The sequence below is a fragment of the Oryza brachyantha genome, chromosome 3, assembly GCF_000231095.2.
Source record: "Oryza brachyantha chromosome 3, ObraRS2, whole genome shotgun sequence".
In the NCBI taxonomy this organism is placed as follows: Eukaryota; Viridiplantae; Streptophyta; class Magnoliopsida; order Poales; family Poaceae; genus Oryza; species Oryza brachyantha.
The window spans coordinates 9,962,099-10,101,442 of NC_023165.2; the positions used below are offsets into that span (position 1 = coordinate 9,962,099).

At 41.2% G+C, this 139,344-nt stretch overlaps 18 protein-coding genes and 1 long non-coding RNA gene across 27 annotated transcripts; 10 read left to right on the plus strand and 9 right to left on the minus strand.

Annotated features, from left to right (window-relative positions):
- Positions 1–4,005: 4,005 nt before the first annotated feature.
- LOC121053917 (calmodulin-binding protein 25-like) lies at positions 4,006–4,946 on the minus strand. The gene has a single exon (XM_040522451.1). It carries the CDS (start codon positions 4,874–4,876, stop codon positions 4,256–4,258), a length of 621 nt encoding a protein of 206 aa, XP_040378385.1. The 5' UTR covers positions 4,877–4,946; the 3' UTR covers positions 4,006–4,255.
- Positions 4,947–20,467: 15,521 nt separating this feature from the next.
- LOC102710676 (LRR receptor-like serine/threonine-protein kinase GHR1) lies at positions 20,468–25,157 on the plus strand. The gene is made up of 4 exons (XM_006649939.3): positions 20,468–20,608; positions 20,725–22,296; positions 22,562–24,181; positions 24,287–25,157. Exons 2-4 carry the CDS (start codon positions 21,381–21,383, stop codon positions 24,874–24,876), a joined length of 3,126 nt encoding a protein of 1,041 aa, XP_006650002.1. The 5' UTR covers positions 20,468–20,608; positions 20,725–21,380; the 3' UTR covers positions 24,877–25,157.
- Positions 25,158–26,002: 845 nt separating this feature from the next.
- LOC102707571 (guanylate kinase 2, chloroplastic/mitochondrial) lies at positions 26,003–29,549 on the plus strand. Its single transcript, XM_015834386.2, has 4 exons — positions 26,003–26,282; positions 26,352–26,483; positions 26,585–26,776; positions 28,845–29,549. Exons 1-4 carry the CDS (start codon positions 26,085–26,087, stop codon positions 29,181–29,183), a joined length of 861 nt encoding a protein of 286 aa, XP_015689872.2. The 5' UTR covers positions 26,003–26,084; the 3' UTR covers positions 29,184–29,549.
- Positions 29,550–30,732: 1,183 nt separating this feature from the next.
- On the plus strand, positions 30,733–33,970 carry LOC102710959 (membrane steroid-binding protein 1-like). Its single transcript, XM_006649940.3, has 2 exons — positions 30,733–31,309; positions 33,478–33,970. Exons 1-2 carry the CDS (start codon positions 30,945–30,947, stop codon positions 33,710–33,712), a joined length of 600 nt encoding a protein of 199 aa, XP_006650003.1. The 5' UTR covers positions 30,733–30,944; the 3' UTR covers positions 33,713–33,970.
- Positions 33,971–42,541: 8,571 nt separating this feature from the next.
- LOC102707854 (F-box protein At4g18380-like) lies at positions 42,542–43,956 on the plus strand. Its single transcript, XM_040522113.1, has one exon. It carries the CDS (start codon positions 42,610–42,612, stop codon positions 43,729–43,731), a length of 1,122 nt encoding a protein of 373 aa, XP_040378047.1. The 5' UTR covers positions 42,542–42,609; the 3' UTR covers positions 43,732–43,956.
- A 4,838-nt stretch (positions 43,957–48,794) lies between these two features.
- Positions 48,795–54,000, minus strand: LOC102711238 (endoplasmic reticulum-Golgi intermediate compartment protein 3-like). Its single transcript, XM_006649941.2, has 13 exons — positions 53,707–54,000; positions 52,895–52,968; positions 52,313–52,396; positions 52,121–52,201; positions 51,430–51,510; positions 51,173–51,265; positions 50,294–50,473; positions 50,136–50,203; positions 49,987–50,047; positions 49,787–49,840; positions 49,622–49,711; positions 49,247–49,313; positions 48,795–49,152 (listed from the first exon to the last, which is right to left on the minus strand). The coding sequence occupies exons 1-13, from the start codon at positions 53,843–53,845 to the stop codon at positions 49,061–49,063; spliced, it is 1,164 nt and encodes a 387-aa protein (XP_006650004.1). The 5' UTR covers positions 53,846–54,000; the 3' UTR covers positions 48,795–49,060.
- A 1,363-nt stretch (positions 54,001–55,363) lies between these two features.
- LOC102711514 (protein ROLLING AND ERECT LEAF 2) lies at positions 55,364–61,404 on the minus strand. Its single transcript, XM_040522007.1, has 6 exons — positions 61,332–61,404; positions 58,788–59,991; positions 58,481–58,558; positions 57,922–58,136; positions 56,828–57,051; positions 55,364–56,246 (listed from the first exon to the last, which is right to left on the minus strand). Exons 2-6 carry the CDS (start codon positions 59,974–59,976, stop codon positions 55,550–55,552), a joined length of 2,403 nt encoding a protein of 800 aa, XP_040377941.1. The 5' UTR covers positions 59,977–59,991; positions 61,332–61,404; the 3' UTR covers positions 55,364–55,549.
- Positions 61,405–77,483: 16,079 nt separating this feature from the next.
- Positions 77,484–78,843, plus strand: LOC102711954 (WRKY DNA-binding transcription factor 70-like). The gene is made up of 3 exons (XM_006649944.3): positions 77,484–77,700; positions 77,819–77,923; positions 78,215–78,843. The coding sequence occupies exons 1-3, from the start codon at positions 77,648–77,650 to the stop codon at positions 78,687–78,689; spliced, it is 633 nt and encodes a 210-aa protein (XP_006650007.1). The 5' UTR covers positions 77,484–77,647; the 3' UTR covers positions 78,690–78,843.
- Positions 78,133–79,426, minus strand: LOC121053893. Its single transcript, XR_005811393.1, has 2 exons — positions 79,323–79,426; positions 78,133–78,630 (listed from the first exon to the last, which is right to left on the minus strand). It is a non-coding gene; the product is annotated as an uncharacterized LOC121053893 (long non-coding RNA).
- A 7-nt stretch (positions 79,427–79,433) lies between these two features.
- Positions 79,434–80,365, minus strand: LOC102712235 (octanoyltransferase LIP2, mitochondrial). Its single transcript, XM_006649945.2, has one exon. The coding sequence runs from the start codon at positions 80,322–80,324 to the stop codon at positions 79,599–79,601; it is 726 nt and encodes a 241-aa protein (XP_006650008.1). The 5' UTR covers positions 80,325–80,365; the 3' UTR covers positions 79,434–79,598.
- A 1,891-nt stretch (positions 80,366–82,256) lies between these two features.
- LOC102712513 (tRNA-specific adenosine deaminase TAD2-like) lies at positions 82,257–86,003 on the plus strand. 2 transcript variants are annotated; one of them, XM_015835044.2, is made up of 7 exons: positions 82,257–82,445; positions 82,538–82,575; positions 82,712–82,778; positions 82,863–83,022; positions 83,108–83,204; positions 83,410–83,513; positions 85,620–86,003. In XM_015835044.2, exons 1-7 carry the CDS (start codon positions 82,404–82,406, stop codon positions 85,673–85,675), a joined length of 564 nt encoding a protein of 187 aa, XP_015690530.2. In that variant the 5' UTR covers positions 82,257–82,403; the 3' UTR covers positions 85,676–86,003. The 2 variants fall into 2 exon arrangements, with proteins under 2 accessions (XP_015690530.2, XP_006650009.2); XM_006649946.3 differs by lacking the exon at positions 85,620–86,003 and adding an exon at positions 84,830–85,090.
- Positions 86,004–86,494: 491 nt separating this feature from the next.
- LOC102708139 lies at positions 86,495–86,902 on the minus strand. Its single transcript, XM_006651267.2, has one exon. It carries the CDS (start codon positions 86,900–86,902, stop codon positions 86,495–86,497), a length of 408 nt encoding a protein of 135 aa, XP_006651330.2.
- A 4,970-nt stretch (positions 86,903–91,872) lies between these two features.
- LOC102712789 (14 kDa zinc-binding protein) lies at positions 91,873–96,527 on the plus strand. 2 transcript variants are annotated; one of them, XM_015835388.1, is made up of 5 exons: positions 91,873–91,994; positions 94,398–94,455; positions 95,415–95,504; positions 95,966–96,083; positions 96,169–96,454. In XM_015835388.1, the coding sequence occupies exons 1-5, from the start codon at positions 91,939–91,941 to the stop codon at positions 96,234–96,236; spliced, it is 390 nt and encodes a 129-aa protein (XP_015690874.1). In that variant the 5' UTR covers positions 91,873–91,938; the 3' UTR covers positions 96,237–96,454. The 2 variants fall into 2 exon arrangements, with proteins under 2 accessions (XP_015690874.1, XP_006650010.1); XM_006649947.3 differs by lacking the exon at positions 91,873–91,994 and adding an exon at positions 93,036–93,401 and having other exon boundaries at positions 96,169–96,527.
- A 639-nt stretch (positions 96,528–97,166) lies between these two features.
- Positions 97,167–99,610, plus strand: LOC102713059. The gene is made up of 9 exons (XM_006649948.3): positions 97,167–97,470; positions 97,640–97,821; positions 97,897–97,989; positions 98,092–98,148; positions 98,242–98,322; positions 98,592–98,626; positions 98,790–98,879; positions 98,971–99,127; positions 99,304–99,610. Exons 1-9 carry the CDS (start codon positions 97,344–97,346, stop codon positions 99,418–99,420), a joined length of 939 nt encoding a protein of 312 aa, XP_006650011.1. The 5' UTR covers positions 97,167–97,343; the 3' UTR covers positions 99,421–99,610.
- Positions 99,611–99,876: 266 nt separating this feature from the next.
- LOC102708423 (ABSCISIC ACID-INSENSITIVE 5-like protein 2) lies at positions 99,877–104,399 on the minus strand. 2 transcript variants are annotated; one of them, XM_015834388.2, is made up of 3 exons: positions 103,703–104,399; positions 103,550–103,621; positions 99,877–99,976 (listed from the first exon to the last, which is right to left on the minus strand). In XM_015834388.2, exons 1-3 carry the CDS (start codon positions 104,273–104,275, stop codon positions 99,896–99,898), a joined length of 726 nt encoding a protein of 241 aa, XP_015689874.2. In that variant the 5' UTR covers positions 104,276–104,399; the 3' UTR covers positions 99,877–99,895. The 2 variants fall into 2 exon arrangements, with proteins under 2 accessions (XP_015689874.2, XP_040378063.1); XM_040522129.1 differs by lacking the exon at positions 99,877–99,976 and adding an exon at positions 100,997–101,118.
- A 10,744-nt stretch (positions 104,400–115,143) lies between these two features.
- On the plus strand, positions 115,144–118,793 carry LOC102713338 (ELMO domain-containing protein A). Of its 2 annotated transcripts, XR_423276.3 has the most exons (11): positions 115,144–115,365; positions 116,024–116,197; positions 116,307–116,421; positions 117,286–117,383; positions 117,458–117,526; positions 117,612–117,727; positions 117,817–117,871; positions 117,976–118,096; positions 118,188–118,330; positions 118,397–118,584; positions 118,676–118,793. XR_423276.3 is itself a non-coding variant. In XM_006649949.3 (10 exons), the coding sequence occupies exons 2-10, from the start codon at positions 116,060–116,062 to the stop codon at positions 118,496–118,498; spliced, it is 957 nt and encodes a 318-aa protein (XP_006650012.1). In that variant the 5' UTR covers positions 115,144–115,365; positions 116,024–116,059; the 3' UTR covers positions 118,499–118,704. The 2 variants fall into 2 exon arrangements, 1 of the variants encoding a protein (XP_006650012.1); XM_006649949.3 differs by having other exon boundaries at positions 118,397–118,704.
- An 875-nt stretch (positions 118,794–119,668) lies between these two features.
- On the minus strand, positions 119,669–120,997 carry LOC102708701 (late embryogenesis abundant protein 17-like). Its single transcript, XM_040522583.1, has 3 exons — positions 120,315–120,997; positions 120,186–120,260; positions 119,669–120,111 (listed from the first exon to the last, which is right to left on the minus strand). The coding sequence occupies exons 1-3, from the start codon at positions 120,995–120,997 to the stop codon at positions 119,829–119,831; spliced, it is 1,041 nt and encodes a 346-aa protein (XP_040378517.1). The 3' UTR covers positions 119,669–119,828.
- Positions 120,998–126,444: 5,447 nt separating this feature from the next.
- On the plus strand, positions 126,445–132,164 carry LOC102708979 (probable ADP-ribosylation factor GTPase-activating protein AGD14). Of its 5 annotated transcripts, none has more exons than XM_015835809.2 (14): positions 126,446–126,916; positions 127,081–127,142; positions 127,445–127,532; positions 127,623–127,684; positions 127,917–128,013; positions 128,269–128,661; positions 128,756–129,307; positions 129,567–129,674; positions 129,809–129,949; positions 130,015–130,122; positions 130,204–130,281; positions 131,283–131,409; positions 131,510–131,570; positions 131,649–132,164. In XM_015835809.2, the coding sequence occupies exons 1-14, from the start codon at positions 126,815–126,817 to the stop codon at positions 131,668–131,670; spliced, it is 2,001 nt and encodes a 666-aa protein (XP_015691295.1). In that variant the 5' UTR covers positions 126,446–126,814; the 3' UTR covers positions 131,671–132,164. The 5 variants fall into 5 exon arrangements, 4 of the variants coding, with proteins under 4 accessions (XP_015691295.1, XP_015691293.1, XP_015691296.1 ...); XM_015835807.2 differs by having other exon boundaries at positions 131,663–132,164; XM_015835810.2 differs by having other exon boundaries at positions 131,525–131,570.
- A 1,457-nt stretch (positions 132,165–133,621) lies between these two features.
- Positions 133,622–134,667, minus strand: LOC121053902 (chaperone protein dnaJ 20, chloroplastic-like). The gene has a single exon (XM_040522402.1). It carries the CDS (start codon positions 134,433–134,435, stop codon positions 133,926–133,928), a length of 510 nt encoding a protein of 169 aa, XP_040378336.1. The 5' UTR covers positions 134,436–134,667; the 3' UTR covers positions 133,622–133,925.
- Positions 134,668–139,344: the final 4,677 nt, after the last annotated feature.

Genomic DNA, 139,344 nt, shown 5'->3' on the forward strand with positions numbered 1-139,344 from the left:
ATTTGGTAACACTTCTAAAATTCCCACCATCTATTATTTTTTAAATGCTTAGTTTAAATATAAGACAAATGATATAGAAAAGAATTATCATAATGTCGTAAAATTATTAGGTTTTATAAATTTATTTTAATATAAATTTATTTGTCAAATTTTCAATTTTAACTAAATTTTGTTCTAAGACGATAAATACTTTTAACCAGAGAGAGTATATTATAAACATGGATATTAAAAGTACAAATTAAATACATTAAGTTCTCTTCAAATAATGAGGTATTAAATTAATCAATATTTAAGTTGACCATACATTATATTGAACATGATTTGCTAATAAATAGGGCAAAACGTATGTAGGTAAGCGTTGCAACGCTGCACATTGTTTCTAGCTATAAGAGAGAGCACAATAGGTGATTAAGCGGGCTCTAAAAATTACACGTCATATTTGTGATTACATAGAGGAGAGAGAAAAGGAGAGAAGAAAAATAGGCTATAGATTTACAACCAGCTATAACACAAGTTCTAAAACACTATGTATATATAAGAGGTGGACCATGCATTGATGATGTTACCCATTTATGCGTAACTATTATACAAATTGGCTCTATGTTTGCTCGTAGCAGCATAGAAAGATTTTAGAGTTAGTAGTTAGGTCTTCTATTAACATTGAAGAAGGTGTTGCCATTGCGTATGAGTAGGGGTGGTAATGGGTCTAACTTTTTGTCTATTAAATTTATCAAATTTAAGGGTTAGGTTCAAAATGAGTTAAAAATAAAATTATACGGAGTTTTGACGTAAAATTTTTTAAGAATTAATAGGGTTGTCCAATGATCATGGTCCATTAGCATCCTACGTGGCACGGTTCGCACTTCGCACGTGTCCGCCGTCCGCGTGCGTTTCGAGGCACCTTTTAATCCGATCAAGGCAATCATCATGTACAAGTGCACGCACATGGCCCAGTCCGATTGGGAAATAGTTGCAACGGCCCAATCTAACGGGGAGACCATTTTTCTTCTTCTGATTTTGTTTAACCGATAGTACCATATTTGCTTCGTTTAGCACTCAGCATAACCAGCTTGCCTCTGTTGGAGCTGTAAACTCTACGCATGATTTAACTTTCAGACACCAAATCTCAGCGTAACAAGCTCCTCATCTAACCAGGCCTTCTTTTACCTGGCTTTTTAGGGATTGTTTAGATGGTGCTAAACTTTTTAGTCACATGTCATATCGGATATTTGGACACTAATTTGAAGTATTAAACATAGACTAATAAAAAAATAATTTCATAAATGAGAGCTAATCCGCAAGACGAATTTTTTGAGCTTAATTAATCTATAATTAGCAAATGTTTACTGTAGCATTACATAGGCTAATTATGAATTAATTAGGCTCATTAGATTCGTCTCGTGAATTAGTCCAAGATTATAGATGAGTTTTATTAATAATCTACGTTTACTATTTATAATAAGTGTTCAAACATCTGATGTAACTAGGAGCTAAAGTTTAGTCTAAAAACAAACTACCCCTTGGACACAGTACGATGAAGACATGCTCTTGCGAGTCACTTCCATCGTCGGCTCGTCGCCGAAGTTACTGAGGCAAGCCTGAATGGCTGAATGTCTGCGCCTTGGCATTCAGCAACAGTGGTTGCCGCATGCTGGGCGGTGCCCTTCCGCTACGATGATCTCTTCCAGGTAAACTACAGCGGTAGATCCCTGGTGTGTGCGTGGGCGGCACACCAATTGTTTCATGAAGCGTGTGATCTCCTGTAAGATCACCAGAGAGTACGATCTATTGCAATTTGTAACTAATTCTAGCTTGGTCAATGCAACAATTATGCCCTTTTGTTGAGTAATCTTTGTTTGTTTCTCACGGCTAAGAACATACATTTAGCATCTTCTGCTTGGTGTTGGATAGTTCCACCGCTCTTGCATGCCATTGGAATCCCACGACTTCATGGGAGGCAGTTTTTTTAGCACACGGGTATAGGTACACCCGTTGCTTGCATACCATCTAAATAGTCATCAAAACATATGAAAAAAATTGAGAAGATAGTTTAATATGAGTTATTTCACTCCACCAACATGCAAGTTTAAATTTAACTTCTACAAGTTGTAGCAAAAATAACAAAAATAATTATGAATATGTGTATACTTAGTTTTAGTTTTGTTTGTTTTTTACTACAACTAGTAGAAGTTGAATTTAATCTTGCATGTTTATGAAGTGATATAACTTATATTAATCTATCTTATCAATTTTTTCATATTTTTTGATGACTATATAGATTGTATGTAAGCACACGGGTATATGCTAAAAACTGTTTCCCCGACTTCCTACGTACACCACCAGCACCAGAAACTGAGAACACCAAAGGTATGAGATCACTTGTCCGGTGGGTAGGATTACAAATAGCCATATATCGAGGTTTGCTATTGTTTTTGTGTCATCAGAAGTCTTAAGAAGTTTGAGAGGAAAACACTTTCTATGGTGATTCCCGAGTTGGCCCTGCCTGAAACATTCTTTGTTCCTGGTGCAGAGTCTCGGAGATGGTCCAATGGTGATGTCTCTCTTGCCATGTGAACGGGGCATGTGGCTTTTACGAAAATCTCGACCCCCGACTGAAAAAGGGATCAGGAGCAGGAGCAGCGCGAGTGCGCGATAGCCATCGAGAGAATGGATCAAAGCGAGAGAGAGAGAAAAAAAAAAAGGCAGCTTTTGTGGTCTCTCGGCTCGGCCGCTCGGGTGGGCGTTTCTCCCCTCACCGTTTCGTTTCCACGGTTCCACCCCCGGTGGAAAGCGCAATGACAAAGCAGAGCGGTTGGATCCACATCAACCGCGCGTCGCGGTGTCAATCCTACCAACTTACCAAGGGCGACTCGTGTAGTGGACCCCGAAGTCTTAACGTTGAAACATGGCAAAACCCCGGGCCCTGTCGTCCTCGTCGGGGAGCTCGAGACTTTTTTGAGCCCACGAGAAAAAGTCGCAGGTTAAAGTGTGGCCCTCGGCCCCTCGCGAGTCGCGAACGCTTGTGGGTTGTGGCAACAACAATGTGGATAAGTGCTGTGCTGGTGGCCCCGCTGCTGACGAAGTGACGGTGCAACTTGACGGATCGTCGTGTTCGGCTGTTCATTCACAGTTGTGTGCATGGTCGCGTTGCAGCTGGCTGTAACTATCCGTGCTCCTCTGCAGTACGTTATGTAGTACGTCCTCGTGCTCGGCTCGTTCCTATCCTCGAGAGATTGGTAGGGTATGTACATAAGTCAGCCACAGGCTGTGTTAAAGACGAAAGATTTTTAGTTTTTATTATATGTGTTTTATGATATGAATGATAGAGTTAGCTGTTATAGAATTAAAAATCTTACTTTAGAAAAATTGATACGTTGGATTTATATATAGAAATATTTTATAAATAATAAATTGTTTATCGGATTAGAAAACATGGGGGTAAAACCTGAAACGTATGATTAAAAAAACAGGAAATAACGCGGCCATAATACTCGCAAACTGTAGTTTAATGCAGCTAGTAGTATTTGTTCACGATTCAGCAATCACAAGAGTAAAACCATACCTGCACACTAGAGCAGCTGGATTAATTATCGGATTGATTGGCCAGATAAGCAGAAGACCGATGGGCAAGATAGAAATATCAGACATTCACAAGCATGTTCAAGTACTGGAATCCATCGCAAGAAAACTAAGATAGCCAGAAACATGATTGCTATGGGCTGATATAGGGGGTGGTTGGGAAAGGGCTAAACTTTAGCCCCTTGTCCCATCGAATGTTTGAATATTTATTATAAATAGTAAACGTAGACTATTAATAAAATACATTTATAATCTTGGACTAATTCGCGTAACGAATGTATTGAGGCTAATTAATCCATAATTAACCTCATAATTAACCTAAGCGATGATACAGTAAACATGCCCTAATTATAGATTAATTAGGCTTAAAAAATTCGTCTAGCGGATTACCACTCATTTATAAAATTAGTTTTTTTATTAGTCTATATTTAACTTTAAATTAATATTCAAACATTCGATGTGACATGTGACTAAAAAATTTTATCCCATCTAAACAACCCCATAGCTAGCGAGCGCACTCCGGCGCTGCCACCACGGACACGCGGCTCACTGCGTGTAGTAATGTACAGCTTCTCTAAAATTCTACGTCGAACAGAGAAGAAGAGATCGATGGGCAAAGGCCACACGTACGAATACGATGGCATCATTAGCTACAACTTACAAGTACCTTGGGAGTTCAAACAACCTCGTCCTTGCCACCGTACATGACGTTCCACGAATCCAGCGTCGGGAAGCACGGCTGCTCAGCTGCCGCCACCGCCGCCGCAGCGGCGTGGAGAGGGTGGGGAACGTAAGCCGCGGGGACGTGGGCCGCGCCTACGCACGCCGCGGCGTCTGCGGGCAGCAGCGCGGGCTCGATGACGTCGAAGGGCGGCGGCATGAGGAGGCCGAGGCAGGCGTCGTCCAGCGGCTCGACCTGCGCGCCAGTGACCTGCTGCACCATGATGCGGAACGTGGCCGCGTCGGTGCTGATGTACGTGGTGGGCGTGCGCTTCGACGGCCTCGGCCGCCGCTTCCCAGCGCGCCCGCCACCCGCCGGCCCCAGCCGGCAGCACCGAGTCGCCGACGGCGACGGCGATGACTGCGCCGCCCGTGGGGGCAGCGCCGCCACGGCAGGCACAGCCTGCACGGCGCCAAGGTCGACGTCCGTGGCCACGGACTGGTGCGTCGCCGTGGGCTCCGGGAGCGGGGAGTGGTCGCAGAGGGAGAAGTGGAGCGCGCGGGCGATGGCGGCGTCGGCGAAGGACCTGGACAGCAGCGCCGCCGGCGCGACGCCCACGCAGGAGGCGGCGTCCATGGCGGGGGACGTTCAAGCTCCGAGCTTTACAAAAGCGGAGCTAGCTAGCGGACCGTGAACGTGGAGCCGTGTTGCGAGTGGGAATGGAGGAGAGGACTGGTGGCGCGCGCTATAAAAAGGAGGCGGCTGTACGCAGCACAGTACGCTGGGGCAGCGCGAAAACGCGTCGGATTTGCGTCGGGAATCGGGCGGAGGAGCAGGATGGGTCCGGTGCGGGGGTGTCGGCCGGAAGCGCCCGGTTTCGCTCACGGGCGGACAGGTAGCACGCCGTCTTGGCTTGCACGGCGCGGATGTGTACGCACGCGCCCGCGCGCGCGTGGGTTGACAAGCTGACACAAGTCGCACGAGCTTGGACTCTTCACCGCGAACTGTTGTCTCGAGTTTGGACTCCCACCGCGAACTGTTGTTGCCTTACCGGGTCACCAAAGCGTATGGTGTTTAGATTGAGAAATTTTTTAAGAAGAAGTGGCATGTCAAATGTTTGATCAGATGTCGGAAGGAGTTTTTGGACATGAATAAAAAAACGAATTTCACGGCTAGCCTAGAAACCGCGAGACGAATGTTTTGAGCCTAATTAATCCGTCATTAGCACATGTTAGTTATTGTAGTACTTATCGTTAATCATAGACTAATTAGGCTCAAAAGATTCGTCTCAATATTTCTTTTATAATTATGTAATTAGTTTTTTGGTTTATCTATGTTTAATGCTTTATTTAGGTGTCAAAGATTCGATATAATGTTTTTGAAAAAAATTTAGAAACAAACCTGAATGTACGATAGAACGTGCTCACGACAAAAATCCGGTCTTGTCGAACACTCGAACGTCCCGCGTGCATTGACTAGGATATGCTCTTTACTGCCCTAACATGCACAACAATGTACCAGCTAATTAATTATTAATTGTATTTTAAAAATAAGATTAGTATGATTTTTAATGTAAAGTTTCTATATTTTTTTTAAAAAAACACACCGATTAGTAGTCAGGCATGCACACAAAAAGCAAGAGAATTGGGCTTAGAAGAGCTGGCGCCGAGCATGGTCTAACCATTATACTATTATTTTGTTGCATACTATATTCGTTATAAAATAAGATTATTATTCACATATTTTACCTTGTTCTAAAATAAGTTTATCTATGAGTAATTATTGTATTGGATCTTCATGAAAGCAAATAATAAGTGCATTGTTAATACATAAAGTAAGAAATAATTGTATTGGATTTGATAAAGTAGAGATTATTAATCTTTTTCTCTTGTATTGATACATATGTAATGAGTGAAATAAAGTTATGTGGGACAGAGAGAGTATTACACATATACGCTTAGGCCCTATGTGTTCCATCTTATGATCATTATAATCTAGATTATAGAAATAATCCAAAACACACAATTAGATTATTATAGTTTATTATAATATAGATGCCAAATTACATGATAAGCTCCAACGAGAATGATTTTTTTCCTAATTATTGGACGACTAAAAGATCCACTACCTTTAAGTACTTTACATTACTCACCTTGTATCTATTACCTATAGTAAGCTAGTTGGATAATTTAAATTATAATAACCCTAAATGGAAATAAACGGTCTTAACCATTCCACTGCAGAGGTATACGTCCTGTAGGGGAGAAGTTCTAGAGAAAATTATGAGAATTGAATTAACCCTGAGAAAACCTGTAAAATTTCTACGTCAAAGGAGTCATATCCCTTGACGAATGGTGCTTGAGCCGTTTAGTGTAACTACTCGAAGAAGAAAAGAATGTGTAACAAACGTACGTGGAGCTGCTTCTGTTGTTACAGCACCAGTGTGGGAGGGAGCTAAACTGCCAAACCGGCCGTGCCAATCACGCTGTGTAACTCTGTTGGCTGGGTAGGGGTTGTTTAGATAGGGCTAAACTTTTTAGCCTCATGTCACATCGAATGTTTGAACACTAATTTGAAGTATTAAATATAGACTAATAAAAAAACTAATTTCACTAATGAGAGCTAATCCGCGAGATGAATTTTTTAAGCCTAATTAATTCATAATTAACAAATATTTACGGTAGCATCACATGCGCTAATCATGGATTAATTAGACTCATTAGGTTCGTCTCACGAATTAGTCCAAAATTATGGATGGGTTTTATTTATAGACTACGTTTACTATGTAAATTATTTAAATAAGTGTCCAAACATCCATATGACTAGGGGCTAAAGTTTAGCCACTAGAAACAAACAACCAGAGCGCAAGAGTTCAAACGAAATCTAGAAGCGATCTTTTCTTATGCGCTCTTTTGGAAAACATGACGTGCATTTTGATCGCTGTTTCCAGATGCCACTTTTTAAAGCTTCAAGTGCGCCTCCTCTCCGTGGCGTCTCGACCAACTTTTTATGGAATTCCGACGAACAACTTCACTGACGGAAAATGACTGCAAAGAACTTTCTGCGACATCAAGTTCTCAACTTTTAATCTCTTCGGAATCTTATGTGCCTGTCAATAATGCATCTGATCTTATGTATTCTGGGCGAAGTAAAGCATCGCCCCCACTTTGTTATATTCAGAAAAAGCCAAAGCATCGTGCAAAAAGATTCATCTGCTAGCACAGATACAGGGAATGTGTGCAGTGCTACTGAGATTCTAGCTTTACAGTAAAGCCTCATTAACAGGTAGTATAAATCACTGGTTTGCACCAATTTTTTTCATCAATCACAGCTGAAGATTTTTAATCTTTCTATGACGCCTGATGGAATAGACAGGGCAGGCAGCCATGCTTGTCCGTTTTCACGCAGGAAATGGAGTGTGCCTGCACCGCTGGAGACTGGAGTACATGATCAGTACGCGTGTGATCGTGTGAACTGCTTTGGTTTCACAACGTTGCATGATCATGCAGGCTTGCAGCGAGCACATGGAGGAGTCATATACCGAACTGCAGAAAGGCCATGTTTAGATGATAAAATTTTTTTGGGAAAAATGTCACATCGAACGTTTGATTGGATGTTGGAAGGAGTTTTTGGCATGAACGAAAGAACGAATTTCACAGCTCGGCTGGAAACCACGAGACGAATATTTTGAGCCTAATTAAGCCGTTATTACCACATGTTGATTACTGTAGCACTTGTGGCTAATTATGGACTAATTAGGCTCAAAAGATTCATCTCAAGATTTCTCCCATAACTGTATAATTAGTTTTTTTGTTTCATCTATGTTTAATACTCGATTTAGGTGTCAAAAATTTAATATGATATTTTTGGAAAATAAAGTTTGGGAACTAAACATGACCAACGGCTGAAACCGGTTTGAAGATTCTGTACACTTGTAAACGTTGAAAAACTTCGATCATTCCATGAGCCATGTCAATCGCAGCTCTGAGTAGGCTGTACTGGAACTGTTGCACTAACCTGCTACTTGTACTGGTAGCCACCGACTGATTTACCATAGGCTCGAGCTCTCACTACTTGTTGTTGGGACCATGAGAGATTTCAGTGAGATCTCGGTAAAATTCTATTTCATCCGTTCCTAAATATTTAACACTGTTGATTTTTTTATACACGTTTGATCATTCTTTTTATTTAATTTTTTTAAAATATATAAAGTTATATATATATAAAGATATACTTAATAATAAATAAAATAATATAAAAATAATTTTTAAATAAGGCGAATGGTTAAACATGTATTAAAAAGTAGGAACGGATATATTAAGTCGTCAAAGATGGAAGATTATCGCTCTATCTGGATTATTCAGATCTTCCTACTATTATTTCCTATATCCGTCACTGCTGGTAGCAGCGGGAATAGCCATGATGATTGTCATGCTCCAACTATTGTTTAGGTTAATCATTAACATATCAACATCCATCCATTCCTTTGTAGAATGTAATTAATGAAGTGTTTCGTAGACTTTGGGTGCCACAGCACTTGCTCGCTCCCACTAGCACACCTACTATATTGATTTAATCATGTAGTAGCAATATCACGCATTAACATCCAAATTATCTCCAATATTCAAGGTTTTTTTTAATATACCTCAAATGACAGCGAGTTGTCCGTTGATTTGCATATAATAAATCTATTTTTTTATATTACACTGAGCGGTATGTGTAGTACGTAGAAGTTTTATAAATGTAAATTTGAATTAAAATATATAATATTATTTGTGTATCATATACTAGTACCAGGTTAAAATAATAAATTGTGAATCTTTCATAATTAAAATATTTAATATATTATAAAATAGATAGTTAGATTTAACTTTACTACACCAGTACCACTAATAGATAGTAAGGCCAAAATTAATTGGAGTGGCAGAAATAGTACCTCAAATAGAAATGTAAGGAATATGTCCAGGCTTAGGAGCCATGTACCGATCACATGTCACAGGTCAAACATCCATCTTATTCCTTATTATATATTCTTTCCAGAGTGCAGTGTTTGGTTTACCACCGAGGGAGGTGCAAAACTGCAAATGGTGCAATTTTACCAAGAACACACGAACTCGATCACGTTAGCTTGTGCATGCATTTCTTCTTCCAGCACGGCTATAAGTGGTCATGGTATATACTTGTCGTGGTTGATCGCTCACAAACAGTTGCTGGATAGCGGATAGACTGATCAAAGGAGGTTTAACGGCATTCAGGGAGGGAAATCCTTTGTGATCAACAAGAGGAAACATTGGACCACCCCCTCGTCAATTGCCCGAAGGCGCGCCAATATCTGGTTCATTCTCAACGCCATCGGCCACCCGCAAGGTCGCATCTCTTTCAGTTCATTAGAGCATCTCCAACAGAATCGCTATATATGCCTCTCTAAGTTATATTTTGACAATCTTGATAAAAAAATCGACCTTTAACTGATTTGCTAACCGAATGACCAAGTCGGCCATCTGGCTGACCAAACTACCTCTCCTGATATCTAAATTATGGGCCTCACCACACATATTGTCTAGCCATTAGTATTAAAGAGGTTGTTGGAGTGTAGTAAATATAAAAGAGAAATCTTTTTAGCTAGTTAGTCAAATAGATAAATAGAGAGCCGAAATCAGAGATGCTCTTAAGCCATCAGCCTTTCCTTGGTTCACGGTGAGATAGCAGGAAAACGATCACCAAGTCTCGCTGGAAAATCGTTTCGACACAATCGTCATCCTCACAATTTGGTTAATGTAGGAGAGAAAGTTCACACACACACATATAATATATATATATATATATATATAGTTTATTATCATCAAAGTAGTTAATTTTATTGTTTGTAACATTAAATAGTTATCAAAAGATTATATAATATTTTATTTTTATCTTCATTTGTGAAAAGAACACAACCATACCTCGGTTGATTGGTCGCTCAAAACCAGCACGAGATACAGACCTTTTTCTTTCATGTGTTTTTTCCCAGTGGTTTTCCCCATCCGATCATGTGATGATGAATACATACTTGTAGCTAATTCTACGTCCATTTTAATATATAAGTAGCTTTAGTTTATTTGATATATATTTAAGTTGAGACAAAAAGACTACAGTTCCACATAATAAAAATGATAGGGCTTTAATAAATGAGGAATGAATAAGGTGAGAGTATGTAAGGATAAAATGGTTGAATAATTTAAACAAGAAGAGATTGATGAGATAAATTGTATTGTGAATAATGTTAGAAATACTTATATTTTAGTGCAAATCTAAATCCTAGAATACATACCACATCCATCCCAAAATATAAGTATTTTGAGAATTAGAATGTGGCCTCCAAAATATTAGCATTTCTAGTGCTTTTTTAGTACTAGTTGTTTCACCAATCAATTCACATTCAAAATTATTTTTATTTTATTCCCACATATCTTCATACCCTACTAATTTCTCATTTATTAAGAGAAATTACATATAATATTTTATTCTTAATTTTAATTCTTGCTAAATAATATAGAAATAATTGTATTTGAGGATGGAGGGATTACAAAATATACACAATTCTCACGCGTATTGTTAAAAGGGGGGGGGGTCATGGTGTAAACGTTTTGTGAGGACATGAGGACATCATGATATCATTCTATGGTAATCAACCACTGTCCCAAGCCTAGTTGTTTACTTGAAAATTATGAAGCACGTCACAACGTCAGATACCACCTTACAGTACTCATGTGATGTGATACCCTCCCTGCTTTGACTTGGTTGCGTGACTTGCGTCTAGCCCCTCCCCCACTAGTCAATTTTCTATTGCATTGTCTTCCTGTGAGTATTCTTATCTAACAATCACCAAATTAAAATATTATTCATCCTGTGTGCACCAAGCCGCCAGCCATTCATGCCGATGATAACGAAATGGTTATTAAAGAAGTATATTCTCTGACGTTTAGCAGTAAAGGTTAAGTTTGGATAATATCTTAATTCTTGACTCTTTGATTCATTGGTACGAGATGACGATTGACTGATACTGTAAACACCGAACATTTCAACACCTATCATACTCTGTTTCCCAGGTGCCTAGCCATGTAGGTCCATAGAATTGCCTAACAATTTGAGAACAATGTGTTACCCGGCCTTGTCTTTGTGCTTTTAATTATGTTTATAAATCAAAATTTAAATTTTTGACCTTAAATATAAAATATATTTTAAAGTTTTCATCATAATATATTTTTCAAACATAGCTTTTTTATCGTTAAGAACACGTATGTAAAATATTTATTATAAATTATTTTTTATTTATAAATATCCTGTTTGTCATCCCTCGCTCTCTCTCAGATAGCAACTCAACAATGATTAATCTGCAGCTCGCCTTCCATGCTTCAACCTTCAAGGTTCAAACCATGATGTTGCTTTACTTGACAGCTGTTTCATGTTAATTCGACTTTAAAACCCTTATATGCTAGTGTAAGCAAATTCTAAATTATTAGTACCTCCATCCTCGTAACAAGCGTATTTCTAGAATTTAAATTTATCTCACAAAAGTGTATTTAAGGTGACCTAGTTGTCCATAGATCATCTCATATTTAAATCTCTATTTATTTTATCATATCTACCTCTCACTTTATTGAATCTTCTTATTTAATAAGAGTCATTTAAGTCATTTTTAACTATTTTTCTCTGCTGCGCTAGAAATATACTTATATATATTAGGACAGAGAGAGTACAGAGAGAGTACGTTTATCTTATAATATAATTAATTTTAGGTTATTTAGCCCGTATAAAGTATAGAAGGAAAGAATGTATATCATTTGACGTTGCTCTTGCAGAGTTGCAGACTTGCAGTGTAAAGCACGCATCGTGCCTCCAACCCCAACTACAACAATTGACTTGTACGGACAACACAGCAGCTGGTTTAAACTTGAAGGTTAGTTTTCAAATAAGAAAAAAAAACTCAAGACTAAAACAAGACTACTTAAGTACGGAATACCATAAAAATATCAGTCTACGGCCTATATTCGTCTGGTTACTGTTCATAGGTCAACCTATTGTCCGCAATTTGCCAAAGCACAGCCAACCCCTATTCTAGTAATTTTGTTTAGTAGTGTTGAATATGTGCTTTGTGACGACGACGATCCTGAATCGGTATCATGATCATTGACAAATCGTCACAAGTGTTCGGTGTCAAGCTACCAAAATGTACCTTTTTTCCTATAATTATATATTACTTTCAGGTTGTGTCATTATTTCAGGTTATGAGGTGATCTGGTTTAGGAATTTAATCAGCTAAACATGTTTTGACTAGAGAGTTAAAAAATGGTGAGAAGGTTAAAGCACACCAAGCTAGGGCGTGCAAACTGAGGATGTCTCCGGCTATTCCACCGAAGGTTGTGAAGCGGTAATTTGGAGAAAAATGTTATCTGTCATTTTTCGTGGTAAACTTTCAGTCTCATCATTTCGGTTCCGTTTAAGTTTAAACCAATATTTAAATTTGAAGTTACATTTGAGGGTTTTTTTTCATAGTTTATTTTTAGTCTTTGTTTTTAGATCGCTAATAATACGTATATAAACTTTTTATTTCTAAATTGCTTTTCGTTTGTAAATATATTTTGGCTTTTTCTACAAAAGCTAATGATTACCCCCTTTGACTTCAGAAAATAAAACTTGGATAAAAAATATGACGACTGAAGAATGGTAACTACGTAAGCACCACATAATCTCCACGTCAGATTAGACTTGGACAATATGCCATGTGGATGACACATAGAGCGAAACCACCTTCAGAAACACCGAGAAACTCAATTTGCACTGGCTTTAGTATTCAATGGATCATGTATGCCCAGTTTTACCGTTGAGTAGCATGAATTAAACTCGAGCAATAACTGAGGGATGTAAAATTGGAAAAACTCTTTAGAACTCTCAGGGGAATGTCCCCTCATTGTTTTTATGTTACCTAAATATTTATAAAAATAATTAATAAAAATAATAAGATATATTAATATGTGATATATCAGCCCATGTATACATGTAAGATCAAATTCGACTTATAAAAGCTACAACTAAAAAATCAAATATAATTGTGAATATGTGTATACTTTTAAGAGTCTACTTTGTTCCTTTTGCTATATTTTATAGAAGTCGAATTTAAACATACATGTTTGTAGTATGGGATAAGATATTGCATGTTAATATATCTTCAAGATTTTTTTTGATTTTTTTCATGACCATATAAATGCCTGAAAAACGAGTGGACTTCTTCTCAGTGTATTAAAATCCATTTCTTATAAAATTGACTTTTTTTCCTTTGCAAACAGGCCAGATTTATGGGCCACGAGGCCCACCCCAGGTCTAGGAAGCTGAAGAATGTAGAGCCATTCGGCCATACTGAAGGGACGAACCCCTGTTTGTACGCCTATCTCACTCGTTTAGATTTAGCTCTCACACCGAAAACATGTCCCACCGTACATTGTACAGTATGCAGTCACAGTGGCACACTGGCACTTGACATGCACTCACGCCGTCACGCGTATGGTAAGAGCGCGAAAGCTGATTAACCCGGCCGTCTCTGCCACAGCTCTACTTTGCCCCCCGACAATTGCACCGTGAAAATTCCATAGCAACATGAAAAGAGGAAGTGCAGAACCAAGTCCATCACACACAATGAAATTCAGTTAATTAGGTCTGTGCCTCCGCAATTTTGGAGCAGCATGAAAAAATGCTACCATGGAGAGAGCTGGTGGGGGTCTGAAGCCTCCACTACTGGCTTTAGGTCGGTGACCCCTTCTAAGCCCATACTAATTTTTTTTTGCTATATGTATACAGAAAGAGAAGCCAAAGCTTCGTCTAAAGGTTATAGATAATAATTTTTAGTTTTCACTATTATTTTTTACGGAATCCATCACTGTGAATGAAAGCGCACCATGTGGCCAAATCCATCGCATTCGCAACAACGCAAAGCCACTGCATCATGTACATGCTCAGATGCTCTACGTGGGCACCGGCCCAGACCCCGATCCACCGAGCATCGCGCCGGCGCCGCATACACCGCCTTCCGCCGGATCGACGGAGTTAACCACACCCATGCCCATCCCTGGCAAGTGGCAATGGTGCCTCATCTCACCACCGTGGCCTTACCCGTACGTACTGTAGCACGATGTCCTCTCTGAGCGAGCCTGTATGTGTCATGCATGGGCCATCCAGTCATCCACGCATGCATCGCGGCGCCCGCATCGGCTAACTAGCTCGATCTAAGAGGTTAGCTAATAAGTGGCTGTTTGGATTAGGAATTTTTCGGTCTCTTGATACATCGGATGTTTTGACGTTAATTAAGAGTATTGAACGTAGATTGATAACAAAACTAATTGCATAAATAAAGATTATTTCATTAGACAAATTTTTTAAGCCTAATTAAGCCATAATTAGCAAATGTCTACTGTAACATCATATTTGTTAATCATGGACTAATTAGGCTCAATAGATTTGTCTCACGAAATAGTCTAGAGTATGAGTTCGGTTTTATCAATAGTCTATATTTAATACTTCTAATTAGTACCCAAACATTCGATGTGACAAAAACTAAAAAAAGTCAGGAGGAACCAAACATGCTCTAATATAGCTAACAAGTTGGCTATAAGACCACACCTCCAACAATAGAGATAGCATACTATCTGTAAGCATTCTAAAAGACAATTTTTTCAATGGTCTAGCTCTTAATACAAATGACCATACAATTCATTCTCACTTGACATTAAAATATGTGTAAGAGATTCTCTTTTGATTAAGATATAATTTTTATCTCTCTTCTATTAAAAAATTGTATACTATGTCTTATAGATAGCTTATAGATACCCATTGGAGATGGCCTAAGTACAGTCTCAGTGGAAGTTTTATGGACAATAAATAGGGTACCATGTAAACATTTTTGATGATGTGCCAATGTATTAATGAAGAGAGATAAAATGAGTTTCATGGAAATGAAACCATGTATGCACAGTTACCTAGACAGCTTATGCCTTGTATGTAACCTAGAAAACAACAATAGATGAAATCATGCATTGAGAGGGGGATGTTTTATCCTATTTCAAACATTTTTAGGACATGTCACTCTATGTAATCGTGTCCATGAAACTTACATTGAGAATGACAAATAATCTTTATAGTCTTCTCTCAACTCACTTATATAGTAGTTAGTTGTTTATAATTAATACAAGGTACACTTATCTCTCTCACAGTGTTTCTTGATTCTTATGCCAGAGCTGGCTATAAGATTATAATCCGCTTCTTGTTTCTCCTCCTATCTCTCCTTCACCCTAGCATTTAGCCGGCTTAGGCCAGTCTCAATGCCTAATTTCACTGCACAGTTTTCAAAACAGCTAACTCAATCAGACGTTGCATAAAACAGCTACTCACATTGCAACGTCTTATTGTACCATTTCAAAGTCAAATGCATGGAGAGAGCGTCAATGCGAGTTAAGACTTTAGCGGTGCCGTTTTATGATCATAAAACAAATTTTCTCTCTCCTTACAGTTTCACATAAATATTTTTTTATGCTGATATACCACATAATTAATATGTATCTCTGACCTTACAGCCCGCTTATTATACTTGCTCTCAGTGCACGCAGACGTCGCAGGCACGCATGTGCAATAAAGGCCATCATCCCGTCGACCACCGATCGGGCCTACGTCGAGCTAAGCTACGCCTCGTGGTTAAAATTTGCAAGCTAGCACGGCCCTACCTCGCCAGCATGGGCCGTTACTATCGGCATTGTTTAGTTCCTAAATTTATTTTTCAAAAACATCACATCGAATTTTTAAACACCTAAATAAAGTATTAAACATAGATAAATCAAAAAACTAATTACACAGTTATAGAAAAAAATCTTGAGACGAATCTTTTAAGCCTAATTAGTCCATGATTAGCCATAAGTGCTATAGTAACCAACATGTGCTAATGACGGATTAATTAGGCTCAAAAAATTCGTCTCGCGGTTTCCAAGCTAGGCATAAAATTTGTTTTTTCATTCGTATCCGAAAACTCTTTCGACATCTGATAAAACATTTAACGTGACATTCTTTCAACAATTTTCTCAATCTAAACACCACCTATCTGTACTCTTCTCGTCTTTTGTCGATCGATAGAATCGATGGGCCTCTTTTCACGTACGTGCGTGCTGTATGCCGCTGCAGGCGCTGAATGTCTCGCCGTGCCGGAATGGTGGTAGTAGGATAGTAGCTCTTTTTGAGCCTGCTTTGTACACAATCATCATTGGAGCCTTTTGCCTGTGCACGGTGGCAAATACAGGCTACACTACGCTCGTACACTGCATTGGCGTGCTGGACTGCTGGCCGGCCGGCCGGATCCACCCTTCCAGCGTTCCATTTATGACCTCATTCCCTTCCGCTCGCCATCCTGTCATCCGGCATCGGCACAAGACAACATTTTCGGGGTGGGGTGGGGGGAATAGTAGTACCGAAACCAGCTGTGACTGGTGTAATCGTAGCACACGGGATTAAACCTTACAAAATACTAGGAGATTTTCGGACGAACGAAACAAACGCTCGAATGTATCATCCTTCATGGGTAGCTGGCCGTGGATGTGTAGTGAAGAGCGAGCTGCCAATGAGTGGTCGATTGACCGGTGAATCAAGAGGGGTCCGGTCGGGGGCCCTTTTGTGTTTATCCTGGAGGCGCGAGCTAAGAATAGCTGTCACTGGCGTTGCGCGCCATCATTGAGCGTGTGCACGAGCCGATCTCCCGGATCTCCACGCACCGGTCGCAAATACTCCTACGGCCAGTACTGTATTACTACCGCCCACACCGCGAGGCACTGGCACCCAGGCAAGCGAGTAAAATGAATGAATTCTTCAAGAGAGCGAACAAAAAAAAGAAGATAACCCCCCCCCCCGCCCACACCACACCACCAGTAGGCCTGTTAATAGGTTACATAGAAATGAATTAAATGTATTGGGTTTTAATTTAAATTGTCTTTGGTTAGGTGCAAATGGATTGTTACTTCAAATGGATTAGATTGGGTTGGGTTACAGAGAAAGACGGATTGGTATGGACTAGGTTTGGTTAGGTGATTTTAGGTTTTAAACATATTTAACCCGTGGAGGGCAAATGGATCATTTAATTGGGTAGCTAATAGATAAGAGAATAGACATATGTGGGATCCACATGTAGAAATTGATCAAAATTTGCACAAAGTTGCTCTTAAACATAATAAATCATCCCACCAAATTTCAGTCAAATTTAATAAATTTTTATAGTGTGAACGCGAGTATTAAAATTTTAGATCCGAGTTTACACATACCAAATGTGTGCATCTATTCTACTAGAGTGGGTTAGATCCATTTTAACTAAATGATTTGATACGGGTTGGACTAAAAATAAAGTTAGATTGATTTGGATTCGATTCTAATAAAAATAATTAGAATGTGTTAGTTTGGTATACTAGCTAGTAAAGAGATTGATTAGAGTGAATTTAAATTGGATCGAAATCCATTGGCAGGCTACACACCAGCGTGGCGCGGCCGGTCCACTCCGCCCTCCGAGCGCCCCCACCGGGTACGTCCGACCGTCGCGTGTCCCCCGCAAGTAGCGGCGCAATCTGCTCCACCCCTCCGCGATCGCGCGCCCCCGTACGTACGTGCGCGCGGTGGTCTCCTTTTCCCTTCCGAACGGGGTGACCCGCGGGGCGGGCGGGCGGGCGGACAGTGACGACCGACGCCGCGGCCCGGCGCATTGGATTGCATTGCTATTTGCTGCTCTCCCGTCGACGACGCGCGGGAGCGAATTATTAGGCCATTTACTCCGGTGCCTAGTACTGGTATTACTACTGGTACCCCAAAAAAAATGAAAATGTTGCGCACTTGGTAGGGCTAGGGGCTAGAACGGAAGGGCGTGGTAGGTTTTTGTATTGATTGGGGGCCGAGATTCACTGGAGCACTACTTTTAATTACTGGGGAGGATGCAGTGATTGCACACTAGCAAAGGCAGTGCGTGCGGCACCCGATCGACGGATCGAGTTGCTTTGCTTGTGTGTGATGCGCTTGTGATTTGTTGTGATTGCGCCCATTATTAGCCTGCGATAACACTACTTAATAATGACCGTAATGATTTGTACCGGGAGTGGAGCACGAGCGCGTGTTACCCATCTGTAAAGCCGGTGAGGCCACAGATAACCGGAGGAGAAAGACAAAACAGTGAAACGAACCTCCTGGCGTAACAACCCGACATTGCCTCAGACTTTCAGCTCTGGCGGGCGACATGGAGTTAGGTAACAACTCTAAAATTAACTGAAGCTCTACTTAATTATAACTGGAGTAGTTTCTCTCCTCTTCAGTCTCCACAGGGTAGGTGAGGGATTAAATTTTGCCATGCCACGGAGCTACAGTACTGTACCAGCTAGCAAGAGAACAAAAAATTTCCCAATTCCCACACACGGTGACGCGAGCCAGCGTCCAGGATCCGAGCTGGAGCTTGAAGAGGATCCAGTACGCATAGGGTTCTTCTCCTCTAGCTAGGCTAGGGGGAGTCAGCCAGCCAGCCAGGACCGGGTGACTGACCTGACCAACACCTACTGCTCACCTCCTCGCGGCCTCGCCTTGGATCCAAATGCGGTTACAGTAGCAGCTACTCCAGCTACCGTTGCCTGCAGCAAGCGGCATGTACCCGTCAGTACAGCGCGGCGCAGCGAACGGCACCACCGCAGATCGATCGATCCAGCGGCGGCATGCGTCGATCCGGATTCTGGCCGGTCCATGGCATGCACCAGCACCAGCTACCGGCCGGCGCCACGGAGAAGAAGGCGACAACACGGGTGCCGCCACGGGGAAGCCAACACCGGTGCTTTCGCCGGCGTCGTTTTGTAGCCTTCCATGAAAACCTCCTGGGCCTGGCCTCCCCAAGCAGGTGAGGGATAGTGGTAAATTTAAACGAGAAGACGACGACGTGCAGGTGAGGTGTGCGTCAGTACGTGCATAGTAGATAGTAGTAGAAGAGCAGAGAAAGACGAAGTGGTTTTAATAATTCCCATCTTTGTTCTGTCTGTCTGTCCGTTGCGTTTTCTTTAGTACTACAGGTATAATAAAATTGTGATTAATTAGTGCACCAAAGTTTGTTGGTTGAGCAATAACCCCCGTGTTTCCCGTTGTATTTAAAGGCCACGTTGGCCTTAATTTAGACGCAAACAAAACTTGCATTGTTATATTTTTTACTACCTAACCTCAGGTTTGATTCACATCACATGATCGTCGTATCGTCATCCAGGTCGATCGTGCCGTGCGTTCTTCTGGTAGCCGCAGATTCAGGTCCATCATAAGCTCCGTTGAATTTGCCAATGCTCCAACGAGACCTTCGGTACGGGCCTGGAGCCCTGGGCGACAAGCCAACCAAAGTGCTCGTATCAGACGACGACCGTATTGTTACGAACTGAGGATTAATGCAGCGGTGTACTGCATCAAGTAGCAACAGTAGCAGCGACTAAATACTGTTGTCCTGCACACACAACACAAGGCAGCGGGGGTGCTCGGGCGCTGACAGGTGGGCCTGTTTGACGGAGAAGGGGGGATTAGCGTTCGCTGATGACGAGCACTACTCTACTAGGATCAAATGATGCTCGAATGATCTCGCTGTGGTAAATCATAGGTTCGGGACAATCTGTCAGTGGTGCAGTACCGAACTGTTATTATCGGGAAAAGAGGGTGAGACCGAAGATAAAGGCACGGTACTACTAACACTGTAGCAGCACTATTTATCGGATAATTGCATGCTCCGGACCGGCTGATACGTCTGTAGCAGGCATGTCTCTGCGTTTTTACCCCTAATCTGCTGTTCCGGACCGGCTGATAGACTGATGAAGTGATGATACGTCTGTGGCTCTGTGGAGGAAGGCCATGCTTATTTTTAATCCTACTTTTTCAGAAACCTTTTTTGAAAAGTAATTCCTGTGCTTTTCCATCCTTTTTACTGAGATGTCAGTGCCTGTAATGCTTTGAAACCTGTGTAAAGGAATGCAGTGTCACTGGACGGCCTTTTGAGTGTTCCACGCTCTCTTCTTCTCTCTCTTTCTGGACTCCACTCGAGCGGCAGTGTGGTCACCGTTTCTCTCTGTCTATTGTATTGCTACCCACTCTACACGACGAGCAGTGGAGCGCAAGCATACATAGAGCATGAGCTCGCTGCTTGCTCGGTCTTCTTCGCCCCCTGCCCAAAAGGGTGGAAGCTACATTCTGTAGGCTTCAGGCGGCCGCGTCATTGCGACCTCGTTTACATGATTGTTCTTGCATTGGATGAGCAGGTAGCCAACGACCCATAATACGCTCGCGGTCGCGGGAATTACTGGTAATAAGGTGAGATGGTTTTACCTGCTGCTTTTGTCGATTCCAATCTGCGCGTATCTCTCCCAAAGTTGCCATCTTGATTTGTTTCGTTTGGTTTTTTTTTTTTTGCTTGGATTGGATTCCAGGGCTTAATCCCGTTCGGCCAGCGCGGAAGTCGGGAGAGATTTGTGCATCTGCTGCAGCCATTTCTCGATTCTTGGTGTGGTGGATTCTTGATGGATTAGCGGTTGTCGCAGCAGCCCAAGACGCCTAATTTCCTTCCTACTCAGCTCACATTGGAGTGATTGGTTTCTTGGTGTAGTATTCAGACCACTGATTTAGCTCCTTTCCTCAGCTACATTTCTCAGTTCTTTGTACCTGGTTGGCAGCTCGATATGTTCGCATTGACGCTGGAGCCCCAATTCTATAGTGGGCAGGTCTCATTTGCAGTGAGTTTAGTCTCCTGGGTGCAGCTGCCTTGGAATTTTCTCTGCATTTGCTAAGTTTCTTGTCCTCAACAGGGCACACCGACGTTCTGGTTCTTTTTGTTGATAGGTTTCCTAACTTGTCTCTTTGATCTGCTCCCATTTCTAGTATTTTTCATTTCTTGATGCACCATTTTCCCAAACCTCCTTCTGGTTCAGTGCCAAAATCCCCAATTTTGGTCTTTAACTTGCCTTATTGGCTCCAAGTCCCATAAAGCCTACCAACTTCATCTCACACCCGGTGGTTGGAAATTCTCAAGGTTGCTCGATCGTTTGCATGAGCAGTGATTCTACTGGCTTCAGAGCTGGATCTTGCAATGCGGCTCGTCATATTGTGCTTATCGATTTGGGCTGCATCTGCAGCCGCTGCTATGGCTGGTACAGACATGGAGGCACTATTGGAGTTCGGCAGGGGCATCCGGCAAGACTCATCCGGTCATCAGGCCACTCCTTGGAACCCCACTAATGCTTTGGATTCTGATGGCTGCCCTGTCGATTGGCATGGCGTGCAGTGCAACAATGGCCAAATTCTGTCAATTGCATTTGATGGAGCTGGCCTCATAGGTAATGCTAGCTTGTCAGCTCTTGCGAGAATGCCAATGCTTCAGAACTTGTCCCTGTCGAATAACAAACTGGAAGGGGTCTTGCCCCATGATCTCGGGTCTATGACTTCTTTGCAGCTATTGGATCTTTCCAATAACATGTTCTCTGGTCAAATTCCTGCTGAATTTACTAAACTGGCTAGTTTGGGACATCTCAATCTCTCTTTCAATGGTTTTGGCGGTGCGTTGCCTTTGGGTCTCCGCAACTTAAAGAAACTGAAATATTTGGACCTTCGTGGCAATGGCTTTACTGGCAAATTGGATGGCATCTTTGCAGAATTACAGAGCCCGGTTCATGTTGATTTGAGCTGCAACCAGTTCTCAGGGTCATTGACATCAATATCTGACAACTCATCTGTGGTTAGCACACTGCAGTACTTGAATGTTAGCCACAATCTGATGTCAGGAACATTATTTGAGAGTGATCTTATGCCTCTTTTTGACAGCCTAGAGGTGTTTGATGCAAGTTACAATATGCTTAACGGCAGTATTCCACAGTTTAATTTTTTGATTTCCCTCAAGGTGTTGCGCCTGCAGAATAATAATTTTTCTGGGTCCATTCCAGAGGCGCTCTTTCGCCAGACCTCCATGGTGTTGTCTGAACTTGACCTTAGCTGCAATCAACTTACAGGTAAATTATTTGTCCTACTGTCCATTGCATGCTTCTCTTAAAAGGAAATGACATTCAGTTCACGATTCAATATTCAGCTTATGCTGTGCAATCACAATTTCCTTGTGATTGAACAGAAATATTATAGTGATTAGACATGAAAAAATTTACACATTTCATTAATTCCATACTGTGGTGAACTAGATAATTGTTCTAAATGATGTATTGCATTAACCAATCACGACGTTGATTATCTATAGCTTCTGAGCTCTCTTATCTTATGCAGGTCCACTTAGACGTGTAACATCAATAAATTTGAAGTACCTGAATCTGTCATCCAACAGCCTTCAGGGAACTTTGCCAATCACATTTGGGAGCTGTTCAGTTGTTGATTTGAGTAGAAATATGCTTTCAGGGAACCTATCAGTTGTCCGAACGTGGGGAAATTTTATTGAGACGGTCGATTTGACCTCAAATAGATTAACAGGAACATGGCCAAATGAGACAACCCAATTTTTAAGGTTGACTTCGTTGAGGATTTCCGACAACTTGCTTACAGGAGAACTGCCAGCTGTTATTGGAACTTATCCTGAGCTGGTTGCCATCGACTTCAGTCTAAATCAGCTTCATGGACCATTACCTGGAAATCTGTTTACAGCAGTCAAACTGACCTATCTAAATCTTTCAGGAAACAGCTTTGCAGGGACTCTTCCTCTTCCTAATTCTGAAGCAAAGAGCTCAATTTTTATAGACTTCTTAGTTCTTCCTGTACAAACTTCAAACCTCTCATTTGTTGATCTTTCAAACAATTCTTTTAGTGGCTCACTGCCTTCGGGCATTGGTGCTTTGAGTGGATTGGCATTACTGAACCTTTGCCAAAACAGCTTTTCTGGAAAAATTCCAGAAGAAATCACCAAGCTAAAGCATTTGATGTACATTGACTTATCAAGAAACAATTTCAATGGTAGCATACCTGACAGCCTCCCTGATGATCTTGTCGTGTTCAATGTCTCCTACAACAATCTGTCTGGCTCTGTTCCAAGCAACTTGCTGAAATTTCCTGATTCATCTTTCCATCCAGGGAATGAACTGCTTGTTCTTCCTCATTCTGGATCACAAAATGGCCCTGATAATTCTGGAGGGGGGAGACATGGTATGAAACATGGAATTCTATATGCATTGATTGCATGTGTTGTGGTCTTTGTTACCGGGATCATTGTGCTTTTGCTTGTTCATTGGAAGATCTCTAGCTGGAAGAGTAGTGAAAAAGGTACCAGCCAAAGCAAACAACCTGCAACTGTAGACGAGTGTTCTCAGAGACATACAGAAGCTCCAACATCAGAAATGCAAGAAGTATCATTGGAATCATCATCATCTACAGAGTATGTAGGTAATCCTTTACCTGGTAAGGAAAGACAGCGTGAAGCACAAGATGTGTCAGTTCATGCTGATCAAACAGGCAGTAGCTCTACCATTAAAGACAGTATGACATCTTTGATGCCTCCATTGACATCGTCACCTCCTGATTCACGTGCGCAGCATCAGCACTCCGTCCTGAGAGTCCACTCTCCTGATAAACTGGTTGGGGATCTACACCTTTTTGACAATCATGTAGTGTTCACGGCTGAAGAGCTCTCTCGCGCTCCTGCAGAGATCATTGGTAGGAGTTGCCATGGGACATCCTACAAGGCTACACTTGACAATGGATACATGCTGACAGTAAAGTGGCTGAAGGAGGGCTTTGCTAAGAGCAAGAAAGAGTTTTCTCGTGAAATAAAGAAGCTCGGAAGTGTTAAACATCCCAATTTAGTATCCATGCGAGGCTACTATTGGGGTCCTAAAGAGCATGAGAGGATCATCATATCAGACTATGTAGATGCTACTTCTCTGTCTGCTTTCTTGTCTGGTAAGAAGATATCTTCACTCTTCACTTTTAAATGCTTTTTTTTTAATTGCTGAAGGAGGCCTTTGAAAAAAAGGTTCTGATTCATCTGTATTATGATCTGTTCAGAGTTTGAAGAGCGGAATATTCCACCTCTATCATTGGGCCAGCGGCTGGACATCGCAACCGACATCGCGCGCTGCCTAGATTACCTGCACAATGAGCGAGTGATCCCGCACGGCAACCTGAAGTCATCCAATGTCCTGATCCAGAAGTCAAGTGCATCTGCTCTGGTCACTGACTACAGCCTCCACAGGCTCATGACCCCGGTCGGCATGGCCGAACAGGTCCTCAATGCGGGGGCCCTCGGATACTCTCCACCAGAGTTTGCTAGCACCAGCAAGCCATGCCCTTCCCTCAAGAGCGACGTCTACGCGTTTGGCGTCATTCTGCTCGAGCTGCTGACCGGGAAGATTGCCGGGGAAATCGTCTGCGTGAACGAGGGTGTGGTCGACTTGACGGACTGGGTCAGGATGCTGGCGAGGGAGGAGCGCGTCTCGGAGTGCTACGACGGACGAATTGTGGAGGCTCATGGCTCGGGCGGCGCCCCAAAGGCACTGGAGGACATGCTGCGCATCGCCATTCGGTGCATCCGGTCTGCGTCCGAGAGGCCGGAGATTCGGACAGTGTTCGAGGACATCTCGTCCCTGTCACCTTGACCCAAAAAGTTTCTTGACAGTGTACATCTCGTACTTACATCTGTTTGTCCAAATTCTGGGGGGAGGGTATACTAACATCTGCGAGCTGTTTAGGATTTTGTGGTGGTGTTCTAGTCTCTTGAGCATTCGATTGTTTGGGTTACTCTTCTTTAGAAGCGTCGATTCATTTTTAGTTAGTCCATGATTCTAGCTCTAGATGATTGTGAGAAATAAGTTCGTGCATTGTTATTTTGGACATCATAAAGAAGATAAAGATATGTGTAGTTATTTCTTCCCTGGCATGCTGTGAGTTATGCACGTTTTACACTAATGCATGAACGGAAGAAGAGATTTCCTCTGTGTACGTCACATTATCTTGAAAAAAAAAATCACTGTGATACTGTTTTATCCTGGGCCACACGTGGTGGCTGGAATAATAATGACTGGGTGTTCGCGATGCATTTGATTCTTGGACAGATCCAATTGACCTTACCAAGCAAGCAATGCCATTTAAAAGAAATTGAGGCAAGAACATATGCTTTGTGGGGAGAATGGGCAAAGTTGTAATGTTCTTTTCTTTAATTCTGGTTTTGAGATTTCTCCGATTCTTGCAAGGTAATAATACATATATTTGGTACTACTATTCCTCCACTTATATTTTGGTCTCTGTTTAAGAAAAAATTACGTAATTATTGATTATTTTATTTTGACTTTATTTATTACTAAAAACATTTTACTTATAATTTTATATAGTTGTATAATAATTTTAAATAAAAGACCGGATAAATTTTTATTTAAAAGTTAATTATATCAAACAAAAAACTAAGACAAGCACGTAACAATAAAAATAATGACCGGATAATACTCCAGAATATCCACCAGCATAATCGATGATGGTATTTGCTTGAGAATGTATAAATTTCAGGACAAATATTCCTATTCATGCAGCATCGGGTATAAAGTATCCATAAAATTTAAGATAAATTCCATCATTTCGAAAATTTATACAGGGTGTTTCCGAGCTGTACAATTTCCTGCTAGCTCCATCGTATCTTGCGTCTTCTTCTGATGCGTCGCACGAATCTCGCAGCACGCGCGTCCTCAAAACCCCTCAAACCCCTTCTCCCCTTCCAAAATCCACATCGCCTGCAGCACATCCGCCCGCCCCGCCGTCGTCGCCCTCCGTATCGGCGCCTCTCCCCCTTCTCTCTTCCTCTGGAACCTTCTCGATGCTTCTCACACGAAGGTTCTCCTCCGCCCTCGCCCGCTCCCCCCTCCTCCCCAGGTCGCTCCCTCCTCCACGGGCCGTGCCCGCCACCCCTCCTGCGCCCCGCCCGCCGCCGCGCCGCCTCATGTCCTCCTCCTCCGGGTGGCACCACTCCTCCCGCCCCCCGCCGCCCCCACCACCCCCCTCTGGTGCCGACAAGGTACTGGGCTCGTGCGCTGGTTGCGTGGGTTGGCAGGTTTTGTCTCCACCTAACGCTGTGGCATTGTAGGATCAGCTCTTCCGGGGGCTGGAGGCGGCGCTCGGCACGGCGTTCAGCTCGGAGCCACTGGCACCGCCGCCACAGCCGATGATCCTCGTCATCAGTGGGCCCAGCGGCGTCGGCAAGGACGCTGTCATCAAGGTTACACCTTGCAAATCCTTATCCAGTTATCCTACCTGTGATATATTGTTGGTTCATTTTCGCATTTGGCTTTACAATGTCGGGTCTGTATTGTTCACCAGAGGCTGCAAGAAGAGAGAGAGGGGATGCATTTTGTTGTTACTGCGACAAGCAGAGCGAAGCGGCCTGGTGAAGTTGACGGGAAGGACTATTACTTTGTCACCAAGGATGATTTCCTTGCGATGATTGAAAGGGAGGAATTGCTTGAGTACGCACTTGTTTATGGAGAGTATAAGGGGATTCCCAAGCAACAGGTATGCTACCAATTCAATTTTGTTTCTAGCAAAGATGGTGTATTGACTTCATAGTTAACGCGTAAATTGCATATATGTAGGAATTGGTCACTTGGGGGAAAATGATTATCTAATTATTTATGAGAATATGATCACAATGTCCTGGTTGTTGGGGTTAGGGGATATATTGTATGATTATTGAGACTTTGTTGCATTTATATTGAGCTGTAACTAACTAATTAGGTTACTATCAATAACCTCCTAAAGATTTTGAATAAGCTCTCCTATATAGGCATTTTGGTTGAGAGCTTCAGCCATCTTTCTGGTACTTTAGTGTTGGAGATGGATTCTAAAGGAAGTTGTGCATCATTTTTGTGTTTATAAGTGTTGCCTTCATTAATTATACTATTGAAAGAAGTTACTGCCTTTGATTAGAGAAAGGACTAGCCAGCATTTATTTTGACTGTTGAAGTAAGAAGTTTATTATGTAAAATGGACTGTTGAAGTGAGAAATCGTCTTACAGAAAGGAGGCTGTAACTTTTCACATTGTGCTGATTATCAAGTTTACTATGCTGGTAGTAAAGAAGTAGTATATTCATTCCTTGTTTATTTGAGTTGATAACTGAAGTACCATAGGGTAACAAATGCATGTTTAACCCCCCTACCCACCCCACCGACCCAGGCATCCAAAGCCAAACCCCCACAAACAATAATGCACAGACAAAAGAGGGACTTTCATGAGTCAAATTGTACACATCATTTTTTCCATGCATCTGGAAATAGGTACCATAAAGATATTTCATTTACTTTTTAGGACAAATGTATACTAGAAGTTGTGAATTTGAGCCTAAGATGTTCTCTTTCTTTCTTTCAAATTATTCTATTCTATATATTACTTGTGGCAAATCTATAGCGAAGTTTAAAATGTTTCTGTGAGTGCATCCCAAAATAATATTACTTATTTTACTCGAAGAAGTGATATTTTGCATATGCTTATGTAACAATTTTATGATCTGAATATTTTACCGAGAAAACTGAGATTTTGGATTCGACACATGCCCATGTCTTGGAATACCAGTTTTGCCTATCACATTTTCAGGTGTACCAATTTTATAGTGAAACATGTTTATAACAGGCCCTTGGGAGTGTTCTTAAAGTTGGTACTAGGCGCCAGGTAGCTGCTGCAGTTAGGCATTAGATGGTGCATTAGGCGGCTGAGCTACCTTGGGTGGTGTTTTGTTGATATTTTAGTGTTATATAGTCTAATTTTTACGTAATATGCTTGCTAATTTCTTGGATAGTTGGTCTGACCTAGGTACCACTCAGCTGCCTTCCTGAACCATGCATGCATATTTAAGTTTGGTTCACCTGTATAAAATATATTGTGAAGCAGAATAGCTCATCCTATTTACACTAATTTTAAACCCCGTGCATTGCTACCAAAAAAAAGGTTGTTTTAAGGTAACACATCAAGTTGTTGCTCCAGACAAACACATGCTCAGCCTGCAGCACATAAGCAGTTATGCAGCTGTGACCTGTCCGCCTGTGTTGCATTGGGCTGCTCCTGCCTTAGTGGGTGGGTGGGGGGGGGGGGGGGGGTTCCAGGAGTAAACTGATTTGTTTGTTTAGGTGTTTTCCCCTTGTCCATTAAAGATTTTATATAATGAGCGGAGGAGAGATGAAATACCATTATTTACTACCTGAGTCTTTTATGTCAGTAAATAAATGTTACAAAGTAGCATATACTTTTAATCTGACTATTATTCCAAAGGAAGAAAGACTGAAAGATGTTAAACCGGTTCCTTAGCTTGTATAATTCACATTAGAAATGGTTGCTTGAATGTCCTTACACTGCAGATTGTGGTAATTCCAGCATATATGGAATCATTGACTCTGTAAATTTATGCACCTGATGTTTGTCTCCAGCATCTTGTGTTATGTTGTATGCAAGCTACTCTGAGTCAATTGGAAAAATGAATAAGCATATATTGGCATTCATGTATCCTAAAAGATATTCTGGTATGCTTCAGTAAAATTGGGTGAATGATCCATCTGGGAAACTAATTATATTGTGCTTTTGGTGCCCAGATCCGCGATTACATGGCAAAAGGTTATGACATTGTCTTGAGAGTGGACATTCAAGGGGCAGCAACTTTGAGAGAGATTCTTGGCGAATCTGCAATTTTCATCTTTTTGGTTGCAGAGAGTGAAGAGGCACTTGTCAAAAGGCTAATTCACCGCAAAACAGAAACATCAGATATGCTTCTTGTCAGAATTGCAACAGCCAGAGAGGAGGTGAAACGCATGAAAAATTTTGACTATGTGGTTGTCAATTCTGAAGGCAATCTTGAGGGGGCTGTTAAACAGGTGGAGTCTATCATTGATGCTGAGAAGGCTAAGGTTCACAAACGTACGGTAAATATATAATCAATGCTCATGAGGCGCATGCTCTAACTGTCTGGAGGAAAACTACCTGGTATTCTTAATAAAGTTCAAATTCGAACTATTATGGAGGAAATTGCCACTGACAATTTGACTTGACTCTTTACAAAAAAGACAATTTGACTTGACATGGCAATTCACTGGAATTAAAAATACTGAGGATCCTGATATCGAAAGTGGCTCTTGACAGCAACTGTTTGTGGGTAGAGTAGGCCCTTTTTATTTATATGTTTTCTGTATTTTATTGTATTTTCGAATATTATAAACCAACTGTGTAGGATGAATACTTATACTATCGATATTTTCTTTGCCATATTTGATACTCCTTCGATTCGTACTTCCATTTCATAATATAAGACATTTAACGTTTTTCAAATTTCTTTATATTTAACCAAGTTTACAGTAAAACATATCACCATATTTTAATATTCCCTATCCTAGAAAGACTTTATTTTTATCTCGTGCTTTTTTAAACTCTAATTTACTTGTCCTCTAATTTAATAAATTTCAATGCATTAATTGCTGAAAATATATATTTTTGGAACAACTGTGGATGATGAAAAATAATTTTTTTGTTGGACAGAGGAGCAGTGTATTTGTTTTGTGTTGAAATGTTGCTCCATTTATTTATAAATTTGATTAAAATAAAAATGATTAAAAAAATTTAAAATATCTTATAATATAAAACGAAGGGATTGACATTTTCATATGAATCGTTAGACCGTCCTGACACAAGCTTTACTGATTAAATTAGCCTTTTCTTATGTTCAAGAAGAAAGCTACTTTATGATTTACAACACTATGGCCACATGGTTGATTTTGTTTCGAAATACTCATCTAGCCGAAAATATTTGTTCATTACGACAAGATTTGATCGTCTTTTAAAGTTATGACAAACAATTTTGTTTCAATTTTTTTTTATAAAATCTAATAAGTTTATGATATTAGGAGCACTTTCAAGGAAAAATCTATGTGTATCATTTTTTATTTAAACTAAGCTTTTAAGTAGTTTTCAACGATGAAAAATTTAATTAATCTTATTTTAAATGATAAATAGTATTTTATTTACCAGAGAGGCACGAAACTCGCAGCAAAGAAAGATGAGCAGGCATAGCAGAACTTCATAGCAATACCGGAGGCCAAGGGGTTAACGAAATGTTTACTGGAGAGAGCATACCAAAACTCTCGGATCGGCCGATGGCGGGCGAGACCCCGCGGTCCCAGCCCCCTCCCCGCGGCAACGCCTCTTCTTACCAGGCCGAAAGACCGTCCACTTCCGTCACGATGAGCTCCGCGACGGGCCGCACACGGCGCTCGAACCCGCCCCCCGCCCCCCCCCCCCCCCCCCCCCCCCCCCCGCCCCCCCTCGAGGCTTCGACGACCCAAAAAAGGCCCGAAACCCAAAAGCAGGGCGCACCGCGCGCACACAACACAGCACGGCCCGATAAACTCCCGCGGCCGAGAGAGTTGTGTGTCGTGGTCGTGGTCCTCAAGGACCTGGACCTCACCACACGCACGCGGCCGTGCCACTTCTCCGGACGCGGTGCCCGCCCGTCTGCCGTGTTGTTGTGTTGTGGGCGCGCGCGGTTGGCCGCCTCATGCGTCGCCACGCCTACCTTCCCCCAATTTCCCTCTCCGTTAGGCCGCCGTGTTCGTCGCGTCGGCTACCTACCCCCCGAACCCGAACTCAGGCAAGCCAAGCTCATCTCCTCCTCGCTCGCTCCTCGCCCCTCGCCCCAACCCCTAATGGCGGCGCAGGGGATCGTGGAGTCGGTGCAGGCCTACACGGGCCTCTCCCCGGCGGCGGCCGTCACCATCCTGGCCCTCATGCTCGCCACCTACCTCCTCGTGTCCTCCCTCTTCGTCGCCCCCGACGCCGCCCCCCCGGCGCCGGCAGCGCCCCGCGATCCACCGCCTAAGCAGCGGAAGGAGGAGCAACAGAAGCAGCAGGAGGAGGCGGGGGAGGAGCCGGGGGCGTTCGTGCCTTATCCGGACCCCGTGCAGGTGGGCGAGATCACGCTCGAGCAGCTCGCGGCCTACGACGGCAAGGACCCCGCTAAGCCGATCCTCATCGCCATCCGCGGCCAGGTCTACGACGTCTCGCGCGGGAGGTGAGGACTGGATCTTACTATTAAGCTCTGATTTACTGCGGACTACGACTACTGTGGCCGTTGAACTGATCTTGCACTTTACCAAGACATATCTAAGCTGGAATAGGTAGAGAAATCGAATAAACAGCATGATTAGTGAAAAGTGATAACAAACTACGAGCCGGTCCAAATTGGACGGCCTTCTAAGTTATGGGCTAATACAGTGCGTGCGAGTAGATTCTCAAACTGGTAGTGTGATACTCCATTTGTTAAGACATGCCTGCTGTGAGGTATTAGGTTGATGGGTCATATTGGTTTAGTAGGCTGCTGTTGCAACTAAATTGATGTTTTGAACTTTATACGAGTAGCAAGGAAACTGCCTAATAGTGGCTATGCAAGTTTGAGCAAGAGTGAGCAACTTGGAGCTGGTTCTCACTAGGTGGAGTGTCAGGATGCTGTTGTACATTTGATTATCCTAAACTTAGAAAGTTTATATGTATCACTAAGCATTGGTTCAAATGACTTGCTGCATACCTGCAACCAACAGGCACCGTAGTGGGGGCTGGGGGCACATGTGGTTCTGTAAACATTGGGCTGTTTGCACAAGACTCAAATCTCTGGTACATTTTAGCAATGAAACCATGGCACCTTCCTTGATCGCAGTATTCCTAGGGCTCGTGCACACCTGATGGTGTCACCTCGTCTAATTAGCGCACGTAAAACGAAGAAAGCCATTAGCACATGATTAATTGAGTATTAGCTTTCGTAAACTTGAAAAATGGATTAATCTGATTTTTTAAACAACTTTCATATATTTTATTTGCAAAAAAACACACACCGTTTAGTAGTTCGGGAAGCGTGCACATTGAAAAAGAGGGAAAAGTTTCCCTCCGTGGTCACTTGCAAACACGCCCCTAGTGCTTTCGCTTCATGTTGTCTGATTAATGGGTAAATTGTTGTTATTGGCAATATTTCTCTTGTGGAACTTCTAGTTCAAAATGTAAAGTAGTCATACATTGTTGGATCCATGATAGCCATATATGTTATACAGCCTTTTGATGTTAAGCAAAAGAAGTCTAGTGGATATTGCCATACTTTAGAGTAGAGTACAACAGTTGTAGTTACTTGTCTTGTTGGATCATTTCTGTAAATTCTAAAGCTAAACTATTATTTTACTTAATGCCTAATTGCCTGTTTATTACTCTATTGATTTTACGAGTTTAAGTTTCATGGACACCACATATATGCTTAAATGTGTTACCTACCATTAGAAAATAAGTATAACATTTGCTTGAAATAGCTGAGTTAAAACACTACCATGTTAGTGTATGTTTTGTTTCACTCTACATCCTTTTCTATTCTCCTTCACACCTAATTTGATGTACTATTTCTTTATCCTCTGATTTCTTGTAACAAATATTTTTATGCCCAGATGCTTGTAGCCTTGTTTCCACCTGGCCATCTTATTCCTTAAGTTACATATTTGATTGCTGTCTCATGATTCCAATTTATCATGTGTCGTCTTTCCTTCTTTAGTCCACGTTTGTCTGGCAAATGGCCTATTCTTGTTGGTGCATTTTCTGCAACTGTTGTTTAGTAGTGTACTGCTTGTCCTGCAGCCTGCAATTAGGAGTAGATAGACACTGTCAAGCACCCAAGGCCTTGCTTTGTTTAACTATTATTCATCTTATTAGTCTGCTAGTTCAACAGACAACAAGCATATTCCTATTTGTTGCTGCTGTTTAGACTCTAGAGCTCATACTTTAGTCCTCTGGTTGGGTTTCCACTATCCACATGTACTGCCAAATAATTTGGCATATGTGCCTGAAAGTCTGAATCCTTTGTGCAAATCTTCCCAAGAGGTGTGTTGTGGATTAGAGTTGTGACACACTTGGTACCTGTGCAATATTGCTGTGACTGTGACCACTGCCAATGCATGTATACTTCCCAGTTCCCACGTCAGCATGAGGTTTAAAACGAGATATGCTAATATACTACATCATGCATAAAAGAAATGCTTGTGTTTCAGAAGCATAGTTCTGCGTGATGCTTATAATATTTGCTCTTGAACAGCAGCTCTGAAGATGCAGTTAGATCCTACTAGTACTTGTCGTCATGTATCAATAGTATGGTCTATCTTCATTATTCATGATTGTGTTCTCAGTTTTTATTTTTATTTTAACTCTCAGGCTCTTTTATGGTCCTCAAGGACCATATTCCTTGTTTGCCGGGAGGGATGCAACTCGGGCCCTTGCATTGATGTCGTTTGACCCTATTGACCTCACTGGAGATTTGGAAGGCCTTGGTCCAGACGAGCTAGAGGTCTTGCAAGATTGGGAAGATAAATTTAAAGAGCGGTACCCTACGGTGGGTCACCTTGCTTCAGAAAATGCAACAGATGGTAACCACAGTGGCGCAGCTTGATCACGAGGAAGGAATGCCTGACTCCACCGGTTTGTCAGTTTCTCCATTTTTTACTGGATTGCAAGCGGGTAGATCTGATCATCTGATGCTCTGATAGGTTCTGTTGCCTGTGTGCGGTGTGTCGTGCGTGACTAATGTACCAGCCTTCCCCGTCTGCTTTATTTTGGTGTGCGGTGGATGAGGAAATTTTGACTAAAAACTTGAACTGTGACTGTTGATTGCTCACATGATGTGTGTATATATATGCTTTCAGATTTACGCACAATTTGCGGCTTAGTTCTCGCAACAATGATCTTGCTAGCAGCTAAAGCACACCATGATTTGCCAACCAATCCTTTTAGCATTGTCGAAGGACAGCATCAGCATCATGTCCACTCTTTACCAGATTCCGCCGCCCTTTCCGCACATGATACATGTACGATTTTCTCCTTTCTTTCCCCCGCGCCACCACCGGAATCTCGATCCAGGCACAAGGCAGGGAAGAGTTCGTCCGTAGTGCCCGTGCCGCTGCTCCTGCTGCTCATCCTCATCACCATCGTAGACCGTAGGTTCCAATCTAAAAGAGCCCGTGAAAAACACCGGGATTGGACTAGACGATCAGCGCCCGTCCGTCACCAGCGCAGGGCGGCGACACGGCGCGTGTCCGCTCCTCCGCTCTTGTCATGCAGTGGCTAGGCTAACAATAATTGTCGGGGGGCAGGGCAAGCCCGGAGGCGCGCACACCCCCTCACATGGCGTGTCCCCGCGCGGATGAGATGCCCCCCTCGCTGCTCGCTGCCGGTGCACGCACGCACGCACGCAGCGCCATCCCTCGCCGTGTGGTATCATGTATTCATGTGTACTGTACTGCTAGCTAGACTCATGTGCAGAGGCGGGCGCGGTTTTCCTCCCCTCCTCGGAAACGAGCGGCCATCGGGGACGGATTCACGTTCACGCCGATCCGTCCGTCCCGTTCCTAGCGGCAGTGACAGCATAGGATGGCCAAGCCAGCCCAGCCGTACTTCGGTACTTGCCCTGGATATTTCTGGCTCCTCTCTGGTCAGGGACCTGGTTTTCAGTTGCTGCTAGTGCAGCAAAATAGGAGTGTCATGCGGTATGCTGGTGGATAGAGTTGCAGCGAAATGCATTGTAGTAGAATTCGTTTCCTCTTTTTTTTTTTGAGGTGTCTGTGATTTTTTGCTTACTTACACAGGAGGGCAACAACAACAAAAATATATATACTGTTTAAAGCGGAGTCATCCATCTTCTTTTCTGGCCCACGTCAGCAAAAACCACCGTTTCATCAAAACCATGAAAAAAAATCTAGATGTTATTTAAAAAAACGTTTCTTTTCTAAATATTACTTATACAGTCCATCATCAATTATATGGACTTATTGCAATACATGGATATTTTCATAATAAAGTAAAGTTACGCACATTCTATCTCTCTTGTGCCAGTCAGTGTTATAAACATCTCACTATTATGTCTAATTGCAACTTAAAGAGAATTTAGTCGATTTTACTAACCAAGGGCAAACTCAGATTTGTGCTCTCATTGTGCTCCTTCGAGTGGCATCTTCTTCATGATCGATAATAACTGGTGGCACGTTATATTAGGGTTCGGAGCGAGGGTCAAGGTGGAAGATGCTTGAGGAAGATGGATGGTTCTTTGGGATTAAGTAATAGTCAATGGTGGGAGGTGAACACAGGTGGATGATAGGATAGGTCAGGATGGAGGAGGGTGGCGGGATGGTCAAGCTCGAGCAAGCATACATGCGCCATTAGGAGAGGGAAGTAGAGAAGATGAGGTTGGAAGAGTACTATAGCAGCACCAATTTTGACATGAGCCGGACCATCTAGTAATGAAATTTGTGGGTATTTTCATGTATGAAAAGCTAGAAAAACCCCTCACAAATTAGTTCAACATATATCATTTTTTTCCCTCATCAAGGTCGGAGAACAACCTGCCCATTAATTAATAAAAGATTACAGTACAACGCTTGGTAGTGCTGTGAAGCGACCGTTGAGAGAAGTTTTTCCTCCAATATCTGAATCTCCATCGTAAAATTAGGTGCACTGCCAGCAGAGAAGACGAAAGCAATCGCACATTAAAAAAAACATTCCTAGGCACAAGATCATGCCATGCTCCAACAATAAGTGAACAACTAAACTAACGATTGGTTTTGATTCCCATCCACATCATGGAGTCGACATGGACCCTTTTTTTTAGAGCATTCTAGGTGATCGAGAGCCCATTCTTCTTCCTTCCTCCTTGGCTCCTGCTGCTACCTTTGGGAAACACCATGATTAGTTAGCGAGAGAGAGAGAGAGCCTAGTTGGCAGCAACATGGTATCAAAACATTCAAACCCCATGTACACAGTTTTCTTTTTAATAAAAATGCACCAATTGGTAGCTTAAGCACGAGTACGGACAGTTCATGGCTGACTGACCGATCAATCATCCATACGAATATATATCATACACTTAGTAGCATTGAGTGTGTTCAATACGATGCTTCCCTTTTGGTGGTTCCCAATCATGTACACCGGCAGTGGGCCATATGTACAACTCAACGAGCTTAATTAATTAAGATTAACGATAATACTGTGATGATGTTATCGCATCGATCGCATTACTGGGACGTGGTCGACTGGATTCTCTTCGATCTGGCCCTTGCGTGCAACGCTGGGCACGAGCTGCCATGGCTCGTCGCTCGTGTGCAACTGATTGATTCGGTTGCGAGGTGAGGTGGGTGGTCTGCGCGAGCGTGGAACGTCCCTCCCATGGAAATGAAATGGTCACCTCGATCAATAAGCATGGATGTGTGAAGTTGGCAACATATTCGCACACGAGCGTGGTAGGTTATCTTCTCTACCATTTTTATTTTTATTGTTTTCAGGTGTGTGGCATGTTGTTTTCTTAATTCCTTTTATGACGATCCAGAACAATAATTAAAACTCGGATATTAGGGAAGGACCTAATATCAATTAAATAGGTAGAGGTGAGCCTTCGAACTCAGGCTAGCTAGTCCACCACCTTATGAAACTAGCCAGAAGACCCTGGGTGTTTCTTAGAACAATAATTAGCATGATTGAGGATAAACAAATTAGGCTAGACCTAAGGGAAATTTTTTTATTTTTTAAACTTTTTAACAAATAATTTTATTACTAAACCTCCGGAGAAAATATTTTCACCGCATGAACCTTTTGGCCACGCCACCAACATACGTGGCGAAATGGCTTGCCACGCCATTGTCGGTGGCGTGGCAAGGCAACATTGTCTTGCCACGCCATCAGCACTAACATGGTGAAAATGTTCAGTTTTGAAAAAAAATTGTCCGGTGGTTTAGTAATAAAATTAGTTGCTAAAAAGGTTTATTTAATAAAAAATTTTTGTCACTGACCTTAGGCAGTTGGGTGGGATTAGCGGTGCACGGTAGAAAGGAGACAGCATAGACAAGCTAAGGTTTTATCCGGCCTCTAGAAATTTCCTAGGTCCACCCTTACAATCTAATTATATAGTTCTATTTAGATTTATCGGTAAGTCGAAGCTTGAAATTCGGTGCGACTTTTGTATGAATTGATTTACAATGAAATAACGACGGTATTTTAGCACTGAGAATTAACAAGAAACTGAAAGTCTCATTTTGTACAATAGTTTATTTTGAAAATCCACCCTATCCCGAATTTCCTTTCCTAAATTTAATTTCAGTAGCTAGGAATTGAATTGAATATATATACATAAGTGTATCAACTAGTTTCATGCAAAGTAATACCTTATACATTATACTTCTCCAACCATTATCAAAAGAATGTTACATCTATGCTTGTTATGAGCTCAAGTCTAAATTTGCACACAAAAAAATAACATACCAAATTTTAGGAAATGAAGAGAAATATAAAAATGACCTCTATCCGTTATTCTTTTAATCATGTTTCTTGGAGAAATTGGAACCAACCCATACGGTTTAGCGTCCATTTTTTTCCAACCGTATATATATATATAGATCCCAATAGAATAACAATATAGCCATAGAGATTTGGAAAAGTTCAGCTAAAGGTACAAATGCTCAATTGGGAAGAAAAAATCTTGAACCTACTCCTCATAAGTCATAAGTCATAACACCTACTCCTATCTACCATCATGAACCTAATCTAGGGTAGACAGGATGCACAATTAGTGAAGATACCTACTACTTATTAATCAATAAGAGGTGGCACAACCAGGAGAAACCTAACACTCTTATATTTTCTCTTATGTTTACGCTTATAAGCCAAAATTTTAATTTATAACTTTAAATTTAGAGTTGATTTTGGAGGTGTTTTTATCGTAGTTTATTTTTCAGTCCGAACTTTTAGCTCGTTAACAACATGTATATAAAAATTTATTTTTCTTTAGCAAATATATCGTTTCACTTATTCATGGAATAAGCGAAAAGATGTGCATTAACATTGTAAAAATAAATGCAATCCTCCTCGCCACAGGATTGCCATATATGGTGTCCTTCATGTTAGTTGCATGCATGCTGTATTAACCTATTAGGGGACAGGGATGAAGGACCATAAATTAAACGGCTATTACATTGAACCGAAGCTGCACACAACCGAAACGTGTTAGTTTTAAGTTGTCCCCATGGGAGGACAAAAAAAGCTACTTTGGCTGTAAAAACCTAGTACTGCTCTTGCTTTGTGCTTTGATTTCAGTAGTTCAGTTGGTGGAGCAGCAGTTTTTTTAGTAAAGTATATGATCAGTCTTAAAACTTGTGACACGATACCACTTAGATCCATAAACTTAGAAAATACATGTTTAGGTTCATGAACTCGTTTTAATGTCTAAAATCATGAATCTGGATGGTATATTTAAACGAGTTTATGGACCTGGATGGTATATTAAAAAAAATCATGGACCTGAATGATACGTTAAAACAAGTTCATGGACCTAAACGTGTATTTTCTAAGTTTTTGGACCTAAATTGTACTACACCACAAGTTAACCGATCATCTAAAAAGTCACACCCACCCTGTAAAATGTACGTGGCTGTACATATAGGAGTACTACCTGATCAAGCTGGATATCTGCCCAGTAAACCGTTCACGAGAGAAGCAACTCTTGTGCCAACAAATTCAGTTGACAGTTAACACATTTTCAGATTGAATTGTTTCTCATGAAAGAAATTCTTGTGTCGAAAAGGTTTCATTTCTTATTGAAAAAACATATTAGCTCATTTCTAATGGCAACTGTATGTGTAAAGGTTTTATTTTTCAAATGTACTAGTACAAAACAGAAAATAAGACTATATAAAAGTTAGTTAAAAGTAATATAGAATATCTATATTATGCACCTATCTGCTAATCTTCTGCAGTGATGCGAGAATATTTAATTGCTTTTGATTCAATGATATGCATGATTAGTGTAAAGAGACTTTATCCCCAAAAGTGCTATACATGGTTAGATCTCATAGATCCTGTTGTTTCCCTTTTCTTTTTATAGAACGGAAAGTTTTCTGGATAATAATTGACTATAGTATGATATGATTTCAGCAAGCAAAACTTTTGTGCAAACTCTCGGTGCTCCTTTGGAACATGCAATTTTGAAATCACGGGAATAGGAAAAATAGTATATGATATCATGCACAATAGAATCCTCCAGGATTTCAAAGCGTAGTAATATTAGGAGCAGTGACTTTCATAGCTCGTAGAAAATAAAACATGAATTTTGAAGGAATTATAGAGTGTGGAGAGGAACAGAGCAAGGGGTACTTGGAAATGCAGCATTGAGAAAGTATATGAAATGCTTATGTAAAACAAAGGATTTAAAAATATTAATGACCCTTTGAATATACCACAGCAAAATGTAGGAATTAGAGGTGAGATATAGATTCAAAGGAGGATTGATACCTCGAAAATCTTTTTGTCTTGAGACAGTCCAATGCTTCGTTTAAAAGGTCCAAATGTGAAATTTTTCTATAAGACTCAAATCAGACATATTTATATTTTTCTACAAAATAAAGGGCCATTAATTGCTTTGGTCTTCTCAAAGGAAATGTTAAACATAATCTAGGATCTCATGTTTGTTGTCCTACTGAGGGTATAGGAAACCAATCCATAGGATTTTGCTAACTCCATTCCTTTGTTCCCAAGGACCTCACAGGAAATATTTCCTTAGGAATGAAATCCTCCAAAAAAAAATTTAGAAAAAAAAATCCTTCAATCCAAAGGAGCACTTATTTGGATTTCTCACTGTGGTATTTCTTTTGAGATTTATTAGCTTGTAGTCTCCTTCGGTGTTTTAGGAGATTAAGCCGGCTTTCTAACGAGAAAAGACATTAACATTTTGGGACAATTGCAAATTTGCCACCGGTTTAAAATGTTGTTGTAAAACTATCACTAGAAAATTACAAAAATACCACTAGAACTTACAATTTTGAAAAAACCAGTGATAAATTTACAAAAGCCTTGAACATTTTCTAGTTAGTCTGACGCAAATAACACATTTACATACAAATTTTTTCCAAGTCCTTGAGGCCCTGTTTGCAACAAGGTATAATGAATTTTGGAGCTTTGCAATCCTTTGGGATTTTTCCCTACAAGACCGATAGGGACAAACGAAAGGTGCTGGTGAGTTCCTTTGGAGAGGGAGCAAATCCTCCATTTTCATGAGAAATAAAACATCCCGTGGGAGCTAAGGAAATTTTCCTTTGCTCAATTCTTGTCTTTGTCTCTCTGACTCTCTCCTAGACTTTTCTTGTGATCTCAACAACCCAATCTCCGTTCTTGTGTTTTTAGATGTCTGTGTTTTTCATTTTACAATCTATCGTATTTCTGTTTTTCCCCTCTAGGTAGCTATTTTTAAAATCATCAAAAATATATGACGCATTTAGATTTATCAACCAGATAATCATGCTATGAATACGTAGTAACAAGTCCAAGAACAAAAAAAAATGTGCTTGGCTTTAATCAGACACTACCGTCTTTTCGCTTCTGCTTATAATTATAAGCCAAAATTTAAAATTTCAATATTAAATTTAAAGTTAATTTTGAGATTTTTTCACAGAAGTTTATTTCTAGTATTGAAATTTATTCATAAGTTATTATTCAGTTACAAATATATCGTCCAACCAATTACCCTAAGAAGACACAACAGACAACCAACTTGGGCTCCGGCCGGTAAACGAATACTACCTCCGTCCCGAAATAAAGTTATTTTTCAGTATTTAGATACAGTATTTTGACTCTTCGTCTTATTTGAAATTTTTTTATGATTAATATTTTTATTGTTACTAGATGATAAAATATGAATATTACTTTATGCGTGACTAATTTTTTTTAAGTTTTTTATAAATTTTTTAAATAAGACGAATGATTAAAGCATTGGACACGGAAATTGAAAAATAACTTTATTATGGAACTGAGGTAGTACATAGAAAAACAGTCGGGATGGATGCAACGATACTATATGGAGTGATCGCACTCACGATCGCGCAACAACGTCGGGATGGATGCAACGATACTATATGGAGTGATCGCACTCACGATCGCGCAACAACGTATGAAGACGTAACTCTGGTGTTTTTAGTAGAAATTTAGGAAAAACGTATAAAAATGATGCCTATCTGATTCCACTGTGAACCTAGATGGATTTGGTCCACGGTAGCATCCTCGTCTTTTCATTTATTTCTATGTTTATAAGTCAAAATTTAAAGTTTTAACCTTAAATTTAAAGTTGATTTGAAGTTTTTTTACCAAAATTTATTTTCCATGACTTTTGGATTGCTAAAAGTATATATACAAAGCTTTTATCCATAAATTATTTTTTATTTATAAATATGCCGTTTGAATCAGCCTCAGCACTTTAGCAATACATCCCCTTCCCTCGCTCCACCCACAAGAATATTTTCGGTAAAAACGGATGTCGGTGTGATTCCACTGAAAATCTAAATGGATTTGGCCCATAGCATCCTCGTCTTTTTGTTTTTCTTATGCTTATAAAAAACTTGAATTTTTTAATTTTGATTTTTTTCACCGAAGTTTATTTTTTAGTATTATATTTTATATCGCTAAAAATACATATAAAAATTTTTTATCTATAAATTATTTTTTATTTACAAATATACAGGATCACCCGCCCCCGTCCCTCACTCCCACACACAACAGTATTTTCTGGCGGGTGGTTGCCACCGATTATGAGGTTGTACAGTGTACACGCCATGCCATGGGTTCATCACATGATCACACAGGCCAGGGATTTCCCGATTATGAATGAGAATGAGTACATGTATTTACGCACTAACCACAGGTCCGCAACAGTAAAGCATTTCCCGATGGAAAAGCGTACCGTTGCTGCCCCCCGTTGTCATCAGCGATATGCTACACACTGAGGCTCCCATCCCATCGTTTCGTTATTTAAGAAGAAAACGTGTTTTTACAAACAAAAAATAATTTATAGATTAAACTTTTATATACATGTCCATAGCGACTCAAAAACGAAATAGATAAAAAAACCATGATGAAAAAACCACAAATACAAATTTAAAATCAAGTTTTAAAATTTAAATTTAATTTATAAACCGTTGTAAGTGCAAAAAGATGGAGCCTTAAAAAAAAATAAAAGTCATCGTCCAAGGAAGGACGAGGTCGACCAATTAAACAAAAGCCAAGACGGAAGAAAAAAAAAAGCGGAAATCCGCAGAGCTCGTCGCTGCAGTCATCGCTGTAACGGTAGGGAGGGGAGCTCAGCCCAGCCCGACAGCGAGTGATGGTGCTAACGACGCCGTCGCTTCTTCCCCCCACCCCCACCTCTTTATAAACCCACCAGCACCTCCTTCACTCGTCACCACCACCACCACCGCTCGCCAGCTCTCCTCCTCCTCCTACCGCACCTACTACCGTCTCGTCGACTTCGATCTCGACGCGAGAATGCAGTCGAGGCACAGGGTGTTCGCGGAGGACCTGCTGCTGCCGCGGGAGGAAGGGGAGGACCACTTCGACCGGGTCCCGGACTCGCTGGTGCTGCTCATATTCAACCGGCTGGCCGACGCGAGGTCGCTGGGGAGGTGCTCGGCGGTGTCCAAGCGGTTCAACGCGCTGGTGCCGCTGGTGGACGACGCGTGCCTGCGGATCGACCGCGTCATCACCGACGCGGCGGACGCGGACGACGCGCTCGGGCTCGCCGGCCCTCGCCCCGGCCGCGGGGTGCTCTCGCACCTGCTCAAGGCGATGCTGCTCGCCGTGCTCAAGCCGTTCGGGCACTGTGACGCGGGGGTCAGGGGCGGGGGTGGCGACCGCGCGGGGAAGCACGGCGGCGCGCAGCAGCACCACTCGCCGGCGCAGGTGCTCAAGAACTTCAGCAGCATCCGGAACCTCCGGATGGAGCTCCCCGTCTCCGACGTTGGCACCGACGACGGGGTGCTGCTTAGGTGGAAGGCCGTCTTCGGCAGCACTCTCCAGAGCTGCGTCATCCTCGGTGGCACCAGGGTGGACCGGGCCGCCGCCGTCCCCGCCGCGGCCGCCACCGCTGCCGGGGACCACGAGGCCTCGCAGGGGGACGACAGCGGGAGCATCCCGGAGTCGTTCTACACCAACGGTGGGCTCAAGCTGCGCGTGGTGTGGACCATCAGCTCGCTCATCGCCGCGGCCACCCGGCACTACCTCCTCCGCGAGATCGTCAAGGAGCACCCGACGCTGGAGACGGTGGCGCTCACGGACGCGCACGGACAGGGCACGCTCAGCATGGGGCGCGACCAGATCAAGGAGTTCCGCGACAAGCCGCTCGCCGCTGCCGCGGCGGCCAACCGCACCCAGGTGCCCGCCTGCAACATGAAGCTCCGGTACGCGCCGATGCTCGAGCTCTCGGACGGCACGCGGATCCAGGGCGCCACGCTCGTGGTCATCAAGCCGGTCGGCGAGGCCGGCGGCATCGGCGGCGGCAGGAAGGAGCTCGACGAGTTCGTCGCCGACGCGTTCGACGGCCCGTACAGGGAGGCCGTGAGCGCGCTCAGCAAGCGCCGCACCTACCTGCTAGAGATGAACGGCTTCTAAGCCCGCGCACTCACCAACGCGCGCGTAGGATTGAGATCACTAGCCATTACCCAACCCCATGGCTGAGCAGAGATTGCTCTGCTCTCTTCGCTGCAACTCAGCTCGATTCAGTGGCACACCGAGGTGTTCGTCCATGTTGTAACAGCGATCATGTGTCAACTCGACTTTTCGATACTGCCTTAGCATCCTCTCAGCAATAATGAAACTAGAATTTGGACTGCTTCACCTCGTTCTGTCCACTTCATGAATCGCTGAATCGGCAAATGGATTTAATCAACCGCATTGTCAATCCTTCGCTCTTCTTGAGGAGAAACTCTTGTATTCTGAACTGAGACTGCTTCCAAATGACAAATTTGCACAGTTTCTGTGCAGAGCTGAAAAGAAATTCTTTGGTAATGGATAACAGAGGAATTTTGGAATAATCTTTAGGATTCGTCATTGCTCTGTGGGGCCTTCTTGTTAAACCGGCAATTCCATGCTTGTGTTTGCCTTGCTTCTCTTCCTTTCAATTGCTTCACACATGAAATGGTTGAGCTAAGCTAAGCAGTAACCAGTTTTGCTGCCCCCTTTGCTAAGTTTTGTTCCCGTTGCCACATCTGCATTGCCATCTCCAACTTATCCGAAAGAAATACAGAAAAAACCATGTCCCATGTTGCTTCTATCCTACTGCCAGTCATGGTAATCCTAGTGTTTCATATTTATCATCAGATGATTCTTTCTTGCACGCTCCCAGATTAGGACAATATATGGTGCATTGCCAACTTGCAGTTGCTTAGTGGTACGAACAAGCTTTCTTAAATCTGTACTGCGTTACAGTAAGCGCAATTACGCAGCATTTTGGATCGGCTTACTTAATCTATACTGCACATTTCTGTGCACCTTCACGCTAGGATAATTTAGTTCTGGAGCGAGCAGTGTGTATTACCCATTCCATTATTGAGCCTGAAGAAGTGGGCATTGTCAAAATACTGGAAGGCAGTTGAGATGCCCTTATCTGGACTGTCCCCCAGGAGTTGCAAACATGTGAAAATAGTCTCTTATTCTTGTTAGTCTTTTGCCCTCCCAACGGCTACTAGCACCAGTGTCCACAACTAGTTCACCCATTTAACGTTTACAAAATTATAAAATGTTCATGTTTTGCTGAGTTTGCATGTATCATTCTGAGCTAGATGGCATGTGTGTGGCAATTAGGGAGGTAATCAACAAAAAAACACATGTTTCCAGCTATTTGATTCCATAGCTTATTATCTCTATACTTCTTGTCCACGGTTACCAACTACTGCTAGTGATTAGAGATGGACTTTGTCCAATTTCGCGTTAGGTGAAGCATGAACTGTTTGTGATAAATTGCTTCTTCAATTTCATTTTTTTTAAAGATGCATTTTTTTCTTTTCTTTTTTTGTCTGTGTAATGGGGCCATGGGGGCAGCTGTGACCATGGATTTGATTAATCCGGTCTGTCATGTAGGAGCTAGTGGATGAGTGCTAGGAAGAGCTAAATAATGACGGAAGAAAAGGTAACAACCTGTTGATACCTATTTTATTACTATTAGGGTTCTTTTCCTCTCTTTTTTGCAATGTTAATGGTTTTTGTGCTGTGTCTTTGCTAACAAGGATTGGTTATTGGTGAAGTGTTGGGGCAAATGAAATGAAATAATTATGTATGGCTTTTAGACGGTGGTTGGGTTAACGGACAATCGCTTTAGCTGATGTCCCTGTCTTATGGCCTTTGATGTGATCTTTGATGGAGTCCATTTCATGGATAATGACAAATTTGCAGCTGTGGGTAGGCTCAGAAATCAGAATCAGAATCAGATAGTACAGCATCAAGGATGGGTAAAAGCTGCTAATATATGAACGTATCAACTAATAAACGAATGTTAGGTGATCAGATTCAGTCATACAGATATTCAGATTCGGAAGCCTCTTGAAATAACAGTGTAAATTCTTCTCCTCTCGGTTTTCTTCAGCTACTTCTTGAGGCACGAAGCAGCAAACACCAACGGCAGATTTACCATCGCAACGGACACACACAAAAAAAAAAAAACATGGGATCTCTCGTCAACGAAGATCTAGTATCTGCATCTCGATCCAATCAAGTAGGCGTTGCAATTAGCCAGCCTGAAAGGGTTATTACCGTTGGCATTACGTGCCGTTGTGTTGCTGCTCTGGAATTCCTTCATGGTGTAGTCAACCCTGCCAGACAGAAAGGGTTATTAACCTTGCCTTGGCGATTAATCAAGATCCGTTTTTTGGTTTTGTTTTCTTCGGTTTCAAGAGTCCTTGCGCTTTCACGGTACAAACACTTTGCTTCTTGAAATCAATCAACAATGGAGAAGAGAAGAATCTGCTGGCGCTTGCCATGACTTGGGCAGAATGCAGGTTGCTTGTGATCACAATAGAAAGGTATTTTGTACCTGAAAGATGATAGGAACCCGAATAATCATGAAAACTTTGGATCTAGAAGGAGATATGGGGGAGGTCTTGACTGATTTCCTAGCCATTTCTCTGTGATCTTTTGTGAATATAATCATTTATTTTTTCTCTTGCCAAGTCTATGAACTGTATCAAATAAAGTGCTAAGAAAGTAAGAATGCTTCCGTTTTCCATAAAGTTGAAGATCTTATACTTGTCAAAGGACATATTACTAGAGAATTGCTTGGCAAATTTTCGTCCACCAACATTATTCTCCCTAAAAAGAAATATCTACCAATACCAAGCAATACATAAATCCAAGAAAGAAAGGATAATTTGCATAGTTGTCTCTGAATCTGCATGTCCTGATCACTGATCACAACTTGTCTATTACTAAAGGATTGGACTATGGAACACCAGCATTGACAGAGAATATCGATGGAGCCATCTTGTCCACTACCGGGGACAAGAACATGGCCCACAACAGCAATTCCCGGGTCTGCTTCAACTTAATTAACCTTCGATCTCCTAAAGCAGCATCACCAAATGAAATCTCTCGTACCATCGGATGTTATTAAAACACCAGATGCTTCCATCAAGGAAGAGCACATCTTCTTTTTTTTTTTCTTTCTGAACATCGGCTTCAGACTTTGTGGAGCAGACAGCCACACCGAAGATGCTAGTATGCTCCATCTCTGAAGTTCTCCAGCCGGAATATTTCACGCTCATAACCCATAATCTTGTACGAGACTGGCTACAAAATAGTTTTAAGGAACCAAACCGTACCTATTTAACGCCCTGTAACCACCACGATCCATGCATGTAGCCTCGAATGCTTAGAGCTTATCACCATTATCTGAACAGTTTCCGTTCCAAAAAAAAAAGAACATTATCTCCATGGTAGTATAGCCAAGAAGACACACCATCCTCGTGACAATTCCATCTGTTGCTTTTCTCCTTGGAACTCTTTCCAGATGCAAAAGCACGAACAATCAGCCGGAGTGGTCACAACCTTTTCAAAGTATATAGTACTGCTTGCATACATACATCTCCATACATATGTACTGGTATAGTACTAGCACTGTTGAGAGAATACGTCCTTTTTGCCCATGAAAAAAAGAATCCCCATTCAATGGTCCGACTGGGACAGTTCACCTAAAGTACGCTGCTAGCAACACACAAGTAATCTCAAAAAAGGATACACACCCGGAGAGTGAGCAGTTGTCCGGCAGTGTGACAGATAAGGGGGTGTGCTGGAATCATTGTGCTGATGAAGCAAGCGGCTACCTTTTCGCGCTATATTCCTCCTGTCTGGGCCTTTCCTGGACACGACGCCCAAGCGACATCAACACATTCCCCTCGATCGTCTCGCTGAATCAATCAATCACGCAATCAATCATCCGATCCAACGCTGCCCTGCCTGCCAATCATCCAACGCTGCCTGCCCCTGCCTGCTTGCCTGCCCGCCCGGTTTGCCGCTGGCTGGCTGCAGTGTTAGTATGGCCCGGTGTCGCCGTCCACCTCCACTCATCGCCAGCCGTTTCGCCGGCAAAATGATGCGTGGTTTACTGGTACTCGTTTCGTCGCCCCCGTCCCTCGCTGGCTCAAGCAGTCGCGCGCCGCGCTGGGAAGTGGAAGGAGGAGGCGACAGCGCGGGCGTGTGGGCAGGGCGGGGCGGGGCGGGACCCTTCGCGCTGCATGTATGGCGGCGACGCGACGCGACGCGAGCACGAGGGGGGCGGAAGCGCGCGTCGCCGTCGCGGGCACGTGAAAAGGCCTCGTCGCCTTTCGGCAGTAATGGTGGCGAGGCGAACGCATGACCGGGACGGGGGCGGTGCGGTCGATCGATCGGGAGGAATCGTGCGCGGAGCGCGACGGGTCGGCCGGGCGCTTGCCGCTCTCGCTGTCGCTGCCGCGATTTTTGCCGGGTGCGCAGGACCGGGACGGACGGCCGCCGGAGCGTGGGGACGTTGCCGGGGGCAGAGCCGCGTGCGACCGCAGCCGCCTCTGGTTGACAGGAGAGAATGCTGCCCGCTGGGCCCGACCGATGGTGAGTTCAGTGCGGGTGCAGGTGTGTATCGTTGGTCGGCCATCCAGTCCGGCTGCTGGCTTGCGGCAGGAACATTTTCAGCCAATTCCTCTTTTGGCTGGCTGGATACAACGAACCATGGCTCTGGATCAATATAAATCTTCCTTCAAAAAATCAGATTTACATCTCCTTAAAAAAAATCAGATTTACATCTCCCGCGCCTATGATTCACAAGTGAGCAATACTTTATATCGATGCATTGGGCTTGGACATATACCTTTGCCACCAAGCAGGGTACTTTGGCATGAAAAAGGAGCAAGGGAACCACTCGCAGCGGCCTGACGAAACGGTATTAGAGCAAGTTTAATAGTAAAGCCAACTAGTTATAATAAGATTATATTATAGGTAACATATATAATAGATTGGCTATAAGGTTAGCTATAATTTTTATCTTTTATCTCTTTCTCTTACCTTTGTATTTAATGTATTTTTTTTAGAGTGACGTATAGCTGGCTCTTACGTGAGAGTTAACTCTACTTCTTTTTCATTACCTCTTTCCTCCGTATCATCTTATATTCAACATATAGTCTACTATTATACTTGCTCTTATCGGCAACATCTGGAGCGAAATAACTTTCTGCAATGTTTGGAGGATGTTACAGTACATTTGGCCTAAAACATAGCACAATGCGGCGATGCAACGGCTTACACAGACATGTCTATGCTCTAGGCTTGAATAATCAGCAAAAGTCTGAGTGGCTAGAAAACGTATTACAACATATTAGCCAAAATTCCTCGTGAATTCACTTCGTACCTTTTTCAGGCAAGCATTAGCTGTCTTAATTCAAACTATGGTCCTATTGGGTACTATATGCTAAATATGGAATTATCCCAGCTTTCCAATCTCCATCTTTTTCTTTATCGCACGATGACCATGGTAGACAAAAGAATCTATGATGCCAGCAACAGTGAAAATCCCTGCACGATTGTGATTGAAAGATGGGTTGGAAATTATGCTCATGCAAAAATTAGTCTTTTTCTTATGTTCTCTGGAAAGCACAAAATGACAGACCTCCAACAATAGCACATATGTTTGTCAGGAAGTGAAGAAGCGATGTATTTTCCTCAGTAAAATCAACCTGCCAAAGAACAATTAGATTATCAGTCAAAGAACATGACCTCAATCTAAAAGACGCAGAATGTAGGCAAATATGGTGAATGCCACATAACATCTTATACAAATCAACATGTAAAAGGAAAATCGATGTGTTGCTTTCAAGAAATAAATGCAGGCGTGGTTGTGGTTTTAGAGCATACAGCTAAGCAGCCTAGATATACTAATTTTATGCATCCAAAGTTACAAATCATAAACAGATGAACAGCACAGAAATATTCCTAGCTAACGCTTCAAGAATGAGTATGTTTAATCTGTGTATCCATTCTTCACCTTAATTGGAGAGAATTCATAGAAGAAATATACACCAGGTGGAGGCCTGGGATAGCCAATTGCTTCTCTAAAGTGCTCTGTCACAGAAAACTGCAAAAGGAAAAAAGGATTAAAATCGCAAGTTTTTGCTTCAGAATAAAGTAACAATAAAATGGTGTTGTCTACCTGATTTGAGTTGATTTTCCGTCCTCTAATGTCAGTATAGATTGTGGGAACAACCTACACAAAAGAGAAAACGTAAACCAAAGAAGGCAGCATGGCATCTCTTCATAAACCAACAGCATGACATTGTGCAGCCAACCATAATAAATAACATGACAAATTCCCCACACAAAAAAACATGACTAATGACTAATAAATATTACCTTGACAAAGTACTGGTACATTCCTGTTAATCCATTCGTGTGCTCCTGTATCCACTCTACACTGAAATACACAGGAAATCATGAGCATAGAAAATAAGGACCAAAGAGAGATACAATGTATGATCTGCTTCCCTAAATACCAAACATACCCATCAAGAGGATTGACAACGCCAGGGAACTCTACCCCAAAGGAAAGCTTGTTTATCTTGTGACTTATCTGTTTCAGTAAAAGCCATTACAAATTCATATTTATGTTCAATATTGTCAATGGTTCAATAAAGTGGATGAAGGAAATAGTTCAACTTGCATTATAATTTTCTTGTTGGAAATTCAACAGATCTTGAAGGAAGTTGAATGATTGGTCCAAGCTTTTCCCAGGTGCAAAGTGAAAATTTCCAGCTACTTTGTTGACATTTACAAATCCATGAATGTTGCAACCTTCTCCCTGTTCATCTTTTAACCTTTGGACGAAGCCCTCTCGTTTACACTGGAAAACAAGTCAATTAAGGATAGGATAGAAGCAAAAAACAGGTAGAGAAGATGTATATATGCGCTGAATGCAGGCAACACAAGCTCTTAGACGAGTTTATTAGAGAAGACATGATGGGGGGTGTGGTTAATGTATTTATGCTGTTTGTGATGAGATCTTTGCAGCAGAAAAGAAAATCAACTGCAATCAATAAGATAGTTTGATCAGAAATAATGAACTAATACAGTTATTTCCAAACAACACTGTCATAGCAGTTATAATTTAAAATTCTAACTTTAATGACATAATGTGGATCACCAGTTAGGTTGTAGTCAGCTTACTAGCATATGGTACATGTAATATAAGCGGTGGCTCCTGAATATACTTCACTACACATATATAAATAAAAGTGGGATTTGTTCCTGAAAGGTTCTGGAAGAAGTTAATCATAAGCAAGAAGATTGTTTTACCACAAGAAAAAATCATGAGCATGTCATCAAGTGGTACTAATATACTATGGGGTGATAACAAAACATAATGCTCGTCCACACATTACTGTTTCAAGAACTGACTACTGAGCAAATAACCAGACCAAGGACTGTAGCACATCATGAGGGGCAATGCACAAGTGAGTTTTGCTAAGAACCATGTGCATGAAAATTGAACAAGATTATATGCAATCTCTGAGTGATTAAAAATGGCTAAAGTGCAGAATACCTGATCAATTTCTTCTATATTGGTGAGTGCCCATCCTTTCTTCCGATAGGCATCGCGAACTTCTTCACAGGAGTTACAGCACTGATCATCTGACTGGTGAATTAATAAAAACAATATTAGTTTTTCTTGCAGATTCAATGGAAGAGTTGAAGGAGAAAAATTGGTGTTACAAATAAGATAGGTGAAATACACAAATAGTTACATTAATAAAAATATGTAAAATCAACATATCGGTATCAAAGATGTGTACAGCGCACCTCTTCAGAACCATAACAAGATCCACAGTAAACTTCATTGTGGTCAAGTCTTCCGCCGTGTTTCTGCAGTGGTCTTTCAATCTAGAGGACCACGACTCAAATTAGTTCAAGTTGCAATAGTATTATAGTATTTTCACCAACACAGCCGATACCCATCATACAATAAGGAATAATATGCAAGCCCCTTCATGCCAGTACACCACTACTATATGCCTGAATATGATATAAGAACATTATCCTTGCCGGCATATTTCACAACCATCATAAGGGAATAATGTACCAGTCCCTTCGTGCCAGTATGCCCATTACAATGCTTGAATTTTCTATGCAACTCGTCCCTTTCTTTATAGAAGCTACTCAACAAATAAATAAAGTGGCAGCATAAAGAACATCTGTGTTTATGGAAAACCACAAAGAATAGCCACTACCAAAATCTCCAATAACTTCACGCAAGTACTAAATGGCCAAAAATTAATAACACTAGCACAATAATACCAGCTAATTTTCAGGTAAAGCAAAAGGATAACAGAACACAATATTTAAGGTCTGAATATAACTTATTGATTAATTAAAGTAGATCTCAAATTTCCTAAGAATAAAGGTAATGTACAGTTCTGGTAGTGATGAATGTGAAAGAAAAATAGAACAGTTTCACTTGTACACTAGTTCAGTTAAAAGAGGGAAAACATACCTTAGGGGCACCAACTCCATCTTTTCTGGATTCAATTACATTACCAAGATTATCAATTCTTTTCTTTATTATGTCATGTCTCTGCAAAGCAGATACTTTGGAATCTCAGGCAGCAGATATGTGCAAAAGTGCTTGGGAAGCACTCTAAAATAAAGAATGAAAAAGGAAACTAATGAAAACTGCCGTACATACTATATCATAATGTTGCTCTCCACTGACATCCATCGTATCAACAGCAACAAGTGAACAAGGAAGGGCTGGGAATGTAACATCAAACTGCACAAAAAAAGGCAATGTAAGTAAACAATAAAAATAATAGGGCTCATTAACATATGGCAGAATGGCATATAAAGTTGCCATATAAGATTGTCAAATTAAAAAAAAAAAAAACTCAGACAAGGTTGTTTACATGGCCAGATAATATCAAGTAGCACCTATATATGAACATATAAATGCAGTATGAAACCAAGGAGTGCCATATTTTCACAAAAATAAATGCAGAAAACATATAATATCCAGATATCCAAGTGTATGAAACCACAAAAGATCCTATTAAGTGGGGGTGGCATAGAATTGTAGAACACACCAATATGAGTAAAGAAAGATATATTAAACTGGCATAGAGCCTAAAATGGCCAAGAAAATGGCCTTTCAAACAGGACTACATGCATGGAGGAGCACCAATAACAAGAGGAAATTAGAGCTGCAGACCACCTTAGCAATACAAGAAGATTAAAAGGTATGGGAAAAAGAGAACTGAGCATCCACACTAACATTAATATGTAGCCTTTCCCCTCTTGAGGTATCAACTGTGAGCTTACTATCCGTAGCAGAATATAGATACAGCCCTGCAGAAAAGTTAACAATTTTAACATAATGTTTCCTGCAGCAAATAACATTAAAGCAATGGCAACCAAAAAATAATCATTACCATGAAATAGCACCCAATTAGCAAAAGATGTAGAAAGGTATCACCATATATATCAATTACATATTAATCGGATGACATCCTTTGTTCAATTCTACTGGACTTCAGCATCGACAATTTTAGCAGAACAGAATAATTAACCGATGGGCTAGTGATAAATTCACACAAAAACAGCCACACGAAATGCACAGAACACCGATAAATGATAACATCAACTAATCCATACATTAAAATTGAATCAACACTACATTCTAAATCATACATGTTGCAACGAAGCTACCTAACCCCACACAAAGCGCACCCCTACCCGTCACTCAGGCTTCAAACAATTCTTCACGCCACCTTCCAACTAATATGAGCAGCGGAGCAGGCGATTCAAATGCACGTTAAAGGACCGCTAGCTATCAACAAGCAATTTCCAATTCCCAACGATCAGACGACCAACCAACCACACGCTCCAATCCACCACAGACTCCTCCCGGTTTCTCACCCTAACACGTGAACTAACGGAGCCATCACCCGCAAAGCCACCGCCCGACGGGATGGCGAAATCGACCTTCTGCCAGCATGCGGAAAACGAAATTAAAAGGGGGATCTACCACGGAGGGGTGGAAGAGGGAGGGATCAGAGATGCAGGGCGAGGTGGTGTGGCACGTACGGATCTCGGAGAGGAAGAGGAGGAGGATGGCGAGGGAGGAGGCGATGGTGATGAGGCCACCGGAGAGCGTGCGGCTGTAGAAGTCCTCGTTCACCTTCGGGTAGGCGTCCAGGCTCCGCAGCTTGTTCCACAGATCCATCGCTTCAGGCTTCCCCTGCCGGCGAGGCCGCCGGAGCCAAGGACGACGAGGAGGAGGAGGAGATCTGCCGCGTAGCCGTGGCCCGCGTCCCTTGCCCGCCGCGAGGAATAGGGGAGGGTGTTTCTGAGAATTTTTGTTCGGGCAAAAATGGAGGAGAAAACGAGCAGTTCGCGATGAACTCTTTGTTGCTCTTGGGCCCAATGGGCTGCTTTTGCCTGTTGCCTTGGAGTAGCATTGGAAAAGGCCCAAGTGATCTACCATGTTTTCACTATGAGCATCTCCAGCAGAGTTCTCTCTAAGCTAAATTTTAGTAATTTTGATAAAAACTCAAGTCTAACAGACTTGTCAATCGGATAGCTAAGTCATTTGACTCACCAAACTGCTCCTTCCACTTATCAAATTTGATCATTCAAAATTGTCTTATCAATTATGAGCCTCACACATGGACCCCACACATATAGAGAGTTGTAAATGGAGATACTGTTAGAGTGTGTAGTTAATATAAAGAAAAATATTTTTGTCTAGTTAGCCAAATAGACAAATAATCAAAAATGGAGATACCGTTAGAGATGCTCTAAGCATCCGTAACAATTGTAGGATTAGATCCAATATTTTATTTTGAATCCACTTAATTTCTAACCATATTTACATAGTCAATTCTAGTGTACGGGAATGCTACTAGTAAAAAATAAAGAATAAAGAAGTTTATATAGTGACAAGGATCCGTATTAGGTATAGTTTTGTGTATACACCACTATACACGCAAACTGTACTCTTCATTCAGTGTGGCCCATCCTGTTCATCCGGATAGAGCTAGAGAAAATGAAAGGATGAGATAGTTATTATTCGTAGGGACATTATTCAGAAAACCACTAGCACAAAAAATTCGCGAAAGTAGATTTTGGTCTTAGAGCCTAATAAAGAAGAACGACGTGTACCCCAGGCTCCCAGCTGACAAGGAGCACTGACCTGAGTTACAACCAACAATCCAATCTTCCGAAATATTAGTTATTTTTCTCTAAATTTGATCCAAACTAGAGAAGTTTGATTCAGAGCAAAACTCGAAGGGGTAGCAAAGTTATGTTACTTGTTCCTTAATACATTAATGCACTGATACTGAGCGCTTCCTTCCCACGTTTTGAGGACTTCCAAAAGAATAAGCAACGGAGGAAATATACCAGATTTCAACACAGTAATCGGCGTAATACAGCATTCAGAGTGAAAACATTCGCTACAAAATGCTCAGCAACAGTGCATTTCCAGCACTTTCAGCCATCAGAAATCAATCATGGATTCACCGCAAAAGGAGGAATTCGATGTATAGATACGCCTTACTGTATGGAAGACTGAAAGTTCTACAGATCAAAAAGAAAAAAAAGGAAAACTCATATAATGATATACCCAGGATAAATACTCATCCTGCATCCCCACTATCCGTTAAATTACCTAAACCTCGCATTTACACTTCTGGAGATTAAGGCGGCATGGCATTGGCCAGAAATCTACAAGTGTATTACCCTCTCCCACCTAGACTTATCTTGCAAAGTTAACCAAAAAAAAGTCACATTAACTTATACCTATTATTCACCAGGCGAATATACACATGGGTGATTCACTTATCCACTTCTAAATGGCTAGAGATATTATAACCCATTCTTCCTTCCAGAAAATTAGTGCCACTGGTTTAACTTCGTTGAAAGTTACTCACTTTCTCGTATTCGTTAACTTCACGTTCTCATATTCTACCTTTGCATCGTCAATTTCGACCGTGAGTTTCATATAATTCTGCAGTGAAACATCTGAAAACAGAGCAAGCTTCCCTAGGAATGTCTCCAGACTTGACTGTAAATCCATAGGATGAGAATTTCTGTGGATTTCTGCCATTTCACCATTTAAATCTCTGTTCCGGGATAATGAGAAGCTCAACTTTGTACTACCAGAACGGGATAATGAGGAAGTCAACTTTGAACCACCACGCCGCTTTTCTTGGTGAGGCACGGAGTGGTTTATATCCGCAACAAGGCCTTTAATAGCATCTTCCAAGTCCTTCATTGGTAAATCGTCCAATAACTTTATCCAGCTTTCACAGGTTTTAAACACGGGTGCAACAGCATATTTTGTTATTGGAGTATCGGCTTCCTTCCTCCTCCTGGAGCTCTTCTTGCCCCTCAGTGGTTTCACACACTTAAGTAGCCACGAATTTAGGCTATCCAAGTACGATCTGTGGTGTGCTATCCATTTCTGGAAGTTCGAGCATAAAGTGCTTAGCTCAACCTGGAGGAGTAGAGCCGCTTGACACTGCGATTCCGACCGAATTAAGACCTTGCTGCTGGATACTAGCTTAATAATCTCATGTTGATGTCGGTGACATTCAAGCATTGCAGACCACATGCGTGTTAAACTGCAAATGAGATGTATATTGTATCTATTAAATTGCAAATATTAGACTACTATCCACAAGTAACTAAACAAAGGTAACATGCAGTTCTAAATAATCTTCTGCACATAAAGAATAAAGCCATTACAATTGCCAGAAATACTAAGCCTACTAGGTAATTCAGTCAGTCAAGGAAGAGAGATTAGTGTCAATGGTGCATAAGCACCAAACTGCTCTATTCTATTCTACAAGCTCACAAGTAGCTCTACGAAACTTGGGCAATGCTGCAGTTAGGAATAAGTCATCCCCAAGCAACATGCAATGGTACGTACTACTTCATCAGTTTGTCCTATGTTAATGTAGACTAGAGCAAAACCAGGACCAGGACAAGTTGGGCATTGTTTCATTGATATACCTGGCTTTTGTTGCACCAAGCAAGTTATGGTTCATACCCAAAACCAGGAGTTACTAATAGCTTGACCTAAGGTGTTGAAAGGGGCCTTGATCGGGCTAGCCAAATATGTTGAGGTCAGCATTAAAGTGTCCATTGAATTGTAACATGCCACTAGGAAACAGTATAATAGAACAGGGATGATGAACCATACCTCCCAATTAATTCCTCCAACTGTGGTTGAAGCTCTTTGTCCCTTAGATCCTCAATGTTTTTAGAGATCATGTCAATTCTCTGAATGGCCACTATAATTCTGGAGTGCAAATCCTTCACAACAGCACGGGTTCTATCAATACTCATTTGGCTTTCATCTTTTGATTCCTGGTGTCTCAATTGCCTACATTTTTCATCATATTGCCTGCAAATTGCACCGCTAGCCTGAAGACGACATGAAGGTTAGGATTTCAACAAAATATCAAATTCGCCATCATTATATGGTTTAACTAAGTTTACAACCTACCAATTCACAGAATAAGGCAAACAGACACGGATATAGATTATTTGCTTAAGAGCATCATTATAAAGAATGTGTAGGGGATAGCAATAACACAAACTGCAAAACGAACATATAAGAGGGCATTGGCAGTGGAAAATTTGTAGCTGTAGCACGTGGGAAAATAGTGTGACTAGCTATCAGGCTATCACACTACCTACATAATCTATATCTATATCTATGATACCTTAAAGAAGTGGTGGAGGTGAGTGGTGGATCTGCCACCCTCCACCAACTGCTATACTTTTTGTGAAGGAAAAAAATTAAAGGGGAGGGTGGGACCAAAGGGCCCAATGTCAGTTGTAAAATATATGCAGACATTAATAGATGAGATGTAAAAAATGATGGCAAAAACGGGTTGATGACTGTCTTTTTAAAATTCCATTGCAATGCATGGACAATATGCTAGCTATGCTGAATAGTCTGAGTAGTTGCTGTGTAGTGTGCAATTGCCATGTTGTATGGTGTGTAGCAATTTGTCTATCCAATACGTTTCAGATTTTTGTATGTCCTGTTTATTACATATTCTAGGGCGCACCACCTGTTTATGACATATTCATGGTAGGTTTTGTTTTATAGTTCACAATTGTTTTTTGTTTCCCTTTTTTGCAAAAAAATATGATTGCTCGTTTCAATTCTCTATCAGCTAAAAAAACAACATTGCTACCCCTCTACTTAGCAAAATTTTAGAAACTGGATAACAGATAAATAATAATAAAATATTTTAATAAAGACCAGCCAAACTATAAGTTTACCTTAACTTCATCATAAAGCTTTCTCTCCCATGCATATAATCTATCTAGTGTGGAAGCGTGACTGCCAGAATTCATGTATACGCCACTAAAGATATTTCCAGTGAGACCATCAACATCATCTTTTGAAGTCGCCCCAAGAGGATTTCTAGATGATGAGGAAAGCGAAGAAACTGATCTGTGCCAGGTAAGGTACTTCACTTCAGCCTCAGGAGGAGCTGCATTATGACACAAGGTAACCCCTCTATTATTGTGGGAAAAAACAAGCTGTACCATATATAATGCAAGGTAAATGACGAAATAATTAAGCATTCAGAAAATATATTTGCAGTATATATGTATTCAAGAGTACAAAAATATGCTACACTACTGCATTCAATAGTTCCACCAACATAATATATCAAACAACTGTCGAAATTGCTTGTATGAGAATGTGGAAAGTATATATCAGCTTCCAGAGATCCAGGAATAAACAGCATGAAGAAAAAATTGATATTGGTGAAAAGCTATAGACAGCAGCACAATCTGCTGGGGAAAGACTGTATCAGATATAAAAACTTACGCTGAGGAATAGGAATTTCCTCCCCGCCACAGCAAGCAAAGAATGACGCAAAAAAGCCTGATGCTTTTGATCCATGTGCTGCATCAAAATTTATTAAAGTTTAGCTAAACTACAATAAAATTAGTAAATACAGAATTGTCCATGATGAAGATCATGAGCACAAGATATATTAAAAATAAATAATATTGAAAATACTATGAAAATTTTCACAACATGATATGCATCCTGAAATCTTTCTACCATCTTTTTTCATGCAATTTCCAAATAAGATACTACAGAACAGTAATTTAATTTATTGATACCTAACCTTTTTCATTAGGCAGTAAAGGCCGAAAATTGACTTTATCTGCTTCAAGCATCCTTGGTACTTCTTTTCCAGAATCAGATGCCCTAATAAATAAGATTTCAATTTCTTTCATGCATGAATGCAAATCCTTTACACCATTTCTAACATCATGAAAAGGCTCTTTTGATTTCCCATTCATAGGAAGAACAGCAACGGAAGATGTCATTTCTTTTACAGGGCTTGCCACAGGGCTTTCATCACTTCCATACATGCTAATGTCTAGCACCTTCTTGTCATTGTTTGGCCTGTCAGTTTGAGACTCACTATTCTCTGAAGCTAACTTTTCTGAAGCACGTGCAGGTGACTGATTCATCATGGTATTTTCAACAGGCATATCATTGCGGTTCTGGAACACCCGCACTAAAGGTTCAGATGATGGATTATCGAAATCATCTTCTGACTCTGCAAAATCATCTTCCCTTCCATTCATAGGAGATTTTTCTGCATGTTTGGGATCTGGAGTTTTCTCCTCATGGAAATGCCTAATATTGTCAGGACGCACAGGAGTCTTCTCCCCTTCCTCTTCGAGCTCTGGAATTCCCTCCTTTTCCCGAAGACGCCTGATATCATCAGCATTTTCAAACTCATGACCAGGTTCCTTCTCGTCGTGAAATGAAAATTGGTTCTCAACAGGGTTAAAAAGGCCAAAGTAGTCCCACGGTGGTGTCCCTGGAGGTGCTTCAAATGTGGAACTATCATCCAGTTCATGTACAGCTTTAGGAACACGGCGTGAGGATTGCAGAGTTGCCGTTACAGGAACAGGCACCTTCTCCTCAATGGTCATCACTGGGTTCCCCCCAGATTTCATATGATTAATATGAAAGCGTCCGGAAGATAAAGGGGATGGAACTGGGGAGAAAGAGTCACTGGCCTGATGTGAAATAGATGGAGATTGGTTAGTTGATTTCTGCCGAATAGTAGGAGGTTCAGGTGTTGCAGATGTCGATGTGTACAGCGAAGAATCTGTTGGCACTTCAGGCTCTAAAAACTTTCTCAGAGCAAATCCTGTGTTTCTCAGTGATTGAATATAAGCGAAGTGAGCAGCTGCGAATGCACATCTTCCATCAAGTGCTTCTCTAACATATCGTTTTCTTTCATGGCACAAGACAATGGCCTTGTCATCTTCATTCTTTGATCGTGTAGACCCCATTTTAAGGTGTATACACTGCTGGAAATTCACAAGAAATGAAAATTCAAGGGGCATGCACTGCATATAAAGAGAGTGTTGCTGGAATCTATTTTGGTAGGAAGTAATTGTCAACTGTCGTCTAACCTTGTTTTATGAATTTGCCATTAGATTATATCAAAGAATTGATTAAACAGGCAAGAAAGAAAAGCTAATGTTTCATCACCAGCCCTGTATGTTAGTTCATACTGCATAACTACAAATTACAATCATCATTGCATACATCATTGTAAAAACAGATTCATATGTAATGCTCAAACAGTCAAACTGACTGTTCAAGATTCAGTATCGGTAGTGTGAATTCTATAACTCTGTGACAAAAACATGGATTGTGGTGAAGTCTGTGGTAAACACTAGACAGACCACTCCCTTTATTAAAACTAATTTTCTCAAATATGAGTGTTAAATTTCTTACTTTTATCATTGGCCATTACAGTGTAGCTAAACTTACAGAGAAGAACTATAAATGGAACTCACATGCTAGGAAATAACTACTGATTAACATCATATGATCCTTATTGCGGAGACGGGTATATTTGCTTGGTCTCATCGTGATACTTTTACTAAGAACGCATTTACTGAAAACGGGAAACTAGAAACGAACGGCTCCAATTAAACAACTAAGCAGGTTTTCTAAGAAATTGGTCTTTTTCCCCCTAAAAGTCCTCATAAACAGATAAATTCAGAGCACGCCCAGAAAATTCTTAGAATCTCTCATAAAGTAGGACAGAGAAATTCAACTTATACAACGAACTGAATCCGGTAAATTACCGCACAAATTCGTGATGAAACTCCGATTGTAATAACTGAGAATTCACATGCCATCGAGGCAACAGATTTGGAATTCGTCGAGAGAAAGAGAAACCAATATTTGTTGAGTCGACGATTCCAGGCTCGTCCAGTTCCTAACCAACCCACCACAAAACTTATTTCCACAACTACACCATACAAGCTCAAACTGCACAGGTACTACAAAGACCAATAGAATCAGAAATAAATGGAGCTTTAACAATCCAGGTAACGAGTAAGTAAAACTAACACAATCAGACCAATAACAGCCACTCACTTCCCAAAATTCTAACAACTCATCCGTTCCATTCCCCTTACCCACCATCAGAGTGAATTCTGCTCACTACACAAACAGTACAGAACACCTCGCAAAATCAAAAGAACAGAAAAAAAGATCCGACTTTTGCCTCGCCGCGGCCATCAACAAGGCAAGGAGCATCCAATTCACCGATCCTCCACGCGGCGCGAACCGCAATTCTCCACAAAATTAAAAAAAAAAAACGCAGCGCAACCGCCCAAGTAAACCTCACCTGGCTGGGGCTGGGCCGGGCGCGAGCTGGACCGCGACCGGACAGCGGGATCCCGGCGCGCGACGGCGGCGCTGGCTTGGCGTCCGCGCGGAGGAGCTCGGCAGTCGGCCACACTGGTCGTGTCGCGGGCGTGGGGCTTGGCGTGGCCGCGCGTGGGGTGGGGGGTGGCGAGAGGGGAGGAGAGGAGATGAGAAGCTTCGGAGATGATGATGAGCAGCAGGTCCAGCAGCGGAGCGGCGGCTGCGGTGCGTGATGGCGCAGATGGGGTGTGTGTATGCGGCGTGTGCGGGTGCGTGTCACTGCGCGTGGGTCCAAGTCCAGCTGACGGGTGGGGCCCGCGTGGAAGTCGCGGTTTGTGGGGGGCGGCGCCGTGTGGCCGTAGCGCCGCCGCGGCGGACGGCTCCACGACGGACGAGCCGAAAGGGCGAGACGGCCGGCTGGCAATTGTTCTCTTCTTTGTTCTTTTGCCCTACTCTTTTCCTTTATTTTATATTGTTTTCTCCTTAGCTTCTTTATCGTCGGATCAATGGTGGTGTTGCATTACCAACGCACTTGCGCAATATCATTTTTAATTTTTTGTTTCTTAGTTATCAGAAAAAAGTTTTGTTTCTTTATTTATGCTTCTTTGAGAATTGTAATGTGGAAAGAAAAAAGGGCACTCGCTTTTTGAACCGTTAGTAAACTCATATGCATGTGGTACGGTAATTTCTTAGCATTTGGCACTATCGTCGAGTCTTAGTTTTTGATAGTAAGAGAAAAATTAGGTAGGGTACCAACGTAAAAAGGAGTTACCAGCGTCCTAAGTACGATCTCACATATCGTACTCGTTTACACCCACGTCTCGAGAGAGTCGTCTATAAACGCTCGGGCTGTAGTAATGAATTTGTGCACGTGGTCCATAGCTTTTTCCTATCCCACAATGTCTCCAACATCATGGATGTGGGCCTCACCAGTCATACCCACCTACTGTCGCACCCCAAAGAGAGCAGTCTAGAATCGGACAGATTGTGGTAAGGAATCCTTATATGAGTTTACAGCTTTCCTCTCTATCCCCATGACATAGGATCATCACCCTAGATGGGTCTTGAGGTGGGTTCGAGTTAGTGAACCTTGACTTGGAGCCCTTTTCCCCCTTCCCTCCCGAGACAGCGGCTAAATTAAACCCTTCCTCTCTCTGGTATATAGATGACCCAGGTGCAATTTTTCTTCCAAACATAGTTGATGCGGACATACAACATGACAAGAATAAACACTCCATATTTTTTTATTAGTATATGCATGTGTATATATACACCCCATCTTTTGGCTTAAGCTTATACTTATAATCCAATACTTGAATTTTCAAACTCGATTTTGATATTTTTCACCGAAGTTTATTTTCTAGCCGTGACTTTTATATCAATATGGACACGTATATAAAAGTTTTTTATAAGTTACTTTCTATTTAGAAATATATCGTTTGTGCTTTTATTTTCTTTTGACAACCATAAAGATGATGACTCTGACTTTGCTGGATTTTTTAGGACATAAAGTCATTATAGTAATGCATTATTATTGCCTTGTCACGTGGACTTATCAATTTTCACCGTCACCGTTTTCTGCTTACGTGCATGAATTCTCTTTGCATCTATAGTTAGCCAATCCACGACTTCGAGTACGTCGGTAAAAGTCGATGCCAGGTCACTCGTTGACTGCGACAAACTAAATAAATTTGACATGCAAAATGATCTGAAGCTGAGCATACGTACAACCGACCTATAGGCAAACTGGCACGTACTGATGCGTCGATGTGGATCGACTGACGTAGACTTCCGCCGACTGCTCCCCATTTTTCTTCCGGAATCACGTAGGTAACACGTCGACGCTAGTCTCCCCTTGCAACGGGATGCGTTAATTTGTTCATTTCCTGTGTACTAGATCAACACCATAAGCTGCACGAGAATTCGAGGTGAAGTTACTCGCCAACCAGCGGTGGAGCTAAAATGTAATACATGCTATGTCACTCATTTGGTTTTTAGTATTTTAAATTGAGTTTAGGTTGCTATATATGTCTAAGTTTGAATTAAGAGTGGTGTATATATTGTCAAAATATATAAACTCTAACTAAAAACTTTTTTGGCCGGGTTCCTGGGAACCCCTCTAGACCCAATGTAGCTCTGCCCCTGTTGCCAAGGTTCCAGCAAATAGTACACGATAGAAAAATGATATGGTGATTAATTTAACAAAGCTCAATTATTTAATAAAATCTAGGGATGGATATGGGTTGACCCGTGGGTAATAAAAATAAAAATTAGTTTATTTATTTGAACTAGAGCCGGCTACAAATTATTCGTGGGTCAACTTGTGCTCATCCATGATAAAATCACAATCGCTTCAGTCTCAACAAGTCTTGGTACATCAAAACCATAAATATATGATTCCACCGCCACGTATAAACTATTTTCCATCATTTAATTCTAGCACATATCACATTTCATTTGTGTCAACTGAAAAACAGTCACTAATAATAAATGTATTGTTTTATAAAATAAAACAAACACATATGTGAAACATCAACAGTGGTTTTCTACTGAACTAAAGTTGTGATCTTACTGAACCGACCAAACCAACTTGACACATTTTCTTTTTTCAAGTGTCGTAGTTGCCTCCCCTCTCAATATATCCATTTTGTCTCCTCCTTCACCCTCTCATTGTGCCTCCTCCTCAGTACCTACATTATCGTTGGTTCTATTCCTTGAGGCCACTGATGTCGGTCCTCCTCCTCAACGCTATTCATGACAGTATTTTTCTTCATCGCACCCTTATCCATGAGATTGGTTTGGGCGGTGACTCTCATCCCCACCCCCATGGTGGCGTGGCGACCTAGAGCTCGAAGACTGCCAATTATTTGACTGCATGTAACTCATGAGCCACGGATGTTCAGATATGAGCTTAAGACTATTGGATCTAGTTACTGTGGCCCACTTGATAATAATTTATTTTATCTTCACACATTTAATCAATGGTAATTGGTCACTTGGTTACAACATTTAAGTGATATAGCATATGAAATCGTGAAATAAAATTTTGTATTGAGAACACTTATTTTTCATCCAATGACGTGAAATCTTGCAGTGATCATAACGGCCTAATTGGCCGAACCAGCACAGTTTAGATCTTGCTGTAACAGTGTACGTCATCTTAAAAAAGCAAGCAGTTTGCTTCATCATAGACACAAGGAAGCCTAAACTAATTAAGCATGAGATGGTCAGGTATCAATTAACCGTACGCACGTCGGCGCGAGCGACCACCGCCAACATACCGTTGAGCCGTCGTGTATCCATCCGTTCCTACCTCATTGTCGATCGATCGATCGCGGCTGCCGCAGCCGCAGCCGACGAAGGCGCGCGCGCCAACAATCAACGAGAGAGTGTCGTAGCTAGCAGGCTCGTAGCTGCTAGCAGCTCGCCGCTCGACATCCGCACGAGTAACCGTAGATCCATCCAACGACATCGCGGGCGAGAACGAGATACTATATCGAATGATCGATCGATGGACTGAACCAAAAAGAAAGAAAGAAAGAAAGAAAAAGCTAGCTAGCCAGGTGCGGATTAGATTCTGATGTGGCCTTTGCTCTCTCCTGTGTCCTGTATGATGCGCGGCTTTTTGCACCCCAAAAAAAAAAAAGCGCCTTTCGAGAGGCGTACGCGCGGTCGGTGGGGGATGTGGTGGCGGCCAGCGCCCCGCGGCGGCGACGTCTGCTGCGTGTTTTCTCCCTTCCTTTCGATGGTGCGACCACTGTTGGCGTCGGTTGCACGCAGAAGCGCGACAGGTTGGTGGCGTCAGCCGCATGCATGGCGACGAGAAGGCAACGACGACGGAAAGGTTGGCCCGAATGGACGGCCCGCCGGTCAGCCAGTGAGCTAGTAGCTTCTTGCCAAACACAAAGATTCATGATGGAATTAGGATAACACACGGGAAAAGGATGGCATGATATGTAGTTGCGACTTGCGAATTGCAACGTCTAACTACTGCAGGAAAGGGTGAAAAGTGGTAGCAGGTTGAATGGGCACATGTAGACATCGCTCTCGTGATGTGCGTCTAACTAAACGGAGGTTGCTAAATCATGCACGTCGTTGAATTGCCATAAAGCTATCGCCGATCGGGCTCCATCGATCACTCCATTTCACGCCTACCATTAATTGTCCGGTGCTCTTAGCTCAATTGCTAAATCATTTGTTTCCATTAATTCATCGTCGTTGGAGCCCTCAGCCCACGCATGCATGTCCCATCGCGATTGCTTTGCAGCACATCGACCGGTTCACAAATTCATGATGAACGGAAGTACAGAACCATGGATTTTTGGACGTCTCTCTTTACAAGAAAATAAAATGTGCATCGGCATTCACGGTTGGAGGTTCATCCTCAAGTGCCATGTAGATGAAACTTATTCAAAAACTACTCATTTCACAATGAAAGTCACTCAGTGGGACCTATGTTAGTTTTAAATGGAACCTACCGTTCTCTCTCTCCGTCGCTCTCACTCTCTCCCACCGTCGCTCTCCTTTCTCTCTTACTCGTCGCGCTCTCTCCCACAGCCGCTCCTTCCTCTCTCTCTTCCTCGTCGCGCGCTCTCTCTCTCTCCGCCGCTCCCTTCCTCGTGATGACGCCGCCGGCGTGGATCTGGCGCCGACCGCAGCGAGGACGACGACGACGGATCTGGCGGAGCAAGGACGACAACGACAGATCTGGCGGAGCACGGGCGACGATGTTGACCACGGCCGTCGGCGTCCTTTCTCTCGTCAAGCTACTCTCTCTCCCCAGGCACCACGCCGGAGCGACGAGCGCACACATCACGTGTCTCTGGAGTTCCTCGCCGCATCCGAGGCGAAGGCGCGCGTGCCTTGGCAAGAACGCACAGGGCTTGGCAGAGCTTGCAAAAAGCGAATCTTCTCCTCCTCTCTCCGCCGTGGCATGGTGAGGCCGAACGCCACCTCATTGCACTATGAATGGCCCTAGGTATGGTCAGGTGGGGGCAGGGCCGTACTTTGTCATCAATGGACGAACACAGAAACTGGAGCATTTCATCTGGTTAGGGATGAGTCAGAAACATGTGCACTTGCCAGTTGCCACCTATCCATGCATGCACGCACGCACGCACGCACTTGGAGCAGAGAAAAAAGGTGGGTGTACATTTCTCGACCGAATGCGGAGGCTCCACCTAAAACACGGAACAACCAGCTGCTCTCTCGTCTAGAACCTACCATTGCATGTTTGCATCCGCGCATCTCTCATCCACCAATGATCATGGGAGAGGATCGGAGTACAAGTGATGGCGCGCGAGATCGGAAAAGGCAGGCGCCTCGTCATTCACCGGCTGGGTATATAGCTCGTGTGGCATGTGCCGTTGTGGACGCCACTTGCAGAGAAGGGGATGAGCCGCCGCCGCGCGTGGGGGAAGAGGGTGTGTGCGCATGCTGAGTTGGTGGTGGTGCCGTGGTGGTGGTGGTGGTGCCCGGGACGGAATCGTGATCCATGCATTTCTTTTTTGTTCTGCAATTATATACTTTGTCGGTGCAAAACTGCATGTTGTACTCGCATTGAAGAAACGAATATTGCTTGGCTCAGCTGCCATCACTATTTCGTTTTTTTTTTCCATCTCTCTTATTCCATCGCTCTGTCCTGTTGCTCTGTCAGAACGCGAACCTCGCGTCTCGGTTTGTTGTTGTTAGCGAGAAATTTAATAATACGCCAGTGGCGCTTTAACTTCCCTTAACAAAATATCATCTACTATCATGCACTTATAAAAATAGAGAAATTTAATATACGACACTGGGTTTAACTTCCCTTAACAAAATACCATTTATTTGCACTTATAAACGGGCCCATGCATTTTTTGTTCTGCAAGCAGAAGCAGTTTGGTTGCACCCTTATTTTTTCATATCTGATTTTGTGTATAAGTCAAATTTTTTATTTTAAATTTATAATTGATTTTAATTTTTTCATCACATTTTATTTTTGTTAGACTTTGCTTTTAGATTGCTAAGAACATATTTATAAAAAGTTTTATTTAAAATTATTTTTTTCATTTGCAAATATGTCGTTTAGTTTTTTCATGAAAAAGTCAAATAATAACTCTCTTATGTACTAGTCTATTACTGATTGAGTGATGCTACGGTACGAAATACTGTTTGGAAATGGTATAGCGTTACTTCCCAGGTAACATGTTACTTCTGAGGTAACATGTTACTTTCCAGGTAACATGATATCTCAAATGTATTAGGCATGGTACCAAGTCCAGGTAACATGGTACCCTACATGTATCGTGCATGTACCGTGTATGATACTTCAAGATAGCATGCTTAGGTAATATGGTACCTTCCAAGTAACATGATACCTCATATGTATCATGTATGATACCTGAAAAATAACTTATCTGGTACTAGTGGCATGAGCAGTATCATATCATCGGTAGCGAATCCTCATCATCGTCGCCACCATCGTCGTCGTGGCTGTGGCCGCCACTGTCGCAGCCACTGCAGCTGCCGTCGACCACCGCTTGCCTCTCTCGTCCCCTGTCACCGCCGAAGTCGTCGTCGTCGCCGTCGTCCGTAGATCCGTCAGTTGCTACGTACGTACCAAACCCCGTGATAGATATATTAACTCAAACACAGTTGTCGTCAACGTCCGTACTCTACAAAGTATATCTGCCAGAGTTGCTAGATGGGCAGACTTGTGTAACTAATCAAATGATTAGACCAACAAATTGGACCGGTCAAGTCACGAGTGATTCCAGTAGAGTCCGGTGTAACTTGTCGATCGGTCCGGCAAGACGGTTGGCAGCAAGGCACAAGAGAGTTTCTAGGGTGAAAACGAAGAGAGGAGTTTGCTGCGCGACTCGGCTAGCGTCCTCGATGGATCGGTCGCTGACGCAGACGCACATCTCCTCGGGCTTCCTTTTTTTGGGCTGTACCGTTGAACGGTATACCGTTCTGTAGTCTTTCTGTTACTGATTTACTAATCTTCCTCCGCCTCAAAATAACTTTATTTTTCGCTCACCACACAACTGAGAATACAAAAGCTAAAAAGACTAAAACACCATTCACTTTATCAAATCTTAATACAATTATTATATATTTTATCTATTTCCAATGTATTTACTCTTTGCTTTTATCTACTCAAATGCAATAATTACTTACAAAATAAACTTATTTTAGAACAAACTAACATGACTAAAAATAATCTTAATTTAATTTAGAACGACGGTAAAACAAGTCTCCCGGGAATGAGTACGGAATGCTATGCGATGGCTACAAGGCCTTGGTCACTTGGGGGTACAGCTAGTGCTGTCTCCAGTGCATGTCCTCTACTCTTGTCGATGGCTAGAAGTCGTCGCTAACCTTTGGTCTTTGCGGCCAGTATTACCTTTTCGAGGAGCACGTTGAGGAAAAAACGCATCCTTGGGTAATTTCGCAGCTAGTAGTAACAACTAACGGGCGTATTCGAAGCTGACAAAAGATACAATATTTAATAGATTAGAAAACGTACGCATGAAAAAAAGAGAAAATTTACCTTCCTCGGTCAGTTGCGAACGGGTCGTTACTGCTACTACTGATGGTTTTCTTCTGCTCTTGGTGAGTCTATCAGTTGGGACTTGGGACTGATCATTGAAGTTGAGAGCGTCAGTGCGGCGGGCTGGACGACATGCACGCGTCGAGAAAAGTCCAAATGTTTGTTTGGAATGTGTCCCCTCTCCTCAAGTTGTACCGCGCAACGTCCTTCTCAGCTTATTTTGTCGCTAGCTTTCTCAGATCTAGAGTTAACAGTACAAGGGCAGTAATCCGGTGTACTAGTACTTAATAACAAACGAATAAGAACGTCGACAGATCGTACTTTGACAGCCGATCTCGACAGTTAATTAAAGAGAAGAAGAATCATGCTAAAGGATGAGATCTGTCGAACGAAGGAAATGGAGCACACGCTCTTGGGAACAGCTAGCACCGAATAAAACAGGAGTAATAACGTAGAAATTGAAACCCTGCACAGCTGCACTTTACCCTAGAGAATTTCGTCGATTCATTGGGATCTCGTTGGGAAACCCTGAGCCACCGTTACGCCGTGCAGGCTTCCCTAATCCCTAGTCCACCTGCCCGTTTCGGCGAGACGCTCCCGTGATCCCATGGGCCGTGGCTGCCTCCTCCTCCGGAGGCCTGAGGGTGTCACACGACACGACGCGCGGATGCGTGCCGGCCCAGGGCGCCCAGCACGGGATTCGATCACTGCGGCTCGTTCCCGAGAACGGCGAACGCGCACACGCCTAATGGCCCCGCGCGACCCGTTGTGGCGTGGTCAGCAGCAAGGCCCACCGCGCAGTGGGCTGCTTCCACGGCCAATGTGGAGCGCGGTTTTAAACGTCTACTTAACATCCTTCCACTATGGATTGTGTTTCATTAACGTCCCTTCACGGCAAAACCAAGTGCACGAAGTCCTTCCATTATCAAAACCAAGGTAAAAACAAGTTTTTTTTTGGTGGTTTTATCCTACCTCGATCTAGTCTTTTTTCAGCATGGCGTTTACATCACTTATGTTGGCCATGTCCAAAGACTGCACCCACTACTATCTAGTGGTCCGGCCTTGTTACTAGCCGGCTGACCGGCTGATTAGGGATAACAATTTTGCCCACGAGTTTGGGTATCCGTGGGTACCTGACACGATGGGGAGGTTGAATTTTTGCCCGTAGGTATGCATGTCCGCAAGGCCACAACCCTAGAATCTAGTAGGTGGTAACCAAGTTTTATGTTTTATCCGTGTGTAATCTATGCCTGCCCGATATTCATGTAGAGGTCAATTTTGGTCTATCTCTCATACATATTTTTTCATTTATTCATTAAAATCTTTAATTTTGATAAAATTATGCTAGCTTGCCGATAATTTGTACCGTTCTTTTAAACCATTGGTGATAATTCTATAATTTATTGATTTTGTTGCTCTTTGTTTAATTACCTATCTAAGATATTAATCATGTAAAGCCTATTGGGTACCACGGGGTATACCCATGCCCAACGGGAACGAGTCTGAAGTTTTACCCGCTAATCCTATCCGGCATAAATCGGACATGCGAAAGTGGGTATCAGGTCGGGCGCAAATTTGCTCTACCCATACCCGACCCAATCCATTGCCATCCCTATAGCCGATTGATACTCCCTTTGTTCATAAATAATTATTGGTTTTAATTCTAAGTTATTTTATACTCACTCTAACTTTTAGTAGATGATGTCGTTGACGGTATGTGATTGACCATTCGTTGAAGAATTTTATACAAATATGTCAAAATTTAAGTTATGCTTAAAATATCTTTTAATGATAAATCATTCATATCAAAATAAATGATAATTATGTTTTTTAATAAGGCGAATGATCAACTGTAAATTCAAAGGTCAACGATGTCATGTATTAAGGAGTAATATATATCTTTCAATGGTGTTGAACTTAGGATTTTAAGGCTTGGTATTCACTCAATGATTATAAATTGAATCTATAAGATGAATACAAGATAATTTTCACTCACATTTGAAATTCTTCAAAAGAAATACTTGACGGAATTTATCACATCCCAAAGAGGGGTGGATTTGTTGGGGGAAAAAAGGATGGGAATGAGTTAATAGGCCTATAACTGATTATATAAACATATAATCACGTATTGAATTTCTATAAAAAAAAATGGGTATTCATGTGAATACCCGGGAGACCCCCGGATCCACCTCTTGCTATATAGCATCACACTAGTCTACTCATTGAAGCATATGTTGTGTTGAGATCGGGGATCGTAGAACACATCTTCTCAAACCATGTATTTACTTAAGGATTCTCCGTGGGGTTAGCGGGAGGTGTGTTCGACATTTGTTGAACGTTGAGCAATTGTTGCACTAGGGTGACCGTGTCCTTCTCCACCTACTGTTGACGGTTCTTGTTACTTGGGAGTAAAACTTGCCTTCTTCACGAGCTCCCTTTGGCGGGTTATGCTCAACTTCGATTACTCTGATTTCACGACATGATTTTGATTTTAGGGGCTTGTTTCCATCTATATCATGAAGGATGGAGGGTTCATCGAGGCCCATGAATCTAACTAGTTAGGGCGCGTTCGGATTTTTTGCAAAAACTTTCTATAGAAAAGTTGTTTTAAAAAATCATATTAACTTATTTTGTACTTTTTAATTAATAATTAATTAATCATGTACTAATTTATTACTACGTTTTCTGTGACAGAGCATAAGTTAACTTATGCCCATCAGCCAACCGCGGCCTTAGTCTGTAGACTCTTCAGTGGCAGCATAGTCTGTCCTCGACCTAGCACCTTGGTGATGCGAGTGAATAGGACAATACTTACAAGGACTGTCTGTGTTCCCATCCTCGAGTACGCGGGTGCCCTCCTGTTGGAATACTAGACACTTCATCAAGGTGTGAGAGCCAATCTTGTGGATAGGGTATTAGATGTGAGATTGATCATATGGCTGATCCCAAGAAAGCTCGATAACTTTGCTGTAAAGGCTTGACATTCAACTAGGGTATGCAAATTTCATCTTACGGTACGATCTATTGTTGGGATTCCATGGAACCTTCGTGATGATTGGTCTTAGCCACGGGAATAAAAATGGCAACTGGAATGATGCCGCCCACACATGTAGGGTGATTGATCCGACTTGAACAAGGGTGACTGCCGGTCGGTTCTCTCTTTTCGATCTGAAGCAAATCATAAAAGCCTTCATTCAATAACCACCCTTTGTAGGCATCTTGATTAAAACCTTAGAAATACTATAACTGCCTTCCTAGCACGCAAAATGTTAGATGCGTAAGATCATGACTATAGTATTCAGGGGACACAATGTCATCTGGTGCCAAGGCATTCACGATGGCATATAGACAAAAAAGAGAGCATAGGGATTTATACTAGTTTAGGCCTCCCAAGTGGGTAACAACCCTAGTCCAATTTATATGTACTAAAGACGGCGTAATCACACCAAGTACAATATATGAGAATTATCTAAATTAGCCTAACAATTAATTTCGATGAGAAGACAAAAGTTGTGATCGGTAGCTACAATAGTTGGTAGCTGTAAGCTATATCTTCTCTGTGTTATGGCTTGATGTGGCTTGGATTATCTAAGTCTTGATTTCATGTCCTCCCCTCCTATGAGGTCTTGATATTTATATTGTGGGTGACTCTTTATCCAACTAGAACTCAAGATACCCTTATATAGAACAGTAAATCTCTACTAGCGGAAAGCCACGGGGCCTCCTTTTGTTGGTTCGGACCAGGGGGTACGGGTGAGAACGTGAGCACTGGTCAGATGGAGGGGGTCAGGCCCCTCGGATGCAATGAGGACACAATAATTTATATAGGTTCGGACCGCTGGAAAGAGTAATACCCTACTCCTGTGGCTGGTTGCTTAGGGCACAAGGAATTACAACCTAGCTGGGCTCAGTGATGAATCGCACTAAGTCCTTTGTGGTTATTCTCCAGAGCGAACTCCCTCTTCCCCTAGGCAATAGCCTCCTTTTATATTATAAGGGGTTCCCATAGGCGCCTAGACCTAGCTAATAAGAAAAGAAAAGGAAAAAACATAGTCTAGGGGTATTTAATGCCCGTCTAATCCGAGGCATGTGGCGATAGCGCACACCTTTTCATGCGTGGGCCACGTTCCGTTGTGACGTGCGCGGAGGGGTCTGTGTCTCCTTAGCATTAAATGTCAGAAACTCCTGGTTCATTCGTATCCAAGGTGTGACGGCGATAATGATGAAGCGCCTTGAAGATGGGGCGTCGGCTCTCCCATTGAAGGAGAGGCAAAAAATCGCCTCATTAATGACCAACGAGATGGGGCTGATACGGATTATATCTTTTGCCAGGGGCAAGCACATGCTTCTGGCATGCCTCCGGTCTACCGTCACATCTGCCAGTCCCATCTAACGACTTACTGTGCCTCTGGCGCACCGTATTTAATGCTGCACCCTACGAGTGACAGGGCGCATTAAATGTGGTGGCAAGGCGTCGTGCGCTGGGCACCTCCCACGCCACACGTCCCTTAGCGTGCGGAGCGAGGGGTTGGGGCGTCGAGCAGCTGAACCCCATGCATGGCCCGACCCCCTCAGGACAGGCCACGTGGCTCCGTGACGGCTCCTTCCGTGTAGCGAAGATTGTAGGTCAAGGTTTGCACTATAGCAACTTTGACCCCTCTTTCATTTAAACGAACATGGTAACGTGTTGAGCGTCATGTTCTCTTCATATGGCATACCCCGGATCCATATCACCGACATCTTCTATAACACAAGCATATTAGTCCTAGTCGTACCCGAATAGTACTACAACATACCCTCTACATCCAGGGTAACCAATTCATGATCATGTATGATCTATATCCGACCATTGCCTTCCAATATGAATTTATGATATGTGATATTTCCAACAATTGTTTCCATAATCATAGGGTATATCGTATCTAAAACTTTGACAATAGAATAATTTGAATTCTGAAATACATAAAATCCAAGGGGATTTAAGTCAAGTTGAGCAAATGGGAAATAACAAGAATTCTCATGTTTAATTAATTTTTTGCCCTGAAGATTTGAGTATGTTACATTTTCTCTCTCCAATGGAGTGAGGTACTTGGCTTGTGACCGGACGCTAGCCTAGTGCTTGCTGAAGAAATCCATCAATATATAGAACTCCTTTGGTTACCGCAAATGCTCTTGTGAATTATTCTACACACACTTTTTAAACGTCTAAACGGTATATTTTTTACAAAACTATTCTATACACATAAGTTCTCGCTCAACCATTTTAAAGTAAAATTTTTACTTTATAGTAATTAATTTAGTCATAAATCAGGATCTTCGTTAGATACAAACAAAGCCTTACACTGACGCGCATTTGGGCTCCACGTGCCATTGCGTGGTCCTTTCAAAAGAATCTACTGTTTCTATTTTTGGGATGGAAGAGGTAGTTAGACTATTAGAGCGTTTGAATTGAATTGGAGCCGTCACAAAATATTGCCAGAATTAAGAAATATTAGTCCAACTGACCAAGTTATAAAATACAGGATGATAGCCATGGAAGAAAAGGATAAGATGCATTGCTTGATCTTGCTAGCTGCTTGCTAGAAGGCCTTTTACCGTTTCAAGCATATGCATGAGCGAGCTTAATTGGCTTCAGATGAACTCACTGCATTACTGCAGTAAACTTTACATGTGGTGACGGCACACATAACTGTGCATAACTAACCCGCTAAACCGCAAAAGCTAGCAGCACTTTCTGGCTGCGTTTGTGCCATCGATCTGTGGGCGCCAACAGGAAGCAGCACAGCGGTATTTAGGTGTCCCTCGAGACCATATTTCCCGGGTAATCTTTACCAGGATGGCTTCTAGAACCGTTCAAACCTGCCCAATTTACACCGACATTTGCCACATATATCATGTAATCTAGCTCGTACCACTGTTTCAAGATTTTCAACTCAACTGTACTGTTGAAACTTTAATCTTTGATAAATTTTAGATATTGATGAGTGACTTAATTAGGTGTGTTTACATTTGAAATTGCAAAGTTATACACCACACTTAAACCAATACACCATCACACGTATAGGCGGAGATAGATGGTGGTCCCGAGACCACCCAACAAATTCCTAACTTAAACATATATATATATATATATATATATATATATATATATATATATATATAATTAACTTTGTAAAATATACTGTTGATCAATTTTATATTCATATTTCCATGTTATATTTGTGATAACTAAAAAATTATATAAGTTAAACTGCCTAAATAAAATCCTGGATACGACACTAATCGCACACACTCACGAGTGGCCATGCCGTCGTCTCTTGGTGTAGATCGAGCTGCACACACCTTAACTGTGTTCTACTACCTTCTAAATCTGTGTTTGTTTACTAGCTAGGGTGGCTTTGTCTTACTTAATGGGTGTATTAAGGTAAGACAATGACCATGCATATTTAACGTTGATTACTAATTGGTGACCAGCCTTGCTGGTTTCCACTACCTAATCTTGGTTTTCTAGTGCAGATAATGCAGCCTTGTTTTGACTGCAAGCCAGGTCAGTTTTAATAAAGACCAATGAATAAAAAGTGCCTCCACATAAGTAAAGACTTGGCCAGCAGATTTTATTGAAATTTGGTCATGACCCAGGCACATATATAAACCATTCTTCACAAGCTATAATGCGAGTCATAACAAATAAATAAACTCTATAATGTGTAGCTTGGCGCTATTGTCTACCTAAGTTTTATGGACTACGCTATAGTTTTTGCATTTGGCCCTAGTGAGGCGGCTGACGGTGCCGTTTTTTCTCCAAGGACGACTCTAATTAACTAGTACTATTATAATCAGATGGGAGATTGTTCCAGAGAAAAATCCAATATTCAATGTTAGCTTTCAGTGCCTTTCATGCACATGCTAATGCATGGCATGACCTACTGGTAATGATTCCTTTCCTTAATCTCTAAAAGAGTACTTGATCAAAATACAGAGAAATAATAAAAAAGGAGCAGTGCTGATAATTTCCCAGCTATATTTTGAACTGAATATATTTAAGATTATTATCTGCGAAATCTGGTGAGATTTGCAAGTATGAACATGGACGCACCGGCGGCACGGCAGCTGTGCCTTCTTCTGCATTTTTCTTGTTTATTTTGCCGATGGCATCGTGGAGCCACAACCATACCATTTTCTATCACTTGGCTCCTAGTTGTTAATCGTGTAGTTCATTGTGACCACACTTTCTACTCTTATTTATTTCTGTTCATCAGGATTGTGACAACATATTTTAGTCTGTAACCAAACTAAATTAGCGGGCAATTTACTAGTAGCATACTATATGCAGGTCAATGAATAAGCCAAGATCTGGATGGCAATACCATGCATCCCCCCTTCTCCTATCTGGCGATGAGCCAATAGCAAGTCGTTACCTGTCCTCCTTCTAGAAGGAGTCAATTAGAAAATGCCACAAGTGTGTCTCTTGGTCCTAACAGTGTTTGTAAATAGTTAAGTTCCAAGAGGAGGACGTGGGGACTAACCACTCCTCAATATTATTAAAGAAAAAAAAAGATGGAGATGCATAATTCTGAATTTTGGGAGATGGGTAAAAAGTCAGAGCTCAGCTAAGCAGGTCTTATTCACCAACAGCGCATTAAACTATGTCATCCTATGTGATACGTGTTTCCTTCTTTATGAATTCATTGACCATATAAGTATTTAAGATCCATCTATCTATCAATCTATTATATTCTGGCTCGGTGTGCAGCAGAGCACTTCATGGTCGAGGGAAGACGGTGCATTGCCATCAGCATTTTCACTTGCATTATTATACTTCAAACGAAAAAAATGGCACCTTTTCCTGCTTCAGCCTTGCAGCAGTGCCACTGTGCCACTTGATTCATCAACTGGTTGCTATCATCGTGATGCACATAACGTTTTTGTACTGCAAAATCTCTACATAATTCCCCAGTGGCCCGGCATGCATCCGCCCAGTTGCCACGCGGGCCCTTTTAACTAAGACCCCATTGGAGGCAAAGCAGGGTACATCCACTCAATACGATCATTTTCCCGGGGTCCTAAATTAGGCGAAAAGCGGGAGATTCCTTGCTGCCCCAACTTGTCCTGCAGCATGTGCAGGTCTTTAAAAAAACCATCGGTATGCGTTAGGTATCAGCTAATCTCCCTCCCCAAGCAACGAGACGATTCCTGCCTCTGGCTTTGTGAGGCAAAGGAAAGAATCAGGTCAAGTTCAACTAGTTTAGTAGTTGTTTATTTATCAATCACCAATGCACTAGGCAGGCTTCCATTCTGGCCAAGATTTGTGAACTGGTCCGGCTGAATATAAAATCACAGCCCGAGTTCCAATCAAAGGGAATTAATTAACCATTTAATCACCCCCAAGTTGATAGATCGATGACAGTGCTTAGTCCTTAAAAAAAACAGGGTGACACATCATTTTGAGGCCACTTGTAGCGCCTGTGTGTGTCCTGGGCCTTTGAAGAAGCTGCATAGAAATTTCTCAAGTCGCCCCGTCGGTGCGCGGGAGCACGTGACAGCGATACGGGGGCAAGGAGAAGATAATCTTTGCATCGTTTTTGGTCTTCAGCTTAGAGGGTTTTTATATGGTGATAAGGGCCTCAATTATAGAGCTCTTGATGTTTTAAGCTAAAAAGGGGTGCCCTAGGTTGGTACGCTTCTGAATTAAGGCTCTTCGGCCTTCAGTTTCAGGCTCACCCTAAGCATCTCTCTGTGGGTCTCTCTCTTTCTCTCTGGAAACAATGTCTCCTGTACCAAGTCCGCATCAATCACACCATCTAGGCCATGGCTCAAGGTAGCTAAAAACTATTGCTGGTCTTTGGTTTTTTTGATCTTTATAATAGAGTGGTGATGATAGTGCAGGGAGGGTTCAATTGGTGTGGAAATTGATACGTTTCTGAAAAAAAATGCAGGAAAGAGAAGCGAATGAGGAAGGTGGATACCTTTGCGCCGCACAACGACGGCCACCAGTGGAGGAAGTACGGCGAGAAGAAGATAAACAACTGCAATTTTCCCAGGTTTGGATGAAAGATGATATCTTTGTAGCTGATTTCCTCATTTCTGGTATCTTCATCTGTGTCTTCTGGAAAGAGTGGGCATCTGTTCATTCTTGTCAACCTTGTCTTCACCTGCAAATAATAAGAATTTCTGTCAGTTGGACACCTTTGTGTGTTGATCCTTCGATGCTCTTCTTATTATACCTATCCAAATCGACCACAAAGAGATGTATTACAACAAGTTTATTGCAGAAAACTGAATCTTTTCATGTTCATTTCGCTCAAACCATTGTCTTGCCTGTCTCATTGCAGGTACTACTACAGATGCACCTATAAAGATAACATGAATTGCCCGGCGACGAAGCAGATTCAGCAGAAAGACTATAGTGATCCACCATTGTACTCAGTCACCTACTACAATGAGCATACATGTAATAGTGCCTTTCTTCCTCTTAGCCCCTCGGAGTTCCAGTTGCAGACCGCATCTGGCAAGGCAGTCTCCATCTGCTTTGAATCATCTGGGGCACAAGAACCAATTACCAATGCCAGCTCACCTTCTTCAAGTGCAGCACGGCGCAGCACAACTTCAGAGAACAAGAATCAGCCTCTTCCACGGCATTCAGAAGCCTATTCTTGGGGAGTTGGTGTTGTAGAACAAAAGCCGGCCTGCACTGAGCTCCAATCTTGCAGCACTGAATGTCAGGATGGATTTTCAGCTGGTACAATTCCTGAAGAGACAGTAGATGCAGGCAGATTTGGTTCTATCAGATTCTTCCATTTTTTGTAAATGAATTAATGGAAGACAGTTTATTTTACTTCAAACAGCTAATATGATACAAATGTTTTTTCCTCTACACCCTCAAAGAGTATGAGAGGTTCTCCATGCATGTCACCATGATTTTCTTAGTTCAATTGAAATACCAGTGCTAATTTACATTCCAGAATCCATTTCTGTGAATTCTCTCATTACCTCTTTTGAGACAATATCATGTTGTACCTTCAGAAGCAATAACAGAGATAACCCTCTAGGATGATAAAAAGGATGCAACATTGGACAGAGATCTCAAACAATCATATTGGTATCTGCACTTCTGTAGCATGGACACAACATACAAATAAGCTTGTGGAGATCTTTATGGTATGAAGATACAATCTGGCTAGCTTGTTAGAAAACCATATTCAATGCATTGTCCCTTTTTTCCAGAGTAACTTGGACTTTAATCTCACTATAGTGCCCAATTTGTTCCAGTAAAATGCATAAGACCATTTACGCTCCGCTCCATTCACTAACATGCAACATGAAGTAATAAAATAAAAGCTGCCTTCAACATGCCAGAGAAAACTATCATTTCTCTAAATTTCAAGGGACAGTGTAGCAAAGAAGTCGAACAAGGTAATGGGTGTAACATACATGACTTACGTTCTTGGTTCTTTTTCTTTGTTTGACCTTCAAGCATTCCAGAGCAAATAAGGCCTGTCCAAATGTCCTCGATCTGACGAAAACAGACCAAAAGCAGGGCAAGGTATCAAATGAAAGACAAAGCTTGCAGCATCATTTATTCTTCATTTATGCTCCAAATTGGAGGTCACCTTCATTTGCAATGAACAAAATCAGACCAAAATTTTCTAATGTTATTTCCAAACTCGATGGCAAGACGTTCTGAAGTGCTCTAAAGTATACATGATAAAACACAAATCACGATTGTGTGGCTGCAGCTAAGCAGACCATGTCGGCGCACTCGGTCTCATCCTTGACTTCTACATCGCTGAAACAGAATGTTCTTGCTAAGCTCTGCACGAGCTGATCATGGATCACCTCATCGGGAGGGAGCTCCAATGCCGCCTCTCGCCGCAGAGAGGTGACCTCCTTGTCGGCGATGCCGCAGGGCACAATGTTCTTGAAGTAACCCAAATCAGGATCGATGTTGAAGGCCAGCCCATGGCAAGTAAACCCTGACGAAATCCTGACCCCGATGGCACCAATCTTCCTGTCCCCGACCCACACGCCAGTCTCGCCGGCGGCCCCCGGCCGCGCCTGGACGCCGTACAGCGCCGCCACCTCGATCATGGCGGACTCGAGGCCCTCCACGTACCTCCGCGCACCGAGCCCGACGGCCCGAAGAGAGAGGATGGGGTAGAGCACGGCCTGCCGCGGGCCGTGGAAGGTGACGTCGCCGCCCCGCTCCGTGCGGTGGACGTCGGCGCCGAGTGCTCTCAGCTCGGCCTCCGGCAGGAGCAGGTTGTGGTCGGTGCGCCGCTTGCCGAGGGTGTAGGTGGGCGGGTGCTGCAGCGACAGCACGAGGTCGGATACCCGGCCGGCCCTCCTTTCGGCGACGAGCTTCTCCTGTAGCCTGAGGGCGTCGCCGTACTTGACCACTCCGAGCTTCCACGCCTCGAGCACCCTCCTCGCGCCACCGCTCATCTCCGCCGCCGGCGGGAGGAGAGGAGGAGACGGCGACCTCGTGCGGTAAATGGGCCGCCAGTCTCGGCCCACGGCCTGAAGAGAGAAGAGATACCTAACCGACACTGAAAGGTCCGTAGACACTTGTATGTTATTGCCTTAACTTTCTTTTACCTCTATGTTATTTTGGATGGATCCATACTTATCGATGTTAAATGAAGATGTAAAATGTTTTATCCTTTTTAGTAAATAAATAACATAAGATTATTTTTTTACTTAGGTTGTGTTTGGTTGGTGGTTAAGATGGGATGAGATATGGTGATTCATATTTTTAGCGATATGGTGATCAGGTTTTATGTTTGGTTAGATGGATGAGATGATCTAATTTTTTGTTTGGTTGGATGGATGAGGATAGATGAGATGGACATATTGAATTACTAATAAATAATAATATAAACTAATCATCATAGATCTTATCGTAATTAATATAAATTATCAATAAAATATATCTATCATCGTTAATTAACACTAATTTAAACTTGGTAATTGCTAATTAATGACAAAATAAGTTAATTATCACTAATGATCACAGTTAGTGAGGGTGGATGAGCTCATCCGGCCAATTTGACCGGATACACCCATCCAGCATCTTCGTAGAATATTCCTTGTCTGGGCCACCATATCCAGATTCATCCACGAACCAAACGCATCAAAAACCTGGGTGGTCATCTCCTATCCAGAGATATCCCACCAACCAAACACACCCTTACCTGGCTATCGAGCCGCCGCTCAAACACGGCGCCCGCCTTGCTGGTCCGGACCGACTCGAGGAAGGCAACAAGCAGCTTGGCCTCCATGACGGGGAGGGGCACGGACGCAGACGGCGACGCCGCCTCCGCCTCTTCCCCACCGCCGCCGTCGCTGCCTTTCCGCTGCCGGCCACAAGACGGGCGGGCGGAGTATCCTATTTCCATAGGCTCGAATGACCCCTTCTCATAATAAGAATGTGCACGGTCTGGTCCGGTATGGAATGAACTTATAATCTGATGATCGAGTCGATTCCATGATTATAAGTTCATAACCCTAGCGCCCATTCCCATTTTGGGCCCAAATCGAGGCAAACTCTGAATACTAGATATGACCCAAAAATAACAGGGGCCAAGGTCGGCCAGTGAGACGATGGGGCAAACTCTGCACGTCGCTGCTCTCCTTCTCTACCTCTGCCTCCTTCGACCCCGCCACCGACTCGCCGGATGAATCCTCTTTCACGGCTACCTCACCGTCGTGGCCTCCTCCCGCGCCGCTGGGTCGTCGTTGATGGTGATGGACTTGTTCTTCGTCCGCTTTAGATCTGACGATTTGGACTCCTTGCACGACCGGTCAGACTCGTGGCCGGAGACCCTGTCCTCCGCACCGCCGGCCTCATCCTCCTTTGGCGGCACCTAGTGGCGGCGGCGGCTAGGGTTCCACGGGAAGAGGCACACGGGAGGGAGCACTACAGGAGGAGGAGGAGGAGGGAGGAGTGGCTGGGTAGTGCGGTAATTTTTCTAGGTAGGTCCCACATGTAGGAGGTTACTCCTTCTGTCTCAAAACAAATCAACATTTTAATTTATAGATATAATGTACTTTTTAATTTATAGATATAATGTTTGACTCTTCGTCTTATTAAAAAAAATTATGATTAATAATTTTATTTTTATTAGATGATAAAGCATGAATAGTATTGTATGTGTAACTAATTTTTAAAATTTTTTAATTTTTTTTAAATAAGACGGATGGTCAAACGCTCGACATAAAAACCGAAAAGTTGGTTTTTTTATGAACAGAGGAAGTATTTTCTAACAGAAGTGGATGGAATAAAAAGAAAGTTAGGTCGGTGACATGCATATACCTACGAATTTTATAGTGGCAGTTATGTAAGCGTCATCTTTTTAATGGAATAGGGGTAAAAGACTCCCGAAACTGTACCTTCCACGACCGAGCGGTTCGGGCGCGCCGCCACTCGCCTGAACCCGCCACCGCTCGCCGCGCCCCAGCGTCGCCCCCGCCCTGCACCCATCGGTTTCGCACTTGGGAAGTCCTCCCTTACCAGGCCGGACGATGGCGGCGGCGGCGGCGTTTATGGAGCTTGCGCTCGAGCAGGTATGGCTGCAATCCAGCTTGCGTTACTGGGAACAGCACGCTCTACGCTGCTACGGTGTTTACGGCGATGAATTCTGATTCGTTTTTTGCAGGCCCAGTTTGCGTTGGACAACCTTGAGGTCCCTGTAGGGTATGCCTCTGATTCGCCTTATCCCATACGAGTGTTCATCCTTAGTTCTTATACTGTGCTTGTTCATCTTTAGTTCTTACTTTGCTTACCAATTGCTAGGTCTATACTTATTTTTTTTTGTTATCTGTTTTGGTAGATGTGTGATTGTGGAGGATGGGAAGGTGATTTCTTCCGGTAGCAACAAGACGAACGCCACCCGGAATGTATGCATGTTCTTACATCTTCGCTTGGGAAAATTTTTGCTCGTAGATTAAAGCTGTAATTTGATTGTGTCTACCAATCCTAAGGCTACAAGGCATGCTGAGATGGAAGCAATTGATGTCCTTCTTAGGGAGTGGCAGGGCATGGGACTTGATCAGCCACATGTCGCAGAGAAGTTTGCAAGATGCGACCTTTATGTCACATGTGAGCCTTGCATAATGTGCGCAATGGCGTTGTCGATACTTGGTCTGAAATGTTTTTTCTTTCTTGTGTTTAAATGTGTTAGATCATATGGGTTTATGTTTTTTTAACATGTTCTTTCTTTTGATAGGAATAAGGGAAGTGTACTTTGGTTGTGCTAACGATAAATTTGGTGGATGTGGATCGATCATGTCTCTGCACCAGAGTTCTTCTACTGAATTTTCAGGGTGAGGGAGCAATGCAACAAGCAGCGGAAAGCTATTTTACTCATGACGATGACATTTTTAGTACTTCCTTAGTTGCCCATTCTCCTAGCATTTCAATTCAGTGACAACATATTTATTGAGTTCTTAACATCGTTAATTCTGAACTCTGTTAATTGTTTCTGGTACTTGTTAATTCCGCACCTTAAAAATTTGTGCATCTTGTTAGGAAGGAAATTCCCGGACCAAAAGGTTACAAATGTACTGGTGGGATCATGGCGGAGGAGGCAGTGGCTCTTTTCAGAAGTTTTTATGAGCAAGGGAACCCAAATGGTCCGTTCTTTTCCCTGTATTTGTTCTTCTCCAATGTCTAGAATTATTACTCAAAAAAAAAAAAGCCAGGAAGACCCAGGAATGGTCACCCAATTCATTAAGATAGGAATAAACAGGTACAAGAGCGATATAGCCAAACGGCCAGAAAAACGCCAGCAAGCTGTAGAGGTACAGCCAAAAGGCCAAAAGACAGAAACTAAACTAGAAAACTGAAATGATCAGCGAATCAGCCGATCCCCGTTGGTTCCTTGAAGAAATCCGCAGCCCTCCAAATTAGAAATTCCTCCTTGAAGTCAACGAACCACTGCGTCACTGTTCTGCTTTTTTGGTTGAACACTCTCGCATTTCTCTCTTTCCAGAGAAGCCAACAGATCAAGAACACAGCAGAGTCCCAATTTTTCCTGTAGCGTTTCCGGCAAGACTTTCTGGTACAAGTCCACCATTCAAGCAGTGTCTTATTAGCCTCTCCTGGTAGCTGTAAGCTGAGGCCCATCCATCCTCTTACCAGTCGCCAGGCTCTATTGGCGAAACTGCATTGCCCTGCCAAATGCTCACAAGTTTCACTGGTTGTGTGACAGAGAGAGCAGCTGGGCTGGCTCCCCCACCCCCTTTTGACCAGGTTATCTGCCGTCAAATATTTACCCTTGAGCAGCAACCACATGAAAATTTTCACCTTCATTGGGGCTCTAGTTTTCCAGATCAAACTCCCCCCAGGGCAGTCATGTTCCCTGAAAAAAGGAAATCATACGCATCATGTACTGAGAAGACCCCATCTTTGGACAATTTCCAGATCGTTGAATCCCGTTGCTGTGGAACCAACCGCACCGAAGACACCAAATCCCACGCTTGTAAGAATTCCCTGAGAGCAGCCGCCGATAAAGACCCTTTTACTTGTAAGAATTATTACTCTGCATAGAAATTCTCGTTTAGGTTCTATTTAGAGGTACATCTATCTGTAGACTGTAGACATTGGAGAATCAAGAGGCATAATACCTCCTCCCTCCCGATTAACACTTAAAATAACTCTATCTCCTAAGGACCGGAGAAAAAAAAAACTCTTCACGCTGCATTTTCAAGTGTTGATTTTGTGCAGTTGGTTTCTTAAGGCTTTTGCTTGGAATACTTGTGCAATCAATATGAGCTCATTTTAACGCCATACCAACATTACCACAAGTTATAGTGTGAGATTAAGAATCATTTACTGATCTTTTTGCATCGATATGGTGGGATTAGCGATGGAACATTGCTCCAATCATTTCATTTAATCCTCCGCATTGTGAAGAAATTTGACATTTTCTCCCTTGCACACATTTCAGCTCCAAAGCCTCACAGACCTGTCCGTATAGCTCCCCAATGACTGGTTTGTTTAGTTACTCTGCAAGCATGGTGCGGAAGATATGAGGAAACAGATCTAGAAACTGGATGGCGATCCTAATTTAAGGTTTCATCAAATGATTTAGAGTTAAGCATTGTTGTACCATACAGCGTCTTATGTATTGAGAAAACAGCTGCCACAACATATTATTGCTATTATATTTGGGAAAAATCCAGCTTTATGCAATTGTTGCAGGTCTTAACAGCCTTGAAAACAACATTCGTTTGTGAAATGGAGTACATGCATGTACTGTCAATGTCACTTTGTTTTTTTTCCTCTAGAAAATATCGCCCTGCCATTTTGTTGATCGATCTATGTTTTCCGAAAGGGTTTTTTTATTATCCTTGAAAAGTATCTCAAGGTACGAAGAATTTTAGTATAAATTTTTGGTGTCTCAAGGTATCACACCTTTTATACTAAAAAGTGTGGTATCTTGAGATATTTTTTCAAGAATGGTAAAAAAACTCTTTTCGGAATGGATTGTTATTGATTACAATCATTCTTGCTGACCTTTTTTTTGTCTTCTCAGCTCAGTGCAGTCATGCCTTTCATGTCAACTGAACAAATGCAAACAGTTCCTTTTTTTCTGCTTGTAGTATGGTGCTTCAAATTAATTTTTCAGCAAAGCACTTTCTGTGTGCTCTATTGTATTTCATTTGTTTGTTTTTTGTTGAATGGCTGTTTGGAGATCTATTAACATCTCTGAATTGGTTCCTTGCAAAATTGATCAGGGTGTCACCAAACAAGGAGGGCTTGGTCTGCAGAAGTTACCAGTTTGAGCCATTGAATTTATTTGCTGTTTGAGAGGGAGGGAGGGAGATTTGCTCTTCCAAATAACTTTTTTTTCTTGCACCCTAATGCTTCAAGATGCCTTTTGGTTCACCGATTTGATGAGTCCTTTGAACAATTGTCATTTGTTGTCAACATACAATGAGATAACTCAGCAGTTTTCTTGCATAAGATCAACTCAAAAGCAAAATCACAGCATGTGTGATGATTGGTCTAAGCGCACACTGCATCAAGCGCTGCAAAAACTTTCAGGACAAGCAGACAGGAGAGTGCTTCTCTGCTTATAACCTTTTATTCTTCTAGGTGATAGCAGGAACCAGCAAGCAGCCGGCTCCATTTATAGAGGATCGCAAACTACAGTAGTAAGAACAACAAATTCAATCTGGATCAACACAATTGAACTATATAGAAATTAGAAATTTTACTAAGATGCATAATTTTATTTTATCTACATCTATATATGATAAAAAAAATTTATGAAGAAACTAGACTGGCAAAAACTCATTTGAGTGTGACAAGACGGCACTATTTCCTCATTTAAAATAATTATAACAATACATATTTATGATTATAATTATTAAAAAAACTGATTCATCCGTAATTGCCGCGTGATCTTTCTAGTTTACACTTTACCGGTGTATTTTCCCTAACATTTGTTCTTGAGACTTACCATTGATATTGCGCATGTCCATCCTGCAATTTTGCTGTCTTAATTTCCACTTCCTATGTACACACTTGCATCCTCATCTCGCATGTCCATTTTTTTTTATCGAGGATGCACCCCCCACGGCTCGACAAGCCGCCGAAGAGCGCGCGATCACCTTTCTCTTCTCCTGCCAAGTTTTCGACTTAAAACAGTGGTCGCCCGCCCCCACGTCGCCTTCTCCTGCTCCGCGGAGGAGACTTCCTGTTGCTGGGCCTCCTGGCGCTTGGCGTCGGCGTCGGCCACCTGGCCGGCCGGCGCGGCAGCGCCGAGGTTGGAGGCGTGGCGGTGGTGCTTGCACCGGAAGGAGCCCGGGTGCGTGGTGGGCGCGCACACGCACGCCTGGGCGCCGCCGCCGGCCCTCCCGCCGCCGCCTCCTCCGTAGCTGGAGAGCGAGTCGTTGGACCACGTCTTCCTGATGCAGCCCAGCTGCCCGAGCGCCCGCTGCTTCGGCGACGCCGCTTGCCCGTACCGGTACGCCCGTCGCTCGCTCTCCGTCATCACCGGGCTGCCGCCGCTCATCGCTGCTGCAGAGCAAGGCGGAGACCGGCTTGGCCCCTAGCTAGCTGCGCGCGTGCCGTTACGTTCTGTGATCCGCTCAAAAGTTGTGGGGAAGCGGCACGACATGTCGCTTTTTGTAGGCGCGCGGAAAACGGCACGAGCGTATGGCACGTCGGCCACGGTCGCTGACTCAGCAGAAGTGAAGGAATTTGGATGCCATTTCACATTCTACCGTGCCACTTCTTCGGACCTTCTAGGTAACAGCACGATAGCTTGCTTAGCTGGGCTCAAAAGGTCTTAATTACTCCAATTTCTTAGACTTGACTTTGTCCATGGTGTCTAAGGGGTGATTATATTTGTTTTTTAATCGAAAAAACTCAAATAACATATCTATAAACGAAGATAATTTATAAATAAATCTTTTATATAGATATTTTGAACGATCTAAAAGCTGAAAATAAACTTTGGTGAAAAAACACAAAACAACTCTAAATTTAAGATTAAAAATTTAAATTTTAGGTTATAACATAAGTTGAAAAAAAATGGCAGTGGAACTGTTGTATACTTGGCATGGCTCTGCACTAATGCTTTTGTCACTTTAACATGGAGGTGGCTAAGGCCGCATGCGGTAGCGGTTTGATAAGTTAACTTACCCGGCGCGAAAAACGTAGTAATAATTAGGACATAATTAATTAATTTTTAATTATTAAAAATATAAAATATATTATGATTTTTAAAACAACTTTCTTATAAATACTTTTGCGCGTGCGCGCAGAATACGAGGAGGTTAAGTTAACGTTGGCGGCGAACACAGCCTAAGAAAGATAAGTTGAATTGAAATATATTAATGACTTAATTACATGGCCGTTAACAGCCTAGTGTTGTTGTCAAAAATATGATCTGACGTGTCACACACGAAAGACCTGTAAATCAATCTTAGATCATTCCAGTGCAGGACCTAAATTCTTAAAATGATGCGCGGGTGTGCCAGTCAGTTTGATCCTGCAACCGACAAGATGAACGGTAAAACAAGCCGATCGGCTATCGAGCCGATAGGATAAACGATCGGCCGTAAAAAACTTGGATCGGCTAGAAACTTGATCGAAATAAACTTGAAATAAATATTAGACCAACATAACCCGCCAAGTCACTTATTAATCTTAGTCGATCGGACAAGCCCCTATAACCAGGTCGAACTAGACATACAGAGATTAGACTTAACTAAAACAGTATGCAACCGAGCACGATATGATTATAGGAAACATAAAGATCGATAAGGCTAATAAATAAACCAACGAATTACTTGAAATAAACAATGAATCATATGTTACGATCGGCTAAACCCAATTTGCGTATGATTCTCACAAGCCGATGCAACATAAATAATTACTGATCTAACTAGATCACGCCGATTGATATAGAAATAATACAGTAAAGCAATCGACTTGATGTATGATAAATATGTAAATCGGTAAAAATCATCGGCTATAGACGGCGGACAAACAATCAAGATCTATAAAATATCTAGCCCAAATTGCTAAGAATAATCACAGAAGATCGGACACAACCAAGACAATTTAAGATTAAACCTAGTAATGTCAGGATAGATACTAAACAGATCTAGATTGCTATCAAGCCAATGAGCCGATGACTGGTAACTTATCGGCTGGTACTCCGATAAAATAATGAATAAAATACATTGATCTGATATAAACCATCTGACAAACGTAATTTACTAGATCGGACCTAACCAAGACAGTACTAGATTGAATATGTCAAGCAGCAAATATCAAACCCACGTAGATCGTCCAAAGTGGTCGACCAGATCAGCTCAGGATACAGAAGTAACTCAAGTTGAAACTGATACAATAACTAGCAATCGCACAACAAAATCAGAAGATCGGACCGAACCGAGACAGTCCTAATCTAGCAGATGCGATTACCATGACCCGACGGAACGATGGACTTACCCCTCCGCCGGAGATCGAAGCGATGCAGTCCTGTGTCAGGTGTGTCAGGTGCAAGTTCCGCCGAGTTGAAACCTCGGTTAGGAGGGTGGCGATGCGCCGAAGGTAATTGATCTAATTGATGTATAGATGATTTACAATGATTTCGGGCAGACATATTTATACCCTCAGGTAGAGGCTAGTCCGTGTTAGATACGACATACAACTCCTAATAGATAAAAAGAAATAACAAACTTCTATTTAGAGGCTCTCCCTAACAGACAAGTCCCGATTGGACTCTAACAACCTTAGAGATAAAATAAAAATCCTAACTAACTCTAATTAAAAGATAAATTTACACCGTCAAACCTTGGTCTTCACGATTTCTTCTTGAATTCGATCTCTTCCGGATAAAATCTCTATCGGCGATTGCACTTTTCCTTATCCGAATCCAATAAGGAAATTTACCAAATTTTGGTGTAACAACTAGGTAGTACCATTAGAAACTTCTACCATATGTCGAGGTTAGTCCAACTCAATTATTAAACACTATAAAAATTTTAATTATTAGTCTGTCTAAAATTCTAATGACAGTAGCATCCAAAGTTCCAAAGCTTTCTCTAGATGTGACCAATCAAGAAAAATAATCAAGGCAACGACCAACGTACCTCTGCATAGAAATAGCTGCTTGACCAACTTCATACATGACGGTTTTCGTTTCTTTGATCAATCTGAAAGCACTACCAATTTAGAAACTCTGTGATTCACTTTTTGGTGGGTTGGCCAAAGACAGGCCAGCCGATTTCATTAAAATATTTCGAGAAAAGAAAAACAGGATACAGCTTAGCAAGAGGCTGCTGAGTCCGACGAAACGGCCGGAGAAAACCAGAGAAAAGCGAAAGAAAATTGAAGTTAAACTAACATTGCTTGAATAACTCTGGCATTTCGCTCCTTCCACTCCAACCAGCACATCATCAGGACCAAGGGATCGAAGGATTTCCGATGCTTGGTCGTAAAGGCCATCCTTGCCATTAGCCATCATTTCTCAATGGAGAAATCCGGCTCACCTATAAGATCGTCCAGCCCTGCAAACATCTCCCATTCCGTGATTCACTGAACCTCTGGTCCCAAAGTTCCTTTGTTTATAGTTCTGTTTGTTTGAAGGTGTCCTAAAATGTATCAGTGGATTATCATGTAATTAATTATGTATTAGCAAGGAGGGAAAAGAACCACCAAACCGATAGCAAGTAAATGCTTCGTCGTGTCATCCGCTCAACTATAGATGGCCATAAGGCCCGAGGGCCGATGGCCCGTCAGCAGCACGGTCATTTGGCCTGGCCAAGCACGACACAATGAGGATTGGGCTCGTGCTGGCTCGGTCCGACGGTTGGGCCGTGCCTGGGCCGATGCCTTGGCACTGGGCCGGTCCGACACGGCCCAATTCAATTAGTAGGATGAAAAAATTAAAAGATATAAAATAGACTTAATTTAGTCATATAAGACTTAGCCCAAAAGACGAGGTGTGTAAAATAGACTTATTCTAGCCATACAAACCATATCCCAAACAAGAGGGATAAAAAATAGACTTATTTACACAGCCCAAAGAGATGAGGGAGAAAATGTAGGCTTCTTTTACTGAATAAACACGATGGCCATTTGTGCCTTCGGGCCAACCCGACACGGCCCAAGGCTTATTGGGTCGTGCCTAGGTGCAAGGTGCAGCCCGTGGTCAGCACAACACGACACAACATGTTGATTGGGCCGTGCCAGCTCGACAGGAGTAGGCACGAGCCCAGCCATGTTAGGCCGGGCGGGCCTTATGGCTATCTATACACTCAATTCCTTTTCTCTCACTATGCGCATAAGTTTTGGCAAAAGATTATTCCCTTTTTCTGTTGCTAGCAAAATGCTCATACTTTGCTATGAAAATATAATATAAAATATCATAGATTTTTTATCAACTATACTAATATCATTTATTTAAACTAATTTTAGATTATTCCATAATATTAGAAAAAGTACGGACTAATTTATAGAAAAATTATAGAAAACAATATAGTGACATATTAACTGCCACCATCCGTCATCCGTCATAATTAAGGACATTTAAAGTAGTATATATTATATATGATAGCCATCTATTGGGGTTACTTCTAAATTTTCTCACATATTCATTTTTGTGTAATTTCTGATCAATTTAGCTAAACACCTTCAGAGTATAAAATCGTAGTGGTAATTTGGTTCGAAAGCTTTTGAAGTATTTAATTTAAAAACACTATCACAGATATGTATAGATGAGTCTCACTAAGTGCTTTAATAAAACTAAACATTTATTTAATTTTTTATTATAACAGAAAATTAAAGTCAAATATATATTCTGAAGATTGTCAATTTGTCGTACAAAACATAGCACGAATTCAAACGGGAGGAAGTATAACATAAAATCAACCTCAAATGTTCTCGATCTGATGTTAACCAGGTGCATCCACGGTTGCACATTTGCAGAGTCCATGAATTTTCTCAGTACACTGTGCTTGAATTGTTAGCGTAAAGTGTAAACTGTGGCAAGCTGTCAGATATTAGGAGTTTATTAGGGCATCTTTAACGCAGAGTGCTAAAATAGGTGTTTAGAAAAGAGAAAATGTTAAGCAACTTGCGAAAGAGCTTAGTGTTTCAACGCAAGGGGACAAGCTGGACGCTTGATAGAGTATGTGCTCGTGCTTATTTTCCATTACGTGCAAGTAGTTGTACTGTTTAAGCAACGCTTGATAGAGTATGTGTTCGTGCTTGTTTTCCATTACTTGCAAGTAGTTGTACTGCTCAAGCATCAATGCTAGAGAAAGCAACAGCTTCCTGATATAAGCGCTGGACAATTAAAATCTGAAAGAAAAAAACTAATTTTTTTGTCTTAAGCACCCATCTAAGCATCGCGTAGTGGATGCCCTAGGATGCAATTTAACCGAAATACGAAGGTCACGAACATAAAATGGAAGGGTAGAATGGTAAATTGAAGCTGAAAACGAGGGTTCGGCCCGCTAGTGATAATTTTATCCACGAAACCCCCGGCGGTGACCACTTGGTGCTCGGGGAAGCTCAATGTGATCCCTCACCATGGCGTCGGAGAAGGAGGCGGCGCTCGTCGTGGTGCCCAACGACAACCCCACCATGTGAGCATCTCTCTTTTTCTCTCGTCTCTTGCAGCAAAACCCGCCCTGATTTGTAGGCAGCGTAGTACTCATTTTTTGCCTCTTGATCTCATGGATTACGGTATCACTAGTTTGGGCATGGCTAGGTGTAATTAGTGTAGATGGTGATCGAATTTGCTCAGATCAATAAGTTGTGATACTTAAAATTAGTGTCATTTACTAATTACTTGAATGCGGCACAACACAAACAAGAGCCTATGCAGATATGACTCCGAATATTGAAGTGATTGTTAAATAAACTATTTCACCTTGTATACCAAGTTGTACCATGGCATGCCTTGGTTTTTATCAGTTAAGACCTGCTTTTATTGTCTTTCTAACCAATGGTCATCTGTCTCTGCTTACGCAAATCAGATTTATTGATTCCTATGAAACTATAAAATGTAATTTGACGAATTTATTTGACCTTTTCTCTAATAGCCAAATACCAAAAGAAGAGCCTGGATATTGGATCCTAGTATCCGACTTGTCATATCATTGCCGTGAAACATTATTTTAATGGGCAAATATTATGAGATGAACTCTGGTAGGCAGAAGCATATCCTAGTATCCGGCTTGATTACATGGTCGTTTGCAGGCCCGATAGTACCATGAGAAACTTCTACCATTTGTCGAGATTAGTCCAACTCAATTATTAAACACTATAAAAATTCCAATTATTAGTCAGCCTAAAATTCTAATGATAGTAACATCCAAAGTTCCAAAGCTTCGTCTAGATGGGACCAAGCAAGAAAAACGGTCAAGGCAAACGACCAACCAACATCTTTATAGAAATGACTGCTTGACCAACTTCATGCATGGCGGTTTCTGTTTCTTTGATCAGTCTGAAATTACTATCAATTTAGAAATTTGATATTTTATGATTCACTTTATTTATATTATAGTGCATGAATTGGATTTACTCATCCTCATTCTCGCGTGACGCATCGAACGGCGTGAACTGATCTATACCGTATCGGATGGCTCACATCAGCCTCCTCATCCCGATCACCCGAAACCATCGCCACCCTCTCCTCCAGCCGTCTCCCCGCATCTTTTCACCGTCCCAAACATCTCAAACCCTAGCCGCCACCTTCCACGCGCTGCCGCCGCCTCCTTCGCCGAGCCCGTCGCCGCTTCCATCGCCGGGTGCGCCGCCTTCTTCGCCGGTGCCGCCTCCTTCGTCGTCGCCGCTGCCTCCGTAGGACGGCCTAGATCGCCTTCAACCCTAGCCGTCGTCTCCTTCGCCTACTCCACCGCTCCGCCGTCGCCTCCTTCGCCGAGCCCGCGGCGACCACTTGGTGCTCGGGGGAGCTCGACGGGATCCCTCACCATGGCGTCGGAGAAGGAGGCGGCGCTCGCCGCGGTGCCCAACGACAACCCCACCATGTGAGCACCTCTCTTTTTCTCTTGCCTCCTTCCTCAAAACCCGCCCTGATATGTAGGCAGTGTAGTACTCGTTTTTTTGCCTCTTGACCTCATGATTTGCGGTATCACTAGTTTAGGCGTGCCTGGGAGTAATTCGTGTAGATGGTGATCAAATTTGCTTAGATCAATAAGCTTGGGATACTTAAAATTAGAGTCGTTTACTAATTACTTGAATGCGGCACAACACAAACAAGAGCCTGTGCAGATATGAATCGGAATATTGAAGTGTACAATAGGGCAAGCATGATTGTTAATAAACTATTACACTACCTTGTATACCAAGTTGTACCATTGCCTGCGTTGGTTTTTATCAGTTAAGACCTGCTTTTATTGTCATTCTAACCAATGGGCATCTGTCTCTGCTTACCCAAATCAGATATATGATTCCTATGAAACCATTAGATGTAATTTGAGGAATTTATTTGACCTTTTTTTCTAGTAGCCAAGTACCACAAGAAGAGCCTGGATGTTGGATCCTAGTATCTGACTTGTCATATCATTGCCGTGAAACATTAATTTAATGGGCAAATATTATGAGATGAACCCTGAATGCTATAGGCAAATTCCGATAACTTTCAATTAAATTTTAAATGTCTGGCAAACAGCCACTGTGCATCGGCACAGCTCTATGGAACTCAATATTTTCTATAGGAAATTTCCGATACCATTCAATTAAATTTTAAATGTCCAGCAAACAGCAACTATGCATCTGCACGGCACTATGGAACTCAATAATCAGAGTTCGCATGAGCATTGATCGATAGTTGACTGGGTTTGATGTCAAAGGAGCTTGTTGTTTGCTAATGAATGATGGCAGTAAAGTGTAAGGTTTTCCATGTAATCAAGATTAAGTTGCTGAATATGTCAAATTATTGATTTAGGATATGGGAAGTTTTACATTCTGCTCAGAATTTTTTTGTGCAGTGAATCAATTTCTGAAATTTGTTGCATTTGCAGATTTGACAAGATCATTAAGAAGGAAATACCTTCCACTGTGGTATTCGAGGATGAGAAGGTACTCCTTAGTGTTCTTTTCGGTATCCCTTAGTTTTTTTTCTCTATATTCAGTTAGATTGAAAATAGCTTTATTGTGCTTTATGTTGAAATCAGGAGTACTAGAGTAAATTGTTGATGACATTGTCACATTCGCAACTATGAGTAGAATAAGGAACTTTTTAGGGCAATAACTCAACACATTCACATGTAGTAGATATATACAAACCAAAAAAGAACAAAAACATATGGCGGATGATGGTAAACGTATTTTTTAGTACCTATGCGTGTACCCACTGGCATGTGGGAGTAACATATTGATATTGAAGGATATCAAATAAAGCTAGATCATTAAAACTTTCAAGTGTAGTAATCTAGTTACCAAATTGATTCTAAAAGGAAGCAGCACAATGAAAGCCATAAACCGGTGCATTAGTGGTCTGTTAGGATTGTTTTAACTGGAAGTCTATGGTCATGAAGGCAAGTTATCTTCTATATAAAGGATGCACTTTGTAGTACTTCTGCTTAAGAGACAGATTGATCTGTTTGCCCGTCCCTTCCTACTTTACATACCAGTTCTTCTCATTCCCAATGCCAGCAAATGCTTGGGTTGGAGACTTTGTCACGCCTCCAACCTCCTTGACACAAACCAATGTCTGGGAGACTATGCGCCTCGTGCGAATATGTCAATTCTCACTACGGCATGACGGAGCACTAGGTACAGAGTAGCTATAATACCTAGTCATTCTTGTAGGTGCCAATAATGTAGAATACATATTTCTGTTTCATCATGTACTAAGATGATGTAGTGCTGAATTGCAACTTTCCGACTCCCAAGTAAACTGGATGCTTGTTCAAATTCTACTGTTTATTGTGTTGAAGTGCATTACTATTTTGTTTTGGATCCAACACTTAGTTCATATTTCTTAATTATCTGCACTGTGAATTTGGATTGGGCATGAACTGTGAGTTTGTTTCCAGGTCTTGGCTTTCAGAGACATAAATCCTCAAGCTCCGACACACATTGTGATCATTCCCAAAGTGAAGGATGGATTATCTGGCCTATCAAAGGTAGTTGTGTAGCATTAATTTATTATCACAATTTCTGAATCCAGTTTATGTCTACCTTTCTCATCTATAGTTTACAAACTCACTAACCCCCGTGTTTTCAAATTCACCTCATTTCTCAATTATCCTTTCACCTTGCGGGCCTAGTAGCAATTAGCTATGTAATCCAATATGCCAAGTTCTTACCCAAATGTAGAGACAATATGCAAGGTCGTTTTGGTCATAAACCAATGTGGTTACTGCTGTGAATTGTCTTTGGGGTCATAAATGGAGGTGCCATGAGTCAGTGCATGCATGTGCTGGAGCAAATAACCTATTGTGTTCTTACCTAGGAATGCACCCACACTGAGCACATAAAGATTACCTTGGTAACTGTGTCATGGACTCATGTTAATGTGACGATTAAACATGAACAAAGAGTATCCTGAAAACTAAATGAATTTTCACATTTTCCATCTTCCCAGGCAGAAGAGAGGCATGTAGAAATACTTGGTTACCTCCTCTATGTTGCGAAAGTTATTGCAAAGCAGGAAGGACTTGAAGATGGCTTCCGTATTGTCATCAATGATGGCCCTAAGGGATGTACGTCTCATTCCAGAGTTTTTGTATTAGATCTTATGTTTACTCGACCATTCCCCTTAAAGCCATCAGATGTCCTTTTTTGCAGGTCAGTCTGTTTACCATATTCATGTACATCTCCTTGGAGGCAGGCAGATGAACTGGCCACCAGGCTAACAAATTCCCGTCTGTTGAACAGCCTCATAGCAAGGATGTCCACTGCATCTCTGTTGAATAATTCCTGTAACTGGCATAACAATTGGTGCCTTGAACTTGTGCTATGTTTGTGGAAATTATCAGGACAGGACCATCCTGCTGTGATTTATGGACAAGAAACATTGCGTCTCTTACTTGTATCATTTTCCCCTGTTGAATACTTGCGGTTGCGTGCGTCACTTCTGCATGATTCGGCTGCATTTCAAGAGCCATACAGTGAATGATCATGTTCAGATAGAGTTGATAAACCTATCCCGAATCCAATGTCTAGAGCGGGAATCCAGTCCTGAGTTTTGTTTAAATATTTCGATACCAGTTACTCCTAAGTAGCTAACCTGGTAGAAATTTATACATTACCAGTGTAGCTCTTTAGCATTTTCCCTAACATTTTGTTGTTGAGACTTACCATTGATATTGCGCATGTCCGTCCTGCAATTTTGCTGTCTTAATTTCCACTTCCTAAGTGCACTCTTGCATCCTCAATTTTTTTTTATGTTTATGCTTATACACCAAATTTTAAAATTTAAATTTGGTGTTGATTTTGAGATTTTTTTATCGTATTTTATTTTCATAGCCTCCTACCTAGAAGAAAGATAGTCAGAACAAATATATCTAATTTTACCAATACATTATTTTTTAATCGTCAATAATCGTTGCGTTTAATATAAGCCTCAAAATGAAGTTCTTATACTCCACATCGAGAAAAGAAAAGAAAAACTGCATTATAAAGAAGGGATATATTCCTAGTTTCAATTTCGATTCAAGTTAGACCTACAAATAAATTAAATTTTATGTGAAGAATATTAAATATGTAACGAATTTCATGTGTAGCAATGGCAACACGAGGAGTGACATTCTTGTAGCCGCCCATTCCCCCCTTGGATTACAAGCATGAGGCGGAATTAGATTGGGTACAGATAGGCCGAAAAGGAAGATATTTTTGCCTGTTTCTGTTTGTGAATTGCGAGGGACGGGCGGCGGCTCCAAACATCTGGATCGTCGGCTCTCCTAGCCTCAGCCGAGCAAGTGTAGTGTACTGCAGTGTAGCGTAGCTTGCTCGCCGCCGCCATGGCCATGGGGCTCCCCGGCCTCCGCTGCTGCGGCGGCGGCCTCGACGTCCCGCGGCCTCTTCTCGGCCCCGCCCGCGCCCGCGCCTCCCCGCGCGCCTCCGCGCTCCGGTACTCCTCCCTCCAAGGTACTTGCTACCTATGAAGCCTCGAACCATCGTCATTCTGTGCCTGGCGCCGTGGATTTTTTGAGCTCGCGTAGTGATTTGGGAATGATTTGTGTGTTTTGTTGGTTTGGCTGGTGTTGATTCCATTGAATTCTGGTGGTGGTGGTGGTGGTGGTGGTGGTGGTGGCAGCCGGGGAGAGCCTCGGGGAGGAGGTGCTGCGCATGTTCCTCGCGGAGAGGCAGGCGCACGGCGACTTCGTCACGAAGATCTCCGACATGGTCTGGAGGAGAAGCGGCACCGCCCTTGGTGTCGTCGAGGCTGCCACGGAGCAAGAAAACTCAGCAGATGTTGCTCAGCGGCCTGAAGACGATGTAAGGTGTACCGATTTCAAGCGTTTTTTTGTCGTCTGATTTTGCAGAGCAATACTGAGAATCATCCTGTTGTAGGTCGCGGGCGGGGGAATGCTGAGGCTTGCGGCGACGAGAGATTGGGTGTCCGGTGAGAGCAGCCTTCCTGTCAGCAAGAGGCTTTCTGCTAAGGTCCGTGAGTCTGTCGAGATGTGGTGGCTTGGGTTCACTGTTCATGATCATGATTGCTTGGATCATTTGGAGAAATGCTAATTCTGTTGCAAATGATGACAGGATAGGCAGAATGAGAGTGAGAGAAGGAAGGAGCTCAACCTTCTAAGATATGAAGCAGTACGTTTTCATTTCAGCTGCCCTGTGCTTCGCTTTCGAACCTAGTCAGAAAAGCTTTTGTGCCCATCTACTGATGATCATCACTTGCCACAGCTTAAGGATGAGCTATTGCTCCTGACCGCAGGAGTTGGAGCTGCATGCAGTTTATACTGTCTCCTAGTCTTCTCTCTGGAGGTAAATAGATTTTGAACTTTATATTAATTGGCATCAAATTTGACATATACTTTTGGTCACCTTGAAACAATAATAACTAGTTTCAAGCTATTGTGGTAATGTGGGTCACAGTTTTCTCCTCTGTTCCACTGATAATTTTCATAACCAACTATAAGAAACAGAAATATAGTTACTTCCAGAGCTCAAATGACCTAATTGTTTTATATATTGACATTAATTGTTAAAATAATTTTTGATGTGATTGAATCTGTAACTCTCCAATTGAACAGGCTGCTATCAGTTATGCTTTTGGAGTTGCTTTCAGGTAAGCTCAATTTACTTCCTTTGCAACATAAGAACTCAAAAGTTAGTGTTACCTTGTTTCAGTACATTGTCTCTGGGGCTAGTCTCTCAACTCACCTGATTATCTTGTGTTGCAACTATCAAAGATGAATTATAATCTAACCATTCACATTTATGTTGAACAGTTGCTTGTATCTTCAACTTTTGTATCGTCACACAGATAACTTGTCAAAGAAAGATGTTCCAGAAATTTTTCTGAAGAAGAAGGTGAAAAGGTATGTTTGTAAATGTTGTCGTTTACAATGTATCATCAGTCTTTGCCCTCACAGGTTCATTAATTGCTCCTACATATGTGAAAAATGTTAGAATCGGCATAAGAAGCGAGGATTTGAAGAATACGGTAGAGAAGACGTTGGGCGGTATTACAGTAGCTCTTTCGTCTCCAAGGCTTGTAATACCTGCTATAATTTTTGGATTATCGACCTTCTCAGATCACTTTCAAAATAGCATTTTAAATTTTGAGGTAAAGGAACAACTCTTTGATATTGCAGCGCATACATCACATTCAACTCCACCTTATGTTACACATTCCATGTTCTGCCCCCATTAACTGGGACAATCACGTAGTTAGGGTTATTGTCCTGAATTTTGTTAGCTAAATGTATATCCTGTCTTGAGCAACTGTTTCTCCTTATACAGCTTGTTCCAGGGATGATGGGTTTCTTTGCATACAAGGCTGCAGCTTTGGTACAAGTTTACAGGGACAATGAGGACCTAAGATTGATACTCCCAGAAGAGGATGCTGACAGCAGTTGATGTACCAGCGTTGAGGCCTATGTTAATCTAGTTGCTTTATAAATCAAGACAGTACTGATGTATAGATGTTTCGGCTTTTGATTGAATAAAGTTTCTGTGATATTTTTCAACAACAAAAGAAACTATCCTGAATTTTGTTTGTCTGCTTTGTCTCATTCTAACGGTGTTAAAAGGAGTTGGAGTATGATTTTAGACTAGCATGTTTTTTTCCCCATTTTGGATGTGATAAATCATTAGTACATCTTATCTGGGGCACTCTTGCAATCACAGGCTACAGAAAGCATTGCACCAGCGGGAGGAAGGCTAGACTGCGGCTGCATAAACCACAAGTTAGGAGTACAACACTTCTGCAACAGCTTCCAGAAATCTGGAAACTGCAGAGAAAAGGATGTTCTTACTAGCTAAGTAATCTTCAACATGGCAGTCACAACTTGAACCACCTTAATTCGAGGAAAGCTTCTGCTATTAACATGGTTCAGAAGTCGGCCGAGTTAACCCGCCGGAGCTGATTCTTTGGCTCCTGTTGGGGTACATATTGCACTACTGGTTCAGGTTCCTGTAGCAAGCACAAAAACACCGTCAGTTTGCAAAACAGTAGCACGTCAGTATCACTATTGGGGCATCGAAATATGAAAAGAAATCTCCATTACTGAAGCAGATCTCAAAGAGCAAATATAGCAAATGCCTACTAGTTCATCGTTCTCTGAGAAGTCAAAAGGAACACAGTTCACTAGTCCAGCTCGCAAACGGAGCTTTGTTACTTTCCACGTACTGCAAGTCTGCATCTGATGCATGCTGCATGCATGCAGTTTACAGACTGCGCAGCTGCCCTGCATGTGGGTAAAGCATTCGTACTACTACTATTGTCACGAGTTAGTACGACTTTACCCCCAAAAAAAAAAAGGATCGTCTCAAATTTGTGTTTTCTAAACACACCATTTCTTCTCGAATTTAGGAGGTGTTTGTTTCCGGTGACAAGTCATATAGGATGTTTTAATACTTATTATAAATTATTATAAATAGTAAATATACATTATTAATAAGACTTATTTATAATTTTGGACTAATTCGTGCAACGAATCTAATGTGCCTAATTAATCCATGATTAGTCTATCTGATGCTGCAGTAAACATTTACTAATTATAGATTAATTAGGCTTAAAAAATTTGTCTTGCAGATTAACTCTCATTTATGAAATTAGTTTTTTTATTAGTCTATGGCCGCATTCGTTAGCCACAGCAAGTTAACTTATTCCCCTCGTTTTTCGCGTGCACGTTTTTCGAACTGTTAAACGGTGTATTTTTTACAAATTTTTTTATAAAAAAATTGTTTTAAAAAATCATATTAATCTATTTTATATTTTTTAATAATTAATAATTAATTAATCATGTAATATATTAGTAAGGACAAGTTAACTTATCCCTGTACCGAACGCGGCCTATGTTTAATACCTTAAATTAGTGCCTAAACATCCGATATGACATGGGGCTAAAAAGTTTAGCCCCATCTAAACAACCCCTTTAACAAGTTTATAACTTGCTAAACGTTTCATATTCAAGCAATATCAGTTTGGACAATGAGGCAAGCGTCTCATACTCCCAGAATGCAAAGTAGGGCATAAATCTCGCCTTTCGGAGAAGTTGCCACTTGCAGAAACACAGAGTAGTACATGCTGTCTTCAGATTTCGTGACATGGGCCTAGGAAGGAGCATAAACAAGTGAAAAAACACAAAACTATGAAATAAGTGCAGTTCAAGATAGATGTGCAGATTTCGTTAGCACATGGATAGTGGTATAATATCCGCTCTAACCTGAAAAGGATGGCAAACAATATTATTTATTGACATGAAGCGATCCTAGTATCATGCTGATGCATGCCAGAGGAGTAACACGAGCTGACATACAACTCGTCAGTTTCAAAATATAACATATATTTATATATTTATTTGTTTAGTCAAATAAGACTTTTAAGCTATATTTACTTTATTAGAATATAATTCTTCTTATACAAAATTGAGTTATTAGATTTGTATTTCAACGTACTTACTTATGATTATGCTTTTGTATCACATAAATAATACTCTAATAGAATAATTATTGATAAAAATCTAGTTCTAACATAGGGAGTGATGAAAGCCCCGGTTTAATACTAGTATAAATTATCAAGTGAACTGTAGTGCCTGTCCAATATGCAGACCCTCGTTTATTCTGAAAAGAAATGGTTGATCACCCGTTTCTTGCTGGAGGTTAGGATAGATCTTCACCGGTTTACATATTCACATTTTCAAACGGGTCAACAACGTTTTTCTATAATTTTTTATTTTTCTATAATCTATTTTTTAAGTTTGTAATTTGTAGTACCTCCGTCCCATAATAACTCAACTTTTCAGTTTTTTGATATAATGTTTTGACTCTTAGTCTTATTTAAAAAATTTTTTGCGATTAATTTTTTTTGTTATTACTAGATGATAAAACATAAATAGTATTTTATGCGTGAATAATTTTTTTAAGTTTTGGTACAAATTTTTCAAATAAGACGAATGGTCAAACGTTAGAAAAAAACAAAAAAATAAAGTTATTATAGTACAGATGTAGTAATATTTATTACTTAATTAATTATGCGCTAATAAATCACCTTTTTTCCATTAAAAAGCCACTAAACAACGTGCCATAATCTAGTGATACTAATGCAGCATCTTATTAGTTCGTTTTCTGATTCAATGTTCTTAAAAAGAAAGCAAACCTATTTTCAGGTGGTATTATGAAAATTCGAGCATTAACAAAGAGAGATTTTTTTTCTTTGTGCAAGAAGCAACAGAGGACAAGACGGAACACCATTCGATTGGACAAAACTGTGTCGTCCGTCCATCGCCAGACGTCCTCTCATAACCACTTCAGAGCGAAGCCAATCACGCAGAGACAACGAGATAAAAACAAAGGGCTAGAGTACGTACGAGGGTGTTTCTGTTGAAGGCAGATTGTTAGTTTCTGAATGCTTGATTTGCTAGCACAACTACGATTTGTTGCAATTTCTTTTCTCGAGCTTGCATCATTATGCTAGAGAAGAATTGTGCCAGCGAAACAAAGAACTGCCCAGAGAAAACTCATGTACAGGTAGACTAAGATGATACCGAACAATGATACAAGATTAAAGTATTTATTCTCTGTAAGCACGCCCGGCCACCCCAAAGGATATGGTAATTACTGTAGAGTATCAATTCTCTAAGGACGTAGGTATGTTGGAATTGTCGCCCCTTAGAATGGAATTAAAGTGGCAATCCTTCCTGGCTCCATCACTGAAAACAACCCGGTTGTTCCAACCGAATACTGGTAGACCCCATGTCTATTTTTATAGTATACATCATCGTATAGTGGCCCCAAAATCTTAGGACATTAGCAATGAATTGGCCCGAGTGACCTACATGCGACAGTGTCTTAATTTGTCCCTTACTAGAAATCCAAATGAGTTTTGAAAGCAAAAGAACACTGAAAAGAACTAAAACCTAGCAACCCCATCCTATAATAATACTGCTAATATGTGACAAATATCCTTATGGTTCCTGCAAGTGATGAACAAAACAAGCTTGGAGACCTGATTTGGCATAACACTTTGTACTATAGGGACGTGTTTGGTTCATAAATTTTTCTGTTTGGTTAGATTGATGAGTTGGATCCTATTTTTTGATTGGTGAAAGGGATAATATGGGATGAGTTAAACTTGTTTTTTATTTGGTTGAAGGGATGAGATGAGATAAAAGTTACCTCTCATATCCAAAATAAAATATTAAATACTATGATTAATATATGAATAAACTAAAGTAATTGATACTTATATTTATATAAGTAATATATTTTAAATAAATTTAATAAATAAAATGAACACTCCTCTATGCGTCGTGGTCGTCCTGAGACGAATCCGTCCCATCGTTTTGGTGGGATAGATTGAAACTGGATCTGAAATGAATATTCTCCAATCAAACAGAGTCATGGATGGGCCCTGTAACCAAACACATCCAAGGATATTGCTAATCATATGGTTTTTTTTCTTTTTCAGATAATGGAGTCAAGTTCATGCATGTATATGGCATGGTGCAGTTTGGTAGTATTGATATGATGAATCAAAGCATACCTTGTGCATCCTGAGCCGCTTGTTCTCCTCCTCAAGCCGCGAGATTTTGTTCTCCAGCTCGTTCGTGTATGCCTGCATCAACCAGACCTTAGTGCTTGCGCGGGCGCGAGCACGATCGAATGCGCGAGATGGTCGGTGTGAGGAGCTGCTGACCTGCTTCCTGGCGCGCGACCTCGCCGCCGACTCGCGGTTCTTGATCATCCGCTTCTTCCGCCGCTCCACCGTCTTCTCCGCGGCGGCGCCCTCGCCTGCAGCCGCGGCGGCTGGGGCGCGCTTCCGCCCGGACACCGTGCCGTCATGGTACAGCGCGTCCAGCACCGGGCCGGTGCCCACGCCAAGCGGCCGTGGCACGGGGCGCCCGACGTGGTGGTGGTGCGGGTGCCCCCAGCGCGCGCCGTCGACGGCGCACCCACCGCTCCCCGTCCCCGAGTCCGCGTCGTCGGGTGCCACGGCGCCGGTCCTGGAGAGGAAGTCCTCGAGCGTCATCTGCCCCGCAGACCCCGCCGCCGGCCGCAGGAAGCCGTTGCCCGTCGTGCCCTGTATGTCCCGCCACACCTCGTCCACCGTCCTCCTCCCCGCCCCCGCCCCACCCGTGCGGGTGAGGTCATCGAGGTTCACCCCGTGCAGCTGCCCCTCCACCTCGCTCAGCGCGAGGCCGCACAGCGACCCCTGCCTCGACACGCCCCCGCTCCCGCCGTGGTGCGACGACATTGCCTGAGCTCCCATCCACCCCCCACCCGCTCGCGCGTGATCACCACCTGCTGCACACACACACACACACACCCTCCCCCGCACGATCAAACAATCAAACACCTACGCCGCAACACCAATCGACCCCGCATGGCAAGACCCCCCCCCCCCCCCTCCCTCCCTCGCAGGCAGAAGGGGTAGACGAAGACGAAGAAGCAGAGTGGGGGAGGTGCGGTGCGGTGCCGAGGTGGGGAGGCAAGAATTTAGGATTCCACAAAGCGGGGCGTGGTGGGCTTGGGCCAATGGGGGCAGACAAGAGGCGAGCGCGATGATGCCGCCTCCTCTCTCTCTCTCGCTCGGGAAGAATCCAAAAAGATGGGGAGGAGGAGTGCGTGCGCCTGTGCGCGCGCGGGCGGGGGGAAGAAAAAAAAAAGGAGAAGAAGAAAGAGGCGCTGCCTACAAGGTTCCCTCGCCTCGTCTCCTCGCTTTGCCTCCCCTTTGCCTTTGGCCAGAGCCCGTCGGGTTATATTCGCGGTGGCAGCGGCAGAATCTGCACAAGAGAGACATGCCAATGTGACACAAGAGATCAGATTATTCAGGTACTGCCGCCACCTCAACCTAGGCCCACACAACAGTGACACCGGTGTCACTGCTATCCTATGCTGAATTTTTATCTTTTCAGGGCATCTTCGATTTCAAAGGATTGCAAGAGTAAAGAATTGTAGGAATATAAAAACCTTTGGAATGGATACTAAAGAAAACATATAAAATTCCACTTTAACTTTATTTTCTCGAACCTTTAAGGAAAATTTTCTATGTTTTTCAATTCTATGTGTTTATACTTGCCGCTCTCATGAATCTTTTGAAAAGTAAGAATTCAGAAAAATTGGAAATATGAAGAAGAAAAAACATATGGAAGTGATGTGGTGTTTCATTTAGTACATTCTATAGGATTTTTTGTAGAAAAAATGGCCTGGGCCAGTGTAAGTATAACATACCCTACACACGTGTATAGGATAGCTAAAAATTCTAAATACCTAAAGTTATGCAGAAAGTAATTAACAGGTATATGGATCGATAAGAAAAAGATCCAGTAATCCAACCCGAACATGGTGAGTACTATTATGTTCGTGTTGAGTTTAGTTATCTTGATTTTTACTTTAATAAGTGGTTAATTATGATATAAATATGAGGGTCTTCTAAAAGGGGCTGTGTATCTTTCTGGTATTTATAAGGCAGATAATCCATGCTACATCAAGCTTGCTACAAGGAGGATCTTGTCTATAACTACCAACTACTGTCATCGACTTCAATGTTTATCATTTCCACCACGATTAGTTGGCAGGCTAGATTAGATACCTCCCATATTATACTTGGTGTATTCAATCTATTGACAACACGTGTAAACTGAACTAGCTTTGTTACTCATATCAGCATCTCAACTAGTAAGGGACGACAACGGGTCAGGTTTGGGATAGGTAGAGCAATTACCCGTCTGTCAACTCGAAGATCGCGGGTAGAATTTTCTACCTATACCTGTGGGTAAAATTTAATACCCGTATCCTTACTCATCGATAGCGGACAGGTATCGGGTACCCGTCGGGATGTCATTTCACATGACAAAAACACATTAAAATAATCGTTGCAACAAATACAACAAACTAAACATACTGCTCATAATATAATATTGTATCACACATGAAAAGTTCAACAAATACAATATATTGCTCATAATAAAATATTCCAACAAATACAACAAACTAATCATAGCAATAATAACATCACATAGCACATTATATGATGTTCCGATTCAACCGTTCAATATTGCATCACACGTTAAAAGTTCAAGACATAGATCACATCAAAGTTTTTAGCTAAAAGGGAGTACATCACAAATATTATTATATGAATAATATAATTAATTTTTAGCCAAATTCAATATGTGTGCTACATTCGGGTACCCAACGGGTTACCTGCAGTTAAAAAAATACCGATGCTCATACTCGTGTCGATTCGGGTCGGATACAAGTACTAACCACGGGTAAAAAATTGTACCTATACCCGTCAGATCGGGTACCCGGCGGGTACCCGTACCCGGATTACCATCCCTACAACTAGTACTATAAATTAGATGTCTTTCTTCTTTGTATAGTCTCACGCATACCTTGGTAACAAACGATTCTACGTTCTCTGAATATCGTAATCGGATCTCCGCATTTAACCATTTGATAATTTGATAGTGGTGTAGCACCATATGGAATTTTGAGACTACAAGACAACATGAAGGCATGGCTTACTGCTATAGTTATATTTCTCAAAGTTCATGTAAATTGGGATGTTCCATGGGACTTCTAGGGAACTATTGGAGATATTCCTTGTTCAATGGAAGATTTGAGTCGTTCCTTTATCCCAAAGGACTATATAGAAATCGCTACCAATACATTTCAATCCTCCAAAATTCATTTGTTTTCTTATCCTTTGTACTTTCTTTGCTACAAAATAAGTTTAGTCTTCTAATTTATTTTGACAAAGGTGGTGTGTATTAAATAAGCTTATAGTTTTGTGTGTGCAAATGCTTCCTCGTAGATCTCCGGGTGTGCCTAAGGAGTTGTTTAGTTTGTAAAATTTTTTTGCAAAAATATCACATCAAAACTTTAAACACACATTTGAAGTATTACACTTAGTTTAATTACAAAACAAATTTTAGATTTCGCCTGAAAACCGCGAGACGAATCTTTTGAGTCTAATTAATTCATCATTAGCACATGTTGGTTACTGTAACACTTATGGCTAATCACGTCCTAATTAGACTCAAAAGATTTATCTCACTATTTCCTTCATAAATATATACTTCATAAATGTATAAGTAGTTTTAATGTTTATATATATTTAATGCTCCATTTAGATGTCAAAAAATCGATGTGATATTTTTGAGAAAAATTTTTGGAAACTAAACGGGGCCTTAATCACAACGAAAACAAGGCTCTTTTGGTCCTAGGTGCGCCTTTAATTTGAAATGTAATAGTAGTGTTGTATGCTTTGACTATTCGTCTTATTTGAAAAATTTGTAAAAAAATTTATAAAAATTAGTCACATATAAAGTACTATTCATATTTTATCATCTATTTATATTTTATCATCTAGTAACAATAAAAATATTAATCGCAAAAAAATTATAAATAAGACGAAGAGTCAAAACATTATGTAAAAACTGAAAAATGACATTATTTTCGGACGGAGATAGTATTATCTAAAGTTTTTAATTTTAAAACTATACCCTCTAAAACTTATTTCTAGATTTAAACGTTTTACCCAAGACACTCCGCTTGGTCGTGTTCAAATAACACTATCATGCTTACGCAGTTAGTGTGGTTGTATTCTTTCGCCACACCAGTCTCTTGTTGTGCCCAAATAACGATTCCACACCAATAGCACTTCAATCGTGGTATTTCATAGATTTGTCATTGGGCCCACATTTCATAGACACAGATGGACGCACATGTCATACACTCTGAGTGTCAAATTTACAAATGTCAGATGTTTGGAATCCCATTTTTACAAATCTCCCCTCACTAACGTGGTAGTGTAGTTTTAGAATTAAAAATTAGAAAAGTTCAGAAATAATCTCCATTAATCAGATCAATTCCACTATTTAATTTAACCACTTACTATCTTATCTCAAGTTCTCAACTATTCACAGCCGTCTCTATTTAAATTCGCCACGTTGTTATTAGGAACAGTATCATCATCCTCTAAAAGGCTTTATATTTTGTGATGAAATGGGTATGTACGGTTACCTCCGTCCTATAATAACTTTATTTTTTAAATTCTTATGTCCAATGTTTGACCATTCGTCTTATTTGAAAATTTTATTAAAAACTTAAAAAATTAGTTACATATAAAATATTATTTATGTTTTATCATCTAGTAACAATAAAAATATTAAGCATAAAAAAGTTTAAACAGAACGAAATGTCAAAATATTATATCTAAAACTTAAAAAATAAACTTATTTCGGGACATAGGTAATACCCAGTACAAACATGTGCTTGCTTTTGCTTTCATTGGGTAGCCGGTGTTTGTTCAGAATAAAAACCGGAAGATTTTAAAGCTCAGCTGCAGCATGCACTGTTCATCGTTCAGAGGAAAGAAGAACAGGACTAGGGTGGGGGTGAGTTGGCAGCAGTACGCCCGTACGTGCAGCGAGACACCGATAGGATGAGCGGGGAGGACCAAACGGCTCAATGGTTGGAGAATTTAATTAAGAAGCTTAATAGCACTGGTGGTTGCAACCTTTCTCCTCAGAAAATATTATCTCCCAGCCTGTGGTCAATTCTAGGGGGTGGTTGTCACTTTGTCATTACCGCGAGGAAAGCGAGGTTAAAATATCGGCAGCCAGAGTAAGCTCGGTCCGTAATACTAATCCTTAATGCTTCCATCTCTGTGGTGATCAAGTATTCTGTTCGTATGATCACGATGGGTAACAACCAGTCTACCAGAAATTGCGCTTGACAATAATCCAGCAGCGGCCTGACGCCAACAAAAAAAATTACTACTGCTCAGCCAGTACAGTGACGTATCGGCTGTCCCAATCCCTTCCATCAATCACCAATGTGCATTCGCTTGACTGCCAGAATTTAGCAGGTACTATACGTTTGATTGTTTGGATTTTATGAAAATGCCCAATAACATATTTATATAAAAAATAATTTAGAAATAAAACTTTTATATACATGTTTTAAGATCTGAGAACCAATCCTGAGAAATAAACTTCGGTGAAAAAAATCTAAATTTAACCATTAAAATTTTAAATTTTAGCATATAAGCATAAATATAAGCTAAGTATGTGTTTAGTTCGTGTACGAGATGAGATGGGTCGGATGAGGTAAGATTGGTCAGATCCATCCCTGTATGGTGGGATGTGTTGATCTTATTTTTCTATTCGGTTAGAGAGATGTGTTAGACTATGTTTTATGTTTGGTGCAGGGATGAGATGAGATGGAGCGAACCCGTCATATGCTTGGTGAGGTTGACAATATTATCCTTGAAACCAAACATATCAAACACGTCGTAAAAGATGATGTGTTAGCGAGGTTGACAATTTTATGGCTAGCCACTACTTATAGCTGTCATCGGCGGTAGTATAGTCACGAAATTTTCTGCGTTTTTTGTTTTGCTTATTATAAGCATAAGAAAAACTGTTTATTAGCGATTCAAAAATTATATGTGGGTATATATATATATATATATATATATATATGTGGTTGTAGTGATAAAAAAAATCCTAAAATCAAAACACCAAATTTATTTAGGTTATAAATATATGCATAAGCAAAAAGACAAGAACAAATTAGACGATCGTACGTTGAGTTATGTACCAAAACTTTCTAATACCATAAATCCCTCCAAGCACAAAATTAGTACAAAGCTTACAATGGAATACAAATACTGCAATAACATCTATATAATTATTAATCTACTAATTCAGCTAGTACATCCAAAGTGTACAAATATTATGATACAAGTAGTTCAAATACAAAAGATTTTACACATAAAACAGAAGATCACAATGTCGCTACCATACTCTACGCTCGCCAACCGATTAAATCAATACCAATTCACATACACAAACCACCAAGAGGCTAAGAAGAGCAAAGCAGAGGAGTGGAAGGCTATATGACTAAGAGCAGGTACAATAGCACGTTATAAGTCAGCCGTAAACATATTTTAAAAAGATAAGAGGGGAGAGAGAAGAGAGCAGACAATTAATTTGTAGCTAGGTACAGGAGACATCATGTGTGTATGACATGTGGAACCATGTATTAATGTTTTGAAGTCAATTATTGTATGAATTGACTATTAGATTGGCTATAGATAAATTAGGGCCGGTAGTTATCCATACTATTGAAACTCGCTCGCAGTCAGCCAGTCACCTTCTTGGCTTCCTCGATCACCAATCGGAGGAGGGCATGTCAATTTGGCGTGATACGATGGAGCCATGGAACCCAACCCCACTGTTGTCGACGGCTAAGGTCCTGGACGGCAATGAAAGGAGCCGTAGGATGGCAAGAGGGGGACGGTTGGGTGGCAACAAGGAATGGGGAGATGGCGACGGAATGCTAGCTGCTGCGACCTACACTACAAGTCGACGCGAGTCGGCGATGACGCGTGCGATGCAAACTAGCCAACCAATTTTGTACCCTACTAATGGGTGAAACTAGCCCAAAAATTAAGTGGGTGAATCTTATTAGGATTGTCACTGTGCTAAAACTTTTTTACTTATTACATATTAATAATACACTAAGTATTAAATTTAAGTGAAGTCCTAAGACCCCACTAGTTATACCGTGGATTCGTCCATGCCCTACTAGCTACACATGTTCCTTCGTCGTGAGTTATGTTTATGTACATGTTGTTTGCACGTGTAGCTAGGTATATTGTAATATGATAAACAAAACAATTTTATATTATAATTTTTTTAATTATCTTTAGATTTATCTATTGATCTATTTATATTATATACATATATATGCATCTATATGAATTAAAATAATAATAATGTTAAAAATATTACGTTATGAAATATAAGTAAAAATGAACTGGCGTAAGCCTGGCATGAATCATCGAAGTTTTTTTTCCTTACCACGTGCTTTGGTGTGGGCGCGGGGGTAGAAAGGCTACGTTGTTTTATTGATTTTGTATTATTGCAGTACCACTTACTAAGCTACAAAAGTATATATTTTGCATAAAAGAAAAATTATATAGAAATTTCTTATCTTACCTTAACTCTTCATCTTTGCAGTAATTAAGATTATCCAGAAAATCTAAGAATATATGGAAAGTGGCACCGTCAGAGCGAGCTAAATAATTTTACCATTGAATTTCATTGCAATATACTAATATATCCGTATTAAGATATAGCTATTTATAGATGCAACTACTTCTATCAACAACGTCATCTTGATTAATCACAATCATCTCATTTAATTTTTTTTCACACACTTTTCATCTTAACTAGTCACAATTCACAACTATTACTAAACACAATCTGAACCTCTCCATAAAAGGGCATAAAAGTGAGTACGGTAAGCTGATGTAGTGTACTATAGGAATTAATAAATCATGTTAGTTGTAGTCCTAAAACAAAATCTTTCGGTTTTCGTTTACAGTGTTTGACCATCCGTTTTATTTGAAAAATTTTTAAAAATTAAAAAATAGTTACATGTAAAATACTATTCATGATTTATCATCTAATAAAAACAAAAATATTAATTGTAATTTTTTTAATAAGACCAAGAGTCAAACATTATAATAGATGAAAAGTGAAAATTTGGTTTGTTTTGAGACGGATGGATTAGGTGGTGAGAGGAAAAGAGAGAAGAAAAGCTGGTTACTCTCTCAGTCTAAAACATAAGCATTTCTAAAATTTAAATGTTATACCATAATATAAATATTTTTTAAAGATTCTTTTAATTTTAATTTTAATCGTTCCAAAGATTCCAACAACCAGATATTTACACCAACAGTAAAGAACTAGAGGAAAAATATTGCTAGTACTACCAGCAGCATCGCCGGAGGACCATGTTATTCTTTTCTAACCGAGACGTATGAAGTGGACGCAAAATTCGTAAGTCGCATATTTACAAACAAACAATAATTAAAAAACTTTTATATACATAATCTTAGTGATCTAATAACCAAAGCTAGTAATAAAATTTGGTAAAAACATCCTAAGGTCAACTGTAAATTTAACATTAAAAATTTTAATTTTAACTTATAAGCACAAGCGAAAAAGATGTGGTGTATTGCTAGATTTATTTATGCCGACCAAATCACGCATCTTTCTAGTTACTTTATTATAGATAATAGTCGGCGGATAATGTTCAAAACAGACATCCTAATATTCCGATTTCTTCATGCGTCTGCTCGATTGGTGAATGCACCCAGCTGGTTCCTTTGAAACATAGCATTGCAGGCTGATAAAGGACAAAAGCTGTAGTGTTGTTATTCCATCAGTTTTATATTATAGCGTGTTTTAGTATATTTAGATTTATTTATATATCTATATATATATATATATTTATATATATACTAGCATATTATCCGTATTAGCGGGATTTAATTGTTATATATATTTGTTATTGACGTATATATGGGCTATTAATCTAACTGTTCTTTCTCATAATAAATGGAGTAAGTGGAACACTATATAGAATACATCATTATTTTTTAAAAAATAGAGTATAGATAAAACAGACCAGGAGTTGGCAGTGGTGGTGGCAGATTTACTGTCCACCACCACTAGTAATATTTATAGTATAGATATGTTCGAATAACTCTAAAAAGAAAGGCACAGGGTCTAATGAGTGGATCAGCTGCTCGATCAACTCAAATGATAGATATTTCAATCACAATTCCAAAAAGAATCGCACATTCTTTCATGAGATATGATGATAATTGTATGTCCAAGCTACTCAGTTTCATGACTCCCATCATTGATGTACAGTTATGCCCTAACGACTGATAATGCTATACAAAACTATGTCATTAAAGAAAGATGGGTTCCACTAATCGTTTAGAACCAGTACTTGTTTGCTGTGTGCATAAGCTAGTTACACTGACCTTTATTCCAAAAGGGGCAAAGACTATGAACGGAGTGAAGAGACTGTACTTGTAAATGATTTCATGGGGGACATTATACTGCAAGTGGCTAATAATTTGCTTAAAACTTTTCTGGGCTACATGACCCCCTGAAGATTGATATTATGATAGTACCAGATGATGATAAGCAAGCAGCTGGGATGCAAAATTAAGGCCCTGTGTTTAGTTGCCAAAATTTTCCCCCAAAAACATCACATCGAATCTTTGGATATCTAAATAGAGCATTAAACGTAGATGAAACGAAAAACTAATTACACAGTTATATGAGAAATCACAAGACGAATCTTTTGACCGAATTAGTCCATCATTAGCCATAAGTGCTACAATAACCCACATGTGCTGATGACGGATTAATTAGTCTCAAAAGATTTGTCTCGCGGTTTCTAGGCAAGCCATGAAATTCGTTTTTTCATTCGTGTCAAAAATCTTTTCCGACATCCGATCAAATATCTGATGTGACACTCAAAAATTTTCATTTCACCAACAAAAACACCCCTTAAAAGGTGATGGAGAGTGGAGACTTCAAGTTCCAACGTTCGTACTATGCGCACTCACCAAGCAGGAATCCTCCTTTTCTTTTCCTTCCTTTTTTTTTCCTAATTATCGAGAATCCTTTTAAATATGGACAATATGATATGACGGTGGAAATTTCTACCTCAATGGCAAGAGCCAAGAGATACCTTTTGACATTTCAAAGATGACATACTAAATTATTTTAGATATCTGAAAAGTTCATATAACTATATCAAAGTTTAATGTTATGAAAAGACGTTTTCTATGGAAAGGCATTGCCAAATTTGCCATGACACATAACCTTGGGTTACCTTGATGTTATGACTGCCCTAGTGCTGTAAATGACAACTGCATTGAAGTATTAAGTCCGTTTTGAATTTTAACACAGAAACAAGAAAATGGAGGAAAAGAAATTCATATAAACATTACTCCATATGATTATTTTTTTCAAGAGTTTGAAGGAATGGAAATTTTTCTATATTTTCTCTCTATAACGGTGAAGGAAAACTTTCTTTGATTTTTCTTCACCTCACTCCTACAAAACCGAATGACATTGGTAGAAATTATTCCTTAGAAATCAAAATACCCTGTTTTTTTCTATAAAGTGAATGAACCATAGTTTGTTTTTGTCATCGTACTAATAAAATTGAATTCATAAATAAATGTATATAAGACTAAAACATATTATAACATAGAACGTTTGGAGCGTATTACGAGGATCACATAAACGAAAGGTAGATGAGAATGCAATTAACCATATGGTTTAGATTGATGTTCTTTTACTCTAATAATGAGAGACCGGACAAAACAAGGAAGAATAATGGAAGATGACAGGATGTGCTGAGCAAGACGGGAACCTCAGCTTGAGCGGCCGCTGCCTTGCGACGAAGGTGATCTTCCTCGGCCACGTCTGCCTGCCGAACCTTCCTGCCTGTGCCGATAAATTTCATGATTTGATATTTTTTTCGTTGGCCAATTATTTATGTTGACACTTATAAGTATAATATGTGGGATTATTTGAGTCAATGACAGTGGGCCGTGATATCAAATAATCGAACACCAATCTTACGAGTGTTAAAAAATCAAATCCTCACTTGTGCATGCTCTCTCGGTTTGACGCTTCCCAAATTCCGGTTTGATTTTTTGATATTCTAATTACTGTCATTATCTCACGTACGTATCCCTCTGTTTCAAAGTTGTAAACTCCAAATTCAACCAAATTTATAGAGAAATATGTTTAGTAACATATACCACGCTAAATTAGTTTCGTTTATAATTGAATATATTTTCATAATGCGTGTATCTTTGTGCGGTGAATGTTACTACCTTTATACAAATTTGATCAAATTTAAAATAATTTGACTTTAAAAAAGTTAAAATGATTTGTAATTTAAAACAGGAAGAGTATACTCACGGATATCAAATTTGACGAATAAAGCGTGAAATCATGGGATTTATCCGGAGCCTACGCCCGCCATCCATCACCGTGGCGGCGGGGGGGGCGTCGGTCCTGCTGGGCTGCTCCTGCCGACCCGCGGCGTCGGCCACAGGCCGGTGGAAACGGGCCGATTTCTTCGTGGGCCTGGTAAATGGGCCACGCCTTGATGCAGTCCACCTACGGGCCGATTCGATTCCTTCATGGGCCTTCGTCTTCTCTGCTCAAAAGGTGGCCTCGCCTCGTGATCGTCGTGTCGTCGCACGCAGCAAAAAGGAGCCGAGCCGCTCGTACGTGCCTTTGGACCGAAGCTTTCTTCCCCGTACATAGCTTCCTCCTCGGTTTGAAGCTTCGAGTCAGCGAGCGAGAGAGAGCCCCTCTGCGAGCTCCAAAGTCGCCTTCTCCTCCTCCTCTGCGGCCGCGCACGCGCCGAATCCCCCGCAGCCCAAGGCAGGGTGGGGGCTTCCTCTCTTCTCCGTCTTCCTCTTGATCCGGGAGCGCCTCCGGGACCACCAGGGTACGTGCGAGCGTTCCCCTCTTTGCTGTTTTTTTTTTTTTTAAATATATATTTGTTCCCTTGATTGAGCCCAATTTGGCTCCGATCGAGCGGGATTTATGCGCAGGCGTCGGTGAGATCGTCGAATCGGGGTAGAAGTGGGGGGGGGGGGGGGTAGGGTTTTGAAGTTTGGGGGGAGGAACCGGTCGGGGTTGCCGCATTCCGGGAGGAGAGTTGGGTTGCCGTGGTTGGGGAATTTGGGAAGGTAGCTCGTTTCGTGCTGGTGAGCACCGGGTTTGCGTCTGAGCTGTTGGGGAGCCTGGCTGTCTGCGAATTTGTTGGTTGTAGGTTTTGGTTTATCTTCGGGGCGTGGAAGCTTATGAAAATTTGGACTTCTACGATGTTCTGTAGAGTGGTGGATCGAAATTTGGTAGTTTTTTCACCTCAGAGAATCCGTGATTGTCTAATCCTCTGCAATATGATAAAATTGGCAATTCACTGGCTATGAGACTTCCATTGGATGCTTACACATGAATTCATAATGTGATTGGTAGTAAAACGTTCATATTGTTACATTACGTTTGTGAGATGTTTATTTTAATATGTTGTTCTTTCAGAGAATGCACAGTAGATTACTTGTTATTACATTAACAATCCATCTAAGTTTCTGTATGTGCAGCACCCTCTTTTTTTCTGTTTAGATTACAAGTACTTCATGTCAATGACTAATCTAAGGAGGCGGCTCCATCATGGAGATGTCGATGGAAGGAAGAATGAGCATGTTGACATATCCAGCGTAGATTCCCTCAATGAACCTTTACTAGGGAAATCTTCTGATAATGGTCCATCAGAGGTTAAGCCTTTCTTATCATAATTTTATTAACCCTTGCTACTACATTTTGGATGAACAGACAACTGTATATCCCTTTCTAAGGTATTGACAAATTTTCTGTCTTCTAAAGGTATATGATCCCAGAGCCAGAAGGCAAGACTTATGGGGTGATGATAGAAAGAAGGAACAGCTACACTGGTCATTTCTTTTCTCAAATTTGATTGCGCAATGGGCCCAATGGTTAGGTACTGTTCACTTGCATCATCGATAAATAAATTATTTCTACACTTGACGTTAGTGGACTGCTATTGCTCATTTCTGTTCCCTGGTTTTATACGTTTTGAGCGCATGTAATGATAATTAAGACTAATCCTTTCTAAGTACTATGAATTAAGTATTGGTAATAGCTTTAGTAAGTAGTTTATGTAATCTACCCATTGACACCATCTTTGAGAGTTGAATTCGAGGTTAATGTGCATATACTCTCATATACAGTATGTTTATGATTTTATCTCATACAAGCTAGTGTTCTTGAATTTGGTAATGAGTAACCATTGGTATTTGGTAGTCAGATTGTCGGACTGACCCAATGCATACAAGTTTAGCAATTTTCATTATACTTTGTATAACTTCTGGGATCTGGCTTGCTGCTCAAAACACAAATTTAAGAATGGATGCAGCCGTCATCCTATCTTAGTGCTCTTGTAAAGCCTCTAGTGCTAAAATAGTCTTATCTTAATTTGCTTTTGTCATCATTTTCACAATTACTGCAAAGACATTCTTGTGTGTTAGTAAAATTGACTAGGCAGAATAATTGCTACTTTAAATAACCGTGTCATATTATTGACTCTGTTTCCTTTTCTTATAACCATGCAAATAAACTGCTGATGTAGCAATGTTCACTTGGCATAAGAAACCATAACGATGGACATAGTTATTTTTTTCCATTTTGGAAACCCATGTCAGTTTTTCTTCCAATTCATTACAAGAGCAGTATTGTTGTGCTGTGCTGCAACTATTTCCGTGTTGCAACTATTTAATGGATGTACCCCTTAGTGCTTTCAAGAATAATATATTGATTTTTTTTTTTTTTGCGGTTTCATGTGCAGCAAGTATTATTGTTAGCTCTGGATCACTATTTGGTAGATTGTTTCCCTTTTCATTGGACAACCAAAACAGCAGTTCACTGTATCTAAGTCCTCTGCAGGTAATGTATTGAGAGGAACTATGTAAGAATTGATGATGTTCTGAGCCTTAATGTATATATTTTATTCCTTTCAGGAAGATAGACTGAATACTTTAAGGTGTAGATTGCAAATCCCTTTCGATGGCTCTCGTGTGGAACACCAAGTATGTAATCTATTTTGCTTAAGTCTAGCTATTTTCATGTGGTCACAAGTCACTCTCATGCAAACAAGTTTACATTGTTTATTAGGATGCCTTGAGACAACTTTGGAGATTAGCATACCCCAATCGCGACATTCCTCCACTCAAATCAGAACTATGGAAGGAGATGGGCTGGCAAGGCACTGATCCATCAACTGACTTCAGGTATTCCATTTTTATTTGTGTCTACATTCCTTTCTGCTGCAGATGGATTTAGTTAACAGAGCCATCTAATGCTGGTATTGTCTATGCAGGGGTGGAGGATTCATATCATTGGAGAACCTCATCTTTTTTGCTAGGAACTACCCTGTAAATACCTTATATCATCTATTTTGATAAGACTTATTAATGCCATATATCTAGTGTGTTTTTTTGTTTAATCACTCACCAATAATTCTATAATTCTGGTACAGGGTTCCTTTCAGGCGCTTCTGAACAAAGTACAAGGGCAGAGAGCAGATTGGGAGTACCCTTTTGCAGTTGCTGGGATCAACATTTCATTTATGTTGATCCAAATGTTGGATTTACAGTCAAGTAATATGCTAGTTTCCAAAAGTTGCCGTGGTACTATAATGGTTTTATATGGTTCCCATTGCCTCTGTTTAATTCTCTTCGAACTGTGCAGGTGTTCCATCTTCAAAGTCAGGAGTTCCTTTCGTAGAACTACTTGGACGGGATGAGAATGCATTTGATCACCTCTACTGCGTGGCCTTTCGTCTGCTCGATGCTCAGTGGCTTGTGAAACGTGCTTCTTACATGGAGTTCAATGTAAGACAGTGCATAATCTTTGTTTCGATCAATGGCCTGCTTATCTATTCATTTTCGTTGTGCCAGGAAGTATTGAAATCTACAAGAACTCAGTTGGAGCGTGAACTGGTCTTAGAGGATGTATTGGAGGTGAAGGACCTGCCGTCTTATACAATGCTGGACAAATAAACCAAATAAGTAAATATCGAGTTGTTACATTTCGGTCAGGAGAAGGAAATTATTTATGTCGGCGGGACCTTTTGTTGTCTGACCATGTGAGTGCATATTTATCTTTTTTCCTGTTTGAGAGGAAAATCCAGGCTTTTGTACATAGTGTTCATTTTCTGTAATTTCTGACCATTTCAGGATAATACCAATAAGCATCAAATTGATCACATGTACACTACTATTTGAATGAGTGGAGCGGACATTTTTATCAATGATATACTTTGCTCCGATTTTGTCACTGAAAACATAGTTTTCGCATTTTAGCCGGGCGACCATTTTTAGATGTTCGATAGAATCGATCGGACGATCATATTTTCAGATGATTTTGTGTGCGGAAATTTTAATGCACGTTTATGCTCATAAATCATTTTAACGTCTAAAATCTGATACATTAAAACAAGTTTATGGACCTAAATGATGCATTAAAACAGTGCGTAAATATGGATGATACATTAAACATAAACTCATATATCATAGACCTAAACATAAACTCATATATCATAGACCTAAATGGTATGAACTTAAATGTGCATCGTGTATTTTTTAAGTTTATGTGCATAATGTATTTTTCAAGTTTATAAATCTAGACCAGAATAGCATGAACTTAAATGTGCGTCGTGTATTTTTTAAGTTGTGCATATTGTGATATAGACCTGAATGGCATGAACTTAAATATGTATCGTGTATTTTTTTAAGTTCATGTGTATAGTGTTTTCTCAAAGTATGGTACCATGTATTTTTTAAGTTTATGTGTATAGTGTATTTTCTAAATTATAGACCTAAGTGATACAAATTATAAAGTGATACCACGTCATAAGTTTAAAGACCGACCAGTTATTTTATTCAAAACAATTTATAAAAAATAATTTATGAATAAGACTTTAAAACGGGTGAAAAATAAATTACCAAAAAAGTGTTAAAATCAACTTAAATTTTAAAATTTAGTTAAAAATTTAAATTTTAGTTATGGTTTATAAGTAAAAAGGGAAAAGATGGGGTGATCGTCTTTCCTTCGCACTGCAGCCGCTACCACCACGGCCTTCGACGACGTTATCTACATAGGTCACGCCACGCCGAGTTGATCATTCGCACAAGGAAATTGAAGCAAAAGCAAATGATTTATAAGGCTTTAGTACCATAAGAACATACATGGCAGTGGAAACTGACGAAGGCAAAATAAAGTAGCTAGTGAAAGTGAAACGCAAAGGTTAACACGCTGGAGTTTTATTAGTCCACCGCCACGAACGGAACGCGGAGCGGCGCTGCACTCATCGCGTCATGATGGTGGAGATCACATCTTGCCGTGGCGGTGGGCGCAGGTGGAGTCGGGGCACCCCTCGACGCACCTCTCCACGCACTTGTCCACCCGCTCCGCCGCGCGCTCCTTCATCAGCCGGTCCTTCTCCTCGAAGTACACCGACGCCGCCTTCTCCGCCGCACGCTCCTTCACCGCGCGCTCGTCCTCGCCGCCCAGATGCTGCTGCTGCTGCGTCTGCGTCGCCGCCGGGCTCACCGTCAGCTTCTCCTTGATCGCGCCCGTCACGTTCCCAAGCGCCCCGAACAACCCTGGGCCCCTGCGTACACGAAACGTGAGCAATGTTGGATCTATAGCCAGGAGTAGTTAGTACGAGTGTTCCGGCGAGTATACCTGTCGGCGTCGTGGGTGTCAGCCGTGTCCTTGGCCTTGTCGGCGGCGGTCTGGGTGGTGGCCCAGGACCTGTCCCTGGCGTCCTGCGCGGTGTCCTTGGCGGCGTCGGAGTACTCGCCGGCCTTCTGCTTCGTGGCGTCCTTGGCCTGCCTCGCCTTGTCGGCGGTGGCGTCCCTCGTCTCCTGGGCCGTCACCTTGACGCCGTCCTTGAACTCCGTCGCCTTCTGCGCGGTGGTGTCCTTGGCTTCCCGCGTCTTCCCGGCCAGCGCGTCCTTGTACTCGCCCAGCTTGTTCTTGGTGGCCTTGGAGGCGTCGCTCGCCGTCTGCGCCACGGAGTCCTTGGTCTCCCGGGCCTTCTCGGCTGTGTAGTCCTTGTACTCGCCGAGCTTGTTGCGGGTGGCGTCCGCCGTCTCGTTCGTCTTCCTGGAGACGGTGTCATTTGTCTCACGGGCCTTCTCGGCGGTGTAGTCCTTGTACTCGCCGAGCTTGTCCCTGGTGGCTTCCGCCGTCTGGGAGGTCTTCTCCACGGCGGTGTCCCTGGCGCCGCCGAAGGTGCGGCCGACGGCGCTCACGAACGACTTGGCGCCCTCCTGCACGCTCTCCAGGATGCCGCCGCCGTGGTGGGCCGCGGCGTCGGCGCCCATTGTCGCGCCGCCGCGGTCGGCACGGGCGCGGGCGATCTCGTCCGCGGCCGACCGCGCGTCTGCCTCCGCCTGCATGACGCGCTCGTCCCGCGCCCGCGCGATCTCCTCCGCCGCGCGCCGCGCGTCCGCCTCGGCCCGCGCCTCCCGCCTGTCCTGCCTCGACGCCATGGCTGCTCTCAGGTACGCTTCGCTGGAGCTCCGAAGTCTGTGCTCAGTGTGCTATACAGCTCTAGTATAGTAGCTTCGCCTTCCCTGTGTCACGATTGAGCTCGCCGGCGACGGCGGAGGCGGCTATATACCGCGGAGCGAGAGGTGGGGGCGCGACACGTGCCTCGGCGAGGGGGGACACGTGTGCCTTGTGGAAGTAGGCTGGGGCTAGTGACACGTACGTGGCCGTGGAGTGTGCAGATGCGTGGTAAGCAGACACGTGCCTCCGTAGCGGCGTCGATCGATGGATGCCTTTGCCTTCGAGCAAGGATAATAATAGCAGATATAAGCCGGCTAAATGTTTATATAAAGGAGAAAGGGGATGAGAGAGTGTAAGCAGACTGTAAGCTTGTAGTTAGTTTGGGCACACGAACCAAAAAACTCTATGAGAGTGATATGTGGGTCCTGCATTAATGATGAAAAGCTAAGAAAAAACTATAAAAAATCTTATAGACAGTTTATTAGCTATATTATTAGCCTTCTCTTCTTACGTTGTCTGGTCTCCGAATCCCGAAACTGGGAGTCCCAAGGACGTGTGAGCCATCGGTCGCCGGATAGGGATCGTGCATCTTGTCCGCTTGAACCATGAGTAATGGACGATGCAAATTTCTCGTGGTAGAGCATGTTTAATAGCAGAATATAAATTAGTTATAAATATATTTTAAATAGATAAAAGAAGAGAAAACGAGTAGATTATTAATTTGTAGCTATACATAAATATATACGATATTAATGATCCTTATCTGGATGGTAAAGTATCAAAGAGAATGAGATGCCGGGAGTCCGGGACGGCCTAAAGAACAAGGACGCTCAATCGCTGCACTGCAAGATGTTTCATTCAAGCCCACCTCCAGTAATTTGTGGTCTAAGCGGCCTAAGTTAAATAGTACTCCTCTTTCCTTCGATCCATATATTACTCGCTCTATTTTATAATATAAAATATTTAATTTTTTAAACGTTTGACCATTCGTCTTATTTAAAAGTTTAGTATAAATATAAAAAATGACAAGTCATCCTTAAAGTTCTTTTAATAATCATGCAAACTAAATAATATTTCCATAACTTTTTGAATAAGACAAATGATCAAACATTATAAGCAAAAAATTCAAACATATTATATTATGAAACTGATGAAGTACCGGTCTAAATAATATTATAGTCAAACTTTTAAAACTTTAATTACAATATATAAAATATTTAGTTTAAAAATACTAGCACAACATATATACATTAGTTATAAAGAATACTTTAAAAATATTTATTTACTTTATATATATTAATATAAAATTATAATCAAAGGTAGATTTAAAAGAATATATTATTATCTAAATGATAAAGAATATTAAATTGGAGGGAGTATCAGCCCATCGAGAACATCCGTTGTCAAGATAATAAAATGATCAGTCCATCATCAACTGATCGCCACTCGGTCATTGGTGAGGTTGGCCGCCGGCCACTGAGGCAGTCCTGGGCTCAGCTAGTTGGGCTGCTGAATGGGCCCATCGGCCCATAAAACATTAGTACAAGCTGCCACAGAAATTTCAGATCCAATAGCCCAACGTTTCAATCCAACGGTTCGTGGCTGGATGTACAGTAGTCCTAGACAACTACTACCTCCGATCATTAATGTTCGTCGTTAGGACAAAGAATTATAGTTAAAACAAAGCTAATTTATATGTCCGAAACATCATACATAAATTACCGGAGGGAGTATCATATACTCATAAGAAAACTATCATTTAACATATCCATATAATTAAATACTAGATAGGTTGATGGGTTTTCTATTTAGTTATCTCTATCATATTTAATATATTATTTTTATATTTTGCATTTGTTGGATGTAGAGCAATGTATAAATTTTTTTCATAAGACAGACTATAGGCAACTAGGAATGATAATAAATCAAACAACTATAAAAATTTAGCTAACTCCATTTTAAACCTAACCTTTTAATTTTATAGACAAAAAACTTGAGATTATTACCACCTCTATACACATCCTAGGAGTAGAAGTCCAAGCAGTAGACGGACGAAAAGATAACAACTAAGTTTCTGTTATAGCCGGCCCTGGAGGGTGAGCAGTGCGGTTGCTCTGGCCTATAAATCGTCGGGCTCCTCACCTAGGGATAGTGAATTCCACTCTTGGGACCCGCCCCTATGTGGCTAGGGACGGGAGAGTTTTTCCCTCACCGAGCCTTGAAATTGTATAAATCCAATAAATTTCTATTTTTAAAGCCCAATAGGCCCTAATAACCAAGTTGTTAGAGCATAATATATAACTATCCTCAAACCAGATAATCCTAAAATTTTCCTCCCTTTCTAGTCTTCCACGCAGTTGCCGCTCATTACTGCACCAGTTGCCACAGTCTCCCTCGGCTCCACCTTCGCGCTACACAGTTGTTGACGCTGAAAATGACAATCAACATTCACACACGTAGGCCTAGGAGTCAATCTTAGACAGCTCCAGTGCAGGACCTAAATCTTAGAAGGTGCGCGGGCGTGCCAGTCAATTTAATTCTGCAACTGACAAGATGAACGGTAAAACAAGCCGATCGGCTATTAAGCCGATAAGTAACTAATAATCCAGTCGATCTGATGTAGATGCTGCAACGGCTAGCCGATAGGATGAACAATCGGCTGTAAAAAGCTTGGATCGGCTAGAAAATTGATAGAAATAGACTTGAAATAAATATTAGACCAACGTAATCCGCCAAGTTACTTATTAATCTTAGTCGATCGGATAAGCCCCTATAACCAGATCGAACTAGAGTACAAAGATTGGACTTAACCAAGACAGTATGCAGTCGAGCACGATATGATTATAGGAAACATGAAGATCGATAAGGCTAATAAATAAATCGACGAATTACTTGGAATAAACAATGAATCGCGTGTTACGATCAGCTAAACCCAACTTGCATGTAATTCTCGTAAGCCGATGCAACACAAATAACTGTCGATCTAACTAAATCAAGCCAATTGGTATAGAAATAATGCAGTAAAGCAATCAACTACTATATTGATGTAATTATGATAAACATGTAGATCGGCAAAAATTATCGGCTATAGACAACGGACAAATAACCAATATCTATAAAATACCTAGTCCAGATTGCTAAGAATAATCATAGAAGATTTGACCCAACCAAGATCTAGATTGCTATCAAGCTAATGAGCCGATGACTGATAACTTATCAGCTGGTACTCTGATAAAATAATGAACAAAATACATTGATCTGATATAAACCATCTGACAAACGTAATTTACTAGATTAGACCTAACCGAGACAGTACTAGATTGAATATGTCAAACAACAAATATCAAACCCACGTAGATCGTCCAAAGTGGTCGACCAGATCAACTCAAAACACGAAAGTAATCTAAGTTGAAACTGATACGATAACTAGCAATCGACAACCAAATTAGAAGATCGGACCGAACCGAGACAATTCTAATATAGCTGATGCGATTACCGTGGCCCGACAAAACGTAGGACTTACCCCTCTGCCGGAGATCGAAGCGATGTAGCCCCGCGTCAGGTGCCAAGTTCTGCCGGAGTTGAAAAACCTCGGACAAGAGGGTGACGATGTGCCGAAATTTAGTTGATCTGATTGTAGATGATTTACAATGGCCCCGGGCATATATATTTATACCCTCGGGTTGATGCTAGTCCGTGTCGGACACGACTCCTAACAGATAAAAAGAAATAACAAACTTTATCTCTAACACGACACAGTTTTTAATAGATAAAAGAAAACTAACAAGTCCCGATCGGACTCTAATCTCTTAGAGATAAAATTCTAACTAACTCTAATTAATAGACAAATTTATGCCACCATGCCTTGGTATTCACGATTCCCTGTTGAATTCGAACTCTTCTGGATAAAATCTCTATCGGCGATTGTGCCTTTTCTTATCCGAATCCAATACGGAAATTTACCAAATTTCCGTGTTAACAACCGTCCATTTGCGGGTTTCATGTCAGGACCATTCTTGACCAACCCGGCATCGACTCATCCTATTGCCAACCCTACCCTCGCCCTCAAATTTTTAAGGTAGAATGTATAATGTTTTCTATATAAATATTATTCTAAATGTAATTTAAATATTCACGACAATAATTCATATATATATATTTATATTCATTACATATAGATTATTATTTATAGTATGATAATGATTTATATGCTGAGTTTCGCATCTAGGTCTGAAAAGTCATGACAGACCTTGGTTTTTATTGAATTAATATTGTCAATAGGATGATTAATCTAACATCCGTCGATACCTCGATCAATCATCACATTGGAGCCACGGTAATTAACTTTCCTTTTTCTTGTTAACACTACTAACAAATAAATCTCTATATTTTTTCTATTCATGTATCTTTCCTATCCTATAATTCAAAGGGGCCCTCAGTCATTCCTTTAGTATCTGGGCACATACATTTATCCTCGCATAAAATAACGAAAATATGATCTGCGGATATTCACGAACACATGAAAAGAAAATAAAAAAAGATTTCGAGGGCGTTAGATCTATAGGTATCATCACCAAGGACTGACCAGTGACCACGTCCTCTTCAGATGTGCGATTATTGCACCTCTCCATTAACTTAATACTGGTAGTTGCGAACGGTATGTCTAGCTGGAGCGCCAGTTCAACTTCAAACCCAACAGCAACAGCAACGCCTCACTCCCTCCCATGTGTTCATGCCTATCTGCACCTGCACGGCCAGTGCCCACCACTCCCACCCAACAAGCCGGCGGCATCGGTAGAGCCGCTCAACGGCCTAATCTTTGGCCCAAATCTCGTGCCCACCGGCGTTGCCCAGTTTGATCATTTGAGTAGCAAGCCAGATCTTTTGCTGTGACGCGTGATCTATTGGCACATGTTTTAGGAGTTGCCGTAATTCAAGCGGCAAAAGCGAGATCCTCTCCCATGGGACAGTGGGAATGTGGGATTAGCGCTGTCTGTCTGTTTGCTTGCTTGTGTCTGTATCCTTGGTATCTTCGCTAATGACCTTAATTCCTGGTGCTAATGCCTTTTTTCTTGGAATACGCAATTTAATGTTTTAGTTTTTCAGCTTAACAGCTAAATTTAATTTCATTTTCTAAATTAAATGATATTATGCTCTTAAAAGCTAAATGCTAAATGTTATTTAAGAGAACTTCTGATTTCTAAAAAAAATTGCGAGAACATGTAGCCACGAGAAACTCCACCAGCCAGGGCTTTCAAAAGCATGGACTTTACATGATTTTTTTTTACACAATTTAGTTCAATCTTTTCAGTTTCAGAATTCAATTCAGAGGAGTAGATAACGTGATGTGCGCTCGGATGAGCAGTGGGGCTGTCTGGCTAAAAACGTGGTTTTAAAAAAATTAAAGAAGCCGTTGCAATTCCTCGCTAGCCATTCCTTCCATTTCCACACCCGTTTATTCCCGACCGCCTCGCGTCGGCCGCACCAGCTCAAGCAACGCCACCCCCGGCGCCGCCGCTGCTGCTGCTGCCGCCCCCTCGGCGGCGCTCTCTCAGTCGCCGGCTCGCCACCATCTACCAGCGGCTGCTGCCCGGCGCATCCGTCGCGCATCCCCCACATCACAGTTTCTCGCTACTTGTTTCGTCGGGGAGAGGGGGCAGCGATCCAATCCCAGCAGGCGGCTGCGGGATTCGTCGTTCGATCTGGTGCGGGTGTTTCTGCGGAAGCTAGCTGCTGCTGCTGCTGTTGCTGGGGTTCCGAGGGAGGCGCGTGCGGTACGGGGAGTGATCGATCGATCGATGGCGGCGGCGTCCAGGAAGGAGGAGGAGAGGAACGAGCGGGTGGTGAGGGGGCTCCTCAAGCTGCCGCCCAACCGCAGATGCATCAACTGCAACGCGCTCGTAAGGATTTTTTTTCTCTCTTCTCCTGCGCACTCACAGCTGCTCGGCGATCCAGGCTATCTCGTGTGATCCTCTGCTTTTTCCGCGTTGCTGCTTCTGATCCGGGGTGATATTTTTCTGTTCTACTGAAACCTCACTCTTTGTGTACTGGAACTCTGATCCAGGGGCCGCAGTACGTGTGCACGAGCTTCTGGACCTTCGTCTGCATCTCCTGCAGCGGCATTCAGTGAGTGCTGGCTCTCGCCTCTGTTAATTTTGTGGGTGGTTTACATCCATGTTCGAGCGGCCATGATTCTATTTTTTTTCTAGTTCATGCTTGTGGATAAGATAGGAGTTCAGTAGTAGTAATTTTCATCAGTTCAGTTTATGGCTTATGCTTGTAGAATTGACGTAACATCCCATATGTCATCATCTTAGTGGAACTCAGAGTTGTCGAGTTAGGAAGGAGCTTTAACTTAGCTAGTTGCATATAATATGCTGATAACATTTTTTTTCTTTTGTTATCACGACGCATTGATGGATTTTTAGCCGTGAGTTCACGCACCGTGTGAAGTCAGTATCTATGTCAACATTCACGACTCAAGAGGTCGAGGCCCTCCAGAATGGCGGGAATCAAGTAAGGAGATCCATAATCCATTGAGTTGGTTTGAGCTTGGAAACCCCCTTTTGATTCATGTCATAATAACTGTTAAGTTGATTGATGCAGCGAGCAAGGGAATCGTTCTTAAAGGAATTTGATGCTCAGAATATGAGGCTACCTGATAGCAGGTAAAAAAAGCTTTGTCACTATAGTGTTACCAATATGTCACTAGCCACCGAGAACGCCTTCTTTTTGTTGTCCTTTTTTTTTCACCTTTTATACTTTGTTAATTGCTACCTCTTTATTAATTAAAGGGTCCCTCTGTCCGTCTCTTTTAAAAACAAGTGTTATAAATACATACCTTTTCTGGTGAATACATATGGGTATACTTGCATGCTTACGCCAAAACTATTTTTGCAGCCACGTTAACGGTCTTAGGGAATTCATAAAAGCTGTTTATGTGGAGAGAAGGTATGCTGGTGGAAGGTTTTCTGAAAGACCTCCAAGAGATAAACAGGTAGGGTTAGCTTAACTTGCAGCATCCAGAAGTTTGCATGAGAACTGTTCTTTACCTCTCCGTTTGTTGTCACAAGCTTTTGAGATTCTGCTTTCAGTATGTGTAGATGTCAATGAATAAGTATATGCAGGTCTTATCTGATATTAGCTCACTCAGTGTTTTTCTAACTGATACTTATATTCTAGTTTCCTTTTCTCGACATATGTTCTGCCGAAAATGCTTCTGTATAAACTAATTCCTGTTCTCTCATTGCAGAATCAAAAGAACTATGAACAAGAGCATAGAAGGGCTAATTCATACCATTCATTTTCTCAGAGCCCACCTTATGATTACCATTATGAAGAAAGGCGCAATGGCAAGCAATCTGTGATGCTAACTAGGAAACCTGGTTCCGATAGGGGCCATGATGGGAAAATGTCTGGATTTGCTTACAGTCCACAGAGCCTGCATGGGAGAATGTCTGAAGACCGTTTTGCCAATGAGAATTGTGGACCGAGAACTTCTGACTGCTCAGGATCAACCGTCAGTGATACATTTAGAACGGCACCAGAGTCACCAAATTTCCTTGATAAAGGGTGTTCCAGCCCCTCTATGCAACAAAATCTATCAAACATGCAGGCTTCTAGTGGAATTAATCAATCTGAGCTGGTAAAAATTCCATCTAAAGAAATATCAAATAATTAGTTTTCCTTTGTGTCCTTACCTAACAAGACATCTATTAATTTTGAATTGCTTTCTGTAGAGAACTATATCAACAGGAAACATGGATTCAGCATCTCTTAAATCAGGCAACTCAAGCTTAGCTGATATGTTTTTCGAATCTGATAAGGCTAAAAGAAATCAGCAAACGAAGGATGATGCCATTACTCCAAGTTTCACAACCTTCTCTGATGCTGTCAATGTTGCACAGAAAGATCTCTTTAATGAGCCTGTTTCACAGCAGCAACTTGTAACTGTCTTGGATCGACCAGTAGATCTTTTTGCTAACATGCTTCCAGCAACTCCATCTGCTGATAAAATGCCCACAGCAGCTCCATCGATTGATAATCCTGGGTGGGCTACATTCGATACGCCACCAGAAGAAAAGCAACCTGGATTGACTGGACTTTCTGGTATTGCTGCTATAGATAAACAAGCTTTGAGTTGTGATTTGTTTCAGTTTGAACAGTTTGAACCAAATAATGGTCAACCAACGTGGCTCCAGAGCTCAAAGACCTCAGAAAATAATTCTTCTGTCACTGATCAGTCTGCTGTTCCTTGTAAATATACATCCTCTGATGCAAGTAATTCTCAGGTGAGGAAAATTTGCATTGCCTATTTGCTCAAGAAAAGTTTTTTTAATATGTACTCTCATGTCATGACATACATGCAATAAAATGCAGTCCATTCCTTTTTTTAAAAAAAAAAGGCATTGTGTTTTGCATCTTTTGCAAATGCATGAGATTAGTTGTTCTCTATAATTTTTTCAAAAGAAAATCTGAGTGTACTACACTACTATGATATTCCACTTTTGCATTCAAAATTTTTAATAGTATTGTTTCACATTTCCTCAGGCTTGGAGCGCTTTTGATGCCAGTGTTAGCACCCAAGAATCCTTACCAGATTTGCCACTAGTGAGTTCTGTAGAACCTAACAAGCCAATTGGTGAAAATAATTTGCAGGTGAGTAAATTATGAAAGTTGTGAAGCAAATTATTTCCTGTTGTTACGATGTTATTCAGGTATTTGACCTATCTTGTTAAGTGTTAACCGTTTTCCCAGTATTTTAATACTGCTCCTTGTTGTTGTGTTTGTAGCTCTGGCATTCATTTGATGATGCAAGTGAGACTATGACTCACAATCTGTCCAATGCTCAGCTGCAATCTAATGTGCACAAAAGAGTTGATGACAATTCCCTAACAACAAGCAATCCATTCAATTGCTCCATAGCTTCAAAGGTACCTTTTTTTTTCATGAATTTTGCATGGTCCTGAACAACCTAATTTATATTTCCTTCATGTAGGAATCTATTGGTAATGATTCCCAGGAACTTCTCATTGGTGGATTTGCTCCCAACGAACCTTTTGCTCCATTCCCTGAGCCATCTCCACTATTTGCTACTACTTTAGTGGTAATTTAAAACATTTAGCATATTTGTACACATCTGCTGTTCCTTTAGGTGATTCTGGAATGTAATGCCTCTGATTTACAGGGAGGAACCTCTGCAGAGCAAATGCCATTGAATCCATTTGATCTTCCATTTGATGCTGACAAAGATTCTCCAGATACAGTATGCTATTCTTCCTTCCATTGAATGTAGTCGATAGAATCCAAAAATGGGCAAACCAGTCAAAACTGCCAAGTCGTGTCTTTTGATGCCCCAGAATTCATATTATTAACTTTCTCTATTTAAATATTTAAATATGTAAACAGAAAAAAATGAGATTTAAAGTAGAATAGAGAGATACCGGAAGCAAACACCTGTGGCTTGCTTCACTTGCAATTTCCACTATGTTACGGAGTTAGTTTCCTGTTCCCTGGTTTCAATGCAGCTGAGTATCACGCATTTTATGGATGGCACTGTTGACATGATTAGGAGCTGTTAATACCGTTTTATGCTCCCTGTCACTTACCTATCTACGTTCAATATGGCAGGATAGAATAAATGGTTGGAATTCGACAATGAATACACATTGAGCAGACAGTAGATAACAATATAACATCTCATAATTCTCATGGAGATGGACATGACACCTGCATGATCCAATATAGATGCTAAATACAGTTTCTGGAGTAACTGCTACAACTATATGAATAATCGTGTACTGAGTATTATCCTCAAGAAAAGCTGCAAAACACCATGTGTGTGGTTTGTTCTAATGCTCAACGGGATGCATCTAAAAGACTAGAATATGGTTGTTACACAGTAAGGAAATGGTAAGAAAATGGTATAATTACTTGCTAAGTTGTGAAACATGGCCACATGGTAGTAAAGCATGCCACTGCTGTTGATGGTAAAAACTAAAAAAGCCGCACTTTTTAGTTCTGGGTGCTCTGGCTTTTGAAGGTACTAAACCACATGTGTTCTATTTTCCGTAGTTTCCAGCTGTTTTTACCTGTTTTTATACTGAAAACTACATAATCTTCTTATTTAAGAATAAATGAATAATGATTGATTTACCTAGAGTCAGCACAACGTTTTCTTCAATACAGACAGCCTGTTGTATGCAGCGCTGGTCAGTCTGGCCATTTTTTACCACTGGTTTTCTGAACCATACTCCATTTTTGCAGTTTATGGATGTGACTGCATTGCAAGCGGCTTTGCCCAATGCTGGCCTATCAACTTCTTTCGTTGATGGTTTGCCTGAAACATGGTTCCCCAACAATACGGCCGCTTATGTTCCACCCGGGTCACATGGTAAGCTTAACCCTGAGTCTCTGACAACCATCTATCTACCTTTGCTCAGCAATTCAGCATGTTTCTGCAAACATATAAAGCTTGTGGGAGGTTTTAACAGCCCATGCATCTTCAGGTGGACCTCCATGTCTTGTCGAGCAAATCCCGAACTCTCCACTGCGGTAAGTTGCTTTGACCTTCTTCCGTCCAATATGACATCACTCGCTAATACTCACTATTCATCCACACACTGAAATCAGTATTGTTATTTCAGGAACATAACGTTGAGCGCTGTATCGACTGGAAATCCTTTTGCATAGAAAGAGGCTTCGGTGTACAAATGATAAGCTCGGTGGAAATCCTTTTCAGCAGCTCACCACCAAATTACAGTTGCTGTCTTCCTTCCGTCCTTGTTTAGTGAGGTTGTGCATACATACAAACAAGGAGGGACATCGTGAAGGGGACTGCATGGAGAAAATTTGCATATATACAAACGAGGCGGAACATCATGAAAGGGGCTCTAGGGATAAGATATTGAATGTTGCTCGTTGGCTGTGTAGGGAAATTAATTGACGAGCTGGAAGATTGGAAATGGTAGACGTACTCTAGCTTTCTTACAACATTTTATCAACAACTTGAATTAATTTAGTGTAATTCTTTTAGGAGAACATGTTGCCATATCATTGCCTGGAACTATATTAGCTGCCGTAGTTCACTGGAAAGATACTTACGTTTTTCTACGGAAGTGATTATTTATGCTACCCGGTGTGCGGATCTCTTCCAGACTCCTAGTTCAGTTTCAGCCAGTCTTTATGCTTTTGCTAATGCTTATCAGCTAAAATTTACAATCTTAAATTTAGAGTTAATGTATGGTTATTTATCATAGTTTACTTTTCGGAGAACATGTTGCCAGTTTACTTTCATCATAGTTCAGTTTCAGCTAGTCTTTATGCTTTTACTAATGCTTATAAGCTAAAATTTAAATTTTTAATTTTAAATTTAGAGTTGATGTATGGTTATTTTATCATAGTTTACTTTTCGGTTTTATATCTCAAGAATATGTATATAAATATTTTATTAATAAATTATTTTTATTTGTAAATATGTAATTTCGTTTTTTTTCATAAAAGCAAAACGATCGCCACCTTTTTTTTGGACTTTGGGGCTCTCGTTCAGGGGTCATCATCTTTTCTCATTTTTACGTTTATGTTTTTCAAACTACTAAATGATATATCTATTTTTTAAAGTTTTATAGTAAATACTTAATTAATTATATGCTAATAAGCTACCTTTTTTCATATTGGATTGAGAAGTATCCCATCCGATCTAATGAACACAGCCTAACATTATGGTGCTAGATTATACTACGGGTCTAAGTGCTCTAATTTTTAAATTTAACTCTAGTAGCGAAGCATGGATTGAAGTTGCTGAGTGGCTCAGCCCAACTTCACTTCTCTAGTTCTTCTTTAGATCACACTAGCCATGTTCTGTTTTTATTTTGGGTGAAGCTGAAACTATTTTGTTGAGCTTTAGCTTCAAGAGAGATGGAACTGGAGCAAACAAACACTATAGTTCTAATAAGAGTAGCTTAAGATTTTGAGAAACACTCGGTGACAAATCTAACTTATCAAAATATGGAAAAGCTTAGATTTAAGAAAGATGTCTCGCAAGCTTAGATTTATATTTTAAAATTTAAATTTGAAGTTTTTTTAAGTTTTTTTCATAATTTATTTTTCAATATTTACTTTCAGATAGTCACAAACATTATATAAAAATTGTATTCGTAAATTAGTTCTCAAATAGCCATGTAAAGAGTAAAGACGGGTGTACAAGGGATTCTGATTGGTGCTCATTCCTTATTATTGTACAGCGCTCTTTGTTTTATTTGTGATATTCTGGATCATCGAACGGAGGTATATTTTCTTGCATTCAAATCTTTGTTTATTTGATTGATGTTCTGGAACGCCGAACGGGTTTAAGAGTACGTACGGTTATTTAAATACTTTCATATCAGACGCAAACCAAACTTATTTGGTGTTTACTACTGTCCTTTTGAAGATTTATTTGGTCTTTACTTGAATTAGGTTCTTAATTTTATATTATAAGATATTTTTTATTTCTAACTATCGAATATCTGTTCTGTATGTGTCCGAAGATATTAATATACGCATAAATCCGATGAAGAATTTAGAAAAATATAATATAAAAAGGACATAATAAATAAACAAAGTGATTTCCTAAGGCTTCACAGCTTGTATATTGTTTACTTCTTTAGAATGCGTGAAAAGTGGTCAATTATCTTTTTCCTGATTTCCTCTTTAAAAGGCGACCATATGGAAATCCAAAATGAAAAGGTGACCATATCGAAATCCAAAATGGAAATATGTATACTGTTCTATAGTTCTATACTGCCGTATTGCTACTCTGCTGGTGATCCTAGTATCGAACACATTTCAAATAACAGTGAGAAAATTAAGAAGAAGAAAAAAAGGAAAGGGACCCCTCCCAATCAAAAAAAGGCACCGCGTGCGATTCGGCTACAAGGGAGATGGCTGCGCACGCGCGGCGGCGTGGCGCATCCTGCTCCCCCACGTCTCCCGCGACGCGGCCCGCCACTGGAGCCCGGCCAGCTGCGCCTCCCAGTCGGCGAACCCGGCCCGCCGCGCCGCCTGGGGCCCGGCGCCGGCGCCGCAGCGGAGCTGGATGTCGTAGCCGCGCCTCCGCTCCGGGTCGGAGAGCACCTCGTACGCCTCGCGCGCCAGCATGAAGCGATCGGCGCCCCCGGGGCACGCGTCCGGGTGCCACCGCCGTGCGGCGCGCCTGTACGCCGCCTTGATCTCCTCCGGCCCGGCCGTCTCCTCCACCGCCAGCACCTCGTACATCGTCACCGCCCTCTCCGTCGGCGGCGCCACGGCCGCGGCCGACGCCCTCGCCCTCACACTCGCCCACGCCCGCCGCGGCCGCTGGTGCTGCTGGCACCAGCTCGCGGCCCCGCCGCCGCCGCCCAGGTACCCCACGCCGACGGGCCTCGCGCACGCCGAGCTCATCGCCGATCTTCTTCTCTCCCCACCACCAGGTGACGGCGAGGGACGCAACACCTACGTGCAGGTCGCGACTTGGTACTAAACCAAGATCAAATCTACGCCTTGATCCGCTTGTGAAAATGAGCCGTGGGGGAAGCTGTTCGATGGTTGCGGCTATACCGCTGCAAGGATACGCTTATATAGCGCTGCGACTCTGCGAGTGTGACGGAAGCTGGCCGCTAAGGTCCTCTCTCTCTCTCTCTCTTCACTCATTCTTTCTCTCTAGAAGACGCGGAGCAGGGAAGATAAGCGCGAAAAGGTGTCATCGCCCACTGAAAGCGCTATCCTTTCTTCTTGTCTAGGACAGCTTTTCAGCCTGACTTTACCCCTACTGGATTTTTCAGCCTGACTTTACCCCTACTGGATTCGAAGGAATTTTGGAGAATTTTATTTCTATATAATTTTTTCCTACAAAGCCCTCTTAATAAAATCAATGAGAGGAATGAATCATATGAAATCTTATAAAATTTCTATGGAATGCTTCTTGTCATACAGGTTTTGGAGGAAATTCTTTTATCTCTCCTTAAATTCCGTGTTTTTCCTGTGGTCAAACAGTCATTAATATGTTTTTTCTATGTTTTACAATTCTTTGTTTTACACTTATATTTCTATAGAATCTTATATTTATTTTATTCCTCTGTTTTTTCATTCCTGTGATTCAAAGGGTCCTTGCTCCCTCCGAAAAAAATAAACTTAAGAGAGGACGTAATCTCTCCTAGAATAATAAATTTAGATAACTTCTTTTTCCCTATTATCATCTTAGCAGAGGTCATGTTTTCTTATAGGTTTGTATTTTATGGTACAGATGGAGTATAGGTCGAGTAGGTCGAGTAAGAGTAAAATAATTTTTGTTAAAACTTTCTGTATTTTTATCGGTTCCTTCGCTGCGTCATTAATATTGGCCCTGTTTAGTGGTAAAATAAAAACTTTTAGGTGTCATGTCAGACGTTTGACCGGATATTAGGGGTTTTCGGATACAAATGAAAAAACGAATTTCATAGCTCACATGAAAACCGCGAGACGAATCTTTTAAGCCCAATTAATCTATCATGCAGACGTGGGTTACTGTAGCACTTATGTAAAAGATTCGTTGCATAATTTTTTCCCTAAGTGCGCAATTAGTTTTCTTTTTTATCGTTGTTTAATGCTTCATTTATGTATCCAAATATTCAATGTGATAATTTTGGGCAAAAAAATTTGGGAACTAAACGGGCCCGGGTGTTTAGTTGGAGAAAAGAAAATTTTATGTTAAATCGAATATTTGACCGGACGTCAAAAAAAGTTTTGGATACAAATAAAAAAATGAATTTCACAGCTCGCCTAGAAACCACGAGATGAATCTTTTGAGCCTAATTAATCCGTTATTAGCACATATGCTAATCATGGACTAATTAGACTCAAAAGATTCGTCTCATAATTTCTTCCATTACTGTGTAATTAGTTTTTTGTTCTATCTATATTTAATATTTTTAGTTGTCTAAAGATTTGATGCGATGTTTTTTAAAAAAGTTTTGGAACTAAACTGGGCTAGCACACAGATTTTACTCCAAAATCGATCTACTATCTATTGCTTTAGGTGGTGTTTAGTTTTCAAATTGGTTACGTCGAACCTTTGACCGGGTGTCAAAAAGGGTTTTCGGATACGAATGAAAAAACAAATTTCAGATTCCACTTGGAAACCACAAGATGAATTTTTTGAGTCTAATTAATCCGTTATTAGCGTATGTTGGTTATTGTAGCACTTATGACTAATCATATCCTAATTAGGCTAGAAAGATTCGTATCCCGATTTTCTGTAACTGTATAATTAGTTTTAATGTTTATCTATATTTAATATTTAATTTAAATGTTTAAAGATTCGATGTGATGTTTTTAAAAAAGTTTTCGTGAACTAAATAGGGAGCCGGTAGACCCAAATTTTACTCCAGAATAATTGTTGCTACTTAGGAGTAGAGTACTAGCTATCACATCCATGGCCTTCACTTCAGGGGTTGTTTAGAGCTCCATATCACATCGGACGTTTGGACACTAATTTGAAGTATTAAATATAGACTAATCAAAAAACTAATTTTATAAATAAGAGCTAATCCGCGAGACGAATTTTTTGAGCCTAATTAATCCATAATTAGCAAATGTTTACCATAGCATCACATAGACTAATCATGAATTAATTAGGCTCATTAGATTCGTCTCGTAAATTAGTCCAAGATTATGCATGGGTTTTATTTATAGTCTATATTTACTATTTATAATAAATGTTTAAACATCCGATGTGACTATTTAGCCCCTAGAAACAAACACCCCTCGATATGTTCTCTATTGTACCGTCATTTACCATCCAACGTGAACAACTCGTACTACTACTACTATAATTTAGGCCTTATTTACTTTTTAATTTTGTTTCACCCTTCACATGAAATCTTTGGACACACTCCCTCCGTGCCAATAAAAAATAACTTTTTGGTTTTTATGTCGAGCATTTGACCATCCGTCTTATTAGAAAAATTTTCAATAAATTTTTAAAAATTAGTCACATATAAAGTACTATTCATGTTTTATCGTCTAATAAAAATAAAAGTATTAATCATAAATTTTTTTAATACGACGAAGAGTTAAACATTGTATCTAAAAACTGAAAACTGGAAAGTTGATTTGTTTTGGCATGGTGGGAGTATATATAGAACATTAAATATATTTAAAAATAACTAATTATACAGTTTGAAATGAATCTACGAGATGAACATTTTGAGCCTAACTAGTGTATGATTAGCTATGACTGCTATAATAACTCACATGTGGTAATGACATATTAATTAGGTTTAAAAACTGTCTCGTGGTTTACTAATACCCTATGTAATCATTTTTTTAATTAGTCATCTAAATAGTCTTTCGACATCCGATATGACACTCAAACCAAAAAATTTCGCGAACTAAACAAGTACTTAACATAAGAGGTGCCGTGGATATTTCTTCAAAATGATAATCTATATAAAAATAATCTAAAATGACAAGTATTTTATGACGGAGATTGAAAAAGCAAATACTAAAAAATTAACTATGATAAACCTTAAAATCAATTATAGATTTAAGTTTTAAAATTCAGATTTCGGCTAACAAGTACAATCGAAAGCGGAAAGATGATGCTTTATTTTTATTTCGGCTAACAAGTACAATCAAAGTATCCTTAAACCCTCGATCTTTCATATTATAAATATATTGGCCATACCTGAATTTATATCATTGTATAGGTTTTATATAGCTATTTTGATTTATGAGCATCTTTATAAATCTAATGGCTAAAATATCATGCCATATAAAAACAAAAATAACAGAAAACTGTTTACATATATATGCTAGCTAAAAAAAGACCACGTGTACGGAGTACTTGGCGGTGCGTCCCTGACACGTTCAAAGATGATTGTGCACATCTTTTGGCTTATCGTAGGAATAAGAAAAACAAAATATTTATGAATAAAATATTTATATACGTGTTTATCTAAAAACTAAGGTTGAAAAATAATTGCGATAAAAAAATCCCAAAATCAAATTCAAACTTAAGTTTAAAATTCAGATTTTAGCTTATAAGTATAAGTATAAGCGAAAAGATGTGGGTGACAACCACTAATCCTCCTCGTTAAATTCTTATTTAAAATGTATCCATATTATGTTCGTACATCATAATTTAAACTAGGATTAGTGAAATATAGATCCAACTAGCTATCGCAATGCACATATTCCTATTTCAAATAAGCTAATCCAGTATCACTCTTCCACCCATATCGTTAAAAGTTATCGAAACTTTGAATGGACAAAAACTATTTCCAAACCGTACAAGCCTTTGCACCCCAGACGGATGCAATGATATGTTTTGCCACATGGGTCTTTATTTTGTTGAGACTCGAGAGTTACTTATATATCAACGACGAAATAGAGAGCAAGAGCAATAATTAACAAGTGTATTCTGTAGCAAGAAAGACAACTATCAATATCAACGTGGCAATATATCGTGCATATGTAATGTTCATTTATAAACACAACGACATCGACTGCCAACATAAAGAAAAATAGAACCGCGTATATTATGTCAAATCTATGACTGTCAGCATAATAAACAACAAAACTCGCTAAACGAAAATGATAAACAACCCAACATCAAAAGATAAACACATGACATCAAATCAGATATTCAAAACCACCTGTGGCACAAGTTGTTTGATAGCTAAAGATCGAGGGGTTACCTTTTCGTCTGTGGAGAAAAATACCAACGACATAATTATAAATAAAAAATAATCTGTTAATAAAACTTTTATATAAGTGTTCCTGGTGATTATAAGCCAAGGTTGAAAAATAAACTACGATAAAACCCTAAAATCAACTTATATTATTTAAAAATTAAAAATTTGGCTCATAGGTATAAATAAAAATGAAAAGATAAGAGTACGAGAGTGACACTGATGTTATGTAAAGGTTTGGATGACCCGGTTCCTGACTTCTTGATACCATCACAACTCTTTTAATCTGAGATCGATAATCTCTGTACTGGTTTTGTGCCCCGGTTTTTCCTGACCCTATGACCGCCGCTAAGGCCTTGGTTAGTTCCCAAAAAGTTTCTTAAAAACATCACATCGAATACTTAAAAGATTTGTCTCGTAGTTTTTAGGTGGAATCTAAAATATGTTTTGTAATTAGACTACGTTTAATTCTTTAAATATATACTAAAAACTTGATGTGATGTTTTTATAAAAAAATTTATAAACTAAACAACCCCTAAGTAAACCCTAGCTAGTAGCAGAAGCTAGGGTCGAGCTTGCGTACGCTGTCCCTGATCTCGACTTGCAGATGAAGATGATGGTTTAGGAAGCGGTCAAGATTA

Coding starts and splice junctions, on each gene's coding strand:
- LOC102710676 (XM_006649939.3), top strand. CDS start 21,381: ATGCGGCTCGTCATATTGTGCTTATCGATTTGGGCTGCATCTGCAGCC. Junction 22,297..22,561: donor TAGCTGCAATCAACTTACAG/GTAAATTATTTG, acceptor TATCTTATGCAG/GTCCACTTAGACGTGTAACA. Junction 24,182..24,286: donor TCTGTCTGCTTTCTTGTCTG/GTAAGAAGATAT, acceptor TGATCTGTTCAG/AGTTTGAAGAGCGGAATATT.
- LOC102711238 (XM_006649941.2), bottom strand. CDS start 53,845: ATGGATCTGTGGAACAAGCTGCGGAGCCTGGACGCCTACCCGAAGGTG. Junction 52,397..52,894: donor GGGAAAGGCTACATATTAAT/GTTAGTGTGGAT, acceptor TTTTTTGTGCAG/TTTGATGTTACATTCCCAGC. Junction 49,712..49,786: donor GGAAAATCAACTCAAATCAG/GTAGACAACACC, acceptor TTCCTTTTGCAG/TTTTCTGTGACAGAGCACTT.
- LOC102713059 (XM_006649948.3), top strand. CDS start 97,344: ATGGCCATGGGGCTCCCCGGCCTCCGCTGCTGCGGCGGCGGCCTCGAC. Junction 97,990..98,091: donor GCAAGAGGCTTTCTGCTAAG/GTCCGTGAGTCT, acceptor AAATGATGACAG/GATAGGCAGAATGAGAGTGA. Junction 98,880..98,970: donor CTGAAGAAGAAGGTGAAAAG/GTATGTTTGTAA, acceptor GAAAAATGTTAG/AATCGGCATAAGAAGCGAGG.
- LOC121053902 (XM_040522402.1), bottom strand. CDS start 134,435: ATGAGCTCGGCGTGCGCGAGGCCCGTCGGCGTGGGGTACCTGGGCGGC.
- LOC102708979 (XM_015835807.2), top strand. CDS start 126,815: ATGGCGGCGGCGTCCAGGAAGGAGGAGGAGAGGAACGAGCGGGTGGTG. Junction 127,685..127,916: donor ATGAGGCTACCTGATAGCAG/GTAAAAAAAGCT, acceptor CTATTTTTGCAG/CCACGTTAACGGTCTTAGGG. Junction 130,123..130,203: donor TATTTGCTACTACTTTAGTG/GTAATTTAAAAC, acceptor TCTGATTTACAG/GGAGGAACCTCTGCAGAGCA.
- LOC102713338 (XM_006649949.3), top strand. CDS start 116,060: ATGTCAATGACTAATCTAAGGAGGCGGCTCCATCATGGAGATGTCGAT. Junction 117,384..117,457: donor TGTATCTAAGTCCTCTGCAG/GTAATGTATTGA, acceptor TATTCCTTTCAG/GAAGATAGACTGAATACTTT. Junction 117,527..117,611: donor GCTCTCGTGTGGAACACCAA/GTATGTAATCTA, acceptor ATTGTTTATTAG/GATGCCTTGAGACAACTTTG.
- LOC121053917 (XM_040522451.1), bottom strand. CDS start 4,876: ATGGACGCCGCCTCCTGCGTGGGCGTCGCGCCGGCGGCGCTGCTGTCC.
- LOC102712789 (XM_015835388.1), top strand. CDS start 91,939: ATGGCGTCGGAGAAGGAGGCGGCGCTCGTCGTGGTGCCCAACGACAAC. Junction 95,505..95,965: donor GATTATCTGGCCTATCAAAG/GTAGTTGTGTAG, acceptor CCATCTTCCCAG/GCAGAAGAGAGGCATGTAGA. Junction 96,084..96,168: donor CAATGATGGCCCTAAGGGAT/GTACGTCTCATT, acceptor CCTTTTTTGCAG/GTCAGTCTGTTTACCATATT.
- LOC102712235 (XM_006649945.2), bottom strand. CDS start 80,324: ATGAGCGGTGGCGCGAGGAGGGTGCTCGAGGCGTGGAAGCTCGGAGTG.
- LOC102712513 (XM_015835044.2), top strand. CDS start 82,404: ATGGCGGCGGCGGCGGCGTTTATGGAGCTTGCGCTCGAGCAG. Junction 82,576..82,711: donor AACCTTGAGGTCCCTGTAGG/GTATGCCTCTGA, acceptor CTGTTTTGGTAG/ATGTGTGATTGTGGAGGATG. Junction 83,023..83,107: donor AATGGCGTTGTCGATACTTG/GTCTGAAATGTT, acceptor TTCTTTTGATAG/GAATAAGGGAAGTGTACTTT.
- LOC102711954 (XM_006649944.3), top strand. CDS start 77,648: ATGTCTCCTGTACCAAGTCCGCATCAATCACACCATCTAGGCCATGGC. Junction 77,701..77,818: donor CATCTAGGCCATGGCTCAAG/GTAGCTAAAAAC, acceptor AAAAAAATGCAG/GAAAGAGAAGCGAATGAGGA. Junction 77,924..78,214: donor AACAACTGCAATTTTCCCAG/GTTTGGATGAAA, acceptor GTCTCATTGCAG/GTACTACTACAGATGCACCT.
- LOC102708701 (XM_040522583.1), bottom strand. CDS start 120,997: ATGGCGTCGAGGCAGGACAGGCGGGAGGCGCGGGCCGAGGCGGACGCG. Junction 120,261..120,314: donor CAGGCCAAGGACGCCACGAA/GCAGAAGGCCGG, acceptor GCAGGACGCCAG/GGACAGGTCCTGGGCCACCA. Junction 120,112..120,185: donor GACACCCACGACGCCGACAG/GTATACTCGCCG, acceptor TCGTGTACGCAG/GGGCCCAGGGTTGTTCGGGG.
- LOC102708423 (XM_040522129.1), bottom strand. CDS start 104,275: ATGGGAGCTCAGGCAATGTCGTCGCACCACGGCGGGAGCGGGGGCGTG. Junction 103,622..103,702: donor GGTCGCGCGCCAGGAAGCAG/GTCAGCAGCTCC, acceptor TGGTTGATGCAG/GCATACACGAACGAGCTGGA. Junction 101,119..103,549: donor AGCGGCTCAGGATGCACAAG/GTATGCTTTGAT, acceptor GCTCCTTCCTAG/GCCCATGTCACGAAATCTGA.
- LOC102707854 (XM_040522113.1), top strand. CDS start 42,610: ATGCAGTCGAGGCACAGGGTGTTCGCGGAGGACCTGCTGCTGCCGCGG.
- LOC102707571 (XM_015834386.2), top strand. CDS start 26,085: ATGCTTCTCACACGAAGGTTCTCCTCCGCCCTCGCCCGCTCCCCCCTC. Junction 26,283..26,351: donor CCCCCTCTGGTGCCGACAAG/GTACTGGGCTCG, acceptor GTGGCATTGTAG/GATCAGCTCTTCCGGGGGCT. Junction 26,777..28,844: donor AGGGGATTCCCAAGCAACAG/GTATGCTACCAA, acceptor TTTGGTGCCCAG/ATCCGCGATTACATGGCAAA.
- LOC102710959 (XM_006649940.3), top strand. CDS start 30,945: ATGGCGGCGCAGGGGATCGTGGAGTCGGTGCAGGCCTACACGGGCCTC. Junction 31,310..33,477: donor TACGACGTCTCGCGCGGGAG/GTGAGGACTGGA, acceptor TTTAACTCTCAG/GCTCTTTTATGGTCCTCAAG.
- LOC102708139 (XM_006651267.2), bottom strand. CDS start 86,902: ATGAGCGGCGGCAGCCCGGTGATGACGGAGAGCGAGCGACGGGCGTAC.
- LOC102711514 (XM_040522007.1), bottom strand. CDS start 59,976: ATGGGGTCTACACGATCAAAGAATGAAGATGACAAGGCCATTGTCTTG. Junction 58,559..58,787: donor TTTACTGCCTAATGAAAAAG/GTTAGGTATCAA, acceptor ATTTTGATGCAG/CACATGGATCAAAAGCATCA. Junction 58,137..58,480: donor GGAAATTCCTATTCCTCAGC/GTAAGTTTTTAT, acceptor GTCATAATGCAG/CTCCTCCTGAGGCTGAAGTG.